Raw genomic sequence first — 144179 nt, forward strand, 5'->3', positions numbered from 1 at the left:
TCCTTTGAGCCCGGAGCAGCTCAGGGGCAAAGCAGAGCCTTTCACTCCAAAGCCGTCCGTCCCTCTGCCAACAGGGCAGATGGAGACGGCATGTGCGACTGGCAGGGCCGCTGGTTTTGGCTGGACGTATTCCTGGGGAGGTTTCATCACATGACATAATCCTTCATTAAAGATTAATCTTTAATGCCTAGAGATGCCAGGACAATCCTGGAGGGCTGGTCACCCTAGCGACGGTGTTGCAGTGCCTTGGGGAATTACTCCCCCCCCCCTCCTCCCCGGGCTGCGATTGGCTCTGATGTGATGTAGCAGAGAAAGAGATGCTGCAGGAAGAGCATCCCTTCTGCATCCTTCCACTCCCCCCCCCCCCAGCTCCATCCTGGCACTTGCTGGGTGGATTTTGTCCTGGCACGTGATTGCATCCTCCCCCCTTTTTGCCTGGCTTCCTTCCCCCGTCCTGTGGAGTGGAAATGGTACAGTCCTTTCTCCAGCAGACTGGTAGCTCGGTGGATGTTGCTGGAACGTAAGAGCATCAGCACAGGCTGGCTTGACTGCAGCGAGCAAACCTATCACCAGGCGGGCACAAGAGAGGCAAGAGGCGTTCTCTCTCTGCTGCTCCTAGAGCTCTGCACAAGGGTTGGTGCCCAACTGTCGGTGTCCCAAGCAGGAGAGCATCATCCGTGAGGCACGATGACCCAAGGGAAGGTAGGTCGGGACCCAAACACCAGGCTAACCTTTCTACCCCCAAACTTTGCAAAGGGGGAATGGGACTCTTTCGGCCCAGGGAATAAAAATCGTAGCGTTGAGATGGAGCCGAGACCTGGGCGTCCTTGCACTGCCCTGCTGCATCGTGCATGAGTCGGGGGCCTATAACAGAAGGGATCCGGCAGGGAAATGGAGTGGAGGGTTATATCACCGGGAGGTTATAGGGTGAGTGTCCCGATACAGTCTGTATTTGTGCATAGCCCCATGGTATCCTGCCCGTGCCAAGTTGAGATCCATCCTGGCGCTTTGTGAAGGTTATTTTTTCTGTACCACCAGCAGATTGGCTAAAAAGGAGAAGGTATAACCCCTCGTCCCCTGGCATGTAATTAATGGAATGGGGGTGGGGGGAAGGGGGTTGTGCTTTCCCACCCTCCCACCCACCCACCCCTTCGTCGAGAAATCAGTTGCCATGGCAATGCAGCATCCTCTGGTTACCACATATATATATATATATATATATAAAATCTTGGATACTTCTGGGCTGCAGGATTCTCTCTGGCTGAGTTTTAGTTCTGAGCCCACACGGACATGATGTGCTGTCACTGTATGTACCAGATCAGTGGCTGCCTAGATGTAGATGGTGGCCAGCTACCCCGCTGTCTGTGCTGCAGCCCCATATGAGCTGGTTACATAACCCCCGGCCGATATGTATCCAGAGGTTACATAACCAGCAAGAGGTCTGTCCTGGGACAGCGAGATATGTTTTCTTTCTGGGTCACTATGGCAAGGATGCTCCTTGATTGGCAGGGGGAGAGTCAGAGCCAGTATTCTGCATGTGGTCGGTACATGCTCTCTCTGATGGGATGCAGTGGGAGTCTGAATACAGGAGAGGGTAGATGCTGGGGTGGGTACCAGCTCCTTAGACAAGAAATCATTGCATGAAAAGACCATTTTGCAAGGACTCTGTTCCTCTTCCTCACCTTCCGTGGGCTTTTCCCCCATTTGAATGAGGTCATCTCATCCTGGCTCATGTGGCGTTGATGCAATGTCTGCCATTGGTTGATGAGGGACAGTTGTCATCTCTGATCGGTTTATACTGGTTTTGCCAGCTGGCGATTGGTTCTTGTTGTGCTGTGACGGATTTATAGTGGCTTTTTCTAGCCAATGATTGGCATTGTTTGAGTTCACCTGTCCCGTCATTGGTGCGGTCTGAGTTGAGATTGCCAGTGACTGGTGCACGTTGAGATGACACAACCAGTGATTAGTTGATATTGGGTTTATCTAGTTGTTGGCTGGTGCATATGGAGCAAGCTTAGCCTGCGATTGGTGCGTAGTGAGCTGGTGTAGTCTTTGAGTGGTGTTTGTGGATACAAAGCAAACTGTGGGGCTGGCATGTAATGGGCTGGTACCATCTGTAGCTGCTTTGCCCTGTATTGTGCTCATTGTCTCTCTCTATACAGGTACATATCCTCTCTATGTGGGTACATTTTTGGCTCTTTTATAATTTTGGGATTGTTTATGAGCCCAAGCCTTCTTCCCTTAAAGTCAATGACAAGCTATCGTTGATTTCAATTATCCTATTCAAGGATATTATTTCAGTAACTAGGATGGCGAAAGATTTCTTTTAAAAATAATAGCAATCATACTCATCATAATACCTACTTATATAGCACTTTTCAATCCCAGATTTCAGAAGGCTTTGTGAACTCGGTGAGTACCATTATCCCCGTTTACAGATGGGGAAACTCAAGCACACAAGAGGGGATGTGACTTGCCCAAGGTCACCCAGCAGGTCAGAGCTAAAAATAGACCCGCGTTCTCCTGGGTTCCAGCCCAGTGCTCTGTCTGCTAGGCTAGAATGCTTCCTATGCTGGGCCACGTCAGGGGTGGTGCAGGAATATTTAATCCTGACCCAGCACAGAAGTTATGGGCTTGATGCAGGAATTACTAGGTGCAATTCTCTAGCCCAGGCAATGCGGGAGGTCAGAACGGATGAACATAATGGTTCTCTCTGGCCTTCAAATCTATTATTTAAATGGTAGTTTCAAAGAAACTGCTGATGAAAGTGGATCTGCTTTATGTCCAATTGTATGGGCCCCATTTGAGAACAGAAACAGAAAGTTCCTGGAGTGCTGGCTTAGAGACTGATGACAGTGGACAAAAAACACCTCAGGGCTGATCTACAAATATATTTAAGGTGCCTAACTCCCATTGAAAGTCACTTTTGAAAATCCCACAAGGCAGCTATCTGCATCTTTAGGTGTCTAAATGCCTTTGTCAAGTCTGGCCCTAGGTGACTTTCAATAGGACGTAGGTTCCTAAATTACTGAGATGTTTCTGAAAATTTTACTCAGTGTAAAGTATGGAGGCCAGAATTTTCAAAACTGTCAAGTAGAGCTGGTTGATTTTTTCTTGTCTAAACCTTTTCCTTGTGGAGGGGAGGGAGGATATTTTTTTTTTTTGCCCAAATGAAATTTTTCATGGGTAAAATGTTTGGGTTTTAGTAAAAAAAAAAAAAAGGGGGGGTCGTGGTGATGGGAATGGTGGTTTCTTTTTCTTTGTCGAAAAAGTGAACTTTTTTGTAGGAAATGCAGGGGAAAAAATCAATTAAAAAAAATGTCCCGTGGTCATTAATTCACATTTGGCATCCAGCGCTAGTGCCTAGTGATTTTAGGTGCCCACCATGAGATGCCCTAAGGCAGTGAGACTCAGACTGAGGCTTGGGAGCCGCAAGTGGCTCTTTAATGTGTCTCCTGCGGCTCTTTCCAGCACATGATATTAAAATACTGTGTGATTTAATTATTAACCAATCTAAGTTATTAACCAATCAGGATGCTTTTACTATGTTATTAACCAATTGTAGTTGATAAAATAATAATACGTGGTCAGTCATTTAGCTGTGAGAATAATAAATATATATAGTCTATGAAGCAATCAATTCACATGACTATGGCTTTTTTGGGTAATGTTGATCGCTAATTTGGCTCCTGAACCCCCGAGGCCTGATTATCACTGCTCTAAGGGTTCTGATGGACAGAAGACTCTCCCTCAGTCATTTCCACTGGCTGTGCCTCCTCTCACGCTCCGTTGCTTATAATTTATTATCCTCTGTCTCCTCCCCAACTGATTTATGGTTTTTTCCTCTCCTCCTTTCCTCTCTTTCTATCCCTGGTTTGCCCTTTCTTCCCTCCATTTCTCTTCTCCCGCTCCCCTCTTCTCTCCTTATATGTCCCTCGTTGGCCCTCTCTTCTCCTCCATTTTGGCCTCTCCCACTCCATATCTGTCCCTTATTGGCTCTCTCTCCTCCTCCATTTTGACCTCCTTCCACCTTCTCTTGGGATGGGGCCTGGCGTGAGGTTCTGTTCACCCTCCACTTTCCAACCCTGAATGTTACTGAGTGTACCGGACTGAATTCACCCAAAGGCAAGATCCAAAGCCCATTGAAGTCGATGGGTGTATTTCCAATGACGTTGATGAGCTTTGGATTAGGCCCAAACCACAGATGAGTTGCCATCTGTGATGTGTCAGCTGATGGTTCCAGCTGTGAGGTTGTTCTTATTCCCTGTCATTCTGTTGTGGCTATTTTAATCCTGATTTCTCTTTGCCACGCAGCTCTCTGTGAATAACAAGCCTCCTAACTCCGAGGGACAGCAGGGACAGGGAGAAAAGAAGGACAATGCAACCGCCCCCTCGGCACCTCCGACGTACGAGGAAGCAACTTCAGGGGAAAGGATGAAAACGGAGGCATTCTCCCCTCCACCGTCTGTGCCCCTCCACCCCAGCTGGGCTTATGTGGATCCCAGTGAGTACTCGCTTGCCCTGCATTGCTGTGAAATTCACTCTGCCAGTTTATTGTCCCTGTTTTACTGATGAGTGAAGCTGAGGTGCAAAGACTTGGCCAAGATCACAGAGCAAGTCAGTGGCAGAGCCAGAAATAGAATCTGGGAGTCCTGAACCCCAGGCCTCTGCTCGAATCAGTAGACTCCACTCCGTCTCGGAGCAGGGGATAGAATCTAAGAGTCCTGACTGCCACTCCCCTGCTCTAACCACTAGACCCTACTGTAGGGGTGGCCAGCCAGTGGCTCCGGAGCCACATGCGGCTCTTTAGCGGTTAATATGCGGCTCCTTGTCTGGGCCCCGACTCCGGGGCTGGAGCTACAAGCGACAAATTTCCAGTGTGCCGGGGGGTGCTCACTGCTCAACCCCTGGCTCTGCCACAGGCCCTGCCCCCACTCCACCCCTTCCCACGCCCTCCCCTGAGCCGGCCGTGCCCTCACTCCTCCCCAGAGCCTCCTGCACGCCACAAAACAGCTGATCGGGAGGCGCTGATCGGCAGGGCTACCGGTGGCGGCTGGGAGTGGGGGTGGGGGCTGCTGCTGACGTGTTACTGTGGCTCTTTGGCAATGTACATTGGTAAATTCTGGCTCTTTCTCAAGCTCAGGTTGGCCACCCCTGCCCTACCCCCCTCTCAGAGTGGGGGACAGAACTGGAGTCCTGACTGTACAGCCCCTGGTAGGGCTGATTTCTTAGTAAGCGAATAGCTGGTTGTGTTATAGTGAATCTTGGGTCTTGTCTTTGGTGGCTGCATCTGACTCCTGGCTTGTTTGGGTTGAATTTCCAGGGGTGTGTGTGTGTGTATGGGGATTATTTCTGTTACATCCTGTAACTGCATCAGTAGGGCTCCGATGAGCGTCCATGGAGACCTCCTGCTGCAGGGAAGCACAGGGCTACTAAGTCGCTGGGCTGTTTATCTGGAGCTCCCTGGTGACACTTGCACCTTGACTGCCTCTGAATCTTTCTCCCTCATCCCCTTCTGCCTCGGTGAACATGTCCGTAACAGAGAGGCGATAAATAACCTGTAATTGCGAGTTACAAGGTTATAAATACACTGGGGGATTGCTTTGATCTATCGACTCCAGACCCATGCAGTTTATGAGCCTGGCAGGATTCCCACGCTGCAGCTGTGTGCCCGGTTGTACGTGCCATCATATGGAGTCCCCCCCACATAGCCTTTCCCTGGCAGCTCCCTTGCTGGCCACCACTTTCCTATTATTCCAGGTCCCTTTCCTCTTTCTCTGATCTCTCTGACCCCAGCCTGGCTGCAAGCTGGGGGATCCTATCCTCGGGCTGTGTGTGTGACGTTGCATTGTGTTGCATTGACAGGTACTGTGTGACGTACGAAGTACCTAGAGGCAAACCTAAAGGCACTGAGCGGCGCACAAAGATGCGGCTTGGTTTATTTTGGCGTGGCAGGCCAAACAGTTCCTGCCCTGCCCTTGAATAGGCAAGAGCACTGGGTTCCCCTTATTAGCAGAGTGGCCAGATCGTGAGGCTCTCACACAGGTTAAATTCTCATTGACTTTGAGTGTTTGCCTTGGTAAGCAGTGAGTTAATGGGCAAAGCAGGGAAAGAAGTGGCAGCATCTGGGAAGCAAGGAGGGAACAGCACGGGCTCCGGCTTGTACTTTCCCCTGAGGGTGCTCAACACCCACTCCGCCCCAGGTCCCACCCCCACTCCACCCCTTCCCCCAGGCCCCCACCCCTGCCCTGCCTCTTCCCACCCCCGCTCCACCCTGGCCCCACCCCACCTCTTCTCCACCTCTTCCTGCCCCCTCCCCCGAGAGAACCCCCTCCCCGCTCCTCCCCCTCCCTCCCAGCACCTCTTGCACATTGCGGAAGAGCTGATCACGGCAGGCAGGAGGCGCTGGGGGGGGGGTGGGGAGTTGATCTGTGGGGCGGCCGGTGGATGGGAGGCGCTGCGGGGGTGGGAGTGAGCTGGTTGCCAGTGGGTGCTGGACCACCCGCGGAGTTGGCGCCTGTGGTGAGCAGGCTTAAATGGCAGGATGGCCTCGTGCAGGGGTGGTAAATTATTTTTTTGTTGAGTTCCAAATTTCTTGGTCAGGGTATAGTCAAGGTCCAGGCTCCAGAGAAAATAATAATAAAAAAAATAACAATAATGATAACAAGTAAATAAAAAGTTTTCCGGGTCTGTTCAAAAGTGTCTGGTGGGCCAGATTTGACCCGCAGTCTGCCTACCCCTGGCCTAGTGTTTAGGGTGTGAGCTAAGGATCTGGGTCAAGTCCCTGCTCTGCAACAGCCTTCCTGGGTGACCTTGAGCAAGTCACTGAGCCTGTCCGTGCCTCAGTTTCCCATCTGTACATTGGAGCTCATATAGCACCCTCTGGAGCGGTGTTGGGAAGATAAATGCATTATAGATGGAGAGGGGGGATTTGATAGCAGCCTTCAACTACCTGAAGGGGCGTTCCAAAGAGGATGCAGCTCGGCTGTTCTCAGTGGTGACAGATGACAGAACAAGGAGCAATGGTCTCAAGTTGCAGTGGGGGAGATCTAGGTTGGATATCAGGAAATACTATTTCACTAGGAGGGTGGTGAAGCACTGGAATGGGTTACCTAGGGAGGTGGTAGAATCTCCTTCCTTAGAGGTTTTTAAGGCCCGGCTTGACAAAGCCCTGGCTGGGATGATTTAGTTGGGGTTGGTCCTGCTTTGAGCAGGGGATTGGGACTAGATGACCTCTTGAGGTCTCTTCCAACCCTAATCTTCTATGATTCTACGAGGCATTCAGATTGCAGGGTAAGAGGAGCTGTATGAGAACCATTGGGAGGTGAGCTTGCAAGCCTGGATGACAGGGCAGGTGGCAGTGAGGGAAAGAAGGAGGAGAGGAGAAGCTCTTTGGGGAGATATGAAGCTGTGGTGCTTGACACTCTTGTGTGATGGCTGTGGCCAACCCAGCAGAGACAGAACAGGGCTAACCAGGTTAGTCTGTATAGCTTGAGCTGGCAGCTGTAACAGACTCATGTCCTCTCTGGCATGGAGGGGGGGGTGGGCGGGCAGAGCCGGCGCTAGGCATAAGCAGACTAAGCAATTGCTGAGGGCCCTGAGCAACTCAAGGGGGGACCCCATCTGCTTTTTTATGTCTTGCGTGTGGGGCCTCCCTCGAGAATATTCCTGCTTAGGGCGCCCAGTGGGTGAGCACTGCCTCTGGAACCGGGGGCAGGGCACACATTGACAAGGGGGTTTAAACCTTTGGAACTCACTGTCACAGGGGGTATCCTTGAGACCGGGATTCTAAAATAATAGACCATTCATAACATGTGCACAACATAAGAGAATTACAAGGGTAACAGCACTTCAGGCCGCAGAGCATATGACAACAGCTGTTCTTGAGGGCTCCCTGTGGACCACATGGTATTGCACAAGAGGCTCCGTGCAAGGTGGTGTTTTTCACCTTCCCATGATGCCATGGGCACTAAGCTCACTGGTGGGAGCTGGGATACAGACTAGACAATTAATTGATCTTTAAATATTCATGGTAAATAGGCCCAGTGGCCTGTGATGGGATGTTAGAGGGGGTGGGATCTGAGTTACTACAGAGAATTCTTTCCTGGGTATCTGGTTGGTGAATCTTGCCCACATGCTCAGGGTTCAGCTGATCGCCATATTTGGGGTCAGGAAGGAATTTTTCTCCAGGGCAGATTGGAAGAGGCCCTGGGGGTTTTTAGCCTTCCTCTGTAGCATGGGGCCCGGGTCACTGGCTGCAGGATTCTCTGCGCCTTGAGGTCTTTAAACCATGATTTGAGGACTTCAATAGCTCAGACATAGGTGAGAGGTTTATTGCAGGAGTGGGTGGGTGAGATTCTGTGGCCTGTGTTGCGCAGGAGGTCAGACTAGACGTTCATAATGGTCCCTTCTCACCTTAATATCTATGAATCTAGATGGTTGACTGGGTTTGGCAAATCCAATCCCTGAGCTTGCTGTGAGTGACATTGGAGGTGGATTGTGTAGCATAGGCTGGTGCTAAAATGTGGTACGTTGGATTATGGAGGGCTGAGTTGAATTTACCCGCACCCTGGGTCTGAGGCCGAGAACAGAAGAGTTACTGGACTTCCAGCAGCGAGGACTGCAGGCTGAGGCATTTGGGAGACAGGGACTCAGGATCCTGGGTTCTATTTCTGGCTATGCCAAATGTTCCCCGTGTGACTTTGAGCAAGATATTTAGGCACCTACGCCCCTCTCTGTGCTTCAGTGTCCTCATTTGTAACCTCCAGATGTTGACACCTGCCTGCAACACGAGGGGACTGTGGAGCTAAATTCGGAATTGCTTGTAAAGATCATGGAGAGCTTTGGATGGGCCGGGCTAGGGAGATGCAATATGGCCTTGGTAATCTCTTGGTAAACACTTCCTTCTCAGTGCCAGCGACTCTCTCCATTTCCCTGGGAGGTGCTAGAGAGGTGCAATATGCTCTTAATCTCTTGGTAAACACTTCCTTCTCAGCACCAGCCGCCTCACCAGCTACAAGATTTTTGTCATCTGTCCACACCGTGATTATTATCAACAGTGCCATCGGCTTCCAGTCAACTCACTTATCGTATTTACATCTCAGTGAATTATGTGAGATTGATCAGCCTCTGGCATTCATGGTACTTCTCTATCATCATTGTCTCTGTATGTGCCTGCCTGCCTATGTATCTGTCTAATTATGGTATTTCTCACTCTGTCTACCTGATCTGATGTACAGTATAGGATGGACTAATGGTTTGAGCACAGAGCTGGGAGCCAGAGATGACTGAATTCTAAACTTGACTTGTAGGCCTGTTCTGTGCCTCAGTTTCCCCATTTCGGTTATCCCTGACCCTCTCTCACTAGATGGCATTGCCTAGTGGCTAGAACACTGGACTGAGACTCAGGATGCCCAGGGTTTATTCCTGGCTCTGCCACTGGTCGGCTGGGTGACTCAAACAAGTCACTTCCCCTCCCTCAGTTTCCTCATCTGTAAAATGGGGATAATGATACTGACCTCCTTTGCAAAGTGCTTTGAGATCTAGTGATGATAAGAGCTAAGGATTATTATTCTGCAACAGCATCACTGGTTGCCACGGCTACTGTTACATCACCTCCTGCCCCCTACTGTCAACTCAGTCATCCAGATAGTCCCATGTATCTGAGGATTTCCCTGCTCTTAACCTTCCCATACATCAGGGGTGACATTTGCTGCAGGCCTGGCTCATGTGCACTAAACCTCAGTGATGATCCACGGGGCAGGTTTGGTTTTAGAATCATAGAAGAACCATAGAATCATAGAATATCAGGGTTGGAAGAGACCTCAGGAGATCATCTAGTCCAACCCCCTGCTCAAAGCAGGACCATCCCCAACTAAATCATCCCAGCGAGGGCTTTGTCAAGCCGGGCCTTAAAAACCTCCAAGGATGGAGATTCCACCACCTCCCTCGGTAACCCATTCCAGTGCTTCACCCCCCTCCTAGTGAAATAGTCTTCCCTGTTTGGGTGTCCTTATAGGCAAAAAGGGCCTCTTAATGAAGAGCTCTCCACGCAGGTGGTTTGGGAAAAGGTGTAGAAGGGACCTGGGTTCTCTCTGATCTCGGCTTAGTGCCAACTCACTCCATGACTGTGGGCGAGTCAGTCAGCCTCCCTGTGTGTAACTCACACCAGGGGCAGGGCAGAGGCCCTCCTTGAAAAAGCCGTCTGTGCCTCTGGGATGAAGTTATCTCCAGGGAAATGGGCTGTCACAAGAAGTGAGGCAGGCACCTGTTAATCTCAGGCCATTAGACAGCGCCAGGGGATTGCAGAGCTAGTTTAGCAGAGTGCTGTGGGTGACAGGGCAGATGCATCCATGTGGGAGTATTTAACATTCAGTGAAAGGTGAGGCTTCCGGCCATGGCTGGAAAGTAAGGGTATAATCTGAGGCCTCAGGGTAGCTATTAAAGATCCCATGACATAGTTCACCCCGTGTCTTGGCCACACTTCCAGTTTGGATAACTGGTTTCCACTTCTATAAATTCGCCCCAGAAACAGGATTCTGCTCCGCCTCTTGTTTGCTGTTCAAGAGCTGCTGCCCCCCCCCCGCCCCGGACACGTTTGAAACTTTCTTTTGATTTCATTAAAAACCAGTTCAAAAGCACGAAAAATGTTTTGACTGGATCGAGACAAACCAGTTTGTTGGATACAAACACATTTTTTCTTTTCGCTTTTCGACTTGCCGAACTTTTTCAAAAAAGGCTCGTTTTCTGTCCGCCTGGACACATTTCCCCGCTCCTCCCCCGACTTTTCAATCCATTCGTCCCCCTCGTCCCCCGTTGTCTACCCCCAAGCCGCAGGATACAGCCCGACGGTCAGGTCCTGGAGCAGCCTTCAAGTGGACCATTGATCTCCTGGCGTGGCAGAACTCGTCTGGGCTCAGTGGCCATTGCCGCCAGTGTTCCGAGGTTAACGGCTCTTCAGCTGAGTTTGTTGAACCAGAACGGGGACACACTTTTTCTTTTCTATTTTTGAGTTGTGGCTTCGTTAATCAACAGCTGCTTTTTTTTTTTTTTTATTACATTGGATTGTGACTGTTTATGTTGTCACATTCGGCAACTCCCAAACTGCTCGCTTAACAGACTTAAAACTTTCCATGCTCAAAGGGGAGGAAGGGGAAGGTTTCCAGAAAGGTATTCCCTTTCTAACAGTTACAGACCGCGGAGAATACAGGGCCCAGTGCTCAGCTCATCAAAGGTCTTTTTATGCCTCTCCGGCAATGTAAAGTGGACTCACAGTGGGTTTAAACTACCCCCTGAGAATCTGCTTTTGTGGAGGGCTTTGCCAGCTTAGGAGGTGGGTAGGGAGCCTGGCCAGAGGACACTATGCTGTGACAATTATCTCTTTTTCAGAGCCTATAGGGAGCCATGAGAGGTTAGGGTAGCCCAAAGGCTGCTCTAATATATACTGAGACTGGGCAGAGCCCTGCACAGTCCCAGAATACAGAGTGCAATGGTGGCCTAACGCCCTCTCGCCATGCCCAAGTTCAGGTAAAGATAATTAGGTGGGCAGTGTTCTCCAGGGCTCCCATCTGCGGAGTGGGTCACTGTATGACGTCAGCATTTCTGCTCCAGGACTCCCTCCGTGGGCTGAGGCACAAGGGTGTATGGGGCCATTTCTTCTTCTGTGGGACCCCCACCCAAATGTGGTACAAGAGAAGGTGACCTGGGGCTCATCCTTGGGGAGCATGAGGAGTTGCCTCGCTCGGCCTTGAGATCCCCATCCCCACAACACACAGCAGCTGAAATGTCTCCCAGCAGCCAGTTTGTCCAACGTCCTGTTGAAGGGACTCTTTCCTTCTGCTGAACGAAAGATGCCAGGCAGGCCGGTCATGTCCCACAGCTCCTGGTTGGCACCTGATTTCTCTGCCTCGGGGTGCGTTACAATGGAGAGGGAAGTCAAGCTCCGGAAGGCAACCGGTGGCTCTGCATTAAGTCCTGCCCGCCCACACCCTAGCATATGCAGTTGTTGCAGGGGGGCATGCTACTGTTCCGATCCTTTCGGGCCAGGGCAGGGCAGCTCCCAGGAGATCTGCACCTTTAGTTCTCCTCCTCTGCAGAGTGGCCCTTAACACTGTTGGAGCGTGGACAGCAAAACGCTTGTGCCTCTCAGCTAGGAGCTCCTGGGGAAGAGTCTTTTCTTCTCTTGCCCTTTCCTTCGGTCTTGATTTGTGTCTCAGGCCAGACATGGACTGAGGTAGCATCTGAGCTCAGGCAGGATTGGGAGGCAGTGGATAATTCGGAGTCAAAGCTACAGGAAGATGTCCTTGATATGGTTGGCTGGGTAGGAAGATCAAGGGCTCAGGAAGACAGGGTCTAAGCTGGGATGCCTAGCAGAAGTATCTCCCTAGGCTGGCAGTCCAATGTGTGTGGGAAACCTTGAGGTTTGTGTGTGGGGGGGAGTAATCCAGGCCTGCTATAAACTTTAATCCACCCCTGGTTTCAGACAACACCCCAGTGCCCCCTGGGGAAGAGGCAGGGCACAGTTGGGGTGAGGAGCAAAGCTGGGAGGTGTCATCTGATGTGCCTTTCTCTTTCCAGGTGCCAGCCCAAACTACGGCAGTGGAGGGTACCCAGGGGACACGGAGCTACTCACGACCTTCAACTGGGATGACAGAAATGTGCGCAGAGTTTTCGTCAGAAAGGTACCACCTGGGACAGCCTCCCAAGCTTATGTAGGGATGCGCCAAACCCTGGCTGAAGCTAATGGGCCCCAAGAGGAGGCGGGGAGGCGGCGGGGGAGAATGAAGTAAGACACAGCTCCACGGTCCCTGCCAGCACAATGATGCGCTAGCCTGGTGCAGGGCTTGGATGGCTCAGGCTGGTGAGACCCAGTGAGCGCCGTGCTGCAGGGCCTTAATGCTAATGTCAATCGGGGCACGTTCAGATCTGCGTCTGAGCTGCCTGGCTCAGGCCCACCTCTGCCCACTGTGGAGGGTGAGCCCCGAATGGTTAGTTAACGGTGTCCTGTTGGATCCTGGTGATACCGCAGGGCCGTCTCCATCACGCGTTTGGAACACATGTTCTTCAGGAGTATTAGGGCAGCAAAATGGTTCCTGGGCCAGATGGCGTCAATCAGCATAGCTCCATTGAAGTCAATGGATCTGACCCCCAACTGGGGTAAATCTGTGGAGCTCCAGTGAAGTCAATGGGGCCAGATCCCCAGCTGGTGTAAATTGGTGTTGCTCCACTGAAAGCAATGGGCCAGATTGCCAGTCGGTGTAAATCACACAGCCTAATTGATGTCAATGGAGCCACGTACATCACCTGAGGAGCCGACCGAGGATTTCCATCAGCGGAGGCTCCAGCCTCCTTCCATAGGGGAGCATGGGGGCGGAGTCTGCCTCTAGCCAGGCGTGACTGTTGACCCGCACTGACAAGATGCTGTGGTTTCTCGTTTCAGGTCTATGCCATTCTTATGCTCCAGCTGTCTGTCACAGTCAGCATTGTGGCTCTCTTCACCTTCTGGTAGGTTTCTGAGTTAGCAACAATCCTCAGCTCTGACGTCTTACTTGTGCACATGGGTATCTTTTCCTTGGGTATCGGTCACTCAGGTCCTTGAGTAGCTTTCACTTGGTCATTATCAGTTACTTGGCTACCTGGATAACTTTCCCTTGAGTGCTGTCCGTCACTCAGGTACCTGGAAATCTTTTCCATGGGTATTAACTGGCATTGATACCCGTGTATCATTTTATTGAGCGTTATCTGTCACTCTGATACCTGGATATTTTTCCCTTGAGCATTGTCAAGTCAGCCCCAGATATGCGGGTATCTTTCCCTTGGGGAGAAGCTTATCTATACTCAAGTAAGCAGGTCTCAAGCTCCCTGTAGCTCGGATAACTTAGTGTTTTGGGTGCGCATAGATCAAATTACATTTAGATCTCGTACTAGATCACCGTCACTTGGAAAAGTTCAGCAACTTGACTGTGAAGTGATTGCTGTTCCATGTCCCGTGAATGACCCCCCCACACTTTTCTTTCTCTTTCTCCTGCAGTGAGCCAGTCAAAGGTTATGTCCAGTCAAACCCAGCGTGGTACTGGGCTTCCTAGTAAGTATCTAATGCCTTTTCCCATTCAGAAATGGTAGAACCGATTGTGTATGGCTGAGTTTATTTGGAGGCATTTTTAGAGCCTGCTGCTGCATCTGAACACCTACCCCACATGCAGGAGAGGAAATTCACCTTTGAGACGAGAACAAACATGAGCTTGTGAAAAACAAGAAGTGTACACAGGAAACCTCAAAGTAACCTTAGCTGGAGTGTTTGCTGCTGTGCTGAGATGAGTGCAAACAAAACACTTAACGCTATCAAATGTACTGCAGGGCACTTTAAACAAAATATTGTTAGGTCCCACCAGGCAGCCAGTTTTGAAATATCACCGGTGTTGCTGAATTCAGTAGAAGCCAGAGCTGAGAGGATTTTCCAAGCTGCAGGGTGAAATGTTCAAAAGCGCCCAAGTGGCTTAGAAGCCTGACTCCCATTGACTTGAGGTCCTAAGTCACTTAGGCACCATAGACAAGTTTACTCATAATCTATCACTTTTTAAATTGATGAGAAAGACCAGGTGGCAAAATTCCACTGTGCCTTCACAAACAGGAGGTCAGACTGGATCAGAGGTGGGCAAACTATGGCCCGCGGGCCACATCCGGCCTGCGGGACTGTCCTGCCCAGCCTTTGAGCTCCTGGATGGGGAGGTTCATCCCCGGCCCCTCCCCTGCAGTCCCATGTCCTCACTGCTATTTTTAGTGAGCCAGTTAGGTCAAGCTAGTGTGGGTATGTCTACATTAGCTGCAAAATCACATCCCTGGCCGCTTACTTGTGCTTTGCCTGTTGCCATATTGGGGCCAGATCCTCAGTTGGTGTAAATGGAAGTCAAAGCTGCACAGATTTACACCAGCTGAGGTCTATCTTTCTGTCAGCCATTAAAGAATGCAACAAGCATAAAGGAAGAACGGAAAAGTACGTATGAGTCTGGATTGGAATGCACTGGATTCAAGCTCAGATCCCACCCACGGCGCATGCTGACCAGTCATCCGGCCTGAATAATCATGGAGAATGTATCTTTTTAGCTGAGCCCCGAGGTGTTAAAAATATTTGCCCATGTAGCATTTCCTGTGTCCTCTGCAAGGTTAGTGTCTGCATGCTGGCAGTTAATTAAGCAGGTGGAGTGTGAGATGCAAATGGCCATTAACAGGCCACGCTGAACCTGTTTCTTGTTAGTTCACACCCAAAACCCAGAGGTGAGAAAGTTGGAGAAAGACCCAAAATAGCAGCAGAAGGAGGAAGCTGGTGATGATGCAGTGTTCATGCCCTTAAAGGATAACATGTTCTCCTTAGCACTGGGAGCAAGGTTTGGTAGATCTGAGAGAGCCCCTTTTGAGAAGTGTGGATTCAGATCCTGTTCCAGATCTGAGCTTCTAATTAGGACCCATACTTGTTATCAAGGCAGGTTCCCCAGATATCTCTCCAGCTGCCTTTCCATCTCCTGGCCTCCTCATTTGTCCATATTCTTCCCTCGCAATTCAGGGAACATACCTGATGCCAGTCAGTGTTCTTTTGCAATCCCTACTTTGGGGAAAGGATCCTGGATCATGGAACTTCTGTCTTTCCTTTCCTTTCCTTTCCTTTCCTTTCCTTTCCTTTCCTTTCCTTTCCTTTCCTTTCCTTTCCTTTCCTTTCCTTTCCTTTCCTCCACTCTACTTATCTATTCTTTCTTTTCTTCCTTCCTTCCTTCCATCCACCCACACATCATATCTCTCCGCTATCCATTCTATTGATCCTGTTGCTTTATTTATTCCCTCTGGGTCTGATTCCCATATATACTAAGAGCCCGTTACACCGCTCTGGCGGTGGAAAGGGGCCTTACGGTGGTGTGATTGTAAAGTCCATCCTCTTAAAGGTCCGTTTATACTGCCAGAGAGGCAGAATGAGGCCTGAGGGTAATGAAAATCAGGCCCTCTCTCTCTCTCTCTCCCCCTCCCCCTCTGTCTGTGGGAAGCCTCCTTCCACTCTTCCATGATTATTCCAGTCCCCAGCACTTTCTGTGGCTTCTTCCTGCAGGACCAGACCACAGATCTATCAATGGTGCATTTATCAAAGACTGTGAGGTTTGCCTCCCCGTTCACGTTCCTTATTTATTAGACACATGAGCGGCCAGTTTTCTGATTACCATCAATGCCTTTGGAACCTGCCTTCTCACCTACCGCTGGGTTGCCTGAGGCACTAGAGGTTATCGGTTTATCGTTACAGGATAGCTGTCGACCCTGTGGAAAAACACAGGGCCGTGTGATGCTCTGGGGAGGGATGGAGGATCCTTTTGTTGCTGGGAGAGGGTCAACTCTCTGGAGATGGTCAGTTCTGGAGATGGTCAATTCTCTGGAGGCGATCAGCTCTGGAGATGGTCAACTCTCTGGAGATGTTCGGCTCTGGAGATGGTCAGCTCTGGAGATGGTCAACTCTCTGGCAATTTGGCTGCTTGGTTTGTGGACCAGTTTAAAAGGTTTTGGGCTCTGTGCGGTATTCTCCCCTCAGATTCCTTTTCTTGTTGAATTTATTATTATTATTATTACTTATTTATGTATTATTGTAAAGGAAGGAGAGTCTGGTGGTTGGGGCACTAACTTGGGATTCAGGAGACTTGGGGGGCTGAGTTCTTGCCCTGCTACAGACTTCCTGTGTGACCTTGAGCACGTCACATAGGCCTAGATCCTCAAAGGTATTTAAGTGCCTAACACCCGGTGCCCAAGTATACCTCTGAGGATTTGGGCCTTCCTCCCTCTGAGTCCCAGTTCCCCTTCTGTGAAATGGGGGTTTATAGCACGGTTCTGCCTCAGAGGAGTGTTGCAATTGGAGACTAGGGCAATGGATGCCATACAAATACCGTAGGGTATGTCTACACTGCAAAAAAAACCCCGCCAGTGCTGAGTCTCAGAGCCTAAGTCAACTGACGCAGGCTCGCCCTCTGGGACTAAAATAGCAATATAGACATTCAGGCTCAGGCTGGAGCCTGGACTCTAAGCCCCACCCCTCTTGCCGGGTTTCAGAGCCCGGGCTCCAGCCCAAGCAGGGATGGTCACACTGCTCTGTTGAGCCCCGTAGCACAAGTCGAGTCAGCTGACCTGGGTTCTGAGACGTGCTGCCGTGGCGCTCTTTCTGCAGTGTAGACGTACCCTAAGAATAGGTCTTAAACCTCCTCCTTTCTCCAATCTGGATCTGGATGGTAAAGCCATTTCCCAGGGTGTTCTAAGGGAGTTCGGCTGTATAGCACCCTGGTGCGTCAGCAGCAAAACGCAGCAGGAACAATCAAGCCCGAGAGCGCTCCCTCTCCCATGTCAACCGCATTCAACACCAGGTTCTTCCTCCGTCACCCATCCTGTGTGTCTCTCTTCTTTCTCACAGTGCAGTGTTCTTTGTGACATACTTGATCCTGGCTTGCTGCTCCGGACCCAGGTAAAATACTTCCTTCTGCTTTAAACAACCCAACGAACTGACGTACTGGTGCTTGCCTATCATGGCTCCAATCCCGTCTGTTCCTGACTCAAGGGCTGCAGCACAAGCCAAAGTTGTATCTCCGAGCAGACGCAGCCCAGATTCTGCACTGTCTGTAGCAGAGGGGTTGCAGGCATGTCTGAGTGCGGCGGTATAGCAGGGGTAATGCAGTTATGTCTCCTTGCCAGAGATTCACGGGGGCCACGTGCTCCTAGCCAGCAGACATGATGCAGCTGTGAGCTGGTGCACGGAGCAGTTGTGTGTTGGCGCATGGCGGGGTTGTGTGCTGACACACGGGGCAGTTGCGAGTCGCTGCGTCAGAGCTGCAACTTGGGAGGAAAAGTCAAAGTTGGATTGTGACTATAATAGCAGAGGTGGTGCTGTTGCATCTGGGTGATGCACCGCCATAGACGCTGTTTATTATTATAGGGTGAAAACGCTGCCGTCTTGTCCCAGAGCTGGGGATTCCTGGTTGCTTCGCTGTAATAAAGCGGATCCATCTGTGTTGCAACGTAGCAGTCCCCTGGGCGCAGCGCTATAGTTACCCAGCAGAATTAACGTCCCGTTGCCTCACCGGCATGTGCTGCACGTCTAATTCATTATGTAATTCGCGTTATGCAACCCCTTATGCAATGCCTTTAAACCACTCTGTTCTTTGGATAGTGTTGCTGACTGGCTCTTTTCACCTCACTTGCAGGAGGTACTTTCCATGGAACCTGATCCTCTTGAGTATCTTTGTAAGTAGGGTACCTGCACGGTAACTGACCTGCCCTTTTGGAGTGTCGTCAATTTCACAGAGATTAAGGCCTCCAGAAGGGACCATTAGGATCATCTTGTTCACACAGGCTGTAGAGATTGGCCCAGTAATTGCTACCTTAAACTCAATCCCTGCTGGTAGAACTAGATAAATTGAGATGGGGGGGGGGGTGCTCTGTAAAAAAAATAAATAAATAAAATTTAGGAGGAGGCTGGCCCAGTGGGGCAGAGGGGTATCTGGGTCCCATGCAGCCATGTGGAACTATGAAAGCATCATTCTTAGCCCTACGCATTGGGATGTACCCTCTTAAACCCCGCTTAGAAGGTTAGCATCCATCATCCAGAAACAGTCTCCATTAGGGCACCTGTTAAAGAGGTTTCGCTGCCTTCTTGACCACGCTGGGTGCCACGACTGGAGGAACTGAAAGACGTCTGCAATAAATGGGTGCCTGTCTCTGGATGGAGCCGAGCATCTGTCCGTAGTAAGCGAATGCAGCTTGCAGCGCCGCCGTAGCTGAGGGGGTGGATGGGGAGCAAAATGGGGCCAGATTCAGGAATGCCAGTTTCATCTTGGTTCCCAGCCTGTGGGATTGCAGCACCGCCCCATCGCAGCTGCCAACTCCGGTCTCTGGGTCGGAATAGCTTCTGCTGCCCCTCCGTGACTCCTAAGTGGTCCACATAACTAGGGTTGCCGACACGGTCATATTTAAAAACTGGACACTCCAGCAGGAGTGCCGGAACCTCCCTTGCACCCCTTTTCCTCCTGAGGCCCCACCCCTGCCCCACCTCTTCCCCCCAAAGCCCTGTCCTTGCCCTAGCTCTTCTCCTGAGGCCCCACCCTCGTCTACTCCTCTTCCCCCTTCCCCCAGTCACTCGCTGCTTTTCCCTTCCCACCCACCCCTTCCCGGGTCAGGAGGGACTTGCCTGCAGAGTCGGGGCTGGGAGCTGCAGCCACCCAACGAAGGCAGGAGGCAGCCCTGGATGAATAGGGGCTGGAGCGGGTGGTGACCCGGTGTCTCTCCACCTCTTCTACGTGCAATAACCGGACTGTGGGTGTCCGGTCAATAGATCTGACCGGACACTGTCAGGTCCCCTTTTCAACCTGACTTTCCAGTTGAAAACCAGGCAACCGGCCGACCTACAAGTAGCCTCACCACTGGGATAGGCCTGGACGAAGCCTACAGCCTTAGTGGCCAAGGGAACTGGAAAGCCTTCTGCAAGACCACCATTCTGCCTTCACCCCCCTGCCTCCATGAAGGACAATTATGGGACATCTCTGAGTAATTATTCATGGAGTAACTAAGTGCGTCTCCCAGTACTAACGGTTTCTCTTTCTCCCCCCCATCCCTAGACTCTCTCCATGTCCTATCTCACTGGAATGCTCTCCAGGTAGGTCAATCCGTTAGGCATCAGATTTCTTTTCCTTAGTTCGGCTCCATGTTCCAGCTCTTCCCTACAGCCCCCTGCCTTGGCTTCCCACGTTAGAATGATCTGAGCAACACCGGCCCTTTGTTCCTTTCTGAGCTGCTAACATAGCCAAGCAAAACCTGACCCTTCCTTTGACACCAGCTGCGACCTCCGGAGGAAGCCGGTGTGAACTCCATGTGTTTTGCCAACAGCTGGCTGTGGGGAAGCTCAGATCAACTCCAGCCCCAAAGAGAGCCCGCCCGCCACCACGCGTCGTTGCAGCGGCATTGGCTTTTGGGGAGTCCACTGCCACTCCTGTTGCGGCATTTCCAAGCAGGAGGTGCTGTCAGGAGAGGGGTGGGAATGCTGGCTCAGGGCTCTGCCATTCCCATCCTCTCCCAGCCGCTGTGTAGGGAGCAGAAGAAGTGTCTCTGGGACAGTCCCACCTCTCTTAGTGCAAAGCACAGAGGGACTATTAACAGATCCAGGCTCCTGCTGGAACAAAGAGGGATCGAGGGAAGCAAATTGCAGGCTCAAGGCTGGCCATGCCAGCAGTTTTCTTCCATCTATAGCAGAAGGAGAATCCACACATCAGTCATTTCTCAGGCTTTTCCATACCTATCTAGCCAGGAACCCCCACTGTTTATGCAAAAAGAACAGGAGGACTTGTGGCACCTTAGAGACTAACCAATTTATTTGAGCATAAGCTTTCGTGGGCGACCGCCCACTTCATCGGATGCATAGAGTGGAACATATAGTAAGAAGATATATATTTATATATACATAGAGACAACATGAAAAGGTGGAAGTAGCCATACCAACTGTAAGAGGCTAATTAATTAAGTTGAGCTATTTTCAGCAGGAGAAAAAAAACTTTTGTAGTGAGACTCAAGATGGCCCATTTAGATAGTTGACAAGAAGGTGTGAGGACACTTAACATCCATGCTCAAATAAATTGGTTAGTCTCTAAGGTGCCACTAGGACTCCTTTTCTTTTTGCGAATACAGACTGACATGGCTGCTACTCTGAAACCTGTCAATATGTGTAATGACCCAGTCACTGTTTATGGGAAGAGCAGGGTAATCTCAACCCCTGGTGCTTGTTTGCCTGACCCTTGCTTTATCAGCACACCTCTGCTAAGCCCCCCTGGGAGCTCCTAATTAGCTCTCTCCTTCCATCCATTTGTGGGATCTAATTAGAAATGGGGTTTCTGTGTTCCTTTTGCAGCTATTACAATACCACGTCAGTTCTCTTGTGCCTAGGGATCACAGCCTTGGTGTGTCTTTCCGTCACCATCTTCAGCTTCCAGACCAAGGTGAGACTATCCCAGCCTGTTGGGCAGGGGATGCATCTCAGAGCGGGGAGGGAGATCTCGGTAGGGAAAGAGGAGCTGACATTCATGCAGCAAATGGTTTGGCCAGGAAGTATGTATCTGGGAAAGCGGCTAAAGGCCATGGGGGTGTACAGGAGGGAATGTCTGACAGGGATGGGGGTTGTAGTATGGGTCCTGGGGGGTCTTGGATTTTGGGTGCGGTGGGATGACAATGCTGAGGTGCATAAGGATTGGATATAGGTGGGGAACTGTATAATAATTATAGGATTTGGAGTTATAAGGTCCAGAGTGTGATGGGTGCTAGGCTACAGGATTTGGGGTGTAGGTGGGGTATGTTGAGTCCTGGGCTATAAGGTTAAGGGTACAGGATTTGGGGTAGGCTATAAGAGTGCTGGGCTATAAGAGAGGGTTTGGGGTATAGGTGTGGGTATGAAGGGTGCTGTGTATAGGTGGGGTCTGATGGGTGCTGGGTAGGGGGCTTGGGGTTGAGACAGGGTCTGATGGGTGCTGTGGATGGAGTTTGGGGTCTAGGTGAGGTTGATGGGTGCTGGGTACGGGATTTAGGGTATAGACAGGGTATGGAGGGTGCCAGGTTTGGGGTGTAGGTGGGGTCGATGGGTGCTGGGTATGGGGTTTGGGATATAGGTGGGCTAGTGACTGACAGGGCGATGTTTGTGATGCTGGGTGAGTGGCTGGGCAGGGGGCATGAAGGAGCCAGCACCTTGTCGCTGAGTCCTGCCCTATCAGCCTTCACCTTGCCCACCGCCAGCGCCCCGAGCCAATCAAACCGACGGCCCCTTTTTACCTCCACAGTTTGACTTCACCTCCTGCCAAGGTGTCCTCTTCGTCATGCTCATGGTGCTGCTCTTCAGCGGGATCATCCTGGCCATTCTCCTCCCCTTCCACTACGTAAGTGACCTCTCCTCTCTGCGGACCCCAGGCTGCTACCATGGTGCCTTCTCCACAGGGAGGAGGTGCTTGCTGCTCAGCGTCAGATGAGGATGGCCCATGGTGCAAACCACGATGCAGCCTGATTCCTAGTTAGGAAGGACAGCCTCTCTTATTTGGGCATGGGGGTTAAAGGTGGGGAAGGACCTCCCTCCCCCACTTTGGCTGCTTCCTTGTCCTTCTCCAAACTCCGGGCTAAGCTCATCCCTTGGAGTAATTTGGATGCGTCTCCTGCTGGAGTCAACAGGTTCTGATCTGAGTTACAGCTGTGTCTACCCAATGGCGTCACACTGGATTGACACCAACGTAATCCAGATCAGAGTGACTCCGGGGGTACGTATGTGATCTGAGCAGCATTGCCTCTGGAAGGAGCGAATATTTCCCTCTAGCGGCCTGTAAGTGGGTGTGTCCCTCTCGCTACCCATCAGTATGTACATAGGCGCTGACTCCGTGTGCGCTCCGGGGCTGGAGCACCCACAGAAAAAAATTCTGGGTGCTCAGCACCCACTGGCAGCCCCATGGGTCAGCACCTCCCTCTCCCACCCTGCTCCTCCTGCCCACTGGCGCTCCTGCCGAACAGCTCCTCCCCCTCCCTTCCAGCGCCGCCCGCCCGCCGTGATCAGCGGTTCCGCGGCCTGCAGGAGGCGCTGGGGGGAAGGGGAGGAGCGCGGGCAGGAAGAGGCGGGGGAGGGGGTGGGAAGAGGTCGGGCAAGATGGGGGCTTGGCGGAAGGGGTGGAGTGGGGGTTGGGCCTGGGGCAGAGCGGGGGCAGGAGGAGGGGGGGCGAGGTGGGGGCTTGGAGGAAGGGGTAGAGGCGGAGCAACCCCAGGATCTTAGTAAGTCAGCTCCCATGGGTATGTATGTAACTATTGCTACCTTTAGCCACCCGTAAGTGGATACATCCCCATAGATGCCCATAAGTAGGAGAAGTGTGGGGCATCTAGGCACAGCGAGGCTAGACAAACGAAGTGATGGCTCAGGGTGATAAACGAAGACTCTGAGTGAGCCAGAACCCACAGTAATTTGCCCCTTTATCAGCATTTTCCAGCCGCTGTAGAATTTCCAATGAGGATAAATTGCTGAACGAGAGCTCCCGCGAGGAGGGGGTGGGCGGAAGCAGACACAAAGGCTTGGAGTTTGGGGGCGCCGTCACAATCAATCGTGTTAATAATCGGGCCACCAGGAAGTGCAAACAGCTGAGCTGCCAAACCTCCCATGGGTCAGAAGCAGCTGCCAAGCGCGGGCGAAGGCAAAGGCAAGGAAGACTGGGGAGTCGCCCGGGGTGTCCTATCAAGGAATGAAGCATTCCAGCTCCCCACTCAGAAAAGAATTGCTCCAAGCCACTGTACATTGGTGTTGCTGATTGGTTCAAACCAACTGGGTGTAAGATTGGAAGCTCTGTGGGGCAGGGACTATTATATTGTTCTGCGGTTGTCCAGTGCCTAGCTCTGTGGGGTCCTGGTCTGTGACTTCAATGCATATAAAAGTAATGAAAATAACGAATAACTCCCCGATATCCAGTCCTGCAGCGGCCCTTTCTCCTCCCCACAGGATCTGAGTAACTCCCCCTGAACCCCATGGAGTCACTCTGGATTTACATCAGTGTCACTGAGTAGCAGCGACTTGAACTGCTTTGGGGAAAAAAAATCCCCTCCCCACCCCCGCTTTGCTACTGCAGAGTTGAATAAACAGCCAGACCTTTTAAATCTCGGAGCTGAATATCAGCTTAGCGATTGTATTCAGAAAAAGCTAACAGATAAACTCAGGAAATTGCCCGTAGCTGGTTGACGCTGGGAACTGAAGGAGGTGATAGACAAGCCAGGTGCTGTGGGCAAATGTGATTCATTGTATCTAGCCCCATCCAGGGGGCAGCAGTGTGCCCGAGTGGTGGGCATACTAGACTGGGTCTCAAGAGACCTGGGTTCTATTCCTCCTGCTGGGTGATCTTGGGCAAGTCAGGGCCCCTCTCTGTGCCTCAGTTTCCCCATCTGCAAAATGGGGCTAATGATCCGGCCCTCCTTTGCAAAGTGCTTTGAGATCTACAGTTGAGAAGAGCTAGTTTATTATTATGCATCTAGTTTTCTCATCTAGTCCCATACACATCTATCTAGCTAATTTTCCTTCCTATGCACTGAACCAGATTATGTCCTAGGGATTTTTGGGAGTAGCAGCCCGGAATACCTGGAGGTTCAGGTCTCCCCCCCCCACCCCTAAATCCTCTAAGCCGTATAAAGCTCCATTCCCTTGTGGGTGGATGTCAGCCGTCAAAGATGGACATGGGGGACTTACTAGAAATGGCCCCAGTACCGCATTTCAGACTGTCCAATGTTGAGAAGTGGGGAGTAAAGAGCTGGGGTTGTGGTTCAGGTCCACATCGAGAACTAACCCCACATTGGAGGGCATCAAGACTGGGATTTTCAAAGTACCCTAAAAAAGTTAGGCACCCAAATCCCTTGAATATCAATGGGATTTCAGTGCCTAACTCCCTTAGGGTATGCCTACACTGCAGTTGGAGGTGTGATTGCAGCATATATAGACATACCTGAGCTAACTTTAATCTAGCTCATGCACAAAGCAGTTGCAGTGAAGGTGTAGCAGCCCAGACTTCAGTGTGGATGGGCTGAGTACGTACACACAGGCCCAGATTGCACTGAACCCCATGCAGCCGTGGCTCTACTGGTCCCTGAGCTAGCTGGAGTCAGGTTCGTTTGGGTTCGTCTGTGTATGTTGCAATCACTCTTGCGACTGCAGTGTGGGCATTTTTGGAAACCCAGCTCATGTGTTTTCGGTCCCTTTTGGATTAATGCCAGACGTCCTCATTCGGCCCCAACCTCTGCCCTTTGTGACTTGCCTGGGAGTGGCACTGAGCCTAGGCTGACACTCGAGTAACCGATAACGAGATCTGCTCCAACTGAATTAAAGGATTTGTTCCTTCCTGGGAGATTGGGTTGGCTGAAAATGATGACCTTTGCCCCGGTGTCACCGAAGCGAAAGGTACCAGGAGGTCCTGACTCCCATTCTCCCACTCTAATGACTACACCATATTCCCCTGCCCGAGCTGGGAAGTGAAGCCAGGAGCCCTGGCTCATAAATCAGCTGCTCTAACCAGTCCAGCACACCCCACTCTGAAAGCTTGGCTTAGAACCCAGGAGTGGCTTTCCTGTTAGCTGCTTTCACCACTGCACCGTGCTGCCCCCTCAAAACTGGGTGTAGATCCTTGCGCCCAGTTACATGCTTTAACCACCTTCCCTTCTCAAAGCTGGGAATGAAAGCCTGGAGTCCTGATGGCCAGTCCGCTGGTCTAACCACGGCACCACACTCTTCTTCCCATTCTGGGAACAGAACCCAGGAGTCCAGAGGCCCAGTCAGTGACTCTGACCCTTGCCCTGTATTCCCCTCCCCAGGCAGAGAATAGAACTCAGGAATCCTGATACTTAGGCCCCTGTTCTAGCCACTAAAGCACTGGCTACTGATCAGTGTGTTTGCATAAAACCAGCCATATCCCAGGGCCACGTGTGTGCGGCCAGCTCTTGTCACGCTCACCTACCTCGCCACCCTCCTGCCATCACCCCTTTGCCGCCATGTTTTCTGTCTCTTTCCACTCCGGCGGATGCTTCTGGCACCCGACGCTGTTCACCTGCAACAACGGTGTTGGTTGTTCCCGACCGACATCCTGCTACAGGTGGCTAATGACGGTGATTGATTGCAATGCGGGGGAGGAGGTGCTGGCATCCCAGCCTTTGACGTCTTGCTCTCGATCCAGGAGCTTTTATTTTGCAATTCTTCTGCGCTGAGCGCTCAACAGACGCTGGGAAATGTTGACAAAGGAGGACGTTGCCCAGAGTCTGGCAGCCTCCATTAATCGCTTTGGGTACCGCAGTTGTTTACTTGTATCTGACTGGGCTCTAGCAGCTTTCCCAGGGCTCCCCAAGCAGCTGGGCACGTTCCTCTAGGCTGGAGACGGCTGCATTCATCTTTGATCGCAGCTGCTTTAAGCAACTGTCAGCACTGGCCTCTGAATGGAACCTGTTCTTTCTTGAAGGCCACGTTCTTTAGCTGATGACTTGAGGACATGTAGCTACGAAGGCCAGTGATTTCAAAAGGGGCGTCTGATGTGGGGTGTCTCAGTGTGAGATGCCATGGATGGCAGAGCATTCGCCATGCCAGCTGAAGTCAATGGCAGCCTGGGGTGTGCACAAAGTGGGGGGAAGCAGGGGCACCCCCAATAATCGTCAGGGGCACAGAACTCCTCCGGCCCTGGGGGTGGGGGGCAAAGGGGGAGAGTGAGCTCCTGCCGGGGCAGTGTGTGTGTGGGGATGGATGAGGGAAGAGCGAACTCCGACCAGGCCTGAGGGGTGGGGGGAGAGGTCCTGCCTCTGAAAGTAAGCCCTGGGTGAATCAAGTTGGGCACCCAAAATCCTGATCCATGTGGTCCCTTTTCTAACTGTAAGGCCTAGGTGTGTGTGAGATCATGCCACTTCTTACGGCTCATTGTGATCCTTCTGTCACTGGCTCCTGTGCTCAGTGTGATCTGGTGGTTCCTTTGCTGGCTTAGGCGACCTGGGTTCTACTCCCATCTCTGCCACAGCCTTGCTGGGATACTGTGGGCCAGTCTCTGTGCCTATGCTTCTTTCCCAAAACTGTGTCCTCCATGTTGTGAGTCAAGCCCTCCCTTTTTGCTGGTCGGGTTTCTCCCTAAAGCTGACTGGTGTATTTGTCTCTTTCCTTTAGGTGCCGTGGCTCCATGCTATCTATGCCGTGCTGGGTGCAATTGTCTTTACTATGGTAAGTGACGCCGAATCCCAAGGAATGGGAGATTGAACTTGGCCAAATCAATCAATCAATCAATCGGGTAGCAAATCGCCTGTCCCTTGCAAGGCAAGACGAGCAGGGGGAAGGAGGTGGGGTGTTTGTACTGCAGAGCAACAGGGACGTGTTTTGGACTTTCCCTTCAGGAGACCTTCATGTCCAAAGGTGGATGACAAATAACAATCCATGGGATCATCTGGGCCTAGTCCCTAGTGTGCCTGTGTCTTTCCCACCACATCAGGGCAGCGTCTGGCCTGGCTGGTGGCCCTGGTTTAAGGCCAGTCATGGTATGGAATAGCGACGGGAGTGAGGTTCATCAGCACAGCTGGGAGAGTAGTTCAGGATGGAGGGGCCTTGGCAAAGCGGTGTGTGTCTCTGGGGGTGAAGCGGTCAGGATTGGGGCAGGGAGGCAGCGAGGGGGAAACCTGCTGGTGACGGAGCAGGCTGGGAGGAACTCTGCAGAGCTCCAAGAAGCAGAGACCTTCAGTGTTGCCCAACAGGGGCAAGAGAATGATTTGTTTGGATATTGATTGGGAGTGGGAGCTACAGCTAGACCTTCGTTACCTTGAAAGGGGATTGAACTTCTAAATTCCTGCCTGGAGGGTGACCCAGACCGAAACGGGCCACTGTGGGGCCAAGGAAGCCCAGTCACAAGGGGGCGCTGGAGGGAAGGGCCCCCTGCAATCCTGCATCCTGCCCCAAGGTGGGGCCCTTGACAAGGGGCACTAGCAGAGCTGTGGGTGCGGGCAGCCCGAGACTAGAGTAGCAGAGTGTGACACGGGGGCAGGATGGACATCGCTTGGCAGAGCCATGTGTAGAATTTAGGACTGAGATAGCAGGCGGAGAGGGGTGCTCCATTGCAGCCCGGGAGGGGTGGGCGTGGTGTCAGAGCTGTGGGTCCCATGCAGATCTCCCTGCCCCCACTCCCGAGGCCCCTACCCTTTTGGGTCAAAAATACTTGCTTTATTATACCAAAAACAAACGTTGGGCCCGTACACGAGGGAGCTTCCAGGCAGCTTATCGAGCAAGTGTTTCTCCAGAGCGTACATTAGCAGAACCACGTTTGCCGTTCGGAAAGCAGGAAGCACCCGCTGAAGGTGCCACCCCAAATGGGGGGTCAGGAGGACAGCTGCCTTGGGGCGAGGCTGTGCCATCTGGGCCTGCGGGGAAATACAATAGCAGTTGAGCAATTCTTTTAATAGCTAATAAAGTCAGTTATGAAGAACTCAGATGTTTTACGATCGCCCTGTAAAATGTGCCCAGGGTTAAATGGGATATAACTGGCTCGTAAACATATACAATCAGACCCTCAACTGCTGAAGCTGATGGACCGGGCCTCTCGGGCCAATTATTATTTCTGTCACAGAAGCCCTTAGGAGACCCAGACCCCATTGCGCTGGGCATTGCATCTTCACACACGCTGCCCCAAAGAGCATAGTGCAACCAGAAAAGGTGCAGGGATGCGGCGAAAGTTGATAGATGAGACAGACGTAAGGTGGTAGGGGGAATTGGAGGCTCAGAGGCCAGCCCAAGGTCACACAGGTTAGCAGCAGAGCCATTCAGGTCCCTGATTCCCCACCTCCTAGACCGGGCCCCCTCTCTGCGCCGTTTGGCAAAGTCACCCAGTCACCGTGGGGGGAGGGGAAGGGTATAATTCTTTATAGCTGTAGCGTGACTGTGCCTGGAATGTTGTGCTGGGTTTGGGACAGCACGTTACCAGGCGGGTATTGCTCAAGTGGGAGGAAATGCAGAGAACAGCAACAGAAACAATCCCGGGGCTGGGGGAAGGGACTCGCAAGGAAGAATCAGGCTCCTTGGCCAAGCGGCAGCCAAGACGGGGGGGCTCCGGGGGTGAGGCGATGGAAGTCCCTGAAGGTAGTTAGCACCAAGGAATTGCTGGGGGTGGGGTATAACCGGGAGGAATGGAATGAAACTAAGAAAGGAGGTAGCATCAGCATAAGTTGCTTGACCATGAGACCTGTGCTGCTGCGGAGTTGTCACCCCAGGGGACGTGGCCAAAGCTCCGTGGGTTAGAACCTGCAAACTGGACAAGACAGAGCCCTCGGTTGTACGCGATGTGGCTCGGGGCCAGGTCACTGTGGTGAGAGAGGGCAGCCCTGCTGGGTGCAAAGGCACTGGCCTGATGGCATGTGAGTTGCCCTGGGGTTATCAGAGAAGTCCGTGGCAGAGGTGGAGTGGAGCCAGGCAAAAGTTTAGTAATAACCTGAAACTCATAGAAACAGTTGCTTAAGGATTGCAAAGCTTAGGAGGTCATGAGTTTCAGTAGCGAGCCTGCAGGGTCCCTGGTTCTAGGCCCCCCTCACCCTTGTCCCCCTGGAACACAGTGACCCTGATGCTTTCAGTCACTCCAGTCCCCTTCATCTGCATGTCACCTCATCTGTTGCTGGTACCAGACTCTAGCAAAGTGGGTGCATGCCAGGGTGGCACTCAGACAAAGAGGTTTAGCTGACCAGTGCCTGGCTGCTGTTTAGCCTGGAAATTAAGATTGGGTTCTCAACTCCCACATGGAGAGAGCCCTCCCTCCTTATCCTCAGCTGGAATTGAATTGCCCAGCGCTATGGGCAGGGCTGGAGTGAAACCAGTTTGGGTCACTGTTGTGACCTGCTTCCATGAGCCATACTGGGAGCTGCATCCTTAACAAAACAGCGCATAATTCCTCCTGCATCTTCGACCACCTTGGGAATAATCCAATGCACTGCGGGATAATGGGGTGGTAGCCTGGCCAAATCTCCTTTTGGAGTGTAGCAATATTTATCCACTCCCCTACACAAGTCACCCAGCAGGCCAGTGGGAGAGTAAGGACTTGAACCCAAGTCTCCTGAGTTCCCATTTGCTGCTTTGCCCGCTGGGCCATGCTGCCTCTCCATGATAAAGTTTTGAAGTGTTGTCATGGGGTGGTAAACAGCAGCTGAGTTCCACCCAAGAACCAGCTGCATTTTAATAGTGGGTATAATTAAGCAATTCTCGTAGCTGTTGATTGGGCTCCTTGGGGGCAAAAGGGTCCTGTGGCAAGCATGCGATGTCTTTGTGGGTCTGTTTTCCCTCTCTCTCCCCTCAGTTCCTGGCATTCGACACGCAGCTGCTGATGGGGAACCGCCGGTACTCACTGAGCCCAGAGGAATACATCTTCGGAGCCCTCAATATCTACCTGGACATCGTCTACATCTTCTCCTTCTTCCTCCAGCTCTTTGGCTCCAGCCGGGAGTAAGTGCAGTGAGAAAGCGTCTGTCCTCGCCCGGCGAAACAGAAAAATGTTAAAAAAAAAAAAAAAAAAAAAAGAGGGGAAAATTATAGCCAACCTTTCTGGTCCCTTTGCCAGCTCCATTCCATCTACTGAGCAACCTCCCTGGTTCCTTCTGCAGCCTGTACATATGCTGTTAACCCTTTGTGACCCAGAAAGCAAACTGGAGTGGAAATGCTATGCTTCCTCCCACCCCCTGAAATCAAACCAGAGCAGGGTCGGTAGTGCCGGCAGGGCAGAAGTCTGGGCTCTCCCATTTGCAAAGGTTCCCCTTCTGGCTTCGGGACATTATTGCATGTAGGCACGGTATGCTGTGTGCTGCTGAGATGCAGAGCCTGGCTGTGAAAGGGGAAAAGATGGGGGCTGGGAATTTGTTGGGGTCCTGGCAGGAGAACCAGCAGCTGAACAAAAGAAGGGAGTAGGTTAGGGTTCCAGGATTGCAAAGGTATCCACCTTCCCGCCTCCGTGCGCAATCTGAGTCATGTGATTCCAGTAGAGACGCAGCCTAGAAGTGAATGGCGCCTCTTGGTAGTCCCGCTAGCAGTCATCCACCTGCTGCGAGAAGAGCAGCCCCCTAAGAGACATCCCCAGCACCCTCCAGGCCTTCCTGTGTCTCCTTTCTACCAGACCACGAAACTGAGAACCCCCTTTCCTCCCATAATGCCTCCCAGGCCAGGCTGATCACTGATGTGGGACTCACCTACCCAGCCAGCTGCCTCAGGGGGTGAGTAGATTGGAGCTGTCTGAGGGATGGGCCCCAGGCGGGATTGCAAACAGGTGTCAAGGGGTCATGATACCAGCTTGCCCTTTCTATATCACTAAATGGGGAGGGAAGATAGGTCCCAGTTAGATCCTGGCTAGATGGGAGCCAGGTCCTGGAGTCCTAGGATGGAAAAGGTGAAGCACCAGCCTATGCAAAGCCAGGAATCCTGTGTCCCTGGGGAAGATGGCGAGATTGGACGAAGACCCTAGGGACTCATGGATTCATTAGTGTCCTACAATAATGGCTTCGAACTCTAGATGCTCCATCGTACAGTGCATCCGGGGTCACCACCACCACGAATGCAGTTGTATTGCTTGGTGAGCATGCACAGCTTGGAAGGGCAGAGAGGTGTCTGCATCACACCCTGGTGGTACTGCACGGATGCCCCCATGCAAGCTCCCCAGACTGCAGATTGGACAGCAGGTGCTGGAGAGGTCTTCTTTCTAATCACTGGAGAGCATCACATCCACCAGCAGGGTTGGGTGGCATTAATGCTCTTGAACAAGATTCCCTGACCCCCTCCGTCCTCCATCGCAGCAGGGCAGCAGAAGGTTCCTTCTCCTGAGGCGACTTCTGAGATGCTGAAACTATGGAGCTTGTAAACACTGACGTTACATGAGTCACCCAAGAACGGGGTGCCAGCTGCAGGTCCCTTAAAGCTGGATCTCAAGCAATTGCCAGGCCTGCTACGTGTGAGCTGGCACAAAGCATGACGAGCTAGATGTTTCTTGCACTACCCTTTGCTGGTGAGCAGATGTTTCAGCACCTCTCCTCAGAAGGCACTTAGTACTCAAGGAACAATAGCTGACGTGCGGCCTGTCGCTAAGGAGAGAGAGTCTGATGAGTTCTGCAGGGACAGAACCAAATGAAGTTGGACCAAATACCAATATCCCCGTTTAAAAAAGTCCATTCTACCAGCGTGAATAACGTGGCAGAGGAGCTGATCTAGGGTTATCCTGCCCCATTGTTACACGTTCAGGGGAACCCAATGCAGTTTTGAAGAAGGAAACTGAGGGATACACCCAGGAGTACCCAGGAAATACCCACATCATTTAGTGAGGGCTACCGAGGTGGCATTCCAAGAAACCACTTGGAATAGAGTGCCAGGTCTTAGTGTGCTTGTGCCAGGTTGTAGGACCCTGAGGACAAAAAGAGCTGTCCTGCTGACTCATCCTGGCAGCTAGATCAGGTGGATCCTATTAGCCTCAACCCAGGATATAAAAGGAATTTTTGAGTGTCTCCCTGAGACAGAGAAAGCACTAGGGTCAGGAACAGAGGAGGCCCTTCAGGGAGCAGTTGCAGAAACAGCAAAACTCATGCGCAAGCTCCGGTGAGACGTTTCTAATTGTTGTTATGGACCTTAAAGGTAGAGGGGACACTAGGAAAAAGGGTAAGTTTGGACTTGAGCCTGGATGTGTGAGGAGAAAAGGGGGAATGCCCATGCTGCTGACACAGAGTGGCACCCTGAGAAATGCCCACTATCCGGATGGATCACTGAGGATGACCCAAGAACCACCCAGGCGGGGCTCTCTCTCACAGAACTAACTGAAATGCCAGGTAGTGAAAGCAGCCTCTTTGCTATTCAGCTATCCAGGCCCTTATTTTCAGCTCCCCTGCCCTCCAAGCTGGGCCCTTTGGACAACCCCGAGTGCACCAGTATCTTTCCATCTTTGCCCTGTTAATATCCCCCATTTGGAAATCAACTGGCTAATTAACGGTAGGGCCCCAGGCTGAGATAAGATAAGAGGCATTTAATGCTTATTTAAAAGGCGATCTCTCCCCTGATAGGGCCCTTTATCTGAAATCTCCCTGGGAAGACCAGGGCATGTGCGTCAGCAGGTTGCTTCTAGCCATTCCAACCCGCTGGAGGGGGAACCTGTGCCAAGATCTCCATACTGTACATTCCTTCTCTGCTGCTGTCCTGCTTCCCAGGCATGCACACGCCTTCCACACGTGCCTCGGCCCCGCGCTGGGCGAAGCAGAGGAAAGTTACTGTGCACAGGGTTGTAGGAAGTAAATCTCATGTTCCTTTACTGCGCCTCTGCTGATCCCTTATGTTCAGAGATAATCCTGCTCTTCCCACACCCCTGTCCCTCCCGGTTCCTTATTGCCTGATCCAAGGACATCACTTTTGTACACATTCAGGACACAGCGCGGGCACTCTACCAGGGGGATGGGCGTCTGTGGAAGGCTCCATCTGCAGGGACTTAGAGATGCGGCAAAGTGCAGCCCCTCTGAACTTCACAGCGACAATGCGGGAGAGTTGATGGTGTCGTTCTGGATTTACAGCAGTGGGGACAGAGCACAGGATTTGGCCCCTCTGGGTTGTATGTCGACATGTCAGTTGGAGGTGTGATTGCAGCTCGGGTAGGCATACCTCTGCTGGCTTGAATCTAGCCAGCGGGGTTAAAAATAGCAGTGAAGCCCTGGCAGGGTGGACCCCGGCACGGGCTAGCAGTGTGAGTACATACCCTGGCTTCCAGGTGGGCTTGAACAGCCCGTACTGCTGTTTTTAGGTGTGCTCGGTGGTTGAGGGCAGGCCTACCTGCCACCATTACAGTATAGACTCCGGCTGGGTCAGCATCCTGAGAGATCTGCTGGCAGAAAGTGGCAGCTGTTTACTCAAGTTATACTTCTTGGTAATAATAATTAGCACTTACCGTCTTCAGAGCTGTTTACAGACATATAGGCCAAAATCATCAGCAGTGGCCAGTGAGTTTTATTATTATTATTTTGTGTTGCCGTAGCCCCTGGAGCTCACAGATCAGGACCCCATTGCTAATGGACGGTTAAAATGCTACGAGTTTGATTCCCTTACATTCTGGGGAGATCAAAAGAGCAGAAGAGATAAAGTGCTGGCTGCAGAAGCTTTCCAAGCCGGGACCCAGTTCACCATGGCCCTGCGACATGACTCTTCATTTACACCAGTGCAAAGTGGGCACAAAATGCAGGTGTAAATGATGACACATGGTGCAGGTTTAGCAGAGAAGCAGGCCTGATTACTACCAGGTGAAAGGAGAGAGCTGGGTTCATACTGGTCCCAGCACAATTTGCTTCTTAACATATTCGCCCTGCCTGTCTCCTTGAGAATGAGTTCTTACAAAAGACAACCCCTAATCCACAGATTCCTTTATTTATGAAATCCCTATGGCCTGCAAAGGAAGCTGCAAATAGGCTGTTATATATTGTAGCAAATCCATGATCACATTGGCTCTTCCTAGATGTTGCTGCACTGCACGCAGTGGCCATTTAGAACTTCACAGTGACAGTAGGGATAGACCATGGATCTTTCTAGTCCAAAAGCCCAACCCACTGGGTGAAAGGAGAATCTCCATTAGATGCTGGCAGTATAGGGCCTATGACACACATATGAATTATGTTTCTATCTTGTAGAGTGTGGTGGTGCACGTATATATTAACTGGGTCAGTGCAATATCTTGCACAGGATGCTGCAACCCTTAATACAGAGAGGAGGGTGGAGGAAAGGAAATAAGTGCCCTGACAAAGAAAATTATTGAGCACTTGGAAACAGGGGACAGATGGTTTGAGGGATGCGATTACAGGGGAGAAATTGTCTGGATATCCCCCTCACCCCCTAGTCGAACCCTCTCTGCAAGGATCTTAGCAGAAACTGAAAACACAGTTTACCTCATTACCTACCCCCAGACAGCTACTGCAGAGAAGGGCAAATGCTTCCCTCTGCACCTAGGCCAGGGCTGATTTTTTGAGGCATTAGCAACCTCCTGAGTTGCAATCTTCCAGCCTGAGAAGGACCCGGATGTGGACAGTCACATACTTTAAGGAAAAGTCCAAATCCAGGTCCAAACTTTGCAGCTGCCTCCCGTCTCTACAATGGGTTGAATCAGAACCCTGAATCCAAATGCCTCCTGGACTTCGGGAGAAATTTGGATCTGGCTCCTGGTCCAAACTTTGCCCCCTCTCTCTACAAGCGGCTTGATCCAGATGCCAGGTATACTTTGGGAGAAGCCCTGATCTGGATCCCAACGTGGCCACTTGGCCCAATCTCTTCTGCAGTGTGGAGTGATTCACCTTTCACCACCAAGGCCTGACTTGCTGCTACTGCAGTGGAAAACACCTGCATGGCACCTGCTCGTCTCTCTCCAGGGGAAAACAATTAAACCAGAATAGCTTGCTGCCCCTTTGTGTTTCTTGGTGGAATTGCAGGGGCTCTCATCCTTGCATGTCCCATCTGTTCCGGTTGCTGCTGTCACTGATGCTATTTAGCCTCCTCTGTGGATTTCAGCCGATCCAGCTCTCCAAGCAAGGGCCTGATCCTGTTCCCCGTTGAAGCCAGCAGCAAAAGTCCCTGGCGCTTAGATACAACAGGGATGAGGAACATGTTAGCACCGAGAGGGACGAAGTCTCTGTTGGTTTCAGTGACGCAGGATAGGGGCCCTAAGGGAGACATATCAGAGGGCAAGGGCTGGGTTTTCCCTACAGGGGCTTGGGTGATGCGGGATTGTTTGTCTCCATCCATACAGCTCTTCTTGCTCTGCACTTGTTCTCGAGCCTCGAAATCCCAGCTCCACCTGTGACCAGTGCACTCCTCCCTCCCTCCTTCCATTCCTTTGATTCTGTTGTAAATAAAATTTTGTATTTTCTCTGGACATTGCTAATAAATTGTTGCAAAACTGGGAAGATCCTTGTTTTTCTTTCTGGTGGAGGCGAGGGTGGAGGCAGAATAATGTACAGCAGGCTTTGTAGATTAGTTGTTGTTTTTTTTTTTTTTTAAGGCCAGAAAGAACCTTTAGATCATAGATTCTAAGGCCATATGGGACCACTGTGATCATCTAGTCTGACCTCCTGTATAAAACAGGCCAGACGATTTCATCTGCTTACTCCGGGATTGAGCTGAGTAACTTGTGTTTGACTAAAACATCTCTTTCCAGAAAGGCATCCAGGCTTGATTCAAAAACTTCAAGAGATGGAGAATCCACCACGGCTGTATCACTCTCAGTGTTAAAACAAAGAGGGCCTTATTTCTCATTTGACTTTGTCCAATAATCACCCTCAGTGTTAAAACAAAGAGGGCCTTATTTCTCATTTGAATTTGTCTGGCTTTAACTTCCAGCCTTTGGTTTCTGTTCTGCCTTTCTCTTCTAGATTAAAGAGCTCTTTAGCAGATGATATTTTTCTCCCCCTGAAGCATAGGCGCCAGCTTCCTCTGGGCCCACGGGGTGCTCAACCCCTCGCTCAACCCCAGGCTCTGCCCCTTCCCCCACGCCCCCACCCGCCCCACCTCTTCCCACCCAGTTCCGCCCCCTCCTCCCAAGCATGCCCCATGCCCACTCCTCCCCGTCACTCCCAGAGCCTCCTGCATGCCTCAAAACAGCTGATCGCGCAGGCGGTAGGCGCTGGGAGAGAGGGGGAGGCACTGATCGGCGGGGCAGCAGGCGGGCGGGAGGTGCAGGCGGGAGGGGGGACCTGGCTGCCAGTGGGTGCCAAGCACCCACAAATTTTTTTCTGTGGGTGCTCCAGCGCTGGGGTCAGGGCCTATGCCCTGAAGGTATGTATGCACTAACCAAGTCGCCTCTTCTTTTGGATAAACTAATTGAGCTCATTATATATAAAATTTTATTCTCATAGCAAAATGACTAAGAATTATTATTTTATCAACTACAATTGGTTAATAACATAGTAAAAGCATCCTGTTAGATTGGTTAATCGTTAAATCACGCGGTGTTTTAATTTCCTGTGCTGCAAGGAGCTGCAGGAGACATTAAACAGCCACTTGCGGCTCACAAGCCTCAGTCTAAGTATCACTGGTGTAGGGGTGTGTGTGTGTGTGTGTGTGTATATTGCAGTTATTAAATGTGAAACCTATCATGGGACAGAATTCCTAGAAAGGTAACTGACCTGGGTCATTGCCATATAAACATCATTCTATCCATTACCATATATGAGAGGGATAATTAGGAACTCTCAGTGCTGAAGCCTGTTATGATCCTCAACAGAGTAAATTGCTGATGACTCAGGCCGCTTTCGACACACACGGCTTCTTGCGCAGCAGTGCTAAGTTAGCTCGGTTTCACCCTTGTTGTGCCAAACGCAATGTATAAGAGCCGATGATTTGCAGTGAGGGAAGGTGCGTGCCTGGGCTCAAAGGAACTGCCATCTGGGATTGAAGCAGTGGTAGGACAGAGGCCAGTATCAGCTGGTTCAAAGGCAGGTGCAAGAAATCCTAACGTGAGTTAAGGGGGTACCCTGTTTACTGGATTCCCCCTCAGTTAAAGGTTGGCTTACACCCTCAAGCATGAGGGCTTATATCACTGTGCACTGAGGGGTGTACTACCTCGAGAAGGCATGGTATGGAGCAGACAGCCAAGAGAGCTGGGGTGCAGTCAAGGAGCCCCCGGCTCTGGGCTATATAAACTGGGAAAGGAAGCTGAGCAAGGGAGGAGGGAGTAGGAGCCATGCTGGCTGCTATAGGGTGCAACCCCCCCCACCCCCACCCCCAGGTCACTAGCCTGACCTGGGCCCTCGTGACTTTGTTCAGAGTAGAAGTTTGGTTGCTCCAACTCAAGGCTCTGTGGTAAGGACCATGTGATCTGGGTTCAGCGGCTCCTCCCCGGCGTGATGCCGAAGGGAAAGGGAGAAACCTGCCCGTTCAGTTTGTTAAACATAAAGGTACGGCTACACTGTAATTAGACGCCCGTGGCTGGCCCGTGCCAGCTGACTTGGGCTCGTGGGGCTTGGGTGGAAGAGCTTTTTCATTGCAGGGTAAAGGTTTGGGCTGTAGGACCTTGCGAGGTGGAATTGTCCCAGAACTCAGGCTTGCAGCTAGAATGTCTACACTGCAAATAAACAGCTCCTTACCACAAGCCCTGTGAGCCTGTCAGCTGGCACAGACCAGCCACATGGTTTTAATTGCAGTGTATACATACCCGGATCAGCGGGCAGCGATTGATCCAGCTGGGATAAATCTAGCCTAGATGTGATAAATTGACCCCCGAGAGGTGCAGGCGGAGTCGACGGGGGAGCAGCCGCAGTGGACGCACCACGGTGAAAACACCATGGTAAGTCAATCTAAGTATGTCAACTTCAGCTACGTTATTCACATAGCTGAAGTTGCATAACTTAGATCAATTTCCCCCACCCCTCCTTCCCCCTAGACCAGGGCTAAGAGAACTAGGAACTTTGCTAGCTGGGGTTGGTTCACAGGCCTTCTTAAAGGGGACATGGGTTTTTTTTGTTAATTTGTTTTTTGCCTCCCCTTTCTCAGATTCTGTATACCCTTCTCCATTTTTATTTACGCGTATTCAGTATAACAGCGGATGGTCTCATTTGCCCCAGAATTCTCCAAACCTTTTCGAATCTTGCTATGCTTTAGTTCACAATATCTTAGGCCAGTGGTTCTCAACCAGGGATACATGTATCCCTAGCGGTACACAGAGATCTTCCAGGGGGTACATCAATGCATCTAGATATTTGCCTAGTTTTACAACGAGCGACACAAAATGCACTGGTGAAATCAGTGCAAACTAAAATTTCATACAAACAGTGACTTGTTTATACTTCTCTATATACTATACACTGAAATGGAAGGAAATGAATTAGAATATGAATATTGGAATATTTTCTAATTGGATGGCAAAAATAAGAACGTCAGCAACTGTTCAGTACTCGTGCGCTGTGACACTTTTGTATTTTTATGTCATTTTTAAGTGAGGTGAAAGTTGGGGGTACACAAGACAAATCAGACTCCTGAAAGGGGGACAGGAGTCTGGAAAGGTAGAGGGCCACTGGCTTAGGCCAATGAGTTCCAGTGGCGAATTGAAAAGAATTCCTTAAAGGCACAGAGCACTCCTCATCTCAGAGGATCCAAACCCGCAAGGCACTTTCCCCAACCTCTGAAATGCAGCTGCCTCTGGGGGTGGAAGGTAGTAGCCGTCTAAATAGCACAGCAATGCATGACAGAAAATGAGAACAATATGGAATCCAGCTGAAACTAAAGAAGAAAAGGCATGTAAAAGCAGGATGGAATGACCAGCATTGCCATTGGCTAAGGAGAAATAATACCAACATGCAAATAGCGATAATTCATTGATTAACTGAACCAGTCCTTGGGAATAGGTCCTGAGAAGAAAGGCAGATCTTGGGGGATTTGAGAGAAGCTGAGTGAGTTGAGAAGGGGAACATTCCATTCGAATAACTGGATGCCACCTGTTAAATCTGGATTTATTGTGGTTAATACAACAGGAGCATCGACGAGCCCTAACCAGGTTTGATTCCCCCCTGTTTGTCACTTGCCCCACCCCCATGCTGAGACTGCATGGGCTTTACCACTCCAATCTGTGATGCTAGTGTGCTTAACATTCCCGTAACATGTAGATTTAAGCATGCATTATACTCAGGGGTTAGTTCTTGTATGGGAAGTAAGTGATCCTCTACTGAAGCTCCGGGAAGGTTTTCTTTGCTGCCACATGGCATGATCCAATGCCTCCTGTAGCCACTGTGGTCCAGATCCTCAAAGCAGGTATTTAGATTCCTAACTGTGGTTGCTTTCAGTGAGCATTAGGCACCTAAATGGTCATTGGATCAGGTTTATAGGGACCTGAAACCCTTGTATGGTGCGGCCACACTTTGTGATTTCCCCTAACCCTCTTCCTCTATGTGATGGGGCATCTGCTCACACTGGCCCATAAGGGGTTAATAGAGCCGTAGGGAGCCTGCACAGGAGGCAGCCAATTAGAGAAGGGCTGTGAGGAGCAACCAATCAGGGCCAGGCAGGCCCATATAAGAAGGGCTGCAGGGCAGAGCAGCTTCAGTTGCTCCCTGGAGCTTGAGGAGGGACAACTGGCTTCTTTGCAGCAGGAGGAGGAAAGATGGCACCTTGGACAGACCAGTGCTGGGCAGGATTGGGGAGTGAGAGAGAACTCCTGGATGGCTGCTAAGACTGGCATAGAAAGGCCCGGAGTTAAGAGCAGAGAAGGTGCTAGAGCTGCGGGGAATTGGCCCAGGGAAGTAGACTGTGGGGTTGGAAGGAACACAGCGCATGGCTGCCATCTACAGGGTCCCTGGGCTGGGACCCGGAGCAGTGGGTTGGCCTGGGTCCCCTCCCCCTAGCACTGAGGAAGCAGCTGGCCTGTCAGACTGCAATACTATCCCCCGGAAGCGGACGCCTTGGTCCTTGGGGTGACACAGGTCCAGAAGCAAAAGTGACGGTGGGCGAGACACCACCGGGAGCCGACATACCAACCTGTGGAGCTGGTCCATAAGATGACCAGCAGGAGGCACTAGCATGGTGAGTCACACCTGAACTCCCACTTCCAATGGAAGTGGGATGTGGAAAAATGAGGCACATTGGCTTTCCCTGCTGCTGTCCCACAAATGTCAGGGGCTTTAGCTATGTGCTATATAACTTAGCAGGGCCTGGTATCTGGTTACTACAATCCTCTAAATATTCTATGTTCTAATATATTATATACTTGTAGGAATTCCTAGAAAAGCAACTGACCTGGGTCATTGCCATGTAAACATCATTCTATCCATTAACATTTATCTAGGAGGGAAACGCTCTGTGGTGAATCATGTTCTGATCCTTAACAAGAAAAGCCTTTTCTTTTCGTGGATACAGACTAAGACTAACATGGCTGCTACTCTGAAACCTGATCCCCAACAGAATCAATTGCTGATGACTCGGGCTGCTTTTGACACTTGGCCTCTTGAGTGGCAGCGTTTAATTAGCTCAGTTTCACCCTTGTTATGCAACCATTAGCTATAACAGCAGGTAATTCTCAGAAAGGGAGGGTGGGTGACCTGGCTCCTGGGAACTGCCGTCTGGGATCAAAGCAGTGATAGGATCCTATGTCTGACAGTAGCCAGTAGCAGCTGCTTCAGAGGAAGTTGCAAGAAACCCTAACCTGAGTTAAGGTGTCTTCCAGGGTGGATTCTTCCTAACCCCCTCAGTTAGAGGTTGGTTTATGCCCTGAAGCATGAGGGCTTGTATCACCATGTGATGGGGTGTACTACCTCTAAAAGGTACGGTCTGGAACAATGTTCCCTCTAACTTTTGACAGGCCATGTGTGCAAAAAATTTCTTCTGTGCAAATTGTTGTGTGCGTGGTGTTTCACCATGTGCGTGGGGTTTAGGATCTGGGTGCGTGCGCACACGTGCACAGCTTAGAGGGAACAGTGGTCTGGAGTGGATAGCCCAGACAGCCGGACCGCAATCAAGGAGTCCCTCGCTCTGCCCTGGGGGCTGGGCTATATAAACAGGAAGAAGGAAGTTGAGCAAGGGAGGAGGAACTTGGAGCCATGCTGGCTGCTATAGGGTGCAACCCCGAGATCGCTAGCCTGACCTCGGTCCTCATGCCTTTGTTGTTCAGAGTAGAAGTTTGGTTGCTCTGACTCAAGGCTCTGCGGTAAGAGCTGTATGATCTGGGCTCAGCGGCTCCGCCCCGACCTGATGCCAAAGGGAAAAAGAGAGAGCCTGTCAGTGCACTTCATTTAATAATAAGGGCTGAATGTGCACTGAAAACGTACAGCGACATCAATAATGCAAAAAACCCACGCCCCTTTAGAGACATAGCTATGGCGGTGTAGACAGCGCTTGGTCGACGGAAAGAATTCTTCCGTTGAACTAACTACCCTCTCTTGGGGAGGTGGATTAACTACAGCGATAGGAGAACCCCTCCCATAGCTGTAGTGAATGTCTACACTCAAGCACCACAGTCGCACAGCCTTAGTTTTAGTTTTAAGTGTTGGCATTGCCTAAGAGAACTAGGAATTGCACTGGCTGGGGTTGGTTATGAGGCCTTCTCAAAGGGGATATGTTGGTTTCTTTTGCTAATTTCGTTTTGGCCTCACCTCTCTTGGATCCTCTACACAGGTCCACATTTTTATTTTCTCCTGTGTATTGCAACTGGATGTTCTCATCTTCCATAGATTTCAGAGGAGCAGCCGTGATAGTCTGTATCTGCAAAAAGAACAGGAGGACTTGTGACACCTTAGAGACTAACACATTTATAAGAGCATAAGCTTTCGTGAGCTACAGCTCACTTCATCAGATGCATAGACTGGAACATATATATACAGATAAGTTGGAAGTTACCATACAAACTGTGAGAGACTAATTAGTTAAGATGAGCTATTATCAGCAGGAGGGGGGGGGGGGGGGAGGAACAAAAGAAGAAAACCTTTGTAGCGATAATCAAGATGGCCCATTTAGACAGTTGACAAGAAGGTGAGAGGATACTTAACATGGGGAAATAGATTCAATATGTGTAATGACCCAGCCACTCACAGGCTCTATTCAAACCCAAGTTTCTCATTGGAGTCTGTTTTTGAAGCTTTTCTCTTGCAAAATTGCCACCCTTAAGTCTTTTACTGAGTGGCCAGAGAGGTTGAAGTGTTCTCCTACTGGTTTTTGAATGTTATGATTCCTGATGTCAGATTTGTGTCCATTTATTCTTTTGCATAGAGAAGAGGGAGGGGGGATTTGATAGCTGTCATGGAGTCCCCAGGCGATGCTCTGGAACTGCTCCCCATGAAGCCAGTCAGGACTCTGGGGAAGTCTCCTGTCTGTGAGCAGACTGTCTGCAGGACACACAGCTCACACAGCTTCCTGGGTCTGACCTCGGAGCATTCAGCATCCTCTGCCCCTCCGTGCGCTTCCCACAGCGAGTCCGCTCTGGCGGGGCTCCTGGGGAAGCCAGAGGGTCCTGCATCCCAACTTCGCAGTCAGATGTGACTCTCAGCCAGCCAGTAAAACAGAGGTTTATTAAATGACAGGAACATGGTCTAAAACAGAGCTGGTAGGTGCAGAGAACAGGACCCCTCAGCTGGGTCCATTTTGGGGGGCAGTGAGCCAGACAACCACATCTGCCCTTCACTCCATGTCCCAGCCAGCCCCAAACTGAAACTCCCTCCAGCCCCTCCTCCTCTGGGCTTTGTTCCTTTCCCGGGCCAGGAGGTTCACCTGATTCCCTTGTTCTCCAACCCTTTAGCTCTCACCTTGCAGGGGGGAAGGGCCCAGGCCCTCAGTAGCCAGGAAACAGGGTGTCGGCCATTCTCTGTGTCCAGACTCCTGCACACACCTGCCCTCTAGGGCTCTGCAGTGATCATACACCCTTCTCCCACCACCTAGATACTTAAGAACTGCAAAGGGGAAATTGAGGCACCCCCACACTATTCAGAGGAAACATTAAGAACAGTCCCACTTCGTCACATCAGCGTCCCCCCTAACTTGTCTAGGATTTTATCGGTGGTAGGCATCGGACATGGTGATGGCACTGAACTTCCCATATCCACACAGAACCGGATCGACCCGTCCTTCTTGGGGACCAGCACCATGGGAGTGGCCCAGGGGCTGGAGGACGGCTGGATCACCCCTAAAGCCAGCATGTCTCCAACCTCTCTCTCCAGGTCCTGGGCTGTTTTCCTAGTGACCCTGAATGGGGAACACCTGATGGGAAGATTGGCTCCTGTTTCCACCTGGTGAACAGCCAGGTTAGTGAGCCCGGGCCGGCTGGAGAACAGCTGCCGGTGTGAAGGCAGCACCTCTCTGATCTCTGCCTGCTGGGCAGGGGTTAGCTGGTCTGAGAGGAGAATTGATTCCAGCGAGGGGTCAGCCCCCACCTCAGGGAGGAGTCTCACCAGGGGATCCTCTCCCTTCTCCTCCCACTGCTCACACCCAGCCAGCCCCAACTTCTCCCTGTCCCAGTATGGCTTCATCATGTTGACATGGTGCACCCAGTGGCGGTGTGCCCGGATGGACAGTTCCACGACATATTTCACTTCATTTACCTGTCTGATGACCTTGAAGGGGCCATCCCAGGCATCTTGCAGCTTGTGCTTCCTCATGGGGATGAGAAGCATCCCCTGGTGCCTGGTAGCCTAGAAGCAGGCACGTGCTGAGCGGTTGTACCAGACCTTCTGCTTCCCCTGTGCCCTGGCTAGGTTTCCCCTGGCCAAGCCCATGAGCTCCGCGAGCTTTTCCAGACAGGTCAGAACATACTCCATCGGGGGAGGCCTTCCCCCCGCACTCGTCCCTCATCAAGTCGAGGGGTCCCCTCACCCTCCTCCTATTTCCGAAAGGGGAAAACCCTGTGGATTCCTGGGGCACTTCCCTGTATGTGAACAGCAGGTGGGGTAAATACTTCTCCCAGTCCTGTGGGTGCTGGTCCATAAAGGTTTTCAGCATCATCTTTAGGGTCCCATTGAACCTCTCCCCCAGCCTGTTGGACTGAGGGTGACACGCCGAGGCCCAGGTGTGTCAGACCCCACACTTCTCCCACAAGCACTGGAGCAGGGTTGACATGAAGTTGGACCTCTGGTCTGTAAGGACCTCCTGGGGGAACCCACTCTGCTAAAAATGGTGAGCAGCGCGTCTGCCACGGTGTCTGCCTCCATAGAGGACATGGCCACTGCCTCGGGGTAGTGCAGAGAGAAATCTACCCCCACCAGAATGTATTTCTTCCCCGACCGGGCTGCCCTGCTGAGGGGCCCCACTATGTCCATGGCCACCCTCTGGAAAGGCTCCTCTACGATGGGCAGAGGTCTCAGAGCTGCTTTACACTTCTCCTGGGCCTTCCCCACCCTCTGGCAGGAGTCCCAGGCCCTGCAATTCTGTTGGATGGCGTCAAAGGCCCCGGGCCACTGAAAGTTCTGCAGCAGCCTCTGCCTGGTGCGCCAGATGCCCTGAAAGGGGAATATTGTGGGCCAAGTACAACAGTCTGTGGTGGTACCTCTGGGGGAGGACCACCAATTGCCTCCTGGCTTTCCAAGGTTCAGTTGGCCCTGAACCAGCCCATTCCCGGGACAGGAATCCCTTCTCCCACAGGAATCTCTCCCGGCGGTCCTCCCCCTGGGGTCCTGCACCATTGTGGCCAGCAAGGGCCCTCCGCTTCTCTAAGGAGTGATCCTCCTGCAGCTCCATCTGGAATTCGGCTGCTGGGTTTGAGGGGACAGCCCTGGTTGGCGGTGCCTCAGTTTCCCCACCTTGGGACAGAGGCTCTGGCCCAGCACTGTCAAGCCCTACCCTTGTGCTTCGGTGAGATCCCCGACCCCAGCATAGCCTTATCGACTGCAGCCCCCTGGACCCGCGGTGCCCCCTCTCGGTGGGCTTCTGCCCAGTTGACACCCCGCGGGTTCTGCTTGGCTGCCATTTCCTCCGTCTTCAGGCATTGAGCCACCTTGTGTCCTTTTTGGCCACAGTAATTACATTTCAGGTCCCTCAAGTCCCATGGGGGGTAGGCCTGCCCCGGCCTTCAGGGGCACCTGTGAGTTGGGCTTCCTGGAGTCCCACCCTGGGGAGGTTTCTGTGTGACTCCCCTTCTGAGTCCCTGATGTGGGTCTCCCTCCTGACCCCTATCTGCTGTTCACAAACTCATCCACTAGTGCCCCTGCACTGCCCAGATCTTTAGGCTTCCGGTCCACTAACCACATCTTAAGGTCTGGAGGGCAGATGTCATACAGCTGCCCCAACCCCACCAGGTTACACACCTCCTCTGCGGTAGTGGCCCATGTGCCCTTCCCCCACCTACAGAGATATTCCCCCAGCAGATTGGTGACCTCCTTGTAAGTGACACCTGGGGTCTTTCGTACACCCCGGAATTGTTTCCTGTACACCTCGGGGGTCAGTTCAAACTTCAGCAGCAAAGCCTGTTTGAACAGGTCATAGTCCCCCATCTCAATACCATCCGTTTGGCTGAAGGGCTCTATGGCCTTGGGATCCAGCAGGGGGGTCAGATAGTGTCATAACCATACAGCTCAGGGTAGCCTAGAATTCCTCCTTGCCTAGTGTTGGCCCATTCCCAGCTTCTGGCAAACAGAGGCTAGGTACACTTCAGAGCTTGGTTTGCATCCCTGCTCATCCTGACTAATTCATGAACTTATCTAGTTCTTTTTTAAACCCTGTTATAGTCTTGGCTTTCACAACTTCCTCTGGCAAGGAGTTCCACAGGTTGACTGTGCATTGTTTGAAGAAATACTTCCTTTTGTTTGTTTTAAACCTGTTGCCTATTAATTTTGTTTGATGACCTCTAGTTCTTGTGTTATGAGAAGCAGAAATAACACTTCCGTATTTACTTTCTCCCCCTTAGTCATCTCTTTTCCAAGCTGAAAAGTCCCAGTCTTCTCTCTTCTTATAAGGAAGCTGTTCCATACCCGTTATAATTTTTGTGGCCCCTTTCTGTATCTTTTCCATTTCCAATATATCTTTTTGAGATGGGGCGACCACATCTGCACACAGTATTCAAGATATGAATGTAGTGTGGATTTATATAGAGGCAATATGATATTAATTCTGCTTATGCTCAAATAAATTGGTTAGTCTCTAAGGTGCCACAAGTACATGTTTCCCGGTACCCTACATTATACGTGGGCCCCCAAGAATAAGCTTGTATCCTATGTTTGCACAGCGTAGCTGTAAAGTCTACCACTTGCTGTAGTGCAGTTGATCTTTGACACTTAATAGCTGTGATGGATAAATTGAAATGACTTTAATGTTATTTGCAGTGCCTGGAAGTTGAAGCTAGAAAAATGCAGAATGGAAATCAGGTTTATTTTTAACAGTGAGGATAACTAACCACTGGAAAAATTACCAACTGTTGTAGATTCTCCATCAAATTTTGGAAAGACATCCAATTTTGATTTCAAAAAGATCTGCTCTAGATCAAATGGGAATTAATTCATGGCAGTCCTATGCCTTGTGTTTTACAGAAGATCAGCCTAGATCAGTAGTTTTCAATTTTTCTTCATTTGAGGACTCCTAAAAATTTTTGAATGGAGGTGCAGGACCCCTTTGGAAATCCTAGACATAGTCTGTGGACCCCCAGAGGTCTGCAGGTGACAGGTTAAAAACCACTCCTAGATTATCATAATTGTCTCTTCGGGCCTTAGAAATCTGCGAATCTCCTCATTTTTCGTCTGTAGGGTTGATATTTTTAGGAGGAGAGTGACACTCAGAGACTGGCTCAAAGGGTCCTCCAACAAACCTTCAGTTCTTTCAGCATCAGTAAACTGGATTTAGAAGGCAACTATGGTAAGTGTTTCTTTGCTGGCTTCTAATATTCATGCAGGGAACTGGACTAGATGACCTCTCGAGGTCCCTTCCAGTCCTACAATTCTCTGTTTCTATTCATGGTTCCTGCAAAGATACAGTGAGAGACCGCTTAGATCTTTGAAAGTATGAAAGTATCTTAAACTTGGTTAAAGGAGGGAGTGGAGTAACTTTCCGCTATAGGCATTAAGTTTGGTGAATATATGCTTCTGTGTATTAGAGCAGCAGTTCACAACTTCTTTCATTCTGGGACCAAAAACCAGGTGCAGTGGTGGTCTTGCAATTCAAAACCACACAAACGTTAGAGGCAATAAAGGATGATGTGGGTCAATATCACAGCAAGAAACAATACCTAGGTTTTGCAAGGTGGGTGTGAGACTGGCTGGGTAATATGTTGGGTTGGGGACTGGGTGTACTGAGACAAATGCTTCTAGGCAGTGTATTGGGTGCAGATACTCTACATCATGCCCCAACCTTTGTGAGCCAGGAAGGCTGGAGTGGGGGCGTAACTCAGCTGTGTGTGGTTTGTTTTATTTATTTAGTGTATGCAATCCGGCCAAGCTGCAGCCTTCTTATCAGTCATGTTCAAGGCATGAAGACCTCCAGGAAGTTGCCATTTTGCAGTCCTCCACAGTGTGTGCATCATGGTTTGTGGGTTCCCACATTGACCTAGTGGACTATGTCCCCCAGCTGCAGCATGTCTGTGGTCTGGAGAAATGGATGATCCAACTAGCAGATCAAATTTGCTGTGTGGGGTACAAACTGGTTACAAAGCTACAGTCATGTCTTGTGCAGCCAGGGCCTAAATCAGTTTCCTGGGGATCATCCCAGTGAAGTGACTGTTCTTATTAAGGCCCTGTCCTTGCCATAATTCATAACTGACGTTATTACCAGTGGCTGGCTCCAAAATGCGTTTTGCTACAGACGCAACATGGTTAATATCCTGTTAGTACGAGGGCTGTCAAGCAATTAAAAAATGTAATCACGCACTTAAAAATAATAGAATACCATTTAAATATTTGTGGATGTTTTCTACATTTTCAAATAAATTTATTTCATTTACAACACAGAATACAAAGTGTACAGTGCTCACTTATATTTCTTTTTTATGACATATTTATACTGTACAAAAAGACAAAAGAAATAGTGTTTTTCACTTCACCTAATACAAGTAATATAGTGCAATCTCTTTATCACGAAAGTAGAACTCACAAATGTAGAATTATGTACAAAAAAATTGCATTCTCAAACAAAACGATGTAAAACTTTAGAGCCTACAAGTACACTCAGTCTTACTTCTTGCTCAGCCAATTGCTAAGACAAACAAGTTTGTTTACATTTGCAGGAGAGAATGTGTCCATGCTGATGATGAGTTCTGCTCAATAACGATCCAAAGCAGTGTGGCCCAACACATGTTCACTTTCATCATCTGAGTTAGATGCCACCAGCAGAAGGTTGATTTTCTCTTTTGGTGGCTTGGATCTGTAGTTTCCACATTGGAGTGTTGCTCTTTTCAGACTTCTGAAAGCATGCTCCACACCTCGACCCTCTCAGATTTTGGAAGGCACTTCAGATTCTTAAACCTTGGGTCGAGTACTGTAGCTATCTTTAGAAATCTCAGATTGGTACCTTCTTTGCGTTTGGTCAGATCTGCAGGGCAAGTGTTCTTAAAATGAGCAACCTGTGCTGGGTCATCATCCGCGACTGCTATACCAGGAAATCTGTGGCGGCGTGCGGTGAAACAGCTCAGGGGGCGCACCACTCTCCCCCAAGGAGTTCAGTCACACACATTATATTTTTAACAAGTGTCATCCGCATGGAAGCACGTCCTCTGGAACGGTGGCCGAGGCATGAAGAGGCATACGAATGTTCAGCATCCCTGGCATGTAAATACCTTGCAATGCCGGCTACAAAAGTGCCATACAAACGCCTGTTCTCACTTTCAGGTGACATTGTGAATAAGAAGTGGGCAGCATATCTCCCGTAAATGTCAACAGACTTGTTTCTCTCCGTGATTGACTGAACAAGAAGTAGGAGTGAGTAGACTTGTAAGGTCTAAAGTTTTACATTGGTTTGTTTTTGGGTGCAGTTATGTAACAAAAAAATCTACATTTGTAAGTTGCACTTTCACGATAAAGAGATTGCACTTCAGTACTTGTATGAGGTGAATTGAAAAATACGATTTCTTTTGTTTATCATTTTTACAGTGCAAATATTTGCAATAAATAGAATAGAGTGAGCACTGTACCTTTTGTATTCTATGTTGTAACTGAAATCAATATATTTGAAAATGTAGAAAACATCCCAAAATGTGTAATACACAATAGAATACCAATTGAAATGTAACTGTGCGATTCATTTTTTTAATAATTTTTTTTGAGTTAATGACGTGAGTTAACTGTGATTAATCGACAGCCCTAATTAGTACCATGGTCAGGTAAGGGTGCTGCCCTCTCCAGAGGCATAGCCAGGTGTATGGTGTTGGTTTGAGGCATTGGGGACTTTTTCCCCCCTTAGTAGTTCATGGATGCACGGGCTTGGTGCTCTGGAACCAGTGAATGAAGTTCAGGGCTTGTCTACGCTTCCGCTTAAGTTGATGTAACTTATGTCGGTCACGGACATGAAAAAGCCACCCCCCTGAGCTGTCCGCACCGGCGCTAAGTCAGTGGGACACACACTCATTCTGTCATAGCTTCCACCTTTCGCTGAGGTGGAGTAATTATGCTGATAGGAAAGCGCTCTCTGGTCTTCATAGTGCGTTTACAGTACTGCCCTACATTAGCGCAGCTGCAGTGAGTCTGGTGAAGACTAGCCCCCGGACCAGGACCCTCTTGCAGTGTGACTACCCCTCGGGGCACACTCTCACTAGGACAAGCCTCCTGGGCTTCAGCTCCTCCTTGGTCTGACCTCGGAGCATTCAGCATCTCTGTTGCATGCCATAAGCTCCCTGCAGTGAGCCACCTGAATAGGACATCTGGGGAAACCTTACACGCCCTCCAAAGGGGCCATGCACCCCCGACTTCAGCAGTCAGGAGTGACTCTCAGCCAGCGGTGTAAAACAGAAGGGTTTATTAGTTGTCTGGAACACAGCATAGAGCAGAATCTTGTTAGCACAGAAAGCAGGAAGTTACAGCAAAGTTCATCTTGAGGAGACCCAGAGCCACGGGTTCTCCTCCTGAGTCCCAAACCAGGAGTCTGACCAGCCTCCAGCAGCCCACCTTCAGTCACACCCAGTTGCCCCTCCTCCATCCTGTATGCTGTTCCCCAGGCAAATCGGTCACCTGGCCTCCACCTCTCTTTGTTCTCCAATTCCTCCCACTGGCTCTTGCAGAGGATGGGCCCCGGCAATCAGTTGCCAAGATACAACTATTGTCTGGGCCCAGGGAGCTAGAAGGCACTTGCACCTTCCCTCTCGGGGTATCTGCAAAGGTCACACACCCTTATCCCACCACCTAGATACTTGTGCAACACAATGGGAAAACTGAGGCGTGCACAGTATTCATACAAACACTAAGACACTTCCCACTTCGTCACAAGTAGCCATTTGTCCTAAGTACCTATGTCAGTCTTTCTCAATGGCCTGTCCCTCAGATCTCCCCGACACTGTTTAGAAAGGCTGCAAGCTTTGGATTCACCAAGGGCAAGTCATGCCTGACCAGCCTGATTGCCTTCCAGGATGAGATAACTGGCTCTGTGGATATGGGGAAAGCAGTGCATGTGATATATCTTGACTTTAGCAAAGCTTTTGGTACGGTCTCCCACAGTATTCTTGCCAGCAAGTTAAAGCAGTACGGATTGGATGAATGGACTATAAGGTGGGTAGAAAGCTGGCTAGATTGTTGGGCTCAACGGGTAGTGACCAATGGCTCCAAGTCTAGTTGGCAGCTGGTATGAAGAAGAGTGCCCCAGGGGTCAATCCTGGGGCTGGTTTTGTTCAACATCTTTATTAGTGATCTGGATGATGGGATTAATTGCACCCTCAGCAAGTTTGCAGATGACACTAAACTGGGGGGAGAAGTAGATACACTGGAGGGTAGGGAAGGGTCCAGAGTGACCTAGACAAATTGGAGGATTGGGTCAAGAGAAATCTGATAAGGTTCAACAAGGACAAGTGCAGAGTTCTGCACTAAGGAAGGAAGGAAATCCCATGCACTGCTACAGACAGGGGACCGACTGGCTAAGCAGCAGGTAAATGCAAAAGGATTTACTTCAGAATGCCGTGCTTCTGCCAATCCTTAGCATGTCACTGCTGTACAACTAGTTAATTTGGTAGCTTCAAGGGTTTTTATAGTAATGTTTATTTCCAGCTCACTGTTCTGCATAAGTATAGTCATTAATATGTACCGGCCACTCTGCCCTACTGATTGCGCTTTCCTCATTTTTAATGGAATATTCCACTCACCCAAAATCCGAAGTGAATTTGGTTGGGTACACACAATGAGTGCCAACTTAGCAGTTTAGCATTTTTATCTCGGCTATTAAAAATTGATGGCTTAACCCCGTTAGAGGGCAGCTCCAGTACCTAGTATGCTTTCACTCTTGTTAATTGTGTTGATGATGAACTTAGATCTTGTTTTACAAAATGTTTTCTTTTGTCTTTTTATTCCTTCTCTTCCAGTTGATGCTTTGGATCCAGAGAGGTTAATACAATGTCCCTATGATAAGTATCATCGAATCAGGGCCTGTTGGTTTCCCTATCATCTGATAAAGTGCAGGAAGGTAGGATGCATCCGATGAAGTGAGCTGTAGCTCACGGAAGCTTATGCTCAAATAAATTGGTTAGTCTCTAAGGTGCCACAAGTCCTCCTTTTCTTTTTGCGAATACAGACTAACATGGCTGTTACTCTGAAGGTAGGATGGGATGTTAAGGTCTCTAATGCACTTGGGAAATCATGTTTTTGTAAATGCTTATGCATGGTGAGCTCGGTATGCTGTGATGCCTTTTGCTAGAAGGATGCCTTTACTTGCTATTAGGCTGGAAGAAGCCGTCTTTATTTCATATTTATATCGCTCATCCATTTACCACTTAGTAAAAGCATCCAGTTCATATTTAGTAATGCCCTTCAGATCAGTGCATTTACCCTGAAGAAAGGTGAAACAGGTTCTTCAGAATACCTAGCTCAGTGATGGGATCCTATTCTCTTCCAACAGTTCACTCATGGGACCAGGCTATTTACTTCCCACTTCAGGCAATGGAGCAAATGCAGCCAGTGTTATATGGATGCCTTCTGGCTGGCCAAAGCAGAAGTGATCTGATGTTGCAGTTAATTCTTTACTTTGCAATCAGAGCAGGAGAGCTGCTAAGCCATCTTTTTTCATCTTGCTAATAACTCTATTCAGTGTACATCTGTCTGCAAGTCCCTCTTCGCAGTCTTCTATCCTGGGCGAGAATGCTGTATATTTAAGAGGAGAATCTGCTCCTTTCTTTTGTCCTCTCAGTCTAGTATCTTATTTTAAGCTCTCCAGTGCTAGTGTATATTAGTTGTACAGGTATAAGCACACTTATACTGGTATAACTGCTTCCACGAGTTAAGATGATGTCCTGGTATGATGGTATTGGTTAGGAATCACACCCCTAGCCAACATCACTACAGTGATAGAAAAGCCATGCAGAGCAAGCCTGAGCAGTGGGTTCGTCCTCTTTGTATTCTTGCTCTTTTCTAAGGGTAAAGGTTCTTCATTCAGTGGGGGACAGTAGTGCTCTTCTATGTCCACACTAGTTTACCTATACTGGCAAAATGCTCCCAATATAGACGTGGCCTCAGCTGGAACATTGAGTAACTTCCCTCCTGTTTCAGAAGGGTTAAATTAACTGCAAAGACTTAAGCTCTAGTGCAGGCAGAGACTTATCATAGAATATCAGGGTTGGAAGGGACCTCAGGAGGTCATTTAGTCCAACCCCCTGCTCAAAGCAGGACCAATCCCCAATTAAATCATCCCAGCCAGGGCTTTGTCAAGCCTGACCTTAAAAACCTCTAAGGAAGAAGATTCCACCACCTCCCTAGGTAACCCATTCCAGTGCTTCACCACCCTCCTAGTGAAAAAGTTTTTCTTAATATCCAACCTAAACCTCCCCCACTGCAACTGGAGACCATTACTCCTCGTTCTGTCATCTGCTACCATTGAGAACAGTCTAGAGCCATCCTCTTTGGAACCCCCTTTCAGGTAGTTGAAAGCAGCTATCAAATCCCCCCCCCTCCTTCTTCTCTTCTGCAGACTAAACAATCCCAGTTCCCTCAGCCTCTCCTCATAAGTCATGTGTTCCAGTCCCCTAATCATTCTTGTTGCCCTCCGCTGGACGTTTTCCAATTTTTTCACATCCTTCTTGTAGTGTGGGGCCCAAAACTGGACACAGTAGTCCAGATGAGGCCTCACCAATGTCGAGTAGAGGGGAACGATCACGTCCCTCGATCTGCTGGCAATGCCCCTACTTATACATCCCAAAATGCCATTGGCCTTCTTGGCAGCAAGGGCACATTGTTGACTCATATCCAGCTTCTCGTCCACTGTAACCCCTAGGTCCTTTTCTGCAGAACTGCGGCCAAGCCTTTTGGTCCCTAGTCTGCAGCGGTGCATGGGATTCTTCCCTCCGAAGTGCAGGACTCTGCACTTGTCCTTGTTGAACCTCATCAGATTTCTTTTGGCACAATCCTCCAACTTGTCTAGGTCCCTCTGTATCCTATCCCTACCCTCCAACCTATCTTCTTCTCCTCCCAGTTTAGTGTCATCTGCAAACTTGCTGAGGGTGCAATCCATGCCATCCTCCAGATCATTAATGAAGATACTGAACAAAACCGGACCCAAGACCGACCCTTGGGGCACTCCACTTGATACTGGCTGCCAACTAGACATGGAGCCATTGATCACCACCCATTGAGCCCGACAGTCTAGCCAGCTTTCTATCCACCTTATAGTCCGTTCATCCAGCCCATACTTCTTTAACTTGCTGGCAAGAATATTGTGGGAGACCATGTCAAAAGCTTTGCTAAAGTCAAGGAATAACACATCCACTGCTTTCCCCTCATCCACAGAGCCAGTTATCTCATCATAGAAGGCAATTAGATTAGTCAGGCATGACTTGCGCTTGGTGAATCCATGCTGACTGTTCCTGATCACTTTCCTCTTGTAAGCAGAATCGGGATGAGCTCCACCCTGACATCTGGTGGTGAGGTGTGGCAAGTTGTGGAAAAGAACTTCAGGGGCCGATCTCATTTGCATAGGCACACCCACCCAGCCTAGAATGAGGCCATAGCTGCCCAAATGGTCACTTTGGCTGCTGTGGGATCCCCATTGTCTCTGTTATTGGGGCAGGAAGCATAAATTGTTATTACCCTGATTATGGGAATCAAGGACAGGGGAACTGTACTTGGCCTTTTGTTATGATGGAGGGACTCGCCATCAACTAAGTAGCACTCACTAGGCAAGGGACATGGGTTCCAAAACGCTGTGAAGGGAGAGAGGCTGGGGATGGGTATTAATATTTGGTGGCATGCCCCCCCCCCTCTTGTGAGGGCTTTACATGCTAATTGCACTTCCTCCTCTTTCCACTATAATTCTGATTCTATTAGGAGTCTAGTTACAGGCTGCTGAGCTGGCTCAACCATTAGAAGAAAACCACTCGCCCCCTTCAGGCGAACGCCAGGTGGCGAAGCTCCAGGCCCAAGGTGACAGCATGAAGCAGAGTTCAAATCAGAGTCCTGGTGTTACCGTAACACCGGCATGGCAGTCGGTGGCAGGTTGCCAAAGCTCAGGCTCCAGGCCCCGCCCTGCCCTCACCCTGTAGCCCCCTTATCGGCCAGGGAGAGCCTACAGATAACGAGGGATCAATGAAGAGCAGCCGCCCTCTATCCCACACAGACGAGCCCGTGATGCTGTTAACAGCCACCCAAGGGACAAAGGGTGTTGGATCAATGGGCCCCAGATTCCTGCCAGGGCAGCCATCTCCTCTCACTCCAGATTCCTGCCAGGGCAGCCATCTCCTCTCACCCCAAAGCTCTGGCACAGAAGGAAAGGCTGCCTGGGAGAACCCCTTGGCAGGGAGCTTTGCTCAGGACGCAAGGGTCCCTCTGCCGGCTCTCGTGCAGGGTGTCCACTGAGGCATGGGGCAGAAGCAGTCAGGTTAATCCAGCTCTGGATTGCCTTTGCACTGCAGCAGCAGCCTCTGAAGACTGATCAGCAAGCGAGGTCACGCCCTGATAAGAGGGCTGGACAGACAGATGCTGTGTGGAAAGGCCAAGCAAAGTGCCCGTGGCCTTCCCCACCCCACCAGCCCAGCCTTCCCTGCCCAGCATCTGCCAATCCCAGCCTAGCCTTTGCCCCTTCTAGCCCACCGCCCATGCCCCCCATGTCCCAGCCCCCCAATATTTCCCACCCAGCACCTGCTTCCCCCAACCCAGCCTCCCGCAACCAACACCCCCTCAACTTCCCACCCAGTGCCTGCCACCCTCCTTCCAGCACCTGCTGCTGCCACCGCCCCACCCCCTTCCCCATAAGCCTTCCCTGACACCCTCAGCCAGCCTTCCCTCCCCCCACCCAGTCAGTCTTCCCCACTTGCCACCTCACTCTCTCCAGCCTGCCCTGCCCCACCCAGCATCCCACCCCACAACCCACCCTTTCCCACCCAGTGGCTCAGCTAAGCCTTGCAGCTCCCCTCATTAACAGTGGCAGCTACTTCAGAGGACATCTCTGTGCTGGTTGTTGCTGGCGTACTTTGGAGCTAATAGGCACACAGAGCCCACCATCTATGCAGCGTCACCAGCTTCAGAGCTCAGAAGTGAGGCCCCCAAAATCATGGGATTACAAAACTGATCAGTTTGGGTTCTTTATTTATCCCTCCATGGAGCTGCTGGACTGTGCTCCCCAGCCATGAGCACTAGACACTGACTTCATTGGCTAAGCAAAAACTGGAATTCTCACAAATTCACATGACTCCAGGAGCTGGGACTTTAAGAAAGCCACCAGTTCTCCTGAGAGTCAGTGACCTTGGCTGTGCTCAGGGGAGGCTCAGCTCTGTTCCCAGGTGCCCAGCTGTGCCCTGCTTGGGAGCACTCTGTCACAAGCGTGATACTGGGGAGAAAGGAGCACACAAGGGGCATGGCCCATGCCTGAGAGACAGCTGGACACATTTCCATGTGCAGCATCAGGTTTAAAATGTACCAGACCTTAATAAAGTGGGAATTTTCTGTAACATTTTAAAATAATTCTATGCATGCCTCAGTTTCCCTCTGTACTTCACACTGTTACCCAATGGGTCTGGAGGGTTAAAATGCCCATGGGGCAAAGCAGGAGACATGAGGTTCCTGGACTTTCAGAAAGCCTTTGACAAAGAGCCTTTGGTGGGGGTCCTAAGCAAAGTAAGCAGTCACGGGATAAGAGGGAAAGTCCTCTCATGGATCAGTAACTTAAAAGACAGGAAGCAAAGGATAGGAATAAATGGTCAATATTCAGCATGGAGAGAGGTAAACAGTGGTGTCCCCCAGGGATCTGTACGGGGACTAGTGATGTTCAACATATTCATAAATGATCTGGAAAAGGGGGTAAATGGTGATGTGGCAAAAAGTGCAACTGATAGAAACTTACTCAAGACAGATAAGTCCAAAGCAGACCGTGAAGAATTACAAAGGAACCTCAGACAACTGGGTGACTGGGCAACAAAATGGCAGATGAAATTCCATGTTGGTAAGTGCAAAGTAATGCTCATTGGAAAACATAATCCCAACAATACATATAAAATGAGGGGGGTTTATCATATCAATGATGAGCTGTTACTACTCAAGAAAGATCCTGGGGTCACTGTGGATAGTTCTCTGAAAGCATCTGCTCAGTGTGCAGCAGCAGTCAAAAAAGCGAACAGAATATTAGCAGGGATCAGCACTGTCGACTCTGGGCCTGCAGAGGGATCCGTCAAGTCTGGTGCCACTGGACCCTCCTGCTAGAGAGTGCCAGGTGGAGGAGCAGGAGCTCCCTTCCATCCTGGACACGTTTGAGGTGGCCAGGGACTTGATTGCCATGATGGCACCGCAGTTTCCCACCAGGCAAGATAGACCTCCGGCACCACAAGGCACGGCGCCGTCCAGAAGCAAGCCCATGATGATGAAGCTCTGCTCGCCTTCCCCACGACACCATCCTCCGACACTGTCCTGCTTGGACCACCCTGCCAGATTGGCTGAAGAAGTTAGCTGTCTGGTTCTTAAACTCAGCAGCAGCAGTCGCTCGCTGGGTGCTCAGTGATTCTCTGCCTCCCTGGGTTCAGCTCTTGCCAAGCCCTGCTTCTGCTCTGTTCCTCCACAGCTTCAGCCCAGATCCTGTCCTACACCCAGCCTTGCTCCTGCCTCAGAACCAGCCCTGCTCCCTTCTTCCCTGCCCCCGGTGATCCGGTTCTGACCCTTGGCTCTGATTCCTGACTCCGACTCTCTCTTGATTCTAGAGTGACCAGATATCCCCATTTGATAGGAACAGTCCTGATCTGGGGGTCTTTTTCTTATATAGGTTCCTATTACCCCACCCCCATCCCAATTGTTCACATTTGCTGTCTGGTCACCCTACTTGATTCTTGGCTCTGGCATTTGGATTCTGACTCTAGTTCGAATCTTTGGATCTGCTTCTTGGTTTTGGCCCCGTCTCAATCCCTGCTTTTGCCTTTTGGACACTCACCACTAGGCATGACTCCCAGTCTGACCACTATGCCTGACCACCTACAACCCGGTCTCCTGACATGTGCTCAGTCTGGTTTGTGGTTTAACCATCTGATGAGTTCCATGTAACCTTGTGCATGTCTTTGTGAGGAAACCAAGTATCACCAATAATCAGTGCATGTTACTGCATAGCGATTCTCAAACTGTGGGTCGGGATCCCTTTTTAATAGGGTCACCAGGGCTGGAGTTAGACTTGCCTGGGCCCAGGGCTGAAGCCCAAGCCTGAGCCCTGGGAAGCAGGGCTGAGACTTGGGCTTCAGCCCTGGGATCAGGTTACAGCTCCCCCCACCCCTTGCCTGGTCCTGAAGCCCTTGGGTTTTGACTTTGGCCCCTTCTGGCCCGGGGGAGCTAGGGCTTGGGCGGGTTCAGGGTTTGGTTCTCCCTCCTGGGGTCGCGTAGTAATTTTTGTTGTCAGAAGGGGGTCGTGGTGCAATGAAGTTTGAGAACCCCTGTTATAGCAAGTTCTCATCTTTCTCTATTATCGTTTGCTATCCTAATGCCATGTGGGAAGTCGTTTTGTTTTGCTGTATGGGGTGGCTTGCTGCATCAGGGCCTCTAGTGGTGGAGCACGTATGGGCTCTGGCTGGGAGTTCAGATGTGGGAGGTCAGTGGGGACACTGGGGCATGGCCACTAGGTATCTTGAGGGGATGGAAGACCACGAGTGTCGATGAAGCCCCCTCGCACTAGGCCCAGGTGTCCTTGCCCACCCCCTCCGGCCTGGAGGCACTCGCAGCAGCTCTGTGTACTAGGCCCAAGTACAGCTCTGTGTACTAGGCCCCCCGCCTGGAGGCACTCGCAGCAGTTATGCTGAGGATCTGCAACAATATGTTGCAGAGTCAGACTGCCTGAAACTAAACAAGGCCAAACAGGACAGATATGGAAGAACAATGCTGAATAAAGCAGCTTTATGTATGGTTTAACAAATGATACAGAGAACAAGGGAACTAGCTGGGAACTGGATTGGCTGGCTATATGGATACTTAGGGCAGCTTGCTATTGGATAGGTATGCTGGGAAAAAGGATGTATAAAAGCCTGTGTAACTTCCTGCTCTGGGTGCAGGATTGGAGATTTTATTCTCCCTGTACCTTTTTGCAGCTGTAAATAAACTTTTCTGCTTCTTCACCCCTTTGTGATTATTGGGTGTAGCACACCGGGTAACGAACCAACCTCTCGGCACTCGGTCCTGGCAACAATGCAACAATGCCGGCAAAAAGTGTCATGTTTTCTCTAGTGACGTGCTAACATATTTTGTCACCAGGATAAATAATTCTAATGAATTACCACAGATTTACATTGGTGTAACTGAAATTATGCATTCAATATCCTGTTTCAGGTTAGTAAAAATAAAAGAATGCTGTGGGTTTTGCGGACATGTACAAGATACAGATTTATAAAAACAACATGAAAACAGGTAGTTACGCTGGGGAAAGGGGAAGCCTTATTGAAGCTGTTGGGCATACCAGTTGTCCTTTATTCAGGATCAATGTAAAAACAATCAAGCTCTTTTGTGGAATAGATGGCTGACTTAATAGAAGTCACCATCAAGTAAAGCTGGAATAGGAGTTGAGCCATACAGTGGAAGGGGCTTTCACTGGGGTCTGAATGCAAATGCAGGTGGATGGAGTTTGGGGCAGAGGGGGGAGGAAGAGAGGGAGTGTGACACGGCAGAAGCACAAAGGAGCCCCAGGGAAGTATTTGTAGTGTGATCTCTGAAAAAGTTGAGAGAGAGAGCGAGAGAGAGAGCGTGCACGCTTTATGGTAGACTGCTGAATAGAAAGAGGCTTGGAATTGTGAGCCAAGAAACTATTCGTGCTGTCGTTAGGGAAATAGAACTTCGTGTACATTCCTTGTAAATAAACAGGATTGTGTCAAAAAAATACCTGACTCCATCATCCATTTCTCCCCCTAATGGAAACAACTCACAAGACCCAAAATATTCACTAATTGCTCAGGTCAAAAGGGATAACAATATTGTGAATTCTTTTGTTTTCCTGTTCTTAGATAAAGAATAGACCTGCTTCAGTAAAGAACCATAAACACTGAAAATACTGTTTTGTTCTCTCAGAGCTAGCTCACAGTAGATCTAGAAAATAAGAGTGTTTGTTGTTACACAATCCTTAGAATTCAATTACTTGCACAAATCATTTTAATTTTTCTCTGATTAGGATTCAAAAATAAGCAATTAGATATTCTGTATAGTGTTTAGGAAATTTGTAGGATTAAAATCAGCATGTATTCTGTATACATGGCTTTACCATATATGCAACCTCACATCTACACAGGAAAGAGGACCACATTTCCTGAAGCAGTTTCAAACCACTTCAAGCTAGGACAGTTTAAAGCTACTTTATGTTTCAAATGTGAATGGTGTCCGCTGTGTCAATTAATCTTTTAAAATTATGACCATGATCTAAGATCCACATTTTCAGAATTTTCTTACATCATTCATATGTTTGGATGAATAAGGCTGCTTTCCTGAACTGCGGTCCATATTTGGAACTGTCTTTATAGTGTAGACTCAACCACCCTCCTTATACAGTTTGGAAGTTGTTCGATACTCCCTCGGGACCAGATTTACTCTTCTTTACACAGATTTGGGCCCTAGTCGGGGAGCGACGTACTCATGTAACCGAGGAGCAGAATTTGGCCCTCCTATGGGTTCAGTCTCTCAGTTAGGCCTGTCTTTTTATCTTATCTATTGATATAGCATCCATCCCGAGAGTAGAAGAGCAGCTGTCCCATTTCAGACAAGATACATCAATACCTATATTGATTATTCACAATGGAGTTTTTATCTTTGTTGTACTGTTCCTTTTGAGAAATAAGAAAACAGAGTAAAAGTAAAATGTACTTTTTCTCCCAAATCTATGTGCCATTCCTGATCTTGATTGAACAGGGGAGAGCGTCTTTCCTCTGGATTAAGAATCCAGCTGAGACAACTACCCCAGCCCCACACATTCTACAAGGGAATCCAAAGTCAGAGCAGTGGCATTCAGTGAAGGGTAGCTGCTCTCTTTGAACATCCTGATAGATGAAATAAAGGACTGGGGGTCATCATTAAAAGTAGCTTAAATGGGAGCTCAATCCCCAGAGCTATGATTGCCGAATCAGGAAAAAACAAGAAAGTACGTCCTCTCAGGGATTGGCATATTCAAGTTTACAAGAGAGACGATAAAGACTGGCCATGACGTAGAAAAATCAAAATTCAAGTTCGCCAGTAAGAAAAGAGCCTGAGTAATAGTCAGCTAAAGAATGGAAGGGACCAGTTGACCCAGGAAGTTACAAGAGCCTTTATTAAAATGGAGAGCTACTTTTGTCCTTCTGTCTGCTTGCTTCTGGCCAAGGTTGGCTCAGGAATAGAGGGGGAATCTCTTGGGGTCCAGCAACTCTGCTGGCTTGGGAAAGTGTGCACTGCATCACCCACTCCTCCCTGTGTGAGACAATCTCTGTGCCTCTGTTTCGACAGTTCAAAACCCTTAAAAATACCTTTCTTTACAGCTCAATACAGAAATTGCCAGAACCTAGTCCTGTACTTTTTTCTTTAAAAACAAACAATGAAATGGGGATGTTTGCACGACAATGATATGAATCCATGTCTGTATTTTTATATCTTTAGACGCTCAACAAATATACAAAAATCTGCATTAAAATAACAATTAGTAAGTTTGCAAAACTGAGCAATGGAAAGTTTGGAAATGCCAGGATTCAGGGAGTCTGAGTCCTGTGCACGTGCATTTTGACACAGCTTTTAATTGCACAATTGTCCTATTTTTTTCCACAGGCCCCTCATTCAGTGACCATTGAAGTGTTGTTTGTTGCTTGCCTTCAGATGCTGTGTACATACTTCTGCAACGTGAACACATCAAGTCAGGTTCCAGGTCGCAGTCCTTCTCTTCCAGGGGCTCAGTGGCCAGGGCCCAGTATATCTAAAATATCAGGTAAATCCCTGGGATTAGGGTTGTGGCTGACAGGGCCTATTTCTCAGGCACCATGAAGTTTTCTACTCGAAGGATGAGGCTTGTCTGTGCAGTAGATAGAGCTTTCTCAGGGGACAGTCTTTGACAGGAGAACAAACTCCCATGTCATTCTGAGGCTATTAGAGAGACAAGGTGGGTGAGGGAGAGGGTGACCAGATAGTAAGTATGAAAAATCGTGATGGGGGTGGGGTGGGATTGATAGGTGCCTAAACCCCGAATATCTGGACTGTCCCTATAAACTTAGGACATCTGGTCACCCTAGCTGAGGTAATATCTTCTGTTGGACCAACTTCTGTTGGTGAAAGAAATAACCTTTCAAGGACCTGAAGGAGAACTCTGTGCAGTCCTTTCACCAACAGAAGTTAGTCCAATAAAAGATATTACCATGACAGATGTGAGTCATATTATTAATGTACTAGAGGAAGCTGCTCAGATACTTCATTGATGAGAACCGTAGAAAAACCTAGACAGAATAAAGTGAAGGAGAAAGAGAGAGCCTCTTTCTGAGATTATCCTTTTCCTTCTCCCTAATGATCCTATTTGCTAACAAAGATATACATTCTTAGTGCTGTTGTGGCTTTGTGCAGAAGTGTGAATTGTCTCAGTAGATTCGGATGTATTTTATCTTTTAGGCAAAGATATCGAAAACAGGGAATACAAACAACACATGTTATGCAAACCCGCACCACTAGGTGACAGCAGATACGTTGAGTTGTCATTAGCTGAGACTTTTAATAGAAGGAAAGGAATAGCTCTGTAAAATCAGGATGGTAGATACCTTACAGGGTAATTCCATTCAAAACATAGAGAATCCCTCTAGGCAAAACCTTAAGTTACAAAAAAGACACACAGACAAGAATAGTCATTCTATTCAGCACAACTCTTCTCAGCCATTTAAAGAAATCATAATCTAACACATACCTAGCTAGATTACTTACTAAAAGTTCTCAGACTCCAGTCCTGTTCTGTCCCCAGCACAAGCAGCAGACAGAGACAGAGACACAGACCCTTTGTTTTTTCTCCCTCCTCCCAGCTTTTGAAAGGATCTTGTCTCCTCATTGGTCATTTTGGTCAGGTGCCAACGAGGTTACCTTTAGCTTCTTAACCCTTTGCGGGTGAGAGGATGTTTCCTCTGGCCAGGAGGGATTTTAAAGGGTTTACCCTTCCCTTTATATTTATGACAAATGCATTTTCTGTATTTACCAGCTTTGTTTTCTTGCACCCTCAGTCATTTTGGGCCTTGTACATAATGTGTATAAATGGAATATTTATCATCCTCTCTGACTGTAACGTGTTTTAAGTGATGGTATATTGTCAAGCTGCATTCAGTATGGGTTGATCTGTTGATCCTCATTAGTGAGAGAAGTGTATGAATTACGAGCCCAAGCAGGATCCCGCTGCTCATTGCTGCAGCTCAACTTGCACTGCTGCAGAACACTATTTGTGTGTGTGCACAAGGCTTGTGTTGTGAAAACCTTGCCCCCTGTAAATACACTCAAAGTCAACCTCTGATCCAGCTCTTGTCAAATGCAGCCAGTTAACATCACAGTGACCACGGGTGTAAAGCTGTGGCCTCCTCCTTTTGAGGGTCTACTGTTGCCCAAGCTCTAAGTCAAGCTGAGGCAGTGTTGGGGTGATGAGGTGCTAATTTATGAGCTCCTTGATGCCTGCACAGTTTTTGTCATGGCTTTGCCACACATACTCTTGTTCTGTTCTTGATCTTAATCTATTCTGTGGCATTACATAGTTCATGGTGTTACTTGTCACATGCATGAACACTCTTCCCATCACTGGTCCATCCGTAGTGGACTTATATGTGGATGCCTTGCCCGGATGGTAACAGCTGCAATGAGCAAGCATTCTTACAATTACCTGTGCTCCTACCTGATGCTGCATTTTTGAAAGGCCCAACTTTATGGAGCCAGGTGTAGACAGTGAGGGGTGCAGAACACCAGCACAGAGACAGGCAAACTCTCTGTGCTGACCATGCCCTTAGCTTCTTGCAGAGTGGCCTGCTGTTTATGTACTAAAACTGGAGTAGGCCTCAACGGTGTGCCACTGGATACTTTCCATCTTGTGCAAATGTACGAGTCCCCAGTTTACACAATGGCATGGAACAGGGGCTGAGTCACATCAAACCCTGAATCAGGAAGAAAGTTCCCGAAATAGGTAGCTCTATATTAGTTATCTGCTGGTACCTGGTCAAAGGGGGCTTTTTTGCTTGCTTTATTATCCTCTTGTCTGTTTGTTGTGCTGTTAAGATGTGTTAATTAATTAATGACAGTTAAGGACCATCTTGTTCTCTGTTTCTACAGGTCCGAGCGCAATGGGATCCTACTCTGTGACTGGGACTGTGAGGCAGTACTGCAATACAAATAATCACATGCTGATCTCCAGAAATATTTTTGTACCGTGGCCATCCCCACTAGCTTAAGAGATTAGTCACGGAAAATGGAAGTTTGTGAACCTGACATCTGCAGTTTAACTCAGTCCCCTTGTCTCCTGCACTGAGTGTTCTTTCTGCTCAATACACACTCAATGGTAGGCATGCCCACAGAATAGGGTTATGAAGATGGGTCTCTGGGAGGCTTTGATTTCCTCTACCATGGGATGCTATTGCAGGAAGGAGGTTTGCTGGGAAGAGATGGGGTCCGTCTGACCAAGAAGGAGAAGAACATCTTCATGCACTGACTCACCAACCTTAGGAGAAGAGCTTAAAACTAAGTTCAGAGGGGGCAGGTGAAAAAAGCCACCAGGTAAAAAAAGGTGGCCTTAATAGAGGACTAGCTGTGTGGGGAGAAGTAGATGTGGAAAATTGCAGTAGAATTATAGGAGAAACAAGAGGGAAATCCATGGGGGCATCTGCTTAACATCTTAGATGTCTGTACACACAAGCAAGGAGGAATACTAATGGGGAATAAACAGTAAGAACTGGGAGTTTTAGAACATAAATCTTAACTGAGCTTAACTGCATCACAGATACTTGATGGGATAAATCTCATGACTGGACTATTGGTATAGAGGGCTATAGCTTGTTGAGGAAGGACAGGCAGAAAAAAAAAGAGAGGACATATTGCATTGTAAACCTGTTCTGAGGTCCAGAAGGAGGTGAGAAGCAGACCAGTTGAAAGTCTCTGAGTAAAGATAAAAGAGGGAATAAACAGGGGTGAGGTCCTGGTAGGGGTCTATTACAGACCACCAAATCAGGAAGAGGAGGGAGAGGAGGCATTTCTAGAACAAACATCAGAAATATGCAAAACACAAATCCTGATTGTATTGGGGGACTTTACCTACCCAGACATCTGCTGAAAAAGGAATATGGTAAAACCCCAAATTACCCAATAAGTTTCTGGAATGTACTGGGGACAATGCTTTGTTTCAGAAAATGGAGGAAGAAACCGGGGGGACAGCCACTGTAGACTTGATTCTGACCAGCAGGGAGGAGCTGGTTGTGAATGTGAAGGTGGAAGGTGATTTGGGTGAAAGGGATCATGAAGGATAGATTTCATGATTCTAAGGAAAGGAAGGAATGAGAATGACAGGAGAAGGACTGCCAAAAGCAGACTTTAACATCCTCAGAGAATTGGTAGGTAGCGACCCATGGAGAAAACGTCTAAGGCATAAAGGAGTTCAGGAAAGCTGGCAGTTTCTCCAGGAGACAATATTAAAGGCACAACTGCCAATGCAAAGGAAAGAGAGGAAGAATAGTAAGAGGCCAATGGCTCCATCAGAAGTTTTGTAATGACCTGAAAATCAAAAAGAAATCCTACAAAATGGGGAAACATGGACGAATTACTAAGGAGGAGTACAAAAGAATAGTGTGTCCGTGTAAGGGCAAAATCAGAAAGGGTAAGGCACCAAATCAGTTATACATAGCAAAGGACACATGTCATTGTAATTCTTTTTCCATATGGTTTACTGCAAAGAGTGTCATCACTCTGAATGCTTTAAAGGCAACATCATCTCCAAAATCAAGTGTGGGCTCTACATATGGCCATACAGATGACACCACACTGTATTAAACACAACAAAAAATAATTTAGTTGATTTGTTTGGCAGGACATGGAAATGAAGAATAAATTTCAATTCATTTTAAAACAATATAAAAATCAAGATTTGTAATACAGTCCAATAAGATTTCATCAAGCTTTTTAATCAACCAAATTAAAAAGCAAAAGAAACCAACCACCCACACTCAAGTGTCACTGTGCATTCCAACCAACCACCCACACTCAAGTGTCACTGTGCATTCTCCAAGGCAGTTTCTTCTCTTTCTTTGTTCGGTGCTTTTATTTTCTATCCATTCAACCAGGAGCAGATTTTCCAGTAAAACCAATATTGGAAAGTGTGGCAAACTGAGAGAGGGACGGAACCAAAATTCAAAACGATTTCGAGCGAATGAGAAATTCTACACTGGAGCAAATTTAGCCACCTATTGGACTGCGTACATGGATGGGCCCAGATATTGAAATGTATTTAGGTTCCTCACATCTATTGATTTCAGTGCGAGTTAGGAGCCTAAATACCTTTGAGACTCTTGTCCATGTCATCACAGCACCTACCTGGTCAGCAGCAGTTTATGTGCTATGTCACAGTCACAGCGATGTCATAATAGTGCTTGCAGAATCTTAACTGGCTATTCCGGACAGGACAGCCTGAGAGGCCAGCTGCCTATCAGTACTGGAGCTCTTTGGAGAAAGGACTGGAGGAAGTGTTGAGGAAAGATTAAAACATGAATAAATTTGTGAGTGATCAGGAGGTAACCGACAGAGGTAAGGGTCAGCATTGTATTCTCTATATCCATTCTATATTCACACACACATTTAGAAAGCATAGGCATACAGATGAGCTGTAATGTTCTCCATTTGTGTGAGCAGAACCTCAGCTGCTGTAAACCAGTGTCCCTCCTTTGACTTCCTTGTAGCTGTGTTGATTTACACCAGTTGAGGAGTTGGCCTACAGCCTCTGGACCTGGAAACTTTCCTGAGAATCTGAGTTTCTAGGGAATGTTATGGGGGAGGTCTTCCTTCTTTTCTCCCAGTTGTTTTATGTTTGTTATGGGTCCTCATTTTGTGTCTTCTGCATCCATAGAGCCAACTCCATCAGCGATAGGGGAAATTAGAACAAAAAAGGCAGAAGGACTTCTCCTCTAGCTGTCTAAATGAAGCTCTGCTACTATCTTAAATGCAAGAGAACAAAGCATGGGGTCACATTTCTTAGCAACACTAGTGCTCCTCATCCCACACAGATGGGCAGAGTAGGTTACAGTCATGATTCCGTTTGCATCTGGGTGTTACAACTGAAGGATGCAATTTGCATAACGGATGGGCAATCACCTAACCTCAAGTAGTCTTTCCTGGGAAGGGGAAATCTTGTTAGTTCCTCCTTCATGCTTGGAATGCTGTTACAATGGAGACAGATAAATACGGCATTTCAGATTTCTTGTGAAATATTAAGTCTCCTGGAGAATTTCTGCCCTGAGGGAAGAGATACATGGGAGATCAAATCCTGGTTTTTTTCATACACCAGCTATTTCATTGTTTCCTAGAGTTTAAGGCCAGAAGGGACCATTAGATCATCTAGTCTGACTTCCTGTATTTCACAGGCCACTAAATTTCACCTAGCAACCCTACACTGAACCCCAAAACTTGTCTTGGACAGAAACATTTCAGTCTGTAGGAGACAAAACTGTTGTGTGCCGTCGGCAGAGGACAGGAGAGACTGAGGTTCCACCAATGCCTGAGGCCCTTGCAATGGCCGAGAATTGATTGGGTCAGATATACTCAGATTATCCTAGCAGGTGATCAGTGCCCCATCCTGCCACTCAAAGGTCCCTGCCAATCCGACCAGGGGGAAATTCCTTCCCACCCACAACTCTGGAGATCAGTTGGACCCTGAGCATGTGAGCAGGACAGCTAAGGAAACAGATTCTCTGAACCATTTTAGAGCACTAGTCCACCCTACCAGGTGTCCCATCTCCTGCTATGGTCAATCCCTGATGCTTCAGATGAAGGTTGGAGGGACCCACCCCACCCCACCCCACCCCACTCACAGCGTACACCTCGCCAATTGTGCATGGGGGTGGGGGTGGGGGGCGGGGGAATTCCTTTATGACCTCTACAGGCAACTGTACAGGGGGGAGGGATAGCTCAGTGGTTTGAGCTGTGAGTTCAATCCTTGAGGGGGCCATTTAGGGATCTGGGGCAAAAGTTGGGGATTGGTCCTGCTTTCAGCAGGGGGTCGGACTAGATGACCTCCTGAGGTCCCTTCCAACCCTGATATTCTATGAACTGGATGAACTCCGTTCCATGAGTCTTCTCTGCAAGTATTTAAACGACCATAAAAGAAGATTAAAGGCTTTCTTCAAAACAAGGGGCCTAAAGTTAAGCTTCTAAATTCATACTGAGGTCTCCAACAGTGGCCTGATTTTCAAGAGATACCGAGCCCCAAAAGTTCCCAGCATAGCTAATAGGTACATCTGGGTGCTCAGGATTTTTGAAAATGAGGCCCTGACTAAGCAAAACTCCTCAGCATGTGCTTAACTTTAGCTCTATTTCTTGGCTTAGAGTTAAATTATTATTCTGTATGCTATCAAAACTCATCAATTGACAGTAAAGAGGGAAAGGAAGATTATTTTACGTGGGGACCTACTTGAAAGGAGCAAATTTGCTTCATGATGATTTCCCCCCAAGCACATTGGGGAGTTCAGCAAACAAACCTGGTCATGAGGAGGAAGGAAGAGGATTTCCAGGATTCCCAGGTCTACATCTCACAGTGTTTGGGCTCCTGCAGAATCTTGACTGGATAGTGAATTAAAGAGGCCAGCACCAATTTCTGCTGTCAGTGGTAACCAGCCGAATCCTTTTATTTAATTTCAGGTGTTTATAATGAGGTTGTTTCCCTCCTGGCACATATGGATGACCAAGATAAGGGCAAAATTGCCCTCAGGATTGCCTTTATAGCCGAGACCAAGCTGGCTATCGTTCTGACAGTTCTGCTCGAGAAACTGCAAAAGGATGAGGTAGGGCAGTTTCATGAAATTGCATCCGCTTTCCAGGTGTCCACACCAAATTCTGCCTGACTTCATGGGGGTACAAGGGACTGCACGGGGGTAATTCAGTGTAGAACTTGGCCTGGCGCACCATCAGGAGAATCAGTATTCGCCCTTCTGTCCTCAGGCGTAAACTCATCATGCAAAATGCTGTTCTTACAGATCAGGATGATACAATGCTCTATAAAGAGAGCATTGCCCTTTTACACACAGTGGAGTACATGGGCTGTAGACAGTAAAAGTACACCATCGGACTAGCAGTAATCTCTTCTAATAATACTTTGCCCTTCTTTAGCATCTTCGTCCAAATATCTCAAAGCACTTCCCTAATACTAATGAATTAAGACTCACAGCACCCTTGTGAGAATGGGAAGCATTATCCCCATTTACGGATGACTTGTGTCACAGGGAATTAAGTAACTTGCTCAACACCACTTAGCAAGTTAGTCAAAGAATGTGAATAAAACCCAAGTGAACTGACTCCCTGCTCTAAAGCCTAGCCAACACTCCTTTGTTATGATGACATATTATTGAGATTATAGCATTGAAGGGACCCTTATCTATATATTTTCTACTGGGGGAATTCTGCAAGAAAAAAATAAAAATGATGCGTACAATATTTTAGAGGTTCTGCAAAATTCTGCATATTTTGTTTGTCAAAATAATACAATATAATTACACCCGTTAAAATGATTTTTGGTTATTTATTTCAAAATACCTGTCAGCAATATGTCTGTATGAATACAGACAACAAAAAGGATTCAGGAAATGTTTTTTGACAAACCAATTCCTTACTCTGCATGTTAATACAGAACTCTGAGTAATAATTCATTTAAACTCAATACAGAACCATATTTCTTGCACCCCTTAGGCGCAGTGCAAAGGCTTGGTAGAGTCAAGGGTAATGGAGGGAAGTAAATTGCTGGGAAGGAGCCTGGGTGTGAACTTGGAGCGTTGCTGGGTATGGGTGGGAAAAGTATGGAACAGTTTTTTTGGGAGGGGCAGGGAGGAATTGTTAGGCAGCTCCCCCCATGCAGACCCTGTCTGACCCCTAACCTCTCCCATTCAGTAAGGCACATCTGCCCCTGTCTCCATGTGTTCCTGCACACCCATGGGTCCTTGCACCCCCGTCCACATGTGTCCCTCCACCCCCACTCAGAAACCCACTCCCCCCATCCCCATGTGTGTTAGGGGGCTTATTCATTCACCCACTCACTTCCCTGGTCCTTCTCAGATGAACAGAGAGCAACAATACCCGAAGTCCAAAGGTGCAAACAATTCCATGTTTATTGGGTGAACTTCCAGCAAGCATGATTTCAGTTTCCTTCCTTAGTGTCCCCCTTCCCAGCTCTGACACCACAGAGCCTTACAGCTGTGTCCCTGTTCCCATTCCTGCCCTTAGCCAAACATGATTCCAATTTCCCCAGCCCCATTCCCTGTTCCCATTTCCCCCTTTAGCAAAACATGATTCCAATTTCCCCACCCCCATTCCCTGTTCCCATTTCCCCCACCCACACACCCACCCCCTCACTTCCTGATTGACTGCAGACTATATAGTAAAACTTGACTTCTGCTTAGCTGTACCTTAACCAATCCTTTTCCTGAAATTTAACTAACCAATCCTAACATATTGTAACATGATTATGTAACCAATTATATCCCACCACCTTAATTAGTTTACAGCCAGCAAAATTAATGATACAGCAGAGAGAAACAATCACAGAACCAGACAGAGATTATACAGACAATCAATGGGGAAATGGGGACTACAGTGATAGAACAAACCCAGAAATGAGGATTTCACATCCCTGCTAGTGATAAGTGAGTTCTTGCCAGACAGGATGCTTTCAAACTAAGTTTCCTTTTACATCTTCTAGGTCCTTCCCTTTCTCTGGAGGCAATAGGCATTATCAGGACAGGATTGTGTTCCTAACAGCCCAATAGCACCTTATTTCAATGTGACTAGTTGGGAATGTGAAGAGGTGACTGGTCGCTTCCCAGCTTATGGCTGCCTCTGCTGCTTAGCCAGAGGCCTTAGCCTAAGAACAGGGCCTCAGACTGTCACAGTAAGAGAAGGACCTTACACTGGCAGACAGTGATTTTCATTCTTTCTTTTATACCTCTAGAACTAGCCAAGTGATAAGAATACACCTAAATTCTTAGATGATAGGCCTTTACAGACAGGCCTGAACATCTATATCCTAACAATGTGTCCCTGTCCCCCCTCCCCCTGTCCCCATGTGTCTCTGTGCCCCCAGCCAACCGGCCCCTGTCCTTATGTAGCTCTGCACCTCCTCCCCCATCACTATGGAGCCCTGAACCTCCCTCCTCCTCTAACTCTGTGCCTCCACTCCCATTCAGCCCCTGCCCCAGTCTGTCCTCCCCCACTAGCCCTTATGAGCCCCTGATTGACCCCACCCCAGCATCCCACACTGTCTGTCTCCCCATAGCCCCTGTCTCCTGACCTGGCCTGCTGTGAAGAAGACAGGCTCTCTCTCTTCCTTCGCTGATAGGGAGTTGCTGCTTTGTTCTATTGCCACAGCACCCTTTGGTGGGCAAGAGATGGAACGGCAGCAGCATTTCAGCAGAAGCTTTTTACTGTGCAAAAAAATAAAACTATGCGGGGCTCATTAATTATGCACGTGTCTGCAGTAGTGCAGAATTGCCCCAGGAGGAATATTCAGACCCCTTTTTTTCCATTGATTAATACTTGCATCCAACAAAGTCCATTTCCCTATTAAGGGCCAACACAGAAGGCATTTTAGTTTCCATTAAAGTACTAGGAGGCCAACTGAACCGCTTGTCTTGGCCTCCGACTCCTTTAATTATTTGAATTACTTGATTAATTATAAAAAGAAAAGGAGGACTTGTGGCACCTTAGAGACTAACCGATTTATTTGAGCGTAAGCTTTCATGAGCTACAGCTCACTTCATCGGATTCATTCAGTGGAAAATACAGTGAGGAGATTTAGATACACACAGAACATGAAAAAATGGGTGTTATCATACTCACTGTAAGGAGAGTGATTAATTATGTTAATTCATGTGATTAATTACTTGAATTACTTGAATTATGTAGTGCTTATGTATTGATAAGTTGTCAGTGACAATTTTCAATTAAAAAAATCCTCCTTACATTTAAAAATGAATGGAAGGGGCTTCTCCCCAGTGGAGCTGTCTGTTATGATTGCAGTTTGCAGAAGCATGCCTTTTAAAGCAGAACCACTGGAACGTATAGCCAATCAAGAGATCTGATGCAGACCCTGTCTGACCCCTAAGCTCTCCCATTCAGAGATCTGATTGGCTTTGAACCTTCCAAAGTGGGTTATGACCTTGGCATGCAGGTCACACAGATGTCTAGACTCACAGGAGACCGAGACGGAAAAGACCTATTGGATCATCCAGTCCATTTCCCTGCTAATGCAGGAGCATTCCCAGCAGCCATTTTCCACTGTTTTGGCCAAACTAATTTGAAAAGCCCCTAAGGACCGAACTTCCGCCTCTTTCCTAGGAAGACTATGTCATAACCTAATAGCCCTGTCTTACAGTTGGGGCATTTTTCCTGTTATCAAAGTCTAAATTGAATGTCCTTTTTTAGCTTAATCCCATTACTCCTACTTTTACCAAAATGTATTATCCTAAAAAATTCCTCTCCCTCCTTGGTGTTCACACCCTCCAGGTAGTTGTATGGTATTATCCTCTCTCCTTCAGAGTCATCCCTTGGCCGCATCAGACACAGACAGCTCTTTCCGTCCGTCTGCAGAAGCAGGGGTCTGCTCGGGCCCAATTTTTAAGCCCGACCTGAACTGGCCCCCGGCCCACTCACCTCACCCTGAGAGGGCTGAATCATTTTCCATCCTGGTCCCAACCTTTCCCCCCAAACCGGATCCTGCCGCTGCATCCTGCTCATGGGGCTGGTGCAGCGGCCACTGTGTGCAGCAATGGCTCCATCCTCTGACACGGCCCCTGCTGCGCTGGGTCTGTGCTGCAGAGAGAGGGAGATGCTGTGACTCCTCGGCATCCTTGCTCCACAGCGCGTGCAGCGCAGGAAGGAGGTGGTGGCTGGCAGGAACACGCAGTCCCGGTTGTGCCGATCCCAGGGGCTAAAGGAGGAGAGCCGACCTGACCCCACCCCAAGAGGGTCCAGTTGTTTTCTCACCCAACCTGACCCGGACGCCTGTGGTCAGGTCCCCTAGGATTTGGGTCAGGTTGCAGGGCTCTATCCAGAAGTCACTTCTGCCAGCCCCCTGCATTCTTTTTTGCTCTCCCAGGAATGACTTCCATTTGTTGATCTCTCTGGGAATGTGGTGCTAGAAAAGGCACTCATCCAGATGCAGTCACAGCTCAGCTGAACAGAGAGGAACTGTTATCTTCCTGCTTTGTGCCATGATCCCTGTGTGTAAAAGACCCGACCCACATGGCTCTTTGTGGTAGCCATCACACCTTGCATATACCTCTTGACTTTGTTTTCCACTCTCACCCCCAGGGCACTTGTTGCTTCCCACTTTTCTCCCTCCCATTCTGTCAGTTACTTCTACCTCCTTTCCAGGGGTGCTAGTTTGCAGTTTTCTGAAATGAATCTTGGTCTCTCCTCAGGCTTTTAATTTCTCAGTGTCCCGCTTTATTTTTTCTCGGTCCCAACTGATCCTACAACTCCTCCATAGTTAGTCTCATCTGTGAAGTTCTACACTGATGGGCCACATAAAAGACACCTTCACGCGTGCTACTGTCCGTGTAGATCTAAGGGCTGAGCTCATTGCCCCCGGGAGCGGTTGAGGACTCACTGCAGGAGTTGGGTATTTTATATTCCACATTTACAAATTCTGCCTGGAGTGGCTAGAGCAAGGGCAAGGTGCTCATTTTTATTGTTTGTTCTGAATAAATGAAACTAGAGAAGGGGGCAGTGAAGGGCGCTTCCTCTGGCTCTTTTCTCTCCAGGAAGATTAAACAATGTCAGTTGCTCGGCTGCTTCTGAAGCGCTGCTGAATGCGGTGCTTGTGGAGGGCAGGGCATGTTTTACGCCAATTAAGCCACCAATTAGGGCAGGGGCTTATTAGCTACAGTACTGTCTGGTCGGCAAGAAAAACTTTTCCCAATTCTTCTCCTTTATGTTTTGTCCCCAGCAAAACAGAATAGACATTTACTATGTCCTGGAGAAACTCTTACAGCAGGACACCCAGGGCCTAGAGAGACGGCTTCTGAAGAAAATAATAACCCTAGCCTCAAACCACATGACAGAGACTCAGGTAAGTTAGTTCTCCCGAGATACCAATCAAAGGATCCAAAGCTTTAACTCATTCAAACTCTCTTTTGGGGGGATAAACTATATACTGAAATGAAAATGTATTCTTCTGTTAGAGGTCCACACCTTCCTCCAGACCAAAGCCCAGGTCCTAGACAGCACTTGTGCACATGCATAAGATGGGACGACTCACATGCTGAAAGTTACACATGTGCTGACGAAGCAGCTTGCAAGCAACTCAAAGGCTGAAAACTGTTTAGCCAAGTGACTCAAGTGACTCAAGGAATATTTATGACGAATGACTCTACCCTCAGAAAGTTGGGTTGGTTCATTCACAACTCGTGCACAGAAATAAGGACTTGACTCATGTAAACAACTCTGGCTAGTGCAACCGGCTTCAGTCACCTCAGTCTCTCTCTTTTGGTTTTTGGTTTTAGGAAGCAAGAAATGAAGTAAAAGTGGCAGCTAGCAACACCTTAGTGACTCTGGCACGCTGCTATTTCAGTGATGTCATGTTAGAGCTGGTGTATCATCTGGAGCTGCCTGAAGAGTTTATTTTCATGACATTGGGCAACCTGTCATCCGCCTATGGTATGGTCACTTCCCTCTTTTCTTTCAAAGTGATTGTTTTTCATTTAAGGACAGGGGATTATCTCTCGACCTAAAAATGTTACCGCTAAACAGAGCTCTGTTTGAGTGTGTGTGTGTAGAAACACAAGATTAACTGCTGTTGCTAGTTCTGGCCTCCAGATCATGAGCGATCCAGCTGGAGGTGCAAGCTCTAACCTATGCCCCTGAGTGAAGTACCTTAAGGATGGGAATGAGTGGAAGATCAGGTCTAGTGGAGCTCTTCTCCACCCCACTTGCCATCCCGCCCCAGTGCTCTCTCCCCTTGCTCTGGGAGTGAGTTGGGCATTGGGCACAGCTGTACACCTGTGGAGGATTCCCCTCTTCAGGGTGAATCCCCCACTGGCTTTCAATGGCTGCTTTAAAGCCATTCTGCTCTGCTTACGCAGCGCCAATGGCCTCGGAACCCATAGCATCCTGCCCCACAGTGTTTCTACGTGTGTTGTAAGAAGGCAGAGAACAGCTGATTGTCTGTCTTCCTTCTCTTCTGGCCTTTCTCTGCAGCACTTAAGTGTATCCCTTTTGTGGGAATGATCCTGAAGGACATGATCTCCATGTTGGCGTTAGTCAAGGACAGCAGGATGAGACAAGCATTTTGCGGTGGTAAGTGCCAGCACTTCCTGTAGGTGCCCCAAATGGATATTTAGGGGGTCTTGGTACAGATTTAAGTGACTGACCAAGTTTGCAAACAGGCCCTGAACTGTGCTCCCTTCCCTGGATTGCACCAGGTGCTGCATTCCTTGGCTCCCGTAGCACTCAGTGAAGTTGAGAGTGCTCCTTCCTTTGCAGGAGGTGCTGAGCATTTGTAAGTTCAGGCCCTTTATGACTCATGCATATCGTTTAAAATAAACAGACACAAAGGCTGAAGCTGCCCCTCTGCCAGGAGGCTCCTGGGGGAGGAGGTGAAGGGAGCAGATTTCATTACTGTACATTTAAAAATTCCCTGTTTCCCACTCCTCCACCCATTCTCTCTCCTCAGTTTCTTCATCATCATCATCATCATCATCATCTCCTTTCACCCTCTTTCTCTGTCTACTCCACTTCTCTCTTCCTTTGCTTTTCAGGTGATGCTCAGTAAGGGGTTAATCCTGCGCCCTTGAGGGAAATGGGAATGTTGCCATCCACTTCATAGAGAACAGGATTGGGCCCTAATTCGTCTTAGCAAGGACACTAGATGCACCTACTTTTAGGGCAAAGTGCTCCCCACTACCTTCAAATCCCACTAAAGCCAATGGCAGTGAGGAGCACTGAACATCTTTCAGACAAACTGTAACTCAGGATGAAATCATACAGTGTTCGGGTTCAATAAACAATAACTGCAGGGGACGAGAGTCTTCAAATGGTGGTAATTGAAAAAAGATGGAGAGATGTACAAAGAAAAAAGCCTTTTAAGAAACAAGAAATGGAATGGGGAAAAGAGAAATAGCTCCCAATTGAGATGGGATTTCAGCATCTAGTCCTGATAGTAGCTGCCATGGTACTGGAGTAAACGATAGGCCTGGGTGTCTTCTCTGAGAAAGCAACTTCTCCTCATTATTACTATGTCCTTTTCACATGGCCTGTCTTCTCTCCTTCTGTGCAGTTCTGGAAAAATGCTCAAGGGCAGTGAATGTATATTTTATGAACTGGGAAAAGTGCCCATTCCCCAGAATGGGTGAATCACAATTCTGCAAGAACATTCTTCCCTTATATAGTCATGTGACCAGCAAGTGGCTGAGCTGTGAGGAGCTGGAGGTGAGAATTGCTGGCTTTCTAAACCTTTAGCGGAAATTGTGATGTTACATTCTGTGTGTCTGGCACTCTTTGTGATGATGGCATTTAATGGTAGGTCCTTTTGGATGGAACAGATTGTCATGTAAAACATTGAAAACCCATACGTTTCTAATGTCACCACATCATGGAAATTCGGTCTGTACCCAGTGTACATGGAGTCTAGTTTTGTGCACCTAATGTGCAGATGAACCCGGGATAGTGGGCTAAATTAATTCCTGGTCTAAGTCCATTCAGCCCCAGTGGAGTTACAGCAGGGATGAGTTGGCCTAGAATGCATACTAATCTGGGCAAATATTTTACCTGGTCTAGTTGTGAGGTGCATTAGAATATAATCCTGACACCAACCCTACGAGTCCTGGTTCTTTACCAGGAAATATTGGGATAGGACCGTTCCGACAGTGGAACAAGGGAAACTGCACTCATTAGAAGTAGGAAAGGTGTGCCTATTGGAAGATATTGAATGAATTCATAGGAACATAAATTCTGTGTCTCATCTATGCAGCTCAAGAAGGCCGTCATCAAAGCCCTTGGTCCCATGATGGGCATCCTGCTACACAAAAAGGAGCCGCAAAATCCAATATTTAAAGAGATCTCATGGCTCCTTGAGCAATATAAGGAGGAAATTGATGTTTTTCACGTCACCAAGGTGAGGTACCACTCATGAAGGTAACTGTCTCTGTGTGTGCCTGTATGACCTGCAGGAGGAATTTGCTGCCAGTGGGGTTTCCTGGTCTAGATAGTGACTTGTTAGATAATAAATATGCACACAAGTTCTGGGTTTATACACATGGTGACCCAGGCAACAAGATTTGTAGGTAACTGCCTCTTCTGAAAAGCATCCTCTGTTTCCTGGGGAGGAGGAGAAGGAGATAAAAAACAAAACACCTGCACAACAAGATACTCCCTCCTTGTGATTTCCCAAAACATCCTGTCAACTCTGTGTCTCTCTTTTAGATCATAAGCTCCTCAGAGCAGGGGCTACCATATGTTGTCTCTGGTCGATACCAAGCCAACTGTCAATGGTTGAAAATTAATAATAAGGAGGCTTGAGGGTCATTGCTTTGCATTGCATAACTCAATAGATATAAAATCATTGCCTGTCTGTTTCATCTACCATTCTATGCAGTGCTGTTGTAGCCATGTTGGTCCAAGATATTGGAGCGACAAGGTGGGTGTGATAATCTAATTGAAGATATTGTCTCACTCACCTTGTCTCTCTATTTCATCCCCCCTCAGTACCACATGAGCAAGAAGTAAGGGGCCATATTCTGTCTTCAGTGGGGCTACACAGTTGTAAATGAAGTCATGAGACAGCTCTAACTTCTTGGTAGTGATATTTACTCACCGTCTATGTTGGTTGAAGCTTTCTAGTACGAAGTATGTGGTCACTTTGGGGGTTGAAATACCCATGATTTGGAGGGAACCAATGCATCATGGACTTCTTTGATAGCATCAGGGCACTACACAACTGTGTAAACATAGTAAAATATGTAGATGGCATCCGAGACATTCTGGAAGCTTCCAGCAGCAAAGGAGAAAAGTGTGTTAGATGCAGGAAGGAATTCGATTTTCATCTTTTTTTAAATCAATAACCTGGCAGAGGACATAAAATCATCACTGATAAAGTTGGCAGATGAGATAAAAATGGGGGAGTGGTAAATAATGGAGAGGACAGCTCATGGATCCAGAGTGATCTAGATCACTTAGCAAACTGGGCGCAAAGAAACAATATGCCTTTAAATACGGCTGAATGTAAATGTATGTGTCTAGGCACAAGGGATTTAGGCCACACATACCTGATGGGGGATGCTGTCCTGGGAAGCAGTGACTCTGAAAAAGATTTTGGGGGTCATGGGGCATAATCAGCTGAACATGAACTCATGCTGTGGCCAAAAAAGCTAAAGCTGGGGTGCATCAAAAGGGGAATCTCAAGGAGGAGCACAGTGGTTATTTTACCTCTAAATCTGGCACTTGTCTGACGACTGTTGGAATCCTGTGTCCAGTTCTAGTGCCCACAATTCAAAAAGGGTGTTGATAAATTGACAGAAGAGCCACAGTGACGAAAGGATTAGAAAATGTGCCTTACAGAGGGAGAATCAAGGAAGTCAATCTCTTTAGTTTAATACACAGAAAGTAAAAGGCTGTGTGATGGGGTTTACCTACCCCGCATTGGTTCAGCAGGGGTTAATCCTGCTTTGTGGGCCGAGGAGGCCATGCCCCCTCATCTCTGCTCGGCATGCTTCAGCTGGACCCAGGATACAAAAGAGAGCCGCTCAGCTCAGGCTGGGATGGCTGCCGAAGGGAGCAGAGGCGCATTGCAGGCTCCTGCAGAGAGACTGCCAGTGCTCCAGGATTCAGAGGCCAGCTGGACTGTGGCTGCAGCTGACCCCCAGCCACCCAATGCCAGAGATGGAGGAGAGACCCCAGAATCCCTGAGAGTCCCAGCTGCGGAAGAACGGGTGGGAAGCAGCCTAGGTGGACGAAGCATTGATCCAGTTGAGGTAGCGGGCTTGACTCAGCATGCTTTGGAAGGATCCCCGCTGAGTTGCTGGCAGATACCCCTGCGCCCTGGGCTGGGACCCTGTGGAATAGGTAGGACCCAGTGGAGAAGGGCTCACCACTAGGTAACACTTCCCTGCCACAAAAGGTGGTTCTATCGACTCTGGCCACTAGGCCGCATTGCCCTGCAGCCAAGGGTGGGTCTACTGACTTTGGCCACTAGGCCGCACTGCCATCCCTAGAAGGGCAGCCCAAGTGACTCAGGCTGTTGGGCTGCGGTCCCTCACCCAAGGGCTGCTGCACTGATCCCGACCATTAGGCGATGCTGCCCTAGGAGCCTGGACTGCTGTGGTGGCTAGGGAGACTAGGCCAGTTGGGCCACTCCAGATCTACTTCAATTCCTCCTCAACCTGATACCACCCTGACGGGGTGGACCTATCCTGTGACAGGGTGACTTAATTACAGTCTCTAATATCTTACATGAGGGACTCCTATTATCTAATGGGCTCTTCCGTCTAGCAGAGAAAGGTGTCACTTGATCCAATGGCTAGAAACTGAAGCTAGACACTTTCAGACTGGAAATACGGCGTACATTTTTAATGGTGAGATAATTAACCATTAGAGGCATTTATCAAGGGCCGAGGCGGATTCTGACGATTTTTCAATCAGGATTGGTATGTTTTTCTGAAAGCTCTGCTCTGGGAATGATTCTGGGCAAGGTCTATGGCCTGTGTCATACCGACCGGAGGTCAGACTAGATGATGGCAAGAATCCGGTCCGGCCTTGGAATCTAGGAATCCCCTGAATCTGCTCCAGTCACTACATATGGCTCCTTTGTGTGCCCACCATCTGACTTTCGCCCTCTGTTGCAGAGTCTGAGCCAGCTCTTGGAGGTCTCTGGTGAATATAAGATCCCTCTACCTAAAGCGAAGTTTCAAGCCATCTGCAGAGCTCTGCACAACCAGGTGAGGGGTGGTTTTGCTTGGATCCCTTGAGCTTAGGCACAGCAGATCTGAAGCATATTAACACTGAAAAATCGATGGAATGATCGTGGAGAGCCTGGGGACCTCCTCATGCCTTACTGATTTCTGCAGGCTCAAGAGTAAGCAGGGAGCGCTCTCATTTTCTTAGCTACTATCCAGCTCAGTTTGTAAAGCAATTTCACCATAAGCCGATTACCAGGGGGAGTCAGAGTTGTAAAGTAAAAACTGTGGCTGTGTCTTGATTAGGTCAGCTCTGCTGCTCAAAACACTTTAGCTTCTCTTATCTAATGTATTGGTCATTGTCTTTGAGTCTTGCTGTGCATGCAGGACCATCTCCCTAGGGTTCAGACCTCTAGTTGGACAAGCAGGAAGCAGAAGCTTAGAAATTCATTGAACATTTTTCTTTTCCATTGCTTCTGATTAGCTTTTCTTTGACCATTTCCCTTCTTCCCACAGATCTGTTCTCCAGCTAAGCAGCTCAGCATTGAAAACCACAAAGAGCTGTTCCATTGTGTACTTCTGCTAGGTAAGGGGAAGACACTCTGAGTGACACTGTGGTTTCTTTGTAACTTCCTTACCTTTGTGAGGTACGGTAAGAAGAAGAGTTCTGCAGGCAGTGAGGATGTGATTTCTTCCCTTGCAGCCCGTTCTTCTCCTGATGACATGCTAGCATTTCTACACAAGCAGCAGGAGATTGAGCATGAGGCCGTTCGTGTGATGTCTTTAGAGCTCCTGAGGGCTATTGTTGGGGCTGACTGTAAGTAACACAGGAGCAACTGTGCCAGCTGCCCTCTTGGCCGACATGCTGAGGGTTGAGCTGAGGACATCCAGAGCTAAAAGCTTGAGCTACTAGAGATTGAGCTAAAGAACCAAGGCTGTGTAGGCCCAGCAGGGCTGCAACAGACTCATCACCTCTGCAACTGGGGCACAGAGGCTCTAGAACACACAGTCACCAGTGGTTTGGAGATCCACTAAGGGACCAAATGCTGCCCTAAGTTACCCCCATATGGCCCCATATGGAAATCAACAGGTTCAACTAAGTGCTGAATGTAGCCCAAGATATTTGTCAAGGTCTTTTTCAACTTCAAATACAGAAGTTAACTTGGGGCTAATGCACGTTAACAATAATCAGATAAAAATAGAATAATACTCCTGACTCGAGAATCCTAAGTATTATACACTCTAGACTAGATTCTGAGTCCTGTTATGCCGGTGTAAACACAGATTAACTTCAGGTTTCAGAGTAACAGCCGTGTTAGTCTGTATTCGCAAAAAGAAAAGGAGCACGAAAGCTCATGCTCAAATAAATTGGTTAGTCTCTAAGGTGCCACAAGTACTCCTTTTCTTTTTGCAGATTAACTTCAGTCACCTCAGTCTATCAAACTCCTTTATAATATTTCCATCATGGTAGTAGGATGGCACTATTTAGAGAAATGGAATTACTTTAGATTTACACTGGTGCAACTAAGACCAGAATCTGGTCCTATGTTTTCCCCACTGATTCTGTAGAGGAGAGAAGCTTGGTACTATTCTTAACTAGGGCCCTTTGAAATCCAGGATTAATTCCAGTGTGGAAAGTGAGTGTGTGTGGAACAAAGAAGTACTATACACCTCTCCTTATCTTTCAGTGCCTGAGACAAGAGTTAAAAAGCTTCTGATTGTGAAATCCACTCTCAGTGATCAGAATGCTACGGTAAGATTGTGTGTGGAACAGTGAACTATTTCAATTTTTTCAGTGTTATGGGATGAATGGATATCTGGGTGGAGCTTTCATTCAGATCCAGATGGGAGACTGCAGAATAGAGAAGGCATGTCATTCTCCTGCCGGTGTTAAATGTATCCATGTTTCTAATCCAAGGAGCCAAAATCAAAAGCATAATGGCCCAACTTGACTATCATACACATTGTAAGGAGAGTGATCCCTTTAGATAAGCTATTACCAGCAGGAGAGTGGGATGGGAGGAGGTATTGTTTCATGGTCTCTGTGTATATAATGTCTTCTGCAGTTTCCACAGTATGCATCTGATGAAGTGAGCTGTAGCTCACGAAAGCTTATGCTCAAATAAATTGGTTAGTCTCTAAGGTGCCACAAGTACTCCTTTTCTTTTTGTCTTGATACAGTGGAAGTGCCTCTCGTTAAGTTATTATGGGTCATACACAGGTTGCCTGGTCTGCCAGTGTCACAAATGCATTCTTGGTTCTTATGCTCCCAGGGTGGTAAAGGAAAATTTCTATTTAACCAGCTAAGAACATAAAACATAAGAATGGCTAACCTGCCTCCCGCAAAAGAATGGTTCATCTGGTCCAGTATCCTGGCTTCTGACTGCATTGTGTGAAGAAATGCTTCCTTTGGTTTGTTTTAAACCTGCTGCCTATTAATTTCATTGGGGGACCCCTTGGTCTTGTGTTAGGTGAAGGGCTAAATAACACTTCCTTATTGGCTTTCTCTACACCAGTCATGATTTTATAGACCTCTAGCATATTCCCTCTTCGTCGTCTCTTTTCCAAGCTGAAACGTCGCTCTTTTTTTAATCTCCCTTGGGTGAGAAGTTATCCCATAGGCCTAATTTGTGTTGCTCTTCTCCGTATTTCTTCCCATTCTAACACATCTTTTTTGAGATGAGATGACCAAAACTGCATGCAGTATTCAAGGTGTGGGGGTCCTGTAGATTCATATTGTGGCATAATGATAGTTGCTGTCTTCTTATCGATCCTTTTCCTAAGGGTTCCTAACATGTTGTTAACTTTTTTGACTGCATGTTGAGCGGATGCTTTCAGAGAACTGTACACAATGACTCTGAGGTCTCTTTCTTGAGTGATAACAGCTAATTTAGACCCCATCCATTTGTATGTACAATTGGGATTATCTTTTCCAAAGTGCATTACCCAGTACAGTACAGGAATCAGGGGCACAATGTTATCAGATGTGCCTGTTACTTTGGGGTAGGCTCATTGATTAGGGTTACTCTTCTTGGGGGAGGGGGGGAGGGTCTGTCATTCTATTAATGTGCTGCTTATGTCACTTGTGTGGAGCTCTCCTCCTTCCTTCTGCAAGTCCCCTCCCAGTGGAGCTACCCTGCAGGACCTCGGTTCCCCAGGGCTGGGTCCCTCCAGCCGAGAACTAGATGAACACGCACGCACGCACGCACTAGCAGAGCGAGTCTGAGCGGACCAGGTCCATCAGCCCTCTCCAGCTGATCCTCTCATATGGCCCTGTACTCAATGGGCTGGGTTAAGCAGCACTTTCAGCTGCTCCCCTCTGACGTGCCCCAAGTTTAACACATCCCTGTCCCACTTTCACGTTACAATTGTACTGGTCGTAACCCACTTCATGAGCAAACCCCACAGTATTTTTGGGCACTACCGGGATCTTTAGCTTAGGTAAAAGAAGGGTTGCTGCAGAGTAAATGGGGGAAGCGGAAAATACAGAGTAAAATTTGGAGGGAGAGAGAGAGAGAGAGAGAAGCAACCAGCTGAACCATAAAAGTTATTTGCTGAATAATAGTGATAACTACACAAGGAGGCCTAAACAAACATAATGGTTACATTTGAAAGGTTAATACCTGAGGAAGAAAAGAAAATGGAGGGGCGGGGGGGGCGGGAATCTCACCCACTCCATGAGGCTTGAACTGGTTGGGGTTCCCAGGTGGTGTTGGTAGCTCAGGGTCCTGAGTGCTGGAGACAGGCAGAGCCCCCCGCACGGTCAGTCAGGAGATGGAATCCCAGTGGAACTGAAGCAGAGGTTGGGTCTATACATCAGAACCCTTACTTGGGCATAGGTAGGGGGTTTTGTAGAGAAAATACAATGGTTCAAGGGAGAACACTAGATTTGTTTATGGGTAAACTGATGGGTTTTCAAGGGTTTTCTTTAGGCTAGACAATAGGAGCTGATCACTCCTGGCTATGGGTGGTGTTTTTTTTCCAGGGAGCTCACAAGGCAACTAGGCTGCTTCAGTATTTTAGGATAATAAAGATTTATTACTAGAATTGGTGTGATAATTGCTGAGCTAGGTGTGTGCAGGCGTAGGTTCATTAGCATCTGGAGCAGGGATTCCCATGATGCAGTGCGTCCCTGCTTTTCTGGTCCCAGAGTTCAGTGCGGTTCTCTGTTCCTCATTCTTCATGCTAATTCCTAACCCATCTTTCATGCAGATGACGCTAGGGGAGTTGTCTCTGTTCTTCATTCTGTATGCAAATGGAGATGTCTTAATCTTGTCACCCTTCTCAGGAGGGGTCTAGGTGTGATTCCCAACACCCTTCATTGTTCTCTGCAAGCCTTTTCTCTGATGGGTTTTGGTTCAAACAGAGACTGGTGGGGGCGGGGGGTGTCTTTCATGAGTCAGACAGGCTAGATACTGCGCCCTTGTTCCCCAAAAACACAGAGCTGACTGGTCTCAACAATAAGGATGGCAAGTGAAGTCTAGTGCAACTGGAAACCATTCATTCTTCGTTCTTCTTTTTTCATTGGACTCAGGGAACTTTTGATCGGTTTGGATCTCTGATTGGACGAATAGCACCATACAGCTGTGATACGCTGGCCACGTCCCGTCAGTGGGTGGTTGACTGTATCAGCTGCCTTCTCTGTATACAAGGTGAGGAGACCATAAGCAGGTATAAGGAATTCTTCACCTTCTTTCACTGTTGTAATGTCCATTTGTCTGCCTATCTAGTTCTTTCTGTCCTGTCTGTTGTCGCTTAGATAACAGAATGGTGGGCATCTTGTAAATACCTCATTAGAAGAGAAGATTCTGACGTGTAAAGAGCCTAGCACACTTTTGGGAACTGTACAACTAATAAATGGTCTGCATACAGGTAGATAAGCACAAAATTCCTTAGGGCTTGTCTACACAGGGACACTAAGGAAAGTTAATCCAAATGAACTAAAAGTGTACATTTAAAGTGCATGAGGTAAATGGCATTAAACACACGTGTGGATGCTCGGATTCTGAATTAAAATGGGCCTTATTAATTGTAGTGAATTCCATGGATGAAACTAACCTGAATGAAGGCCACTTTAATTCTAAATAAGTGTGTCCCCATAGGTGTTTAATGAAGTTTAACTCATGCACTTTGAAAATGAATGGGGATTAGCTTTCTTGAATATCTCCATGGAGACAAGCCCTTGGTACTCAACATTTTCATTCTCTTTACCCTGCCACTGGCTGCACTGGAGGGGTTTCCTGGAATAATTCTGTAAACAAAAAGTTCTTCCAGCAGCCCTCTGGCATGAGCCTTCAGAGCTATTGGAGTAAGTAGAGGCCATTTTTCCCCTTTGTGAAAGAGTAGGATATTCTTTTCACCTAAGGGTTAGATGATAAGGGATAGAGCTTGGTTATCATTTAAGGCCATTTCCAATGAGGGTGACCAGACAGCAAATGTGAAACCTCGGGACAGGGGGTGGCGGGGAATAGGAGTCTATATAAGAAAAAGACCCCAAAATGGGGACTGTCCCTATAAAATTGGGACCCCTGGTCACCCTATTTCCAATTATTATTAATCAGTCCTAAAAACAGTGTGGGTGATTCAGAAACAGAATAAGGGACTCCAGCCTTTGAATGTACGACATAGTCATCCTAGCATTGTTTAGAAGTGACTGATGAGCCTGGGTTTCTTGCCGAAGTTTTTTGTCTATCCCCGTCTCTTTTACAAGGAGAGTTTGGTGGAGGGATTCACCTCTAAACTGGAACCTCTGATCTACCTGCATGAGTTGTACTTGAATAGGAGCTTAGATGTAAATAGTGAGAGCAGAGAGACTACTGAAACCGGACACACACAGAAAGACTAGGGACCGAATGGCTAGGCAGCAGTTCTGCGGAAAAGGACCTTGGGGTGACAGTGGACGAGAAGCTGGATATGACCCAGCAGTGTGCCCTTGTTGCCAAGAAGGCCAATGGCATTTTGGGATGTATAAGTAGGGGCATAGCGAGCAGATCGAGGGACGTGATCGTCCCCCTCTATTCGACATTGGTGAGGCCTCATCTGGAATACTGTGTCCAGTTTTGGGCCCCACACTACAAGAAAGATGTGGATAAATTGGAGAGAGTCCAGCGAAGGGCAACAAAAATGATTAAGGGTCTGGAACACATGAGTTATGAGGAGAGGCTGAGGGAACTGGGATTGTTTAGTCTGCAGAAGAGAAGAATGAGGGGGGATTTGATAGCTGCTTTCAACTACCTGAGAGGTAGTTCCAGAGAGGATGGTTCTAGACTATTCTCAGTGGTGGAAGAGGACAGGACAAGGAGTAATGGTCTCAAGTTGCAGTGGGGGAGGTTTAGGTTGGATATTAGGAAAAACTTTTTCACTAGGAGGGTGGTGAAACACTGGAATGCGTTACCTAGGGAGGTGATAGAATCTCCTTCCGTAGAAGTTTTTAAGGTCAGGCTTGACAAAGCCCTGGCTGGGATGTTTTAGTTGGGGATTGGTCCTGCTTTGAGCAGGGGGTTGGACTAGATGACCTCCTGAGGTCCCTTCCAACCCTGAGATTCTATGATTCAATGATTCTATGATAGCACATGGATCCTCCCATATGAAGATCCATGCAGTAGGGGTTCAGTTTCCTTAATCGTTACAGTACTTTTTCTCCTTTTCTCCACTCCAGGCCAGTCCATAAACCTGGGCTCAGCAGAGGAGGAGCTGAGATGTCTCCGTGAAGCACTAAGAGCTCCAGACCCCGAGGCTCTGTTTCAGGCATCTTCCAAAATGGCCAGGGTAACTGACTCAAAAAGCTTGTGCGGATGTGCGAGTGACCGGGCACCGTTCATTTGACATTTGCTCTTTCATGATGCCTTTCCGTACTCGGAGGGAGCTGTGGGAGCGGGGCGTTGGTTGCTAGTAACCAGCAAGATGCTTTTCATAGATGTGTGCTCTGAATGCCACGTAAAAACCAGATTCCACAGAACGTTGCACGCCCATGAAAATGCGCACACGGATGCACACACATGTACCTATCCAGCAGGGCCGGCTCTTGCTTTTTCACTGATCCGGAGCGGTGAAGCACAAAAAATAATGAAATAAAAGACCCCCATGCCGCCCTAAGCTTGGCTGGAACACCGCCCCTTGCAATCTGCCGCCCCAAGCATGAGCTTCCTCGGCGGGTGCCTGGAGCCGGCCCTGCCATCCAGCCATCCAGGAGAAAAACTGTGTTAGTGGAACATCAAGCTGAGAAACCACCCAGGATTCATTCTGTCACCTTGTGGGTTTGCCTTCGCCGATATTTGTGTGCACGCCTCTCTTGACTGACTTCTGTGTGCTGTAAAAAGATGCAGTGTATGTCAGAGACTACAAACGGGAAACTTACCTCCTGCGTATCCAGTACAATGTTGTGCTAACTGTGCAACAGAGTCTTTGCCTCTAACCTGATATCATTAGTGTAGAAGACAAAAATGTAGTCTAGAGACTAGAGAGAGAATTGTAATCCCACATGGCGAGCTAGACAGGAGGCTAATTCACCATTTGCTGATGCAGGTATCTTTTTTTCCATTTTTAAAAGTGCTGGAGCCAAACATCATTGCGGTCTCTCCTCTTTTTGATTTGTTCCCAGGTTGTTAGTGAGTACTTTCCTTCGGAACAGGCCACAGACTTTATTGAGGCCACATTGGGTGGTCTGCTGTCTGCTAGCCCCACCTGTGCCACGGCAGCTGGACTGTGGATGAAGATCATCCTGAAGGAGTGTGGAGGTGCCATGCTGGACGAGGTAAAACTGGGAACTGGAGAGCTTTTCTGCCTGAACTCTAGACTTTTTGATCTTTGCCCTCATGTGTAAGGAAGAAAAATCTTGCTGTTTCTCCCCCTCGGACATAGAGTCGATTCCATCTCTGTTTCTACCCTAAGATAGGCAATGGCAGAATCAATAGCAGTAGACCGAGATAATCCAAGGGAAAAGGAAGATGGTTGGTTGTTTATTGGTCTAGCTTGTTGCCACAGTATTCAGCCAAGAAAGGCTTGAGAAAACAGACTCTGGGGAAAAGACAAGAAGACAGAATGACTGGCACTTGGAGGCCTCCAGGTATTAGGAGGCCTATGGTTAAGGGCTACATGGATTAAAAAGAGCACTGGGCTATTGCCAGCCTCTTGCCAGGTTTCTGAGCCTGGGCTCCAGCCCGAGCAGGAACAGCTCCACTTTTAGCCCCATGGTGCAAGCCCCACAGGCCCAGGTTGACCTGAGCTCTGAAACTCAGTGCTGTGGGATTTTTTTGCTGTGTAGACCTACCCTTTAAGAAGAGAAGGAGGGAGGGAGAAAACGCTAGTGTCTTTGGGATCCACTATTTATATGCCTTATTCTGGAGCCCAGTGCATTAGGGCTAGATGAAAGGAGCACTCCACAAATCTTCTAACAAGGCTGGTGAAAGGCCTCGGGAACAGGGAACCCTCGCAGCAGAACTGCCATGTTTGCACAGTGTTTTGAAGATGTGAAGGGCTAGGAATGAATATGAGAGGTAGTCCCCTGTTCATAGTCCCAGGCATTTGCACACTGTCTTTAAAGCACTTGCATATTTTGTGCTTGTGGTTGTTGATGAGCTCTGCATTCTTCGAGGCAAATGCTCAGATTTGGCTGCTTAAATCACACCTGCAAAATCTGGGCAAGCAAAGCCGCCTTTTGTGCATGTGAACTGGTTTATGTAATGCATAGCTGGGCACCACCACATTAAATTACCTGGTGTGTCTATGTGTGTGTCAGGGTTAATTTTTACAGCCGTGTGTGGTTAATATGTGTGGGTTCAAGTTACGCAGACGTATTTGAACATTTGCTTCTTGAAGTGAGGCATTTCTAAAAAAGCAGCAAATGGCTAAATAAAGGTTTTGATTCTGTAGAGTGAATGGAGAGAAAGAAAAAGGGACATTTCTTTCTGGTTTTGTTCCTTCCAGGTGCCAGATATCCTGGCTATACTATATCGCCACATGCCTACGATCCAGGAGGGCAGCTTGAGGCAGTTCCTGGTGGAGGCAGTGTCCATTCTAGCTCACCATCACCAAGAGGCAGTGATCTCCAGCCTCCTCAGCAAACGTCTGCCGATGGACAGGTATATACCGCTACCTGTTGCATTCATCTTGGTAAAACCTGGATCCCACAGCTTTACTTGGAGATGTAGGGCTTCATTTAAGCAGCAGACAGTTTGGTATCATTCCTAAGGGTTAAGAGCCTGGCTCTTTCTGCAGGAAGGTCCAAGAACACGTTAAGGTGGGGTGCGGAGAGAAATTAAGTGTCATTCTGTTTCCATTCATGAATAGCTGCTTTGACATCCTAAAGACCTATCTTTACTGGTATAACTGGAGTGTACTGTTGGAAACATCTACCTCTCTAGACGCCTGAATTGAGCTCACTCTGGAAATGAGCAGTGGCTGTTGGTTTCCTGGTAGCATGACAGCTTCAGGTGCAAATCCCTGGCTGATTGCAAAGACTAGGGCCAATATTATCATCAGACCTCTGCTTGGTATCAGTGAGGGTGGGGCTGCTAGAGCAGTGTTGCCATCCTTGGTACTTAAAAGTGGACTGGAAGCAGATCCATCATTTCGTTTAAAGATCGCTAACTGAGTTATCAGTGATCAGTGCTGGAATCTAAGACCATAAGAACAGCCATACTGGGTCAGACCAAAAGGCCATCTAGCCCAGTAGTCTGTCTTGCGACCGTGACCAGTGCCACATGCCCCAGAGGAAATGAACACAACAGGTCGTTGTCAAGTGATCCATCCCCTGTTGCCCAGTCCCAGCTTTTGGCAAACAGAGGGTAGGGACACCATTTGTGAAGGGGACATAGGATGGCCATGAATATTCATTCTCATAGTTGTATGTCCATCGAGTAGGAATCTGGCTGTTCTTTCATCCACTTGCCTTCCAAACCCTAGATCTTTGGGAGCCACATGCTCATGATTCCATATTGACTGGGAAGTGGAGAAAACAGGAAGTGAGGTTGGCGCTCTGTGTCCTGTCCTTCTGAAGTCTAGTATTAATGGTTAGGCTGCAGGAAGACTAGGTCACTTAACTTAGTTCTGTACCTGGAAACTCCATATTTAAACACAAGGAGAGTTAAAGGAGGACAGGACTCCTAACTCTCTCATCATAGGCAAGGAGAACATTTGGTCGTTACTGAAATATGACGCATTCAGGGTGAGCCACAAAAGTGTCCAGGGCTCACCTGTAACTTCTGTTAAACTGCAGTGACACCGCTGAGCTGTGGAGATCTCTGGGGGGAGACCCCTTGCTTGCCACTCAAGTCCTACAAGCCCTAATAGAGAAGATAAAGACTCCAACAAGAACAGAAGGCAGCATCACCTCAGAGGCAGAAATTGACAGGCATTTGGCAGCTGCTGAACCTCTCTCAGTAAGTTAGATGACAGACACGTCTTTCAGGCTTTCCTGTGCCCTGTGACAATCCTGCTGATGGAAAGCGGGAAGTGTGGTATAATATTGCTGTGTGGGCACTTCTCCTCTGATGGACTGTTTCCCTGAGTCCGGCTCTGCTGTCTGTGGAACAAATACAGCAGTTTTAGCTACGTTACTGATTTCCTTAATACTATCTGGCCATTAGAAAGTCTTTGGAGCAGGTTTCTCACAGTGCTTTGCAAATCTTCCTTTGGACTCACAGCATGCCTTGGGAGGTCATACACATTTATACAGATGTGCGAAAGTGAGCCACGAGTTAAGCAAGTTGCTCGCTGTCATTCAAGTTACTGGCCGAAGGGAGAATTTAGTACAGCAGATATCAGAAGGGGAGAGAGGGTGTGATGGTGTTGGGAAGAGATCTCCTTTTTTACCATGCTCTCCTTTCAGGCAACATGTGCCATCTTTGAGGTGGTGTCAGCCCTGCAGTCGAGCAAAGCTGTGCGGGAACTGCTCCCAGAGTTGTTTCCTGTTCTCCTGCAGCAGGTCAGCCAAACCCTCGGACAAAAGCTGCCTTTGCCAACGAGAAGCAGCCCGAGCGAAATCCGAAAAGGGCTACAACTTCCTGAGGGCAACCCTTGCCGGTAATTAGAAGGAAGGGAGAGAAACAAAGAGAATTCCAGGAGAGTTGTGTGACGCTCCCCAGGAGTTCCCAGGGTTACGAGGCACCTTACCATCTCGTGCCCTTCGAGTGAGGAAGTCTTGTCTGTGCCTGCTGTGGGTCAGTTCCCTGAAACTACCAGGCTCTGGCAAAACAAACCCTGCCACCCAGGCCTCCTCAGACCTCAGTCTCTTTGTACAGGTTAATGACAGGCACCCACCCACCCCCGAGTCTTCTGACCATTCCGTATAGTGTCCAGCCCTTTATCCACTGAACTCCCACAGAATTGTCAGGCCTGCTGTTCCCAATGGAACAGTACACACCAGTTTATTACTTCTTCTTTAGACTCTGTACTCGATACTTATACTCTGTACTGCAAAACACACAGCACTTAGATGTATTTCTAGTGAAAAGAAGAACCGAGATTATCAAAGAACAGAGATTCCAGTGATCGTGAGTAAGAATGCAAGCAAAAAATGGTTACATTTCAAATGAAATCATAACCTGCTCCTAGAAACTAAACTTAACCAACAGGTTAACCTCCTGTCTCAAGATGTTTCTCACCCAAAGTTCTCAACCAAGCCTGATCGCGACCCCTCTTTCATGAAGCAAATTCGCGGTCCATCTACTTCCTAAGTGAAAGATGTCCCCCAAATAGACTAGAGCAAACCTTTGATGTGTCCCCCAAAATTGGGTCCCCACCCCGTCTACTTCCTGCTACTTTTCTTTCTTTGAAGTTCTCACAGTCCTTCTCAACTGAATGTACATTAAGCATGTAGGGTTCACATGTAAACAAACAGATGGATAAACATTTCTTGCCTGAAAGAAAACCATTTTGTCACCTTTCCTGGTGACTAGTTCCGAGACACAGATCCTAAGAATGTAATTTTCAATGCATATCCATGACTCTTGACACAGCATCTGTACATGCGTTTCACAATGATATTGGTGACATGGGCTTTTATTTGAGACTCATGGGGCAATCTTTTAGTGAGCTAGAATGTATGTACCAGGCCCCTCGGCACCCACTCTGTGCCCCTCGCCAGTTAACACTAAGATTCCTGAGTCCTCAGTTGACTTCAGCTCTGGTAGCACATTAATGTACATTTCCCACCAATCTCGCAACATTATTAGTTTCTCTTCTTGTTTTGTTTCTTTATTCCATGCCAACAAGGTGCTCAAATTACAGACTTCATGGTTTTATAATGTCTCTGAATTTTCCTAGGAAACCAGGATCTCAGCTCTGTTCACGGATGGGCAGCAGGTATCAAATAAACATAAGGAAGTACTACTTCACACAACACACGGTCAACCTGTGGAACTCATTGCCAAGGGGTGTTGTGAAGGCCAAAAGTATAACTGGGTTTAAAAAAAAAAAGAATTAGATAAGTTCATGGAGAACAGGTCCATCAATGGCTATTAGGCAAGATGGTCAGGGATGCAACCCCAAGCTCTGGGTGTCCCTAGGCCTCTGACCACCAGAAACTGAGACTGGACAACAGGGATTGGATCATTTCATGATTGCCCTGTTCTGTTCATTCCTGCTGAAGAAGCTGGCATTGACCACTGTTGGAAGACAGTGTACTGGACTAGATGGACCATTGGACTGACCCAGTAAGGCTGATCTTATGTAGTGGCCACAGTGGGTCAGGTTTGCAAGATGGGTGCCTCAGTTTTGTCCACAAAACTTGAATTTGTTCAGATGGATGGGTACCTAGTTATGTGATTGCTGGCGCTGCAGACACGAGTATATATTCTGCTCATGCTGTTGGCCCATGTGCAGGCCCATTTTAGGTACCTATGTGACGGGGTGGTAGGCTGTGCCCCGGCCTCCTCCATGGACACAGACTGCTCTGAGTCCCTCCAAAGTGTTCTAGGGATGCCTGCTCCTGAGATCCTGGTGGTAAGGGCTCTGATGACTGTTTGACCCCACTGGATGATCTTAAGTCACCTTTACACTTGACCTTTGTTTTCTTTCTCCTCCCTCTTGTCTCTACTTTCGTGTCTAGGTTCCTCCAGCCCCTTTACATATATTTCCTCTTTACCTGGCCCTTCAGGTTTTATTTCCACCCTCCTGGGCCTCCATACCTGCCTTGGTGTCCCTGTTAGAAAGGGATTCCAGTCCATGCCCAGTAGAAGGCAGTGGGGCAATCCATCCACTACCCCTACATGTTTCTGCCTAAACTTCCCCTTAATTTTCAGAGTCACCTCTGCCATTGGGCAGAATTTATTGTCCCCATGGACCTGGTATTCAGTTTTGATCCTATCTCTGGGAAGTATCCAGTGGGGTTTCCCTAACTTCTGCCTGATTAGCAAACAGGATGAAGCTGTGTCCATTAGTCCCTTTGGTGGCTCCTCCCTACCCAGACCGATACGGTAGGTACTTTCTTTTTTCTTCCCTGCCTGGGAGTCTTGTCCCAACCACAAAACTGGGCAAACCCACAGTCCATTTTCGGACAGTCTCTTTTTAGATGTCCTTCAGGTCCATGTCGGAAGCACGCCGTAGGCCAAGCTCCCACTACAGTTCCTTGAGGCTCCTCCCTCTTCTTCTTGCTGCCCTTCCCAGCTGTAGGCACTCTGGTCCTTCTCAAATCTAGTCCCTTAAACCACTGACTCACTCTGGGAATGTCCGCCTCTGCAAATTCCTCTCACTTTAACTGTGGGGTCCAGATGAACTGGCTGGCGCCACAGAACCCATACTCGGGTATGCTCAGGGAGACTCTGAAGAAACTTCCAGAACCATGCAGTCCATGACCTCCCCCATGGTCTGAGTATCTGGCCTTACCAATGAGTGGCCCAATCTTTTAATTTCTGTCCAAATGCACAGAGGCATAATCCCTCAATCCATCTTTCAACTCTACATTTCTGGCAGTACTTTTCTGTGGACAGGCCCCACCTCGTCCAGCATGGCTGCCTTAATCATGTCATAATCTCTTGCCTGCTCATCACTAAAAGCCCTAGATGTGCTTCCCAGTTAAATAGGGTGTCAGTTGAAGGGCCCACATGGTTCTGTCCCTAGGAGGTCTCACTGCTGCTCCTTGAAGAGAAACCAAAAACACATCGGGGTTGTTCACGGGTCCCATTTTACAGTCTGATCTCCTGTGCCTGGTTTCCATTTCCTGTCACGGGACTCACCAAACTTTGGGGGAGTTGTTGCTAGACCTGGGCTTGTTCCCATATAAATTCCTGCCGACTCTTTTGCTGTTAAACCTACCGGGCAAGGAAAGGCTGTTTTTCTGCCTGCTGGGATTGTTGGAAGGTCTGTCGGGTCTTCTACACCAGCGGTCTCCAAACTGGGGTGCACGGAATGATCCCTGCAGGGGCGTGGCAGGAGAAGCGCCACCGGACGGCACTGCGCCGTTTTTTTCCTTCGGCGGCAGCTCTGCACGTCCACGGCTGGTGCTCCCCTCTGGCGGCCCGCCTGCGGCAGGTCGGTGGCGCGTCTGTGGCAGGTCACCCTGGGGGTGCGTGAGCCAAAATGTTTGGAGACCACTGTTCTACACCAGCCGTTCTCAACCGGGCCGGTTTTAGGGGGTCTGCCAAGCAGGGTTGGCTTTAAACTAGCTGGGGCTCAGGGCAGAAAGCTGAAGCCTTGAGCCCAGCACCTGCACTAAAGCCCCAAGCCCCTGCACCCTGTGGGGTTAAAATCTGGAGCCAGGAGCCCCAAACTCTGATGCCTGGCAGGGCAGAGGCCTGGAACTGGGCCATGGAGTATTTCTAGCATGTTGAGGGTGGGGGGAGGCTCAGAAACAGAAAGGTTGAGAACCCCTGTTCTACACTTCTCTTTGCTGCTTCATCACCCATTTCAGTGTTCCCTCCATCGCCTGGACTGCCAAACCTCTACACCGGCTTCTCCAAGAGGCTCTCCATTTGCATAGATAACAGGGAAATCCCTGATGAGCCCCCAGCTGTGACAGAGAGGGGTGTTGCACCCCCACATCTTCCACAAACACAGACCGCGTTGAGACTTTTTTGCTTGTAAACACCAATGTATAGTCTATTTAATCCCCCTACCAATACATAGCACCTTTATATTGTATCTCAACTTTCTAAGCTCTTCTCCAAAAGTCAGGTGGGGGGTAAGGTGTTTCCACTCAGAGACCTCACTTTGTCAGGCTCTCCTAGCTTTTTGTCTTTCTGTTTCTCTTAGGGTGACCAGACAGCAAGTGTGAAAAATCAGGACAGGGGCGGGTGGGGGGATAGGCACCTGTATAAGATAAAGCCCCAAATATTGGGACATCTGGTCACCCAAGTTTCTTTCTCTGTCTGTTCCCCTCAAAGGGCTCCTGCCCATGTCCTTTTATACAGTTTCCCTGTTAATGGAATGATTGGTTCCTTGACTCACTAGCCCCAATCTGACCTCGTAATCAGGTACACCTCTATCCAATTAGGCCTTCTGTGAGGAACCGAATTAGTACGAATAGTGACCAGAGTGCTGACTCAAGTGCAAACCCTCAGCACTCTGTCACCTCATATCTGGAGATATGACCCCAAAATGTCCATTAGTGATCACCACACTCTATGCCCCCTGTTTCTGGGTCCTGATCATGTATCTTTTCCATATCACTGTACTCTGCTAGTGCCCATACTCCTTGCAGAAAGAGAAAAAGCCCTGGCTGGGATGATTTAATTGGGGATGGGTCCTGCTTTTGAGCAGGGGGTTGGACTAGATGACCTTCTGAGGTCCCTTCCAACCCTGATATTCTATGATTCTATGATTCTATGAAAAAGGACTGCAAAATTTTGTCCCAAGCAAAACTAGTCCTATGAGATGTATGAGACTGAAACTTACCTCCCAGCATCAAGTCCTTCCAGGGACACTGGTGTCCAGGACATTGCCAATGGGTGAACTGCCGATTGAACAGCAGACCTGAGAAGTAACCGGGGCTTCCTGACTCTCTGTTCAAGCTGCACCTTCCTCCTGATTGCTGCAGTTCTGTGCCTCTCTTTCCCCAGGCTTTCTATCAAAGCATTAGAATCTGTGCTTTTCAAGGGTGGGAATGAGAGACTGGTGAGAGCGCTCAGGAAGCAGAGGACTTGGACTCTTGTGGAAAACCCCAAGACACACCATGAGGGAGTGTGTCTGCTGGTGAGGTAAGAGATCTAGGAGGCATCATTTTATCCTTGGGAATGAGTAGCCAATAGAGTGGCTGAGAGGGAACCTCCCGTTTATAGCTTTGTGGGCGGGGGGTGCGGGGGTGTCCTGGGTGGAAACACACAGCTCCCACTCCTAGATATCAGAGCTGTATGCTCAGAGCAGCTGAGTTTTTGAAGTGTGCAATCTAGCCCATGAGCGGTTTCTTTTGTCTTCCAGGCTTCTGCTAAGATCTGGACTCATAACACCTGAGATCATACAGAGCCTCCTCCCCTGGGTGAATTCCCCCTCAGAAAACCACCGAGTCACAAGCACAGCTTTCCTTGCCCAGGTAAGACACAGGGCTCTGAAGAGCAGTTTCACCATTAGACTCTTGTCTGCCTTTCTTTCGGGAGTTGTACAGTTCAGTTCATAGGAGTAATTGTCATTTTAGACAGTAGAATAGGTCCTCCTTTATATGGAAACCTCACCAGGAACTTCACGATACCTTTCTGAGTCCTTCTCTCTCTCTCTGTGGTTTTTATTGCCGTCATTGCCTATACTAGCTACACAACCACAGGTGCTGGCTGAGAGAGATACGGACAGAGTTTGGATGACTGGACCTCTTCTGCCAAGTCCTAGTGCTGATCCTAACCAACAGCTCCTGATTTTAGTTTAGCTCAGCACATCTTCTGAATGAACCGAGTGTCCTAATACTACCCACCAAGCAACCTACAACTACATTAATGTCTATCTTAGGTTCTCATTACTCTAGTATCGGAGTACCTCTAAACTCTTTAATGTCTGTATCCCCACCACACTCCTGCGAGGTAGGGAAGCACTATGTTTCCTATTTTACAGGCAGGGAACTGATGCACAGAAGGGCTAAGTGACTTGCCCAAGGTCACACAGGAAGTCTTTGAGGGAGCAGGAAATGGAACCTGGGTCTCCTAAGTCCTAGGCTAGTGTGGGGATACCTGCTGGAGCATCCTCCCTTTCCACAGTCTTCCTCCAACATCTGCATCATATTTCCCACTTATGCTAAGCAACTATCTTCGGGGCTTATCTGGTTCTAAGAAAAACAACCTCTCTGTGCCTGTGATGGGCTGTACCTGGGCTTTAAGGCTCCTTACAAGAGGCCCCATGGTCCTACTACATCCTGCCCCAGGAAAAGAGCCCCCAGTCTGGGTCTGTCTAGAGAGGCCTCATGAAAGCAGCCAATCCGAGCTCATCAGGCTCGGCTAAAAGGAGCTGAAGGGCTTTAGCAGGTCAGTTCCTGGCAGGAACTGGAGGGGCAAGAAAGGGCGCTGCTCTCTGGCCACAGAAATTCAGGGGACAGCCAGAGTTTGATTCTGGCAGCCTTTACTTAAGCTGAGTTTTCAGGAAGAGAGTCCCGAAGAACTTTAACTCTGAGGTGAGGGTGAAGCTAAAAGTGGCCGGTAGGAAGAAGCGACAATGACCTGAAATCAAGCAGTGCCTAGCTCCTGTTTATAGGATCCATGGTTTGGAACCCAGAGTTAGGGGCAGGCCCAGGTTCCCCTACCACCAACAGTGGCATAAGCCCCATGGAGGGGACAATGCTAATGGAGAGCTTGAACAAAGGGCAGAATGTAAAGGACCCAGAGTTGGGGCTGGAGCCCTTAGTGAGGGCAATGGGACTGTTCTTGACTACCCCAGAAGGGGTTCCTTTGGACTTTGGGACTCAGCCAGAGGCCTGAGCCACAGAAGACTCACTGAGGACGACTGGCAGGGTGCACCAGGGGTGAGAAAAAGACTGTGATACCATACCCAGCCACTAAGAGGCTCTCAAGAGGTGAGTGGATCCCTATTCTAGTGCCCAAAAGGAAAGCTCCATGTTTTGTAGACCTTTCTCATTTGTGTGGAATTTCTCATTTGTGTTACAGTGTATTATGTGCCAAGTATCAGAGGGGTAGCCATATTTGTCTGTATCCTCAAGACTGGGGCTGTAGGAGGACTCCTTGTTGTTTTTAGTGTATGACATGTCTGCTCAAATTCTATTCCCAATCTTAATGATCATATTGGGGCTAATGGACAGGTTGATTTTCTTTCAGCTAATGAGTGATCCCATGCTCAGGGAGAAGAAGTTCCTTAAGCCAGTCTTACACATCTTAGAAGAAAAGTCACATGATAGGAACAGCATTGTCCGGCAGATGGCTGTAAGAGGCCTGGGAAATTTAGTCTATGGGGCGCCTGAGAAGGTAAGAGAGAATACTGACTAGAATGCAGCATAACGAGAGAAACCAAGGAAAATAGTTGTTCGGAGTTTACAGAGGCTGCACACAATGCACTAGGCCAAATTCTGCTCTCTCACATACCCGAGTAACCTCTTTGCAGTCAATACAGAGCAAGCTAAATCCTTTGCTAAGTTGGGCATAAGCAGACAATCTGTGCACTTTAATATGACCATGTGTAAATGTCTCCATCTAGGAACAAAAAAAAATGCAGGCCATACTTACAGGATGAGAGACTCTACCCCAAAAAGCAATGATGCTGAAAACCACTTGAGTCATGGCAGAGAATCAGTTGAACATAAGGTGTCCCAATGCGAAGTTGTGGCCAAAAGGGCTGAAATGATCCTTAGAGGCATAAAGAGAGGAAACTTGACTAAGAGTAAAGAAGTTCTTTTCCCTCTGAATATGACACTCATGTGAGCACTGCTGGAATGCTGTGTCCAGATCAGGTGTCCACAATTCAAGAAGGATGCTGATAAATTAGAGAGGATTCAGAGAAGAGTCCCAAGAATTCTCAAAGGATTGGCAAAGATACCGCTAGTGATAGACTCAAGGAGCTCAATCTATTTAGCTGTACAAAAAGAAGGTTAAGGAGTGACTTGAGGACAGTCTAGAACTACTCACATGGGGAACACATTTTGAGAATGGGTTCTTCCCATTAGCAAACAAAGGTATAAGAAGATTCAATGGGGGAAAATGAAGCTAGACTAATTCAGACTGGTAATAAGCCATTGATTTTTAATGGTAATTTTAATTAACCATTGGAACAATTTATCAAGGGTTGTAGTGGATTCTCTGTCACTAGCAATTTTAAAATCAAGATTGAACGTTTTTCTAAAAGATACACTCTAGTTCCAACAGAGACTATTTCGGGGAAGTTCAATGTTATGCAGGAGGTCAGACTGGATAATCACAAGGGTTTCTTTTGGCCTTGGAATCTAAGTAACTAGGAATCTAATAATAGGATGACACAGGTGTATTATGGCACCAAGTTTGGCTCATTGTAGCTCAAACCTGGTCTGAAATATAGCTATAGGTCTCCGGGGAGGGGGATGGGGGGGTGGGAGGGGGAGATGAAATTCCCACAGCTTCATAACTGCTTAAGAAAATGTATTAGAAGTGTGATCAGTGATCAGTGTTCTTTAATGTCGTATGTTTGTCCAGCTGAAAAAGCACAAGAAGTTTCTTATGGTCATCCTGATCAGGGCCTTAAGTGACCCTTTCAGTTCTGAAGTCATTGGCGAGAGCATGAAAGCAGTGGCCAAAGTCCTGAAGGAGCTGAAAGAGAAGGACATAGGTTCTTCCTTCAGAGACCTCACCCAAGAGATCCGGACCTACTTTGACAACGTATGTGACCAGAACTCTCCAGCCCCAGTTCAAGCGATCTTGATTAGACTCCATTTACTCCCTGGGCATTGCTCATGTCAGAGTGAAGAGATGTTTCGGCCCCAGGGAAGAGAGGTGTTTTACGGAGGAGGAGAACATTAGGAGGATGGGGATGACATCCCTGCTCCCACAGTCTCCCCCTTCTGTTCTTCTTTCTTGCCACTGAGAAGCTCAAAGAAAGTCTGAATACTAGATTAGGTAGCTAGATAACCATGAAAAGGGGGTTCCAAGGTACAATAGAGAGCGTTGGGCCTGCTCTATACCATTTCTACGTGAGAGGGTTGGAATGATTCCGTTTTGCAGAGAATTTTGAGATGTCAAATTTTGGTTTTGTTCCTATTTGTGGCAATTCCTCTCCCCAAACTTCAAAACTCTTTGTGAAACAGAATTCCTCTTCTTAGCCGAGCTCTATTGAAAGCCTTGGGTCCGGGCAGTCTGCTCTCAGACTATCCCAGTGCTGGGAACCCAGGAAACTGTGGGAGCTAGAAGTGCCAGGGAGTTGCAAATTTGAGAGCCAGGGTCCCAGACGCTGGGGGTTTGGAAGCCCACGATCCCAGTCAGCCTGCTAGATCGGCTTCCAGGGAGCTGAATGGGTGCACTGGCAAGACAGCAGGCAGGTTTCTAAGGACCCCTGCCCAGCTTCTGGAGGAATTTCATCAAAATGGAACTGTCGCTCAAATAGTTTAATGAATCAGCAAATTCGAAACAAAAATTAGTTCATGAAAGTGTTCCCGACTAGCTGTAGTTGGAATCCCTCGACTTTAGCGTAGAAGAGATGGCTGTGCGAGGTTCGTGATGCGATTGTCCCTTAGTTACTAACTTGTGGGGCTTTCTTGGCTGTAGGAGGACGATGCTCTTCGTTTATGGTCCTTTGTCCTATTTGGCATCCTGGCCCGCCTGACCAAAAGAAAATGGAAGGGCTATTTCGCCGAGCAGGTTCGACAGAGCTGGGTCACACTTCTGCTGCACCTGCAAGACCCGAACCCCAGGGTTTCAGTGGTAAGACCGAGAGTGACTTATTTACTAAGCCAAAGGAATCTTCCTCCCAATGACAGGGGAGCTCTGCTATTCCTGCCTGCTCTGGAGGCCCAAATTCCCCCCTCAGTTCATTGCCCTCCTGCTGAGTCAGTTCCCGCCAGGTTGGTCCATGGCTGCCTCACCAGAATCCAGGATAGGTCATGGGTCTGAGCCCGACAGCTCTCTCTTCCTGTCTGTCTCTGCACCCCAGGCCCCTGCCTCCCCAGAACAGAAGAGAGACCTGGTGAAGCAGCTTTCGTAGGTAGATCTGTTCCAAAAAGACATTGATGCTACCTCCAGGTTGCAGTGGAAGCTCTCCCCTCTATTAGTCATTCCTGCATGTTTTCTGCCAATTACATCCAGATGAATCCCTTTTTATCCCGGAATAGATGAGCAGTCAAGCAGATGAGTTCCCTTTGAATGACCAAAGCACTCAGTAGGGAACAATTAAATGGTGTGACACGCTTCCTTTTTTTCAGGAATGCAGAGCTACGTTTCACCTCTGTGTCCCGTTTTTGGGACTGAAGAGGCTCCAAACTGCCGTGAATGAACACCTTGATGGCACAGCCGAGCTGAAGCCTGAAGAGCTCCAGGTGGACATTTGCAGACACCTTGTGAGTGAGCTGTTGAAGTGTCTGAGATTCTTGACTGGAGTGGTATGTGGTGGTGTAGAGGTGTGGGGGGGATGTGTGATGGGTAATGGAAATAGCGGTCAGAGTGGGATATATGACTGAGGGTGATGGGAAATGTAAATCTGCCACAGATCCCCATTTTTCCCACGTCCACCCAGTCACCTGTTCTTTCTCTGATTTATCTGTGGCTCGTAAAAGCATGTGCTGGCAGTCAAAGGGCACTTCTAGCCAGAGAGAGCTCATGTGTCCTTGATTTCCTCTAGGCCAAAGAGAATGCCGAGCTGCTGGAGAACTTGTACAAAAGCACCATCATGTACTTCTTTAGCAGATGGGAAGAGATCCGGGCAGTTGCAGTCAAGTTAGCTGGTGAGAGATGATGCCCAGTGTCCCTTTTGGTATTCCCATTGAGGGAGAGAGAAAAAAATCCCACTGTGCAGCACTGAGCTGCCATTAATCTCTCTATGCCTCAGCTTCCCATACATAAATGGGGATGTTAATATCCCTACCTCTCCAGTGTGGTGGTCGGAGGAAATCATGACTTGCTATAAAGTGCTTTGGGATTGTTGCAGGGAAAGCACGGTGCAGTCATTTAGTAGTAGAGGCTGGGACACTGTCTCATAGGGCATGTTTACACTTGGAGCTGGGGGGCTAATTCCCAGCTTGATGAAACATACCCGCACTAGCCCTGAGTGCTAAAAATAGAGAGTAGCTGCGATGGCAGGAGCAGGAGGAAGTTTAACCACCCCAAGTATGATCCCATCCAAACCCCAAAGTCGATTCTCAAGGTGGCTAGCTCCTCCCACTGCTCGTGCTGCTTTTGCTACATTCTAATTTTAGCATGCGAGCGCTGTCCGAGGTAGTGTGGGCCTGTCCCATTGAACTGGGAGTGATCCCCCTTGCTCAAAGTGCAGACCCACCCACAGTGTTGCTCAGTGCTCTTCACTACGACTTCATCATTGGGAGGCATGCAGCCCACCTGCCCTCAGCACCTGCTCTTTCAGGTTCCTGGCCACACCACCTTGTCAAGGAGGCAAAAGGTTCCTCCGCTTTGGCCCTGTGCCCTCTTCTCCCAAGCATACCCAGGTGAGACAGGCAGGCATTGTGGCCTAAGTCCCACCTGTCAGTCACCTTGTGGGATCCCTGCTTAGAACTCGCTTATTCCTGGCCCCAGGCCTTTGCTCAGACCACTAGACCAAGACACTAGCGTAGTATGTCTCCAATAACTGACAGCAGTGGCAAGAGGAACACAGACTCTTTAAAGCAAATGGGTTTTGTGTAAACATTCTTAAAAAAAAAGTCTTTCTCATTCTCTTCAGTGTGGACTCTAAACTGCACTAGCATCCTCTTGCCCACAGCTCACCCTTAGGTCCACAGTAGGAGAGGCCAAAGACCTGTCTAGGGGCTGCTAATATCACTTTGCACTCAACAAGGGAAGGTTTTATTGTTGTTGTTTGTTTTCCATTGTGTATTTAGGCATCATCCTGGAACACACAGACAGGCAGCGTATGAAATGGCCGAACCTGGACCATCTGCTGATGTGTAAGTAATAAATACAGCTGAAGTTCTGCTCATCCGTGAGTTCTAAAGGAATTTAGCTGACAAGCAGCAGTAACCGATACCACTGGTGCAAAGTGCATCAGCCACACATGCAAGGACAAATTCAGTCTTGCCCAGTAGAGAGTCAGCTTTAATTTCCCCTGAAGGAGGCAGCTGCAGGGGGTGTGATGTGAGTCCGTGCATCTCCTGGTTGTCCTGGCAAGGCCCCCTCCGCAGCCAGTGCTATCCACTCTTTGGGCGTTATTGGCTCTCTGTGGACTGCCCAGGTGAGGAGAAATTGTAGCCACTTTCTGCTCCCCCAAATTTCCCACCAGTAATTTTTCTTCCAGTAGGTGCCCTGCATCCTGCACAAACCAGCTTGGACCTGGTCTCTGTTCAATTCCAGGGTTACACAGGAAATCCTGTGTTACACAGGATTCCTGTGAATCCCAGTTTCACATTTTACAATGTGATCATTCAGCTCTGGTAGTTCAAGATTCTGTGATCACGCTGAGCTGTGATTTGACAGTCTGCACACGAGCATGTTGTCCTCTGTCATTTCAGCTCTCCAGTTCCTCAAGAAAGACCCAAGTCCCTCTGTCCAGCTGGTGGCAACTGAGGTCCTAAATGACATCTGTCCTGGCCGAGTGCTTGGGGAATGAAGCGGGAGACAAACAGAAGAAGGCGCTCCAGTAGTATAAGGGCCCTACCGTCAATCAAACGTTAACCCCACCCTTGGCCCTCGTAAGCCTTACCCACCGTCACTGGAAGTCCCTAGCCAATGAGGTATTACTTCCAGGGTCAAGGCAGACAAATGACCGGAAGCAACGTGTGTCATGTGACCCCTCTAAGAACTCCTCCCATTGTCCTCCACCAATCGGGATGGGTTTCGCCCTCATAGGAACGCCCCAAGAGAAGACTTGACCAATCAGGGGGAGTTCCGGGGCAGGATGACCTGTCTGGAAGTGGTTCGTGTGACCCCTCTAAGAATACCCCTCACCACCGTCTACCAATCAGTAGGGGTTTGAGCCACTGGGGACCACCCCGAGAGGAGGTTTGACCAATCATGGGGAGTTCCGGGGCAGGATGACCTGTCTGGAAGTGGTTCGTGTGACCCCTCTAAGAATACCTCCCACCACCATCTACCAATCAGTAGGGGTTTGAGCCACTGGGGACCACCCCGAGAGGAGGTATGACCAATCATGGGGAGTTCCGGGGTGGGGTGATCTGTGTGGAAGTGGTTTGTGTGACCCCTCTAAGAATTCCTCCCACCGCCCTCTACCAATCAGGAGGGGTTTCAGCCACTGGGGACCACCCCGAGAGGAGATTTGACCAACTGGGGGGAGTTCCAGGGTGCGGTGACCCGTCCGGAAGTGCTTCGTGTGACCCCTCTAAGAACTCCTCCCACCACCTTCTACCAATCGCGATGGGTTTCGGCTGCAGAGGACCGCCCTGAGAAGAGATTTGACCAAAATGGGGCAGGTTCTCGGATTGGGTGAACCGTCCAGAAGAGGGTCCTGTGACCCCTCTAAGAACTCCTCCCAACGCCCTCTGCCAATCAGAGTGCAGCACCATCACCCCATAAGTCCCAGCGCTGGGCAGAGGAAGCCATCTCTCACCAAGAAGACATGTTTTAGAAATTGTGGAAAGGCTGAGAGGAAACATGGACTCCTTTACCACTCCCGTGAGACCTTCAGATTTTGTTTTAGCTCCGAGGACCTTTGGAGTTGTGTGGAGAAAGCGCTACGGCAGTGACAGTTCCGAGGAGGGCCCTTTGACTCAACCGTTGATGGATACGTCGGAACCCGACCCCAAAATCCAAACCTTTGTGAGGCACCCCGATGAGTGTGACAGCCTCTCATTGTCCAGGCCCTAAAGTTGGAAGGCGATTGTGGCTTGGGGGAGTCACAAGGTGAACGGGAAAGACGGCGCTCAGGTAAATGAATGATTAAGAAGCGACGGTCGATCATGGGGGTGTAATGGGGTTAGGAATCGACCTGGCATTACATAAATCTAAAAACAGGCAGTGGGGTGCTTACACTGTTTTTTGTCTGAAAATCTCTCAACAGCTCGACGATGCCTTTCTAGAGGCCTTTGAGAAGTTACACATCGGTAGCCCTGTGGGAGTAAATCCATCGCGCATCAGCTGTTTTTGCTCCTGTCTGAGACCCAGATCTCAAGAGGAAAATCCAGAAAAGGACAAAAATGGAAGAATGAACCAGCTCAGACTCCCTCATGGTAGGGATCATGACGTCCTTTGTTTCAGGCGGCTGTAAAAGATTGTGTTAAACCAGGCGATTAATAAAACTTATTTAAATGTGCCAGAATGAACGTGTCCTCCTCCATACTTGTATTCGTAAAAGACGGTCCCAGGAACAGCCATGTCTCCACAGACGGCTCTGTTAAAGAAAATCTGTTAAACCCCCAGGAAAGTTGGGGGCTTTGACGGGGTCAATCTTCTTTTTCAAGTGGCCAAAAAGCATCATAAAACTTTAAATTGAAGACAGGTCAGAGCTTGGCTTTCACACCAGGATGCTTACGCTTTACACAAACCAGCTCAAATACGTTTTAAAAGAACCAGGACCGTTGTTTCAGATGTGGACGTGCAATGGCAGGCAGATTTGGTCCGTATGCACCGCTTCTCCAAACACAACAGCGGTTTTAAATACATCTTAACAGTGATAGACATTCTATCCAAATATGCCTGGGCCTTAGGCCTAAAAGACAAGATGAGCGGTGAGGAATCCAAGGCCTTGGAAGCTATTTTTAGCCAAGGTCGCGTGCCTCAAAAATGACAAACTAATCGGTGGAAAGAATTTTGAAACAAACCTTTTAGCAGATTGTTGAAACGGCACAGCGTTAACGCTTTTTGTTACTGATAATGAAGTCAAAGCAGGGGTTGTGGAGCGATTTTAACAGAACTTGAAAAAGATGTGGAGGATGTGGCGATATTTTACAGCCCATAACACCTTTCGCCACATTGACCTGTTACCTGACTTTATGAAGAGTTACAACCAGAGCTTTTACAGAACTCTACGTACCAGACCCGCCGATGTTAACCCTTCCAATTCTCTGAAGATATGGAAACCGGTTGATAGAAACGGTTTTAAAATAAAACCGGTTGTTGCCCCTTTTAGAAAAGGCGACCACGTGAGACTATCTAAAACCAAAGGAGCTTTTGAAAAAGGTTGTGAACAGACGTTTACCAATGAGATATTTATAGTGGATGAAGCCTGAACCAGGAGCCCGAGACCTGTATACCGATTAAAAGATTACGAGAGTGAGACAGTTACTGGATATTTTTACCCTGAAGATTTACAAAAAGTAAACCCCAAACAAGACAAGATTTGCAGGATCGAAAAAGTTCTAGCAGAGAAAGGAAAAGGGAGAAAAAAGCAGCTACTGGTGAAATGGTTTGCGGGGGGGGCGGGGGGAGAAATTTACCAGCTGGGTGGAAGCTTCTCAATTCTGACGTTTAGACACAAACAAACAAAAAGATTCCTCCTGCAAAGACTGAGGGAGCGAAAAATGAGCGACAGCGGGTTTTACATGACTTTGCCCAGCAATGCCAGCTCTGCAGTTTTTCCTCAAAACACCAGCTCGAACTTTACAATACAGCTAATTAAGCCCTTGGATCTCCCGGGTGCCTGGGAGGTGGGGTTAGTGGAAATACAACACCCGCACAGCTGGAACGCTATCAACGAGGACACCCCTTTTGAAATCACCTTTGAAGATACGGCATAGAGTTTTATCCTCCAACGAGGTTATTACTCGTCCATACCCAAATGATTGGATCATATGAACAGTACCGTGGCTCGTCATCCCCCACCGCCTGAGGTGGTCATGAACGATGACCCTGTGGGTAGAAAAGTTAGCCTTAAATCCGCTGATTTTACTTTTATGTTTTCTACCAGCAGGGAGCTAGCCAACATTCTAGGTTTGGGCCCCAAGCGCAGCGTCCAAAAATTCCCCTTCTGGGCAGACTTCACAGGGGGAGTTAATTCCCTGTATCTGCACACAGATATTGTAGAACACCAGTTTGTGAGGGACTTTTCTGTTCCCCTATTACACTGTGTCCCTGTCTGAGGAAGGAACAATGAGTTTGTCACCATCACCTACGATAAACCTCATCACATTCCTGTCAGAAAACACCACATCGATACCATTACCATTGAAATAAAGACAGATCAGAACAGATACATCTCATTTGTTGAACGGAGTGGATGTGAAAATTTAAACTGACGCGCAGATAAGATGCTTTCTGTTTAATGGGCAGTGCAGCCGAAGGCTTTAAATTGCGCATTGTATCAGCATCCCTTTTTATGAAGAAAGTACATAGAAAGAGTGGCCCTGAGCGTTAGTCTGGGGCACGCGGAGTCCCTGCTTGCCACAAATGGTAAATATCCCGTGGACCGTGTGGGAATGAAAGTGTTTAGCAACCCCGTGGGCAGCAGGGTCAATAACCAGGAGAACCTGTTTTTTGGGACAGTTACCCAAAATGCTTGTCCTAGGGTTTGTCTTATGCCTTGAGTGGAAGTTACACTAAAAATCCCTTTCATTTTAAACATTATGATATTAATTTTGTGGCCTTGTATGTGGATGGTGAACAGATACCAACCAAGCCTCTGCAACCAGACTTGGAGGCAGGATGCTGCGTGAGAGAATACATGAATCTGGTACAGACACTGGTAAACACATGACAGATCGTTCTCTGTTAATGGACCGTGAGGAGTTTCCACAGGGTTACACCTTGTTTGCCTTTGACCTGTCTCCCGACCAGGAATGCACCGATGACTATTCCCTGCCTAGCCTTGCTCAAAATGTGTTTCAACAAGCCCAGACATGTGTATCTTGCAATGCTTTTTATAGCCATGTTATCCAATATTCTCAGGCATAACAGACAATGTTTTGTTTGGCATTATCCAACACATTTTTTATAAAGTAACTTTTCCCACAGTTGCTAGGCCCCGCGAGAATTGCAGAAAAGGGGTGTTTCCACCTCGTATCCATTTTAAAATCCGTGGGACAGGGTTTTAAACCCTTCTCCTAGGACCCTCTTGTTGTAAATGACTTTCTGTGTTTTCTTAAGGGTTTTGGTCTCTATTTACCACTGATTTTTGCTCCTTACAATAGAGGGCTGCTGCACCTCTCTCTTTTTTGAGGTGTTTTCTCGCAGGCCCGTGCAATAGTCCAGGACTAGATCTTTCAAACTGTCAAAGTTGATCTTTTGACAGTTTGCCAAGTTCAGGGTAATACCTTTGACTTTCATACAGGCCTTTCCTCCCGACAGCTTATACCCGTATGTTTTCGGGCCTGCCGACACAAACTCGGTGATGTGTTGATCTGGCGGGATCTCGCTCGTGAGGGAATTTAGAAAGAGTTTAGCGATTTGGCGTTTAGCGGGGTTAAACCTGATCTCGCGTTGGCACAAACGCACGCCTTCTTTCTGGTGGAAATCGTTCATGTACTTATTTTGTTTTTCTTCGTCTGTGCACCAGCTGGGATACCCTGAAGCCTCTTGTTTCTGGCGGAGGTGTCATTTGATGTACTCTGAAAAGAGTTCATCAGATTTTTCATTAAAAAGCCAGATTTCATATATTTTTGCCACCGCGTACCCCTTCGTTATGGCCGCGTTCAATTCCACCGTGCACCAAGTCCCCAGGATTGCCCTCTCCTTGTCAGTATGGATGCACATCTCCCGCTGCTCGGTTTCTGCACAGGTTCGGCATAGCGGGAACATAAGCTTGCCACCCACTCTGACAGGTAAGAATGGGAAAAAGAAGCCTTGTGTGGGGTACACTTTAAGTTTTGCAATTCCAAAATAATTTGCAAGGGGTCCAAATTTGTCATAAACTATATCGGGGTGTCCGATAGGGTATTCTTTGGTTTTCTTTACAAAAGGGTAGAAGCTGGTAAAATCATAATAGTGGATTTCTTCCCCGGAGTTAAGTTTGTAATATAGACAGATAGCGTTTGTCCTCCCCCCAAAAAGAGCATCCCTAGGCACGAGAGGCTAGGGCAACTGGGCTCATTTTCAATACCTGCAAGCTCCCTGTCTGTTTCTTTCATCACTTCCCACTCTTGCTCCCAAAGAGTCCTCACTACAAAACCAAGTTATTTCAGATAGTCGGTCTTGAGCTGCGTCTTGTAATAAGGAAACCCAAAAGTTGTCCCCATCATAGGGTTTTGTGCTTTTTCACAATGACAGGTGGCACAACCGTGGAAAAGAACACCCATTAAACTCTAAGGCTGTGTGTACCCTGTCAACACTGGCATAACCCTCTAAAGAGTAGGAGCCTACCTGTAGTTCCCCACCCTGTAAAGCATGCCCTATTTGTATAGTTTCTTGGTGAGAGGTATACAACAGCCACTGAATAGATGGGGTCGAATATCTTTTTCTGCCTGTGATCATTGTCTGGAGGGAGAAGAGCTACCGTGTTAGGCTCCAAAAACATAAACCTGTACATAGCCATGCAGGCAGATGCTAGTGTTATGTACCAGAATGGATCTATACACAGTTTTATCTTTTATCTATTAGGCACCCCTCCCTAACATTCCCTTTTGTGATCTGGGGTGGGGGAATTTGTTATACCAATAAAATAAAAACCAGAAGGATCTTATTAAAAGGGAAAAGGCAAAATGCCACATTTATTGTGAATACAGAAAGAATCATAGTAAGCAGTAAGTTATAGCTATAACATTCCATTCAATTTCATATTTATTCACACATTCATTCATACACACACACAGAGAGAGGTTCTGCAAGGTTGTTATCATAGTTACCAGCCTTAGAGTTGCTCATGCCAAGCCACTGGCCAGGTGGCCTGGACACGAGGAGGGAGCAGAGCCTTGTCAGATGCACATCTGACATGCCTGGAAGTTGGTTTGCAGAATCAGACCCTAAAGTTTTCCATTTCTAGAGTCCATTTTTATAGGAATTTATTCCTATGCCAGCCTATGGGAATTGCTTCATCATGCTGTTGCTGAATCAATCAGCAGATGGCACATTCCTGACGGCTCCGTCTTGTTCTTCGGTTCTCCCATCCTTGAGGCTGTTGGGTGGATTCCAGTCTGCCCTCCGGGGGTCCTCTGGTTGATGCCGACATTGACGTCCTCTGGTTGACGTCCTCTGGCCGATGGACACTGGATTCTTAGGCTGGCACCTCCCTGATCATTCAGTTATTATCCACACCAAGCATCCATCCACATACATCCTCTATCTCTATTTTAAAGCACAATTGTTAACAAAGCCAGATAAATACAAGAAAAGGGCGGGGAGTCTCTGTGTGCTGTTTCTGTTGTTACAAAGTGTTGCTTTGAGAACAGACTCTGTCTAGGATGTACTAACACAATTAGCAGCTTGCAACTTTCACACGGAGAGGGAGAGAAACAGTACCAAAACCCAAGAGACCTCTTAATTAGCAAGACCCTGGAATTTAAACTATGGGGAATCAAACTCATTTGTGATTTTAATACAGACCTTCTTTAGTATGATCCAACAAATTAAGCTGTCTGCACAACCGAGCTGCTTTTGGCCACATTTTTTTTCCTTTTAGTTAAAATACATTTTTCTGTAGGGCCTTCTTAAAGTATTAAACAGTAAATCACCAATCCGTAATGTAACTGTACCCATTTCCAAGTGGGGACCCTTTGCAGATCTCAGTAAATGTCTTTGGGGCTTGTTTTTTAAACATGTTTCTTTCATGCTTAAAGTTTGGGGTGGGGGGTTGAAATAAAATGGTTGTATCACAACCATAATAAGCACCCACAGCTTTTAAAAATTTGTCTTTCGAGCAAATGATTGTTCTAAAGCATGGTGAAGATTTGTGAACCCTTCAAACATTTCAGTTTTGGGTTAGACCCGTGTGTGTGTGGTGGGATTTTTTGGTTGGTTGTTTTGGGTTTTTTGGGTAAATAGAGTATTTTAAACTTTTAATGGCTTTGAATTGCTAGAAAGAGTGACCCACAGCATTCAAACAACTCCTGGGTCATATTTAAACTGTCCAGTAGAGTTCTGCCAGTTCCTGGGTCATTTTCACTGTCCAATAGTGCTCTACCAACTCCAGGGATTATATTTAAACTGCCCAATAGCATCTGCGAATTCCTGAGGTTTTATTTCATTTCATATTAATCCGAACTCACCCACCCACCTCCCTTACTATGGGTGCACACCCATCAAATTTATCCCTCTAGCAACAAGGGTAAGTAATCACAGTTACCTTCGCTAGTCAGTGGGGGTGTGGTTAAAACCATTCAGTTCAACAGGATGAGTCAACTCTATTGTACTCAAACACATGTCTGAACCATCCCTGTTTTGTTTTCGTGTTGTAAGCAGAGGCAGGATGAGCTCTACCCTGACATCTGGTGGTGAGTTGTGGAAAAGGACTTCAGGAGCTGATCTCCTTTGCACAGGACACTCACCCCACCTAGCATGAGCCCACAGGAGCCCAAATGGTCACTTTGGCGGCTGTGGGATCCCCAGTTTCTCTGCTATTGGGGCAGGAAGAATAAAGTGCTGTTATCCTGATTATGTGAATCAAGGACAGTGGAACTGTCCTTGGCCTTTTATGACGGAGGGACTCGCCATCAACTAAGTAGCACTCGCTAGGCAAGGGACAAGGATTCCAAAACCCAGTGAATTGAGAGAGTTTGGAGGTTTGTGCCTAGTGATGTGAGCCCCCTTCTGAGGGCCCCAAACACCCATTGCACTTTCTCTCCATGGTGTAATGTCAGAGGTAATTTTGATTCTATTAGGAGTTTGGTTACAGACTGCAGAGCTGACGTCACTTTGGGTTCATGGTGCCCCAGCTCTGAGGCCCCACTACTACTTAACACAGTATTCAGTGATTTCAACTTGTCATAGGGGAGCTTCAGTGCCCCGCTGGTGGGGGCTTGACCTGGTTTTGCATTGTGTTACTGGGAGGGAACTCCTAGATACTGAATCCAGCCCCTGTTGTGGCCAACTCTGATGGGCAGAAGGGTTACACTGTAAACACATTTTTAGGATTTGTTCCCCTCCCACTTCACAGCTTTTTGCTGTAAATGGGTCTCTTTTACACAAAGACACAAGACCTAGGTTCTCACAAACCATTTTTTTTCATTTAAAAGTCATACAGCTTCTTGAAAACAAACCCAGATGCTCCATTCAAACTTTTAGCTCACTTAAGGGCCAGAGACCTTCTAACATAACACAGATAATCACAAAGCCCTTTTCATTCGATTTTTTAAAATGTACAGCGACCAAGTTTTATATTGCATGTTTGTCCCTTCATCATTCTCTCAATTAATCCTTTTAGATTTCTTACAAATAGACTTTTTCTTAAGCAGGGTTCTGTCACTTTTTGTGTGGACCAGACGGTCAATGTAACGCTGTAAGCAGGCATCTTCCAGTTTGGACATTTTCTTTAAAACACGGTCAGGGTCTCCACTGAATTGCACAGCATTTCTCAAGGTCACCCCTTGTGCTAAATGTTCTTGGGTTAGGCACAGACGTTGCATAACATAACCTATGGCAATAATAGTGTTCAATAAGCTTTCCAAATATAGCTCAGCACACAGGTCCCAGAGCTTGCAGTTTCTATCCATTGAAGTCCAAGTCACACAGTCATGGTGCCATTGGGCTGGGGCATCTATGACACAGCCCTCACCATTTTCAAAAAGCTTTTCCCTAAGACAGTGATGAAGAACAGCATAAACAGCAACGCGGACAATAGTCCGCATAACATTTTTACGCTCGTGATGTGGCACTGGCTCAGCGAGTTCCATGCCAAGCCTCCTCCTAAACTCCTCGTAGCCGTCCTCCTCGGAGTCATCTTCAACAATTTCTAGCGGCGTTGAGCAAAAACAAAGCGGGCCTGGTTCACCTTCGCTGCTTGATGCAACGCCGTCCAGGGCCTCCGGGTCCTCTGGAAAGGCATCGTCAAGCTGTCGAGAGATTTTCAGACAAGAAACAAGCGTAAGTTCCCACTCCTTGTTTTTAGATTTACACAGCCCCTGGTTCCTAACCTCATTACACCCAATCATCGACCGTCGCTTCTTAATCATTCATGTACCTGAGCTATGTCTTTTCCATTCACCTTGTCTGCCAGTGCCTCCCCCAAGCCATGATCGCCTTCCTCCTCCAGGGTGGCGGATGACGAGAGGCCACCATGCTCATGGGGGTGTCTCATGAGCAGTTGGGCTTCAGGGTCGGATTCTGGCATCTCCATCAATGGCTGGGCCAAAGGAATCCCCTTGGCTTCTCTCTCATCCTCTTCAGAACTGTCGCTGCTGTAGCGCTTTCTCCACACAACTCCAAAGGTCCTCGGGGCTAAAACAAAGTCTGAAGTTCTCACAGGGGTGGTAAAGGAGTCCACGTTTCCTCTCAGCCTTTCCACAATTTCTAAAACACGTCTTCTTGGTAAGAGATGGCCTCCTCTTCCCAGCGCTGGGACTTATGAGGTGATGGTTCTGCACTCTGATTGGCAGAGGACATTGGAAGGAGTCCTTCGAGGGGTCACATGACCCTCTTCTGGGTGGTTGAGCCCGTCCCAGAACCCACCCTATTTTGGTCGAATCTCCTTTTGGGGCTGTCCTCTGTGGCCAAAACCAATCGCGATTGGTAGAGGGTGGTGGGAGGAGTTCTTAGAGGGGTCACACGAGCCACCTCCTGACGGGTCACCCTGCCCCAGAATTCCCCCCAATTGGGCAAATCTCCTCTCGGGGTGGTCCCCAGCGGCTGAAACCCCTGCTGATTGGTAGAGGGCAGTGGGAGGAGTTCTTAGAGGGGTCACACAAACCCCGGAACTCCCCCTGATTGGTCAAATCTTCTCTCGAAGCGTTCCTGTGGGGGCAGAATCCATCCTGATCAGCAGAGGACAGTGGGAGGAGTTCTTACAGGGGTCACATGACACACCTTGCTTCCGGACATGTGTCCACCTTGACCCTGGAAGTAATACTCCCAAGAGGTGGGACGTCCAGTGACCTGTGTGCAGGGCTTACGGGGTCAAGGGGTGGGGTTAACGTTTGATTGATGGTAGGGCTCTTATACTACTCGCTCCCGCTACCCAAAATTGGAACAAAAGACACGAAAATACTGGAGAGAAAGAAAGGAATGTTTTAAATGTTTTAAATTCTTGTATTGTGCTGTAAATTCTTTTCCCCAAATTAATTCAAAACATTAAATTGTATTTTTTATTTTTCTATGTTTTGTTCTTGTTTTATAACAGAATACAGCAACTATAATACTGGCCAGTATTATGCTTTTATAAATAGAATACAACAACCAGAACAGTGGCCCGTATTAGCCATTCTCCTACTGCTCAGATGCTGTAAGGGAGAGAAGGCTCAGGCCCTGTAAAGTAGGCTGGGTTGATTTTTTATGACTCCAAGTGTTTTTATTACACATCAGGACATCTAGTCATTCTGATGGACGTGCAGCCTCTGGACAAGCTCAGTGATAAGCATGTACATTACACTGCTTGCTCAGGGGTCATTACTATAGAAACAGCCAAGTACTGGCCCAGATCCTCAAATACACCTGAGCTTTAGACTCTGGGTTGTTCTAACTTATGCTGTCTTGTAACAGCCATTGCTGTGCGGGAGATTGCTGTAGCACCGGGGTCGGCAACGTTTGGCATGCAGCCCCCCAGGATAAGCCCCCTGGCGGGCCAGGCCAGTTTGTTTACCTGTCGCGTCCAAAGCTTTGGCCGATCGCAGATCCCACTGGCCGCAGTTCCCCACTGCAGGCCAACAGGGGCTGCAGGAAGCCGTGGCCAGCACATCCCTCACCCCGCGCTGCTTCCCGCAGTAAAACAGAAGGTTTATTAGACGACAGGAACATGGTCTAATACAGAGCTTGTAGGTGTCGAGAACCGGACCCTTCAGCTGGGTCCATTTTGGGGGGCAGTGAGCCAGACAACCACGTCTGCCCTTCACTCCATGTCCCAGCCAGCCCCAAACTGAAACTCCCTCCAGCCCCTCCTCCTCTGGGCTTTGTCCCTTTCCCCGGCCAGGAGGGCACCTGATTCCCTTGTTCTCCAACCCTTAGGTCTCACCTTGCAGGGGGGAAGGGCCCAGGCCCTCAGTTGCCAGGAAACAGGGTGTCGGCCATTCTCTGTGTCCAGACCCCTGCACGCACCTGCCCTCTAGGGATCTAGATCTAGGGATCAGTCCAGCCAGCCTTGACGTCCCTCTCCGCGGAGCTGGGAATGCACCTGGAGCTGCCAGCCCAGTCCTGTCTACTCAGCGAACAGCTTGCTGCTGCTCTTTCCCGGGTCTCCTCCTCCCTCCCCAGCCCTGGAGCCAGACGAACACCCACACACAGGCCTACTGTGCCCATGGCTGTACAGCGGCTGCAGGGCTGCAGCCATCGCGTCCTGGACATATTCAAGGGGAGCCCGATGGGATTGGCCAGGCAAGGAGGGCGTGAGCCCTGCCCAGCTAGGATGGGGCACCATCCCCAGGCTGCTGCATCAAAGCCAGCCCTGGCTAGGAGCAATTCTGCAACCCAGGAGAGATTCTGCAACCATCCGCCCGCTGGAGAAAGACATCAAGGTGAACTTGTCCTAGCTTGGAACTCCCTGTAGCCAATGGGATACATTTGGGTTAGGAAAAAGAAAAGGAGGACTTGTGGCACCTTAGAGACTAACCAATTTATTTGAGCATAAGCTAAAGCTCACTTCATCGGATGCTTATGCTCAAATAAATTGGTTAGTCTCTACGGTGCCATAAGTACGCCTTTTCTTTTTGCGAATACAGACTAACACGGCTGCTACTCTGAAACCTGTCATGATTTGGGTTAGGGTGAATATATGTCAAGAAGACAAAACCACTCCTTGAGAGGGGCATGGCAGTGAGCTAGGCCCAGCCTGAGGGCCTCAGAGACCCCCTTGTCCCACCCTCTCTGCCTAGCTTTGGAACAGTCTAGGGGGTTCTCTGTGTGTGAAATTCCTCTCACTCTGCCTTCATTACCGGGGCTGGAGGGGGGCTGGACTATTTAGCTGCATGCAGCACATTGGCTTCTTGGGGTGAAGTCCCATCACAGAGAGGTGCACACAGGGCTAGGGAATGGGCAGCTCCCTCAGACAGTCATAGTAGTCCCTGAATCACACATGCAACACGAAGGGCCCATGAGAGTGCTGAGTCCTGAGAGCACCACGGCTCCAGCTGGACTGGATCTCCTAGCTCTCCCCCTTCCCCCAGAAGGTGGGGGTGCGCAGCTCTCAGATCACAATGGATGCTTTGCCAGCTTATACAAGGCTATTGGAATGCATGGTTTATTGGTGGGAGAAAATGACCTAGAGAGCTGAGGTTGATGGGCCAACAGGCTTTGCAGTCTGCACTGGGTTTGCGTGCTGACGCACACCGTCAGTGAGACCAGGGACAGCACACACACAGGGCTGTGGACAGCTCTGGCCCATGGGCTGGACTGGGCTCAGAAGCATCCAGCGGAAGGAAGGCTTCGGAATTTCACTAGAAGGAGGAATAGGTCAGAGGCGAATTGCCGATTGGAGCTGGCTCGCTCGTGTTGGCAGGCCCCGCCCTTTACAGACACGCGACTCCATCCTCGTGTCCATGCTCCCCAAGCCCTTTAAAACAAGGGTAGCCAAAGGCAATGTTTCCATGGCTGCCCCAAGGAGCTTGGCTGCTGGAGGTTACAGGACACAGGCAGCAATGCTCTACCTTGAACCAAGCGGCTAGGCCAGGAGCATGACATGCCGGAGACCCAAGGTCTCCACCAGCCACACCACCTACGAAAGATGCTGCAGCTGGATTCTTTGCAAACTGAGCAAGGCCCTCAGGTCCTCTCACCCATCCCCTCCTGCTCCCTGGGCCTCCCTGCAGATGCTGCTGACTCTGCATTCCAGTGCTGGGGAATGGCAATGCTGGATGGAGACTCCCCTACTGGGGCTGTGCAGGAAGGTCTAGCAGTGTGGGGGCATTTATTGTGGGTCAGTGCTCCTGCTCTGTGCCTGATTATCAGCTTCAGTGACCAATTTCTTGCTCTAACAGCACCCAGAGAGCACAGGATTTGCTGTGCTAGCTCCCTGCAGCGCCCGAAAGCCAGTATCCTGTCTCCATAGTCAGAGGCTTCGAGGAAGGTACCAGAGACCCTGCAGTGTGTAATTATGGAATAACCTTCTCTTTGGGGAATGTGCCCCCATGTAGTCAGTGGCTGGCTCCTGCCCTGTGGAGATGGTTTTATAGTCCTGGTGTCTCCTGCCCTCTCTAGCTGGTGATATTTGGATCATCCATATATATGTCTCATCCTTTTTTGAATCCCACTAGACATTTGGCCCCCTCAATATCCTGTGGCAGTAAGTTCCGCTGGTGAATTATGTGTTGTTAAGAAAGACTTTCATTGGTAAGTCCTGAAAGCCCAAGGTGCCAAGGCGGCTGTGACTGGCTCATGGCTGCTGTGTTCCCTGTGGGAGGGTCAGAGGGGCATCATTCAGGCTGCCTGCCCGCACCCTCGGGTAGAAGTATGGCCGCAGGGGCTCCAAGAAGATGCCACTGAAGGTGTAGATGTGACAGCTGCCAGTCACGTTGTAGAAGGACACCTCTCCGGCCTCAAAGTCCAGGAGGATGCCAATCTGCCGAGGCTTCGCTCTCAGCATAAGCTCGGGCAGGGGGGAAGTGAGCGCTGCATACTCATCCCCATTGTGCAGCCACACCGTCCCGAAACCAGTCGCTGGTGAGGGCGTGAATATTCCCTGCCTGCTCACACACTCTTCACAGACCCCCAGTGTCCAACATGGTTTGTCCCCCACTTCCACCTCCCAGTAGTGCATCCCGGCTGTGAACCGCTGCCGGCCCAGGATGCAGCTGCACGTGTCAAACCGCTTGGGGTTACTGGGGACGTCCCGCCTCTTGTTGCCCACCCTCACGCTCCGCTGATCCCGGGACAAGAGCAGGTAGGCATTGGCTGTGTTGGGGTCCACAGTCACATGCGCTAGGGACAGAAAGAGAATCACATGGTGCATCCCATTAGTGTCTGTTGGTTACTTATGTCCTGCCCTTTCCTAGCACCTCCCTCAGAGGTGCTGTATAGACTGGAATGAATCCAGCCCCAACCCCCAGGAGCTGGGTCGGTGTCATTATCCCCGTATGACTGAGGCACGGGGGGGTGCGGGGAATTGCCCTCAGTCACACAAGGAGTCAGCTGAAAAGCCAGGAGGAGTCCTGACTCTCCATCTCCTGATCTAAACAGTAGACAACCCTCCCTCACAGATCCAGGAATAGAACCCAGGAGTGCTGACTCCCACCCCCAGCCCCCACACTCATACCCACAAGTTTGTTTACTCATACCCACAAGTTTGTTTACATTGAGGGGAGATACTGCTGCCTGCTTCTTATTTACAATGTCACCTGAAAGTGAGAAGGCATGGAACTTTTGTAGCCAGCGTTGCAAGGTATTTACATGCTAAATATGCTAAACATTCATATTCCCCTTCATGCTTCAACCACCATTCCAGAGGACATGCTTCCATGCTGATGATGCTCATTAAAAAAATAATGCATCAATTACATTTGTGACTGGACTCCTTGGGGGGAGAATTGTATGTTTCCTACTCTGTTTTACCCACATTCTGCACATATTTCATGTTATAGCAGTCTCGGATGATGACCCAGCACATGTTCGTTTTAAGATTTCACTGCAGATTTGACAAAACGCAAAGAAGGTACCGATGTGAGATTTCTAAAAATAGCTACAGCACTCGACCCAAGGTTTAACATTCTGAAGTGCCTTCCAAAATCTGAGAGGAACAAGGTATGGAGCATGCTTTTAGAAGCCTTAAAAGAGCAACACTCTGATACAGAAACTACAGAACCCAAACCACCAAAAAAGAAAATCAACCTCCTGGTGGCATCTGACTCAGATGATGAAAATGAACATGTATCAGTCCACGCTGCTTTGGATTGTTATCAAAAGCAGAGCCCATCATCAGCATGGAAGCATGTCCTCTGGAATGGTGATTGCAACATGAAGGGACATATGAATCTTTAGCGTATCTGGCACGAAAATATCTTTCAACGCCAGCGACAACAGTGCCATGCGAACACCTGTTCTCACTTTTGGGTGTCATTGTAAACAAGAAGCAGGCAGCATTATTTTCTGCAAATTGTAACCAACCTTGTTTGTCTGAGCGATTGGCTGACCAAGAAGTAGGACTGAGTGGACTTGTAAGCTCTAAAGTTTTACATTGTTTTATTTTTGAACGCAGTTTTTTTTTATATATATATAATTCTACATTTGTAAGCTCAACTTTCATGGTAAAGAGACTGCACTACAGTACTTGTATGAGGTGAATTGAAAAATAGGGTTTTTTTTTGTTTTTTACAGTGCAATTATTTGTAATCAAAAATAAATATACAGTGAGCACTGTACACTCTTTATTCTGTGTTGTAATTGAAATTAATAGATTTGAAAATGTAGTAAACATCCAAAAATATTTAAAAGAAATGGTATTCTATTGTTGTTTAACAGCACAATTAATCGCGTAATTCTTTTTTGAATCGCGCGGTTAATTTTTTGAATCGCGCAGTTAATCGCAATTAATTGTTTTAATTGCTTGACAGCCCTAATTTTAATATGGCTAATGTAAACATATACATCCAGGAACAAAACCTGTAGGCCTTAGTTAGAGGATGGGGGACTCTATCCTGGGAAGCAGTGACTCTGAAAAAGATTTGGGGGTAGAAGTGAATAAGTAGCTGAACATGAGCTCCCAGTGTGATACAGTGACCAAAATAGCTAGAGTGACCCTGGGATGCCTAAATAGGGGAATCTCGAGTAGGAGTAAAGAGGTTACTGTACCTCAGTAGTGGCACCAGTGTGATCCCTACTGTGTCCAGTTGTGGTATCCACAATTCAAAAAGGATGTTTATAAATTGGAGGGTTCAGAAAAGAGCCACAAGCATGATTAAAGGACTGGAAAACATGACTTATAGCGATACAGGCAAGGAGCTCAATCTATTTATCTTAACAAAGAGAAGGTTAAGGGGTGATTTGATTACAGTCTCCAAGTACCTACATGGGGAACAAATATTTAATAATGGGCTCTTCAATCTACCGGCGATTGGTATAACATGGAAGTTGAAGCTAAACAAATTCAGACTGGAAAAAAGGTGTAAATGATTGACAGTGAGGGTAATTAACCATTGGAATAATTTACCAAGGATTGTAAATTTACCAAGGATTCTCCATCACTGACCATTTTAAAATCCAGATTGGGTGTTTTCCGACAAGATCTGCTCTAGGGATTATTTTTGGGAAGCTCTCTGGCCTGTGCTATCCAGAAGACCAGACTAGATGATCCCTTCTGTCACTGGAATCTATGAATCTATGATTTGCCTAATTTTGAGACAACGCCGGAGCCAGTAGCCCTGGGAATGATGGAGAAAGGAAGGGAGAATTGAGGCTGTGCAGCTCAAGCCAAAAACATTAATCCGATGACAGCTTCATCTTGAGCAGATACTTTTGAATAACAAATTCCCTTCCAAACTGAGGTGGCACCCCCTCTTCTCTCCCCCAGCTGATACACTGGAAAGGGCCCAGGATGTCTGGCTGCAACAGGCCCGAGGATCACAGCCCTTCAACAGCTGCACCAGGTCCGGGGCTCGCAGCCCTTCAGCCTCTAGGCTGGGCCTGGGACACGCAGCCCTTCACCCTCTAGGCTGGGCCTAGGGCTCGCAGCCCTTCAGCGTCTGCGCCGGGTCTGGGGCTCGCAGCCCTTCAGCATCTCCACCTGCCTGCAACTCACAGCCCTTCTGCTCAGCTCTTTGGGACTCAGCCCCAGCCCCTGAAAAGTTGGAATTCTTTTTTAAGCAGAAAGTGGATTTGTGCCCATGACTCAAAAGCTGCAGGACAGATTCTGTCCCAGCCTGGCCCCGAGCACAGATTCCCCTGGGATTTGGCTGAGATGGGAGAGGAGGAACGTCAGTGTGTGAGGGGATCTGGAGAGCAGCGCAGGACAGGGGTTGAGAGAGATGCTCTCTCTCAACTTTGCTGCCAGGACTCTGAGTTGTCTGTAGCTCATATCTGGAGGCTGGGCACTGCCTGACTGCGAGACAGGCTGATGGCACTGCTCTACTCACCCGAGACAGGCTGTGTTCTTGGAGCAGGGCTCTTCCCTGCACAGGATCAGACCCCGCCTCACGGTGTCCTTACCTTTCCTGAGCTGGCGTTTATATTCCCTAGCCCTGGGCATGTTTCACTGGCCCTCATTTTCCCTAATAAGGGAGGGGTTTGCTCCTTCCTCTCTTCTCAGCCCTGCTGAGCTCTCGATGGTTCCCTTGGCCTTGGCCTCACAGCCTATCACGTTTCCCACTTCTGGTTTGGAAGAAACGTGCCTGCGAACATACAGCCGGTCTGGGCTTGGCGAGATGCCGGGTGAGGCCAGTGCAGGGTCTCAGGAAAGGCCATTTTCCAGTGACGTAATTTCGCAGAGTTTAATGGGACATTGGACCATCAAGTCTGACTTTGGGAGAGTCATTTGGCCTCTCTGTGCCTCAGTTTCACAGTCTGCAAAACACGCCTAATACAAATCCGGGGAAGTGTGCTTTATGGGTCAGGTCCCAGGCAGGAGAGGGGAGAGCCGCACTGAGAAGGCCAGAGGTTGCCGTTCTCTGCAGCAGAATCCCGGGGCACAGCAGGGGCTTAGCGCTCTCTAGGCCTACAGGACTCAGACGGGGGGTCATGCTGGCGTGTCTGAGAGCTGACGATGATCAGGAGCCACATGGCTCAGAGAAGCACAGCGATCTCATGGACCAGTTTCCAACTGGCCAGGCTGCGCCTTCACTCTCAGAGCCATGAGCCAGGCCCACTGTGTCACTAAGGCAGGGTGGGCAAACTTTTTGGCCCGAGGGCCACATGGGGTTGTAAAATGGTATGGAGGGCCGGGTAGGGAAGACTGGGCCTCCCCAAATAGCATGGCTCCCACCCCATCCACCCCCTCCCACTTCCCGCCCCCCAACTGCCCCCCTCAGAATCCCCGACCCATCCAACCCCCTGCTCCCTGTCCCCTGACCGCCTCCTCCGGAGACCTCCGCACCCTAACTGCCCCCAGGACCCCAACCCCCCCCCACTCCCTGTCCCGTATCCACACCCCGGGGGAGGGGAGGCAGCGGGGGAGGGGCTGGGGATTGGACAGGACGGTCCTGCGGGCCAGACGTCGTTTGCCCACGTCCTGTCCGGCCGCCTGAGCTCCCGGCCGGGGAGCGAACCCCGGCCCCTCCCCCGCAGCCGCTCGCCCTCTGCCCGGGACCGGCTCCGGCGAGCGGGGGGCAGGATTGGATGAGGGGCAGGGGTTTGCGGAGAGAGTCAGGGAGCCGGGGGAGTTCGATGGGGCGGAGATGGGGGGAGGGCGGTCGGGGGAGGGGCCGGGGCTCGCCTCCTTGGCTGGGAGCTCAGGCGGGCCGGACAGGACGTTTGCGCATGTTGGTCGCAGGCCGGGACTCAGAAGTGAGGGTTCCGGGTGCAGGGGGAATGGGACTGTGCAGGGGGTCCAGATGAAGGTGGTTGGGGGTCAGCAGGGGAGGCTGGGTGCTGAGGACTCAGCATGGGGGTCCAGGTGCTGGGGGGTTCAGTGGGATGGAGGACTCATTTGGGATAGTCCAGGTGCAGGGGGCTAGTCAGGGCATGGGTCTGGATGCAGGGAGGAGGAGCTCAGCACAGATCCAGACGCAGGGGGGGCTCTGTGGGGGTAGGTCTGGATGCAGGGAGTCTCCATCCCTGCTGAAGGCAGCACAGAAGTAAGGGTGTCAATCCTGCAATGCCCCTAGAGCAGCCTTGGAACACTCCCCCATCCCCAGTAATAACAGAAAGTTTATCACTGCTGTACTCAGTCTCATAGTGTGCTCCATCGCAAACGTGACAAAACCCAATACAAGAATACACCACCAATTATGGGTTTTGCTCACAAGAGTGAAACAAGCCTAATCGAGGAAAGCATACACTCATGCCCACACAGCAGTCTCAAATAGATAGATTACTCTGCGCTTCATCCCACATGTAGTGAAGGTTGACGGACATGTTCCATCCAAGGGCTGGCTGCAATTCAGCAAAGGATAAAATAATACCATGTGTAAAGCACTGAAATCCTTCTGGATAAAAGGCACCAGATGATCATAAAGTGTTATCAATAGTCACAACCACACATCTAATAACCAGAGGACTAAACCTACCAACCAGAGTTTGCTTCAAATAATTCCTTTCCTACTCAGTGGAGTCCAAGGGCTGTGTTATGGTGGGAACGCCAAATCCCACCCCCTTTACTTCATTACTGATGGAGGAGAAGGGCTTCCTGCTCAGGTATTGTCCCTGAATGTTATTTGAGACTCATGCATTTTTCTGTTAGACTTGGCCACAAAGTGCCTCTTTAATTTGATGGTTTCCCAGTCTGCTGAGAAGAATGGAAACCGTCTTCTCTCCAAGACACAAACCCATCCCTGCTGTCTAGTTAGAGGGAACCAATACCATTCTCTCCATCCGTCCATCCCCATTCTCTCCCATCCCTGTCACCTGCTTCTTCCCTTCTCTCTGAGTTTTCTTTTTCAGGCTATAGATACATTACAGCTTAGTGCAGATGGGCAGAGTCCCTGCGTGTTTCTGGAGAGGCTCAGCCCTGGCACTGTGTCAGGGTCGGGTGCAGCCTCACCTCTGAGTCCATGTCTCAGGGGAGGCGGGGGGCTTCAGGGTGATCTCCCACCTCCATACAGCCAGTGCGCGACTCTTGCCCCTGTTGCTGCACCCGCACTGCAAAAATGTGGGAATGACACAAGCAGCTGTGGGGAAGCCGTGGGAGCCTTGGCCAGGACTGCCATTTAGGGAGGGTGGAGGGGCACCCCCATCTCGAGTTCCATACCAGAGGTCTGTTCGTGGCACATAGTCAGAGCTCTTACCTGCTGCGCCATGCAGGTGCCCTCCTCCAGCTCCTGCGGTCTATTTCCTCCACTGCACGAGGGTGTCTGGGGGTGGACAGGCAAGGAAGAGGTCAGATGCTGAAGGAGTGGGGATCAGTGAGTTAGATACAATTGTTGTTATTGGGTCTCTGCATGAGAATAAAATATATGCATAGACTGTAACCCAGTTCTTCCTCTCCTTGAACTTGAGCCTGCTATGGTGTCATTATCCTGCGTTTGTGGCATCACACTATGGTCATGGAAAAGCAAATGGAGTAAATTCAGCATTATTGTGTAACGGCAGCTTCTACCTCTTCTACCGCCACCTCTTCAATTCGTTCTTACTGCCTGTGACGGTCGTTGGAGCGGTGTGTCTCTCTTGCCTCCGCAAGCAGTTTCCCCAGTGATTGGACTTTCTGTTAACCTGTAAATAGTTAATTAGTTAGGGTTAGTTTTCAGTAATTAGTTTGATAGAAGTGGGGGGTTCCCCCAAGCCCAATTCCCTCCCCTCTTGGGGTTTGGCACATGCCTCCATCCCAAGAGTTTAAGCCGTGCGGGACCTGCTACAAGCTCATGTCAATGGGTGACCCCCAGGACTCCTGCCTAAAGTGTCTGGGGGAGGCACATCAAACAGCTCGCTTCAAGAGCTGCAAAGTTCTCCGCCCGAGAACAAAGAAAGAAAGGGACTTCAGGCTCAAAGAACTCCTTATGGAGGCAGCCCGGCTCTGGGCGAGCAGGACTTGGCATTAAGCACCTCTGTGTGCAGCGCTCTGGCCTCTGTTAGAGAAACTACGGCTCGCACTCACCGATGCCACCTAAGCAGCACAAGAAGACGACTAGAGGGCACTCACCCATGGTCAGAGCACTGAGTCTGACAGCATAAGCGGTATGCGTCCTACGCAGGGATCAGCACTGTCGACTTTGGGCCTGCAGAGGGATCCGTCAAGTCTGGTGCCACTGGACCCTCCTGCTAGAGAGTGCCAGGTGGAGGAGCAGGAGCTCCCTTCCATCCTGGACACGTTTGAGGTGGCCAGGGACTTGATTGCCATGATGGCACTGCAGTTTCCCACCAGGCAAGATAGACCTCCGGCACCACAAGGCACGGCGCCGTCCAGAAGCAAGCCCATGATGATGAAGCTCTGCTTGCCTTCCCCACGGCACCATCCTCCGACACTGTCCTGCTTGGGCCACCCTGCCAGATTGGCTGAAGAAGTTAGCTGTCTGGTTCTTAAACTCAGCAGCAGCAGTCGCTCGCTGGGTGCTCAGTGATTCTCTGCCTCCCTGGGCTCAGCTCTGGCCAAGCCCTGCTTCTGCTCTGTTCCTCCACAGCTTCAGCCCAGATCCTGTCCTACACCCAGCCTTGCTCCTGCCTCAGAACCAGCCCTGCTCCCTTCTTCCCTGCCCCCGGTGATCCGGTTCTGACCCTTGGCTCTGATTCCTGACTCCGACTCTCTCTTGATTCTAGAGTGACCAGGTATCCCGATTTGATAGGAACAGTCCTGATCTGGGGGTCTTTTTCTTATATAGGTTCCTATTACCCCACCCCCATCCCAATTGTTCACATTTGCTGTCTGGTCACCCTACTTGATTCTTGGCTCTGGCATTTGGATTCTGACTCTAGTTCTACTCTTTGGACCTGCTTCTTGGTTTTGGCCCTGTCTCAATCCCTGCTTTTGGCATTTGGACACTCACCACGAGGCATGACTCCCAGTCTGACCACTATGCCTGACCACCTACAACCCGGTCTCCTGACATGTGCTCAGTCTGGTTTGTGGTGTAACCATCTGATGAGTTCCATGTAACCTTGTGCATGTCTTTGTGAGGAAACCAAGTATCACCAATAATCAGTGCATGTTACTGCACAGCGATTCTCAAACTGTGGGTCGGGATCCCTTTTTAATAGGGTCACCAGGGCTGGAGTTAGACTTGCCTGGGCCCAGGGCTGAAGCCCAAGCCTGAGCCCTGGGCAGCAGGGCTGAGACTTGGGCTTCAGCCCTGGGATCAGGTTACAGCTCCCCCCACCCCCTGCCTGGGCCTGAAGCCCTTGGGTTTTGACTTTGGCCCCTTCTGGCCCAGGGGAGCTAGGGCTTGGGCGGGCTCAGGGTTTGGTTCTCCCTCCTGGGGTCGCGTAGTAATTTTTGTTGTCAGAAGGGGATCGTGGTGCAATGAAGTTTGAGAACCCCTGTTATAGCAAGTTCTCATCTTTCTCTATTAGCGTTTGCCATCCTAATGCCATGTGGGAAGTGGTTTTGTTTTGCTGTATGGGGTGGCTTGCTGCATCAGGGCCTCTAGTGGTGGAGCACGTACGGGCTCTGGCTGGGAGTTCAGATGTGGGAGTTCAGTGGGGACACTGGGGCACGGCCACTAGGTATCTCGAGGGGATGGAAGACCACGAGTGTCGATGAAGCCCCCTCGCACTACGCCCAGGTGTCCTTGCCCCCCCGACTCCGGCCTGGAGGCACTCGCAGCAGCTCTGTGTACTAGGCGCAAGTGTCCTTGGCCCCCAGCCTGGAGGCACTCGCAGCAGTTATGCTGAGGATCTGCAACAATATGTTGCAGAGCCAGACTGCCTGAAACTAAAGAAGGCCAAACAGGGCAGATATGGAAGACCAATGCTGAATAAAGCAGCTTTATGTATGGTTTAACAAATGATACAGAGAACAAGGGAACTAGCTGGGAACTGGATTGGCTGGCTATATGGATACTTAGGGCAGCTTGCTGTTGGATAGGTATGCTGGGAAAAAGGATGTATAAAAGCCTGTGTAACTTCCTGCTCTGGGTGCAGGATTGGAGATTTTATTCTCCCTGTACCTTTTTGCAGCTGCAAATAAACTTTTCTGCTTCTTCACCCCTTTGTGATTATTGGGTGTAGCACACCGGGTAACGAACCAACCTCTCGGCACTCGGTGCCGGCAACAATGCAACAATGCCGGCAAAAAGTGTCATGTTTTCTCTAGTGACGTGCTAACATATTTTGTCACCAGGATAAATAATTCTAATGAATTACCACAGATTTACATTGGTGTAACTGAAATTATGCATTCAATATCCTGTTTCAGGTTAGTAAAAATAAAAGAATGCTGTGGGTTTTGTGGACAGTACAAGATACAGATTTATAAAAACAACATGAAAACAGGTAGTTACGCTGGGGAAAGGGGAAGCCTTATTGAAGCTGTTGGGCATACCAGTTGTCCTTTATTCAGGATCAATGTAAAAACAATCAAGCTCTTTTGTGGAATAGATGGCTGACTTAATAGAAGTCACCATCAAGTAAAGCTGGAATAGGAGTTGAGCAGTACAATGGAAGGGGCTTTCACTGGGGTCTGAATGCAAATGCAGGTGTATGGAGTTCGGGGCAGAGGGGGGAGGAAGAGAGGGAGTGTGACACCGCAGAAGCACAAAGGAGCCCCAGGGAAGTATTTGTAGTGTGATCTCAGAAAAAGTTGAGAGAGAGAGAGAGAGAGAGAGAGAGTGTGCGCGCTTTATGGTAGACTGCTAGATAGAAAGAGGCTTGGAATTGTGAGCCAAGAAACTATTCGTGCTGTCGTTAGGGAAATAGAACTTCGTGTACATTCTTTGTAAATAAGCAGGATTGTGTCAAAAAAATGCCTGACTCCATCATCCATTTCTCCCCCTAATGGAAACAACTCACAAGACCCAAAATATTCACTAATTGCTCAGGTCAAAAGGGATAACAATATTGTGAATTCTTTTGTTTTCCTGTTCTTAGATAAAGAATAGACCTGCTTCAGTAAAGAACCATAAACACTGAAAATACTGTTTTGTTCTCTCAGAGCTAGCTCACAGTAGATCTAGAAAATAAGAGTGTTTGTTGTTACACAATCCTTAGAATTCAATTATTTGCACAAATCATTTTAATTTTTCTCTGATTAGGATTCAAAAATAAGCAATTAGATATTCTGTATAGTGTTTAGGACATTTGTAGGATTAACATCAGCATGTATTCTGTATACATGGCTTTACCATATGTGCAACCTCACATCTACACTTCTAAGAGGACCACATTTCCTGAAGCAGTTTCAAACCACTTCAAGCTAGGACAGTTTGAAGCTACTTTATGTTTCAAATGTGAATGGTGTCCGCTGTGTCAATTAATCTTTTTAAATTATGACCATGATCTAAGATCCACATTTTCAGAATTTTCTTACATCATTCATATGCTTGGATGAATAAGGCTGTTTTCCTGAACTGCGGTCCATATTTGGAACTGTCTTTATAGTGTAGACTCAACCACCCTCCTTATACAGTTTGGAAGTTGTTCGATACACTCTCGGGACCAGATTTACTCTTCTTTACACAGATTTGGGCCCTAGTCGGGGAGCGACGTACTCATGTAACCGAGGAGCAGAATTTGGCCCTCCTATGGGTTCAGTCTCTCAGTTAGGCCTGTCTTTTTATCTTATCTATTGATATAGCATCCATCCCGAGAGTAGAAGAGCAGCTGTCCCATTTCAGACAAGATACATCAATACCTATATTGATTGTTCCTTTTGAGAAATAAGAAAATAGAGTAAAAGTAAAATGTACTTTTTCTCCCAAATCTATGTGCCATTCCTGATCTTGATTGAACAGGGGAGAGCGTCTTTCCTCTGGATTAAGAATCCAGCTGAGACAACTACCCCAGTCCCACACATTCTACAAGGGAATCCAAAGTCAGAGCAGTGGCATTCAGTGAAGGGTAGCTGCTCTCTTTGAACATCCTGATAGATGAAATAAAGGACTGGGGGTCATCATTAAAAGTACCTTAAATGGGAGCTCAATCCCCAGAGCTATGATTGCCGAATCAGGAAAAAACAAGAAAGTACGTCCTCTCAGGGATTGGCATATTCAAGTTTACAAGAGAGACGATAAAGACTGGCCATGACGTAGAAAAATCAAAATTCAAGTTCGCCAGTAAGAAAAGAGCCTGAGTAATAGTCAGCTAAAGAATGGAAGGGACCAGTTGACCCAGGAAGTTACAAGAGCCTTTATTAAAATGGAGAGCTACTTTTGTCCTTCTGTCTGCTTGCTTCTGGCCAAGGTTGGCTCAGGAATAGAGGGGGAATCTCTTGGGGTCCAGCTACTCTGCTGGCTTGGGAAAGTGTGCACTGCATCACCCACTCCTCCCTATGTGAGACAATCTCTGTGCCTCTGTTTCGATAGTTCAAACCCCTTAAAAATACCTTTCTTTACAGCTCAATACAGAAATTGCCAGAACCTAGTCCTGTACTTTTTTCTTTAAAAACAAACAATGAAATGGGGATGTTTGCACGACAATGATATGAATCCATGTCTGTATTTTTATATCTTTAGACGCCCAACAAATATACAAAAATCTGCATTAAAATAACAATTAGTAAGTTTGCAAAACTGAGCAATGGAAAGTTTGGAAATGCCAGGATTCAGGGAGTCTGAGTACTGTGCACGTGCATTTTGACACAGTCTTTAATTGCACAATTGTACTATTTTTTTTCCACAGGCCCCTCATTCAGTGGCCATTGAAGTGTTGTTTGTTGCTTGCCTTCAGATGCGGTGTACATACTTCTGCAACGTGAACACATCAAGTCAGGTTCCAGGTCGCAGTCCTTCTCTTCCAGGGGCTCAGTGGCCAGGGCCCAGTATATCTAAAATATCAGGTAAATCCCTGGGATTAGGGTTGTGGCTGACAGGGCCTATTTCTCAGGCACCATGAAGTTTTCTACTCGAAGGAGGAGGCTTGTCTGTGCAGTAGATAGAGCTTTCTCAGGGGACAGTCTGTGACAGGAGAACAAACTCCCATGTCATTCCGAGGCTATTAGAGAGACAAGGTGGGTGAGGGAGAGGGTGACCAGATAGTAAGTATGAAAAATCATGATGGGGGTGGGGTGGGATTGATAGGCGCCTAAACCCCGAATATCTGGACTGTCCCTATAAACTTAGGACATCTGGTCACCCTAGCTGAGGTAATATCTTCTGTTGGACCAACGTCTGTTGGTGAAAGAAATAACCTTTCAAGGACCTGAAGGAATAATAGAATCATAGAATATCAGGGTTGGAAGGGACCCCAGAAGGTCATCTAGTCCAACCCCCTGCTCGAAGCAGGACCAATTCCCAGTTAAATCATCCCAGCCAGGGCTTTGTCAAGCCTGACCTTAAAAACCTCTAAGGAAGGAGATTCTACCACCTCCCTAGGTAACGCATTCCAGTCTTTCACCACCCTCTTAGTGAAAAAGTTTTTCCTAATATCCAATCTAAACCTCCCCCACTGCAACTAGAGACCATTACTCCTCGTTCTGTCATCTGCTACCATTGAGAACAGTCTAGAGCCATCCTCTTTGGAACCCCCTTTCAGGTAGTTGAAAGCAGCTATCAAATCCCCCCTCATTCTTCTCTTCTGCAGGCTAAACAATCCCAGCTCCCTCAATGCTCCCTCAACATGACACTGCTTTCCCTTCATCCACAGAACCAGTAATCTCATCATAAAAGGCGATTAGATTAGTCAGGCGTGACCTTCCCTTGGTGAATCCATGCTGGCTGTTCCTGATCACTTTCCTCTCATGCAAGTGCTTCAGGATTGATTCTTTGAGGACCTGCTCCATGATTTTTCCAGGGACTGAGGTGAGGTTGACTGGCCTTTAGTTCCCAGGATCCTCCTTCTTCCCTTTTTTAAAGATTGGCACTACATTAGCCTTTTTCCAGTCATCCGGGACTTCACTCTGGAAGAACTCTGTGCAGTCCTTTCACCAACAGGAGTTAGTCCAATAAAAGATATTACCATGACAGATGTGAGTCATATTATTAATGTTCTAGAGGAAGCTGCTCAGATACTTCATTGATGAGAACAGTAGAAAAACCTAGATAGAATAAAGTGAAGGAGAAAGAGAGAGCCTCTTTCTGAGATTATCCTTTTCCTTCTCCCTAATTTGCGAACAATTTTCCTTCTCCCTATTTGCTAACAAAGATATACATTCTTAGTGCTGTTGTGGCTTTGTGCAGAAGTGTGAATTGTCTCAGTAGATTCGGATGTATTTTATCTTTTAGGCAAAGATATCGAAAACAGGGAATACAAACAACACATGTTATGCAAACTCGCACCACTAGGTGGAAGCAGATATTTTGAGTTGTCATTAATTGAGAAACCATTTCAAAAAGCGAAGTAATGTTCTTGGAATTCTGCTTTAAGCCACAAGGCACACAGCTAAGCAGAGTCATCTTCTGAGTGCTGGAGCTTTAATTTTTTTTCCATACGAGAACCTGCTTAAAATCCCATTAATGAACTGTGTTCTCTTCACTCTCCTATTTGTCTGTGCTGTGACGGAAAAATATAATTGTTTGTCAATAATGGCTTTTATTTGAAGCAGAGAGTGAGAAAACATGTGTGTAAAATGCTTTGAAGAAGAAAATCTCTCTAGAAATGCAAATTATTATTATTATTATTATTATTGTTATTGGGTCAAATTCTACAGTAGGTATTTAGGCTCCTAGCTTCCACTGATTTCAGTGGAAGTTAGGAGTCTAAAGACCTTTGAGGAGCTGGGCCTCATACCCTACTCAGACAAAACTTTGACTGACTTTAATTCAGCCTAGCCCTGCGCTGGGTTAAGCCCAATATCTTACTGTACATTGTACAGAAGCTTCTTGCTAGCAGGAGTCAATCTGCAGCTGTTTTTTCAGTAATGCTGTCAAGGTTCCTTCCCCACTCTGAACTCTAGGGTACAGATGTGGGGACCTGCATGAAAACCTCCTAAGCTTACTTTTACCAGCTTAGGTTAAAACTTCCCCAAGGTACAAATTAATTTGACCCTTTGCCCTTGGAATTTCCACTGCCACCACCAAACTTTAACTGGGTTTACTAGGAAACATAGTTTGGACACGTCTTTCCCCCCCAAATCCTCCCAACTCTTGCACCCCACTTCCTGGGGAAGGTTTGGTAAAAATCCTCACCAATTTGCATAGGTGACCACAGACCCACACCCTTGGATCTTAGAACAATGAAAAAGCATTCAGTTTTCTTACAAGAAGACTTTTAATAGAAGGAAAGGAATAGCTCTGTAAAATCAGGATGGTAGATACCTTACAGGGTAATTCCATTCAAAACATAGAGAATCCCTCTAGGCAAAACCTTAAGTTACAAAAAAGACACACAGACAAGAATAGTCATTCTATTCAGCACAACTCTTCTCAGCCATTTAAAGAAATCATAATCTAACACATACCTAGCTAGATTACTTACTAAAAGTTCTAAGACTCCAGTCCTGTTCTGTCCCCAGCACAAGCAGCAGACAGAGACAGAGACACAGACCCTTTGTTTTTTCTCCCTCCTCCCAGCTTTTGAAAGGATCTTGTCTCCTCATTGGTCATTTTGGTCAGGTGCCAACGAGGTTACCTTTAGCTTCTTAACCCTTTGCGGGTGAGAGATGTTTCCTCTGGCCAGGAGGGATTTTAAAGGGGTTTACCTTTCCCTTTATATTTATGACAAATGCATTTTCTGTATTTACCAGCTTTGTTTTCTTGCACCCTCAGTCATTTTGGGCCTTGTACATAATGTGTATAAATGGAATATTTATCATCCTCTCTGACTGTAATGTGTTTTAAGTGATGGTATATTGTCAAGCTGCATTCAGTATGGGTTGATCTGTTGATCCTCATTAGTGAGAGAAGTGTATGAATTACGAGCCCAAGCAGGATCCCGCTGCTCATTGCTGCAGCTCAACTTGCACTGCTGCAGAACACTATTTGTGTGTGTGCACAAGGCTTGTGTTGTGAAAACCTTGCCCCCTGTAAATACACTCAAAGTCAACCTCTGATCCAGCTCTTGTCAAATGCAGCCAGTTAACATCACAGTGACCACGGGTGTAAAGCTGTGGCCTCCTCCTTTTGAGGGTCTACTGTTGCCCAAGCTCTAAGTCAAGCTGAGGCAGTGTTGGGGTGATGAGGTGCTAATTTATGAGCTCCTTGATGCCTGCACAGTGTTTGTCATGGCTTTGCCACACATACTCTTGTTCTGTTCTTGATCTTAATCTATTCTGTGGCATTACATAGTTCATGGTGTTACTTGTCACATGCATGAACACTCTTCCCATCACTGGTCCATCCGTAGTGGACTTATATGTGGATGCCTTGCCCAGGTGGTAACAGCTGCAATGAGCAAGCATTCTTACAATTACCTGTGCTTCTACCTGATGCTGCATTTTTGAAAGGCCCGACTTTATGGAGCCAGGTGTAGACAGTGAGGGGTGCAGAACACCAGCACAGAGACAGGCAAACTCTCTGTGCTGACCATGCCCTTAGCTTCTTGCAGAGTGGCCTGCTGTTTATGTACTAAAAATGGAGTAGGCCTCAACGGTGTGCCACTGGATACTTTCCATCTTGTGCAAATGTACGAGTCCCCAGTTTACACAATGGCATGGAACAGGGGCTGAGTCACATCAAACCCTGAATCAGGAAGAAAGTTCCCGAAATAGGTAGCTCTATATTAGTTATTTGCTGGTACCTGGTCAAAGGGGGCTTTTTTGCTTGCTTTATTATCCTCTTGTCTGTTTGTTGTGCTGTTAAGATGTGTTAATTAATTAATGACAGTTAAGGACCATCTTGTTCTCTGTTTCTACAGGTCCGAGCGCAATGGGATCCTACTCTGTGACTGGGACTGTGAGGCAGTACTGCAATACAAATAATCACATGCTGATCTCCAGAAATATTTTTATACCGTGGCCATCCTCACTAGCTTAAGAGATTAGTCACGGAAAATGGAAGTTTGTGAACCTGACATCTGCAGTTTAACTCAGTCCCCTTGTCTCCTGCACTGAGTGTTCTTTCTGCTCAATACACACTCAATGGTAGGCATGCCCACAGAATAGGGTTATGAAGATGGGTCTCTGGGAGGCTTTGACTTCCTCTACCATGGGATGCTATTGCAGGAAGGAGGTTTGCTGGGAAGAGATGGGGTCCGTCTGACCAAGAAGGAGAAGAACATCTTCATGCACTGACTCACCAACCTTAGGAGAAGAGCTTAAAACTAAGTTCAGAGGGGGCAGGTGAAAAAAGCCACCAGGTAAAAAAAGGTGGCCTTAATAGAGGACTAGCTGTGTGGGGAGAAGTAGATGTGGAAAATTGCAGTAGAATTATAGGAGAAACAAGAGGGAAATCCATGGGGGCATCTGCTTAACATCTTAGATGTCTGTACACACAAGCAAGGAGGAATACTAATGGGGAATAAACAGTAAGAACTGGGAGTTTTAGAACATAAATCTTAACTGAGCTTAACTGCATCACGGATACTTGATGGGATAAATCTCATGACTGGACTATTGGTATAGAGGGCTATAGCTTGTTGAGGAAGGACAGGCAGAAAAAAAAAGAGAGGACATATTGCATTGTAAACCTGTTCTGAGGTCCAGAAGGAGGTGAGAAGCAGACCAGTTGAAAGTCTCTGAGTAAAGATAAAAGAGGGAATAAACAGGGGTGAGGTCCTGGTAGGGGTCTATTACAGACCACCAAATCAGGAAGAGGAGGGAGAGGAGGCATTTCTAGAACAAACAACAGAAATATGCAAAACAGAAATCCTGATTGTATTGGGGGACTTTACCTACCCAGACATCAGCTGAAAAAGGAATATGGTAAAACCCCAAATTACCCAATAAGTTCCTGGAATGTACTGGGGACAATGCTTTGTTTCAGAAAATGGAGGAAGAAACCGGGGGGACAGCCACTGTAGAGTTGATTCTGACCAGCAGGGAGGAGCTGGTTGTGAATGTGAAGGTGGAAGGTGATTTGGGTGAAAGGGATCAGGAAGGATAGATTTCATGATTCTAAGGAAAGGAAGGAATGAGAATGACAGGAGAAGGACTGCCAAAAGCAGACTTTAACATCCTCAGAGAATTGGTAGGTAGCGACCCATGGGGAAAACGTCTAAGGCATAAAGGAGTTCAGGAAAGCTGGCAGTTTCTCCAGGAGACAATATTAAAGGCACAACTGCCAATGCAAAGGAAAGAGAGGAAGAATAGTAAGAGGCCAATGGCTCCATCAGAAGTTTTGTAATGACCTGAAAATCAAAAAGAAATCCTACAAAATGGGGAAACATGGACGAATTACTAAGGAGGAGTACAAAAGAATAGTGTGTCCGTGTAAGGGCAAAATCAGAAAGGGTAAGGCACCAAATCAGTTATACATAGCAAAGGACACATGTCATTGTAATTCTTTTTCCATATGGTTTACTGCAAAGAGTGTCATCACTCTGAATGCTTTAAAGGCAACATCATCTCCAAAATCAAGTGTGGGCTCTACATATGGCCATACAGATGACACCACACTGTATTAAACACAACAAAAAATAATTTAGTTGATTTGTTTGGCAGGACATGGAAATGAAGAATAAATTTCAATTCATTTTAAAACAATATAAAAATCAAGATTTGTAATACAGTCCAATAAGATTTCATCAAGCTTTTTAATCAACCAAATTAAAAAGCAAAAGAAACCAACCACCCACACTCAAGTGTCACTGTGCATTCCAACCAACCACCCACACTCAAGTGTCACTGTGCATTCTCCAAGGCAGTTTCTTCTCTTTCTTTGTTCGGTGCTTTTATTTTCTATCCATTCAACCAGGAGCAGATTTTCCAGTAAAACCAATATTGGAAAGTGTGGCAAACTGAGAGAGGGACGGAACCAAAATTCAAAACGATTTCGAGCGAATGAGAAATTCTACACTGGAGCAAATTTAGCCACCTATTGGACTGCGTACATGGATGGGCCCAGATATTGAAATGTATTTAGGTTCCTCACATCTATTGATTTCAGTGCGAGTTAGGAGCCTAAATACCTTTGAGACTCTTGTCCATGTCATCACAGCACCTACCTGGTCAGCAGCAGTTTATGTGCTATGTCACAGTCACAGCGATGTCATAATAGTGCTTGCAGAATCTTAACTGGCTATTCCGGACAGGACAGCCTGAGAGGCCAGCTGCCTATCAGTACTGGAGCTCTTTGGAGAAAGGACTGGAGGAAGTGTTGAGGAAAGATTAAAACATGAATAAATTTGTGAGTGATCAGGAGGTAACCGACAGAGGTAAGGGTCAGCATTGTATTCTCTATATCCATTCTATATTCACACACACATTTAGAAAGCATAGGCATACAGATGAGCTGTAATGTTCTCCATTTGTGTGAGCAGAACCTCAGCTGCTGTAAACCAGTGTCCCTCCTTTGACTTCCTTGTAGCTGTGTTGATTTACACCAGTTGAGGAGTTGGCCTACAGCCTCTGGACCTGGAAACTTTCCTGAGAATCTGAGTTTCTAGGGAATGTTATGGGGGAGGTCTTCCTTCTTTTCTCCCAGTTGTTTTATGTTTGTTATGGGTCCTCATTTTGTGTCTTCTGCATCCATAGAGCCAACTCCATCAGCGATAGGGGAAATTAGAACAAAAAAGGCAGAAGGACTTCTCCTCTAGCTGTCTAAATGAAGCTCTGCTACTATCTTAAATGCAAGAGAACAAAGCATGGGGTCACATTTCTTAGCAACACTAGTGCTCCTCATCCCACACAGATGGGCAGAGTAGGTTACAGTCATGATTCCGTTTGCATCTGGGTGTTACAACTGAAGGATGCAATTTGCATAACGGATGGGCAATCACCTAACCTCAAGTAGTCTTTCCTGGGAAGGGGAAATCTTGTTAGTTCCTCCTTCATGCTTGGAATGCTGTTACAATGGAGACAGATAAATACGGCATTTCAGATTTCTTGTGAAATATTAAGTCTCCTGGAGAATTTCTGCCCTGAGGGAAGAGATACATGGGAGATCAAATCCTGGTTTTTTTCATACACCAGCTATTTCATTGTTTCCTAGAGTTTAAGGCCAGAAGGGACCATTAGATCATCTAGTCTGACTTCCTGTATTTCACAGGCCACTAAATTTCACCTAGCAACCCTACACTGAACCCCAAAACTTGTCTTGGACAGAAACATTTCAGTCTGTAGGAGACAAAACTGTTGTGTGCCGTCGGCAGAGGACAGGAGAGACTGAGGTTCCACCAATGCCTGAGGCCCTTGCAATGGCCGAGAATTGATTGGGTCAGATATACTCAGATTATCCTAGCAGGTGATCAGTGCCCCATCCTGCCACTCAAAGGTCCCTGCCAATCCGACCAGGGGGAAATTCCTTCCCACCCACAACTCTGGAGATCAGTTGGACCCTGAGCATGTGAGCAGGACAGCTAAGGAAACAGATTCTCTGAACCATTTTAGAGCACTAGTCCACCCTACCAGGTGTCCCATCTCCTGCTATGGTCAATCCCTGATGCTTCAGATGAAGGTTGGAGGGACCCACCCCACCCCACCCCACCCCACTCACAGCGTACACCTCGCCAATTGTGCATGGGGGTGGGGGTGGGGGGCGGGGGAATTCCTTTATGACCTCTACAGGCAACTGTACAGGGGGGAGGGATAGCTCAGTGGTTTGAGCTGTGAGTTCAATCCTTGAGGGGGCCATTTAGGGATCTGGGGCAAAAGTTGGGGATTGGTCCTGCTTTCAGCAGGGGGTCGGACTAGATGACCTCCTGAGGTCCCTTCCAACCCTGATATTCTATGAACTGGATGAACTCCGTTCCATGAGTCTTCTCTGCAAGTATTTAAACGACCATAAAAGAAGATTAAAGGCTTTCTTCAAAACAAGGGGCCTAAAGTTAAGCTTCTAAATTCATACTGAGGTCTCCAACAGTGGCCTGATTTTCAAGAGATACCGAGCCCCAAAAGTTCCCAGCATAGCTAATAGGTACATCTGGGTGCTCAGGATTTTTGAAAATGAGGCCCTGACTAAGCAAAACTCCTCAGCATGTGCTTAACTTTAGCTCTATTTCTTGGCTTAGAGTTAAATTATTATTCTGTATGCTATCAAAACTCATCAATTGACAGTAAAGAGGGAAAGGAAGATTATTTTACGTGGGGACCTACTTGAAAGGAGCAAATTTGCTTCATGATGATTTCCCCCCAAGCACATTGGGGAGTTCAGCAAACAAACCTGGTCATGAGGAGGAAGGAAGAGGATTTCCAGGATTCCCAGGTCTACATCTCACAGTGTTTGGGCTCCTGCAGAATCTTGACTGGATAGTGAATTAAAGAGGCCAGCACCAATTTCTGCTGTCAGTGGTAACCAGCCGAATCCTTTTATTTAATTTCAGGTGTTTATAATGAGGTTGTTTCCCTCCTGGCACATATGGATGACCAAGATAAGGGCAAAATTGCCCTCAGGATTGCCTTTATAGCCGAGACCAAGCTGGCTATCGTTCTGACAGTTCTGCTCGAGAAACTGCAAAAGGATGAGGTAGGGCAGTTTCATGAAATTGCATCCGCTTTCCAGGTGTCCACACCAAATTCTGCCTGACTTCATGGGGGTACAAGGGACTGCACGGGGGTAATTCAGTGTAGAACTTGGCCTGGCGCACCATCAGGAGAATCAGTATTCGCCCTTCTGTCCTCAGGCGTAAACTCATCATGCAAAATGCTGTTCTTACAGATCAGGATGATACAATGCTCTATAAAGAGAGCATTGCCCTTTTACACACAGTGGAGTACATGGGCTGTAGACAGTAAAAGTACACCATCGGACTAGCAGTAATCTCTTCTAATAATACTTTGCCCTTCTTTAGCATCTTCGTCCAAATATCTCAAAGCACTTCCCTAATACTAATGAATTAAGACTCACAGCACCCTTGTGAGAATGGGAAGCATTATCCCCATTTACGGATGACTTGTGTCACAGGGAATTAAGTAACTTGCTCAACACCACTTAGCAAGTTAGTCAAAGAATGTGAATAAAACCCAAGTGAACTGACTCCCTGCTCTAAAGCCTAGCCAACACTCCTTTGTTATGATGACATATTATTGAGATTATAGCATTGAAGGGACCCTTATCTATATATTTTCTACTGGGGGAATTCTGCAAGAAAAAAATAAAAATGATGCGTACAATATTTTAGAGGTTCTGCAAAATTCTGCATATTTTGTTTGTCAAAATAATACAATATAATTACACCCGTTAAAATGATTTTTGGTTATTTATTTCAAAATACCTGTCAGCAATATGTCTGTATGAATACAGACAACAAAAAGGATTCAGGAAATGTTTTTTGACAAACCAATTCCTTACTCTGCATGTTAATACAGAACTCTGAGTAATAATTCATTTAAACTCAATACAGAACCATATTTCTTGCACCCCTTAGGCGCAGTGCAAAGGCTTGGTAGAGTCAAGGGTAATGGAGGGAAGTAAATTGCTGGGAAGGAGCCTGGGTGTGAACTTGGAGCGTTGCTGGGTATGGGTGGGAAAAGTATGGAACAGTTTTTTTGGGAGGGGCAGGGAGGAATTGTTAGGCAGCTCCCCCCATGCAGACCCTGTCTGACCCCTAACCTCTCCCATTCAGTAAGGCACATCTGCCCCTGTCTCCATGTGTTCCTGCACACCCATGGGTCCTTGCACCCCCGTCCACATGTGTCCCTCCACCCCCACTCAGAAACCCACTCCCCCCATCCCCATGTGTGTTAGGGGGCTTATTCATTCACCCACTCACTTCCCTGGTCCTTCTCAGATGAACAGAGAGCAACAATACCCGAAGTCCAAAGGTGCAAACAATTCCATGTTTATTGGGTGAACTTCCAGCAAGCATGATTTCAGTTTCCTTCCTTAGTGTCCCCCTTCCCAGCTCTGACACCACAGAGCCTTACAGCTGTGTCCCTGTTCCCATTCCTGCCCTTAGCCAAACATGATTCCAATTTCCCCAGCCCCATTCCCTGTTCCCATTTCCCCCTTTAGCAAAACATGATTCCAATTTCCCCACCCCCATTCCCTGTTCCCATTTCCCCCACCCACACACCCACCCCCTCACTTCCTGATTGACTGCAGACTATATAGTAAAACTTGACTTCTGCTTAGCTGTACCTTAACCAATCCTTTTCCTGAAATTTAACTAACCAATCCTAACATATTGTAACATGATTATGTAACCAATTATATCCCACCACCTTAATTAGTTTACAGCCAGCAAAATTAATGATACAGCAGAGAGAAACAATCACAGAACCAGACAGAGATTATACAGACAATCAATGGGGAAATGGGGACTACAGTGATAGAACAAACCCAGAAATGAGGATTTCACATCCCTGCTAGTGATAAGTGAGTTCTTGCCAGACAGGATGCTTTCAAACTAAGTTTCCTTTTACATCTTCTAGGTCCTTCCCTTTCTCTGGAGGCAATAGGCATTATCAGGACAGGATTGTGTTCCTAACAGCCCAATAGCACCTTATTTCAATGTGACTAGTTGGGAATGTGAAGAGGTGACTGGTCGCTTCCCAGCTTATGGCTGCCTCTGCTGCTTAGCCAGAGGCCTTAGCCTAAGAACAGGGCCTCAGACTGTCACAGTAAGAGAAGGACCTTACACTGGCAGACAGTGATTTTCATTCTTTCTTTTATACCTCTAGAACTAGCCAAGTGATAAGAATACACCTAAATTCTTAGATGATAGGCCTTTACAGACAGGCCTGAACATCTATATCCTAACAATGTGTCCCTGTCCCCCCTCCCCCTGTCCCCATGTGTCTCTGTGCCCCCAGCCAACCGGCCCCTGTCCTTATGTAGCTCTGCACCTCCTCCCCCATCACTATGGAGCCCTGAACCTCCCTCCTCCTCTAACTCTGTGCCTCCACTCCCATTCAGCCCCTGCCCCAGTCTGTCCTCCCCCACTAGCCCTTATGAGCCCCTGATTGACCCCACCCCAGCATCCCACACTGTCTGTCTCCCCATAGCCCCTGTCTCCTGACCTGGCCTGCTGTGAAGAAGACAGGCTCTCTCTCTTCCTTCGCTGATAGGGAGTTGCTGCTTTGTTCTATTGCCACAGCACCCTTTGGTGGGCAAGAGATGGAACGGCAGCAGCATTTCAGCAGAAGCTTTTTACTGTGCAAAAAAATAAAACTATGCGGGGCTCATTAATTATGCACGTGTCTGCAGTAGTGCAGAATTGCCCCAGGAGGAATATTCAGACCCCTTTTTTTCCATTGATTAATACTTGCATCCAACAAAGTCCATTTCCCTATTAAGGGCCAACACAGAAGGCATTTTAGTTTCCATTAAAGTACTAGGAGGCCAACTGAACCGCTTGTCTTGGCCTCCGACTCCTTTAATTATTTGAATTACTTGATTAATTATAAAAAGAAAAGGAGGACTTGTGGCACCTTAGAGACTAACCGATTTATTTGAGCGTAAGCTTTCATGAGCTACAGCTCACTTCATCGGATTCATTCAGTGGAAAATACAGTGAGGAGATTTAGATACACACAGAACATGAAAAAATGGGTGTTATCATACTCACTGTAAGGAGAGTGATTAATTATGTTAATTCATGTGATTAATTACTTGAATTACTTGAATTATGTAGTGCTTATGTATTGATAAGTTGTCAGTGACAATTTTCAATTAAAAAAATCCTCCTTACATTTAAAAATGAATGGAAGGGGCTTCTCCCCAGTGGAGCTGTCTGTTATGATTGCAGTTTGCAGAAGCATGCCTTTTAAAGCAGAACCACTGGAACGTATAGCCAATCAAGAGATCTGATGCAGACCCTGTCTGACCCCTAAGCTCTCCCATTCAGAGATCTGATTGGCTTTGAACCTTCCAAAGTGGGTTATGACCTTGGCATGCAGGTCACACAGATGTCTAGACTCACAGGAGACCGAGACGGAAAAGACCTATTGGATCATCCAGTCCATTTCCCTGCTAATGCAGGAGCATTCCCAGCAGCCATTTTCCACTGTTTTGGCCAAACTAATTTGAAAAGCCCCTAAGGACCGAACTTCCGCCTCTTTCCTAGGAAGACTATGTCATAACCTAATAGCCCTGTCTTACAGTTGGGGCATTTTTCCTGTTATCAAAGTCTAAATTGAATGTCCTTTTTTAGCTTAATCCCATTACTCCTACTTTTACCAAAATGTATTATCCTAAAAAATTCCTCTCCCTCCTTGGTGTTCACACCCTCCAGGTAGTTGTATGGTATTATCCTCTCTCCTTCAGAGTCATCCCTTGGCCGCATCAGACACAGACAGCTCTTTCCGTCCGTCTGCAGAAGCAGGGGTCTGCTCGGGCCCAATTTTTAAGCCCGACCTGAACTGGCCCCCGGCCCACTCACCTCACCCTGAGAGGGCTGAATCATTTTCCATCCTGGTCCCAACCTTTCCCCCCAAACCGGATCCTGCCGCTGCATCCTGCTCATGGGGCTGGTGCAGCGGCCACTGTGTGCAGCAATGGCTCCATCCTCTGACACGGCCCCTGCTGCGCTGGGTCTGTGCTGCAGAGAGAGGGAGATGCTGTGACTCCTCGGCATCCTTGCTCCACAGCGCGTGCAGCGCAGGAAGGAGGTGGTGGCTGGCAGGAACACGCAGTCCCGGTTGTGCCGATCCCAGGGGCTAAAGGAGGAGAGCCGACCTGACCCCACCCCAAGAGGGTCCAGTTGTTTTCTCACCCAACCTGACCCGGACGCCTGTGGTCAGGTCCCCTAGGATTTGGGTCAGGTTGCAGGGCTCTATCCAGAAGTCACTTCTGCCAGCCCCCTGCATTCTTTTTTGCTCTCCCAGGAATGACTTCCATTTGTTGATCTCTCTGGGAATGTGGTGCTAGAAAAGGCACTCATCCAGATGCAGTCACAGCTCAGCTGAACAGAGAGGAACTGTTATCTTCCTGCTTTGTGCCATGATCCCTGTGTGTAAAAGACCCGACCCACATGGCTCTTTGTGGTAGCCATCACACCTTGCATATACCTCTTGACTTTGTTTTCCACTCTCACCCCCAGGGCACTTGTTGCTTCCCACTTTTCTCCCTCCCATTCTGTCAGTTACTTCTACCTCCTTTCCAGGGGTGCTAGTTTGCAGTTTTCTGAAATGAATCTTGGTCTCTCCTCAGGCTTTTAATTTCTCAGTGTCCCGCTTTATTTTTTCTCGGTCCCAACTGATCCTACAACTCCTCCATAGTTAGTCTCATCTGTGAAGTTCTACACTGATGGGCCACATAAAAGACACCTTCACGCGTGCTACTGTCCGTGTAGATCTAAGGGCTGAGCTCATTGCCCCCGGGAGCGGTTGAGGACTCACTGCAGGAGTTGGGTATTTTATATTCCACATTTACAAATTCTGCCTGGAGTGGCTAGAGCAAGGGCAAGGTGCTCATTTTTATTGTTTGTTCTGAATAAATGAAACTAGAGAAGGGGGCAGTGAAGGGCGCTTCCTCTGGCTCTTTTCTCTCCAGGAAGATTAAACAATGTCAGTTGCTCGGCTGCTTCTGAAGCGCTGCTGAATGCGGTGCTTGTGGAGGGCAGGGCATGTTTTACGCCAATTAAGCCACCAATTAGGGCAGGGGCTTATTAGCTACAGTACTGTCTGGTCGGCAAGAAAAACTTTTCCCAATTCTTCTCCTTTATGTTTTGTCCCCAGCAAAACAGAATAGACATTTACTATGTCCTGGAGAAACTCTTACAGCAGGACACCCAGGGCCTAGAGAGACGGCTTCTGAAGAAAATAATAACCCTAGCCTCAAACCACATGACAGAGACTCAGGTAAGTTAGTTCTCCCGAGATACCAATCAAAGGATCCAAAGCTTTAACTCATTCAAACTCTCTTTTGGGGGGATAAACTATATACTGAAATGAAAATGTATTCTTCTGTTAGAGGTCCACACCTTCCTCCAGACCAAAGCCCAGGTCCTAGACAGCACTTGTGCACATGCATAAGATGGGACGACTCACATGCTGAAAGTTACACATGTGCTGACGAAGCAGCTTGCAAGCAACTCAAAGGCTGAAAACTGTTTAGCCAAGTGACTCAAGTGACTCAAGGAATATTTATGACGAATGACTCTACCCTCAGAAAGTTGGGTTGGTTCATTCACAACTCGTGCACAGAAATAAGGACTTAACTCATGTAAACAACTCTGGCTAGTGCAACCAGCTTCAGTCACCTCAGTCTCTCTCTTTTGGTTTTTGGTTTTAGGAAGCAAGAAATGAAGTAAAAGTGGCAGCTAGCAACACCTTAGTGACTCTGGCACGCTGCTATTTCAGTGATGTCATGTTAGAGCTGGTGTATCATCTGGAGCTGCCTGAAGAGTTTATTTTCATGACATTGGGCAACCTGTCATCCGCCTATGGTATGGTCACTTCCCTCTTTCTTTCAAAGTGATTGTTTTTCATTTAAGGACAGGGGATTATCTCTCTACCTAAAAATGTTACCGCTAAACAGAGCTCTGTTTGAGTGTGTGTGTGTAGAAACACAAGATTAACTGCTGTTGCTAGTTCTGGCCTCCAGATCATGAGCGATCCAGCTGGAGGTGCAAGCTCTAACCTATGCCCCTGAGTGAAGTACCTTAAGGATGGGAATGAGTGGAAGATCAGGTCTAGTGGAGCTCTTCTCCACCCCACTTGCCATCCCGCCCCAGTGCTCTCTCCCCTTGCTCTGGGAGTGAGTTGGGCATTGGGCACAGCTGTACACCTGTGGAGGATTCCCCTCTTCAGGGTGAATCCCCCACTGGCTTTCAATGGCTGCTTTAAAGCCATTCTGCTCTGCTTACGCAGCGCCAATGGCCTCGGAACCCATAGCATCCTGCCCCACAGTGTTTCTACGTGTGTTGTAAGAAGGCAGAGAGCAGCTGATTGTCTGTCTTCCTTCTCTTCTGGCCTTTCTCTGCAGCACTTAAGTGTATCCCTTTTGTGGGAATGATCCTGAAGGACATGATCTCCATG

The 144179-nt window shown here is 48.2% G+C and overlaps 1 protein-coding gene across 2 annotated transcripts; it reads left to right on the forward strand.

The window, feature by feature from the left end:
• The first annotated feature begins 424 nt into the window (after window positions 1-424).
• FAIM2 (Fas apoptotic inhibitory molecule 2) lies at window positions 425-51524 on the forward strand. Of its 2 annotated transcripts, XM_073318640.2 has the most exons (13): window positions 425-702; window positions 4315-4504; window positions 12577-12680; window positions 13439-13503; window positions 14030-14083; window positions 17432-17482; window positions 18219-18258; window positions 19629-19666; window positions 20912-20999; window positions 21831-21926; window positions 26696-26749; window positions 29853-29998; window positions 51441-51524. In XM_073318640.2, exons 1-13 carry the CDS (start codon window positions 688-690, stop codon window positions 51442-51444), a joined length of 945 nt encoding a protein of 314 aa, XP_073174741.1. In that variant the 5' UTR covers window positions 425-687; the 3' UTR covers window positions 51445-51524. The 2 variants fall into 2 exon arrangements, with proteins under 2 accessions (XP_073174741.1, XP_073174739.1); XM_073318638.2 differs by lacking the exon at window positions 51441-51524 and having other exon boundaries at window positions 427-702; window positions 29853-35457.
• The last annotated feature ends 92655 nt before the right edge of the window (window positions 51525-144179 follow it).

This window comes from Lepidochelys kempii, chromosome 20 (assembly GCF_965140285.1).
Source record: "Lepidochelys kempii isolate rLepKem1 chromosome 20, rLepKem1.hap1, whole genome shotgun sequence".
NCBI lineage: Eukaryota > Metazoa > Chordata > Testudines > Cheloniidae > Lepidochelys > Lepidochelys kempii.

Bases quoted from the DNA above. Each gene is read 5' to 3' on its own strand.
- FAIM2 (XM_073318640.2), top strand. The intron at 12,681-13,438 runs GTACCACCTGGG...TTCTCGTTTCAG, and splicing joins GCAGAGTTTTCGTCAGAAAG to GTCTATGCCATTCTTATGCT. The intron at 14,084-17,431 runs GTAAGTATCTAA...TCTTTCTCACAG, and splicing joins GCGTGGTACTGGGCTTCCTA to TGCAGTGTTCTTTGTGACAT.